The following is a 144,179-nucleotide window of genomic DNA, read 5'->3' as shown; positions in this document are numbered from 1 at the left end:
GGAGCCATGTAGTCTAGACACACCCATAAACAGCATTAGTCACTCCCTGCTCAGGAGAGTTTACCGTCTAATGCAGTGGTCTCCAAACTTTTTAAACCCTAGATCACTTTTTAAATGTCAGGGCAAGCCTAGATCTACCCCATTCCTTCCCCAAAACCCTACCCCTTCCTTGAGGCCCCGCCCTTTGATTCCCCTACTCTTCATCATTTGCTGTCATCAGACCTTACTCATTATCACTGGGTTGAGACAGGAGATGTGGGCCCTGGGGTGGGAATGAGGGGTTTGGGTGTGGGAAAGGGTGAGAGGTACTTGCTCGAGGAGGGAATTTCGGTGCAGGTGGAAGTGAAGAAGGGGATTTTGAAAAAACGATGCTGTGTAGACGCACCCAAAGGTGCCAAAGAGGGGACAGACAGGGGGTGCCACAGGTGGAACCCCAATGGGCCACGGGCTACTGCGTCCTACTGAGGTGAAGGAGGGCCACTCACATGGCCTACCCACCATTCCTGGTTGGCCAACCCTCCTCTAGACCATAGTATATGAAAGCTGTATCTTTACTGGACTTAATTCTGGTCTTGCACTGATATAATTCAGGAGTAGCTCTCAGTGAGCTCACAATCAGGCCTGTCATGTACAATGGGAATGTGTTTTACATACAGGACCAAAGGGAAGGATTCTAGCACCAGTCTCCCACCCAAATTTATCTAAAGGAAGGTGAGTCTCACATGAGAAATGGAAACCTGAAGTTGACCGATAGCGCCTAATGCTTCCCTTCCGAGCTTCCGTTTCCCATTAAGCTCCTCTGCAATCCCGTGAGTCTATGGCCTACAACAAACCTGTTCCTTGTTGCACGGAACGAATGACCCCACCTTGCAAAAGATTTATGTCCTCTCTCTCCAGGCAGTAACAAGCACTTCATCACCATATGCCAGAGGTGCAGAAAACCTCCCCCGACACACAGCTCCCGTCCTGCCCCAGCAAGTGACCTTGGATGTTCAAGCTCGAGGCTCTCCTGCAATGATGACGATGATCGATGGCTTTCTAGCCCTCTTGGACCGTGCACCAACATCTGGTAGCAAGGAGGGAAAGGAAAAATAAAAACAAAGCGGAGGAGAATGCCATTGTGTTTCCTGTGTGGCAGGCTACACGGACACCGAGAATGCATCTACACAACACCCGAAACTTTATATAAGCTACGCAATTTGTGCTATGCAAATTGCATAGCTTATTTTGAGTCTATTTCGAAATAGCTTAGTTTGTCATTTGGCACGGTCTACACAGCGCCAGATTTCGAAATACAGCACTATTTCGAGCCATGCCTTACTCAATGTCCCGGGTTAACCAGGGCAGGAAGGGCCAGACATGCTATTTAGATCCAACCTTTCCTAAGTTTCTGGGTGGGTGCGGATCTTATGGTTTGGTTTGGCCCCAGCTCTATCTTCGAGCAAAGGACGGTTGTTTTTAAGGGACAGAAAATGCAGGTTCTTCTCTTAGCCATAATCATTTCAGGTGGGGTCAGAGACCCCAGTCATTAACCAGAGTGACACGGGGGTGCTTCTGAGGATTCACTGGCTGACAGGGATAGGTCAATCAGGCATTATGGAAGGTGTCTTCCCACAGTTCTGCCAATAGGCCCAAAGCACGATGTTCGAACAAGGCAGGAATTAAGGGATATAAGGCCCCTAAAAAGAGTCCACTATGAATGTTTGGGGACTGACTTTCAAAAGGGCTGTGCCCCTGCAGCTCCCTCGGATGTCAGCTGGAATTCTGGGTATTCTACACCACTGAAATAAGACCCTTGCTTCCACTGCTGAATCAATCATAGAATCATAGAATACTAGGACGGGAGGGGACCTCGAGAGGTCATCGAGTCTAGTCTCCTGCCCCCATGGCAGGACCAAATACTGTCTAGACCATCCCTTATAGACATTTATCTATCAAGTAGGAAGTAAGAATCCATCCCTCTGCACTACCCCCTCTAACTTTGCTGCCAGACAGGATTAATCCATCTCCCCCTCCCATTCCACTTCACCCTCTACAAACAAGAGGATGGTTGTGCCTCCAAAGTCCAGCAGAGAAATGAGAAGTGTTACGTTTAGCTTTTGAAGTCGATTGTAAACTGATTCCTTTAAAATGAACACATTTGTTTTGATTGAAGAGCAACTTATTTCAGTTTAGCCTAACTCTAAACTGATTCTTAGGCCATGTCTTCACTCCTGGGAAGATCAACACTGCCGCAATTGATCTTCCAGAGTTTGATTGAGTGGGTCTAGTAAAGGGGGAAGGTAGAATTAAGATATGCAATTCCAGCTACATTAATTACATAGCTGGAGTCAACGTACCTTAATTCGAGTTTCCCCACTGTCCCCACAGCAGGGGGAGGATGGGAGCAAATGCTTCCATAGGCTTCCCTTACTTCTTATAGGGCAGGAGTACTAATTGCCAAAAGGGGCACCCTCTGAGTTTGATTTAGTGTGTCTTTACTAGACCTGCTAAATCAAATTCTGGAAGATTGATCGTGGCAGAATCAATCTTTCCCGGAGTAAAGACATGTGCTAAGGCAGTGATTCTTAACCTCTTTGGCACTGTTACTCCTTAAGCAATAAACCAAAATTACCCCTCCTCCTTTTTTAAATGACAATAGACAAAAAGAAAATGATGATTAATCATTTTACTGTATTTTGTTTTCTCATACATTATGTTGAACAAAATTGAACACCTATTGTATTTTAAACTTATTACCCCCTGAAATATGCCAAATTACCTCTCGAGGGGTAATTACCCCCAGGTTAAGAATCACTGCCTTAAGGGAAGCTGATTGGCTTCCCGCTGTGGCAAGGAAACTTGAGTTAAGGCACGTCAACTCCAGCTATGTAATTAGCGTAGCTGGAGTTGTGTATCTTAATTTGACCTTCCCCTTTAGTGAAGACCTGGCCTTAATTAACTTAAATGAAACCGAAATCAGACTAGTTTAAAACAAAAGCATCTGCATTGAGATTTGCACCGGGCTCACCTTTAGTTAAACAGTTACAACTTTCCGGAAAAGACGGGGCATATGCGCCAGTTCGTTCCCAATCCCTGTACATAAATAGTTTTTATGCTGACACACAAGAATGGCTTCCCTTACTTGACACTTTCTCTGCTATAGTATTTAACCACCTCACTTAACTGCTGACAGGTTCAACATTTGAATCATACCTCTTAGGTAGGAAGCTAAGCTCGCTTTTCTTCTTTATAGTGATTTCATGGGCTGGGATACTTAATCTGCTTTTCTGAGGAATCAAGTATTTTGTTCCCGGAGGTGATTCATGTGATTAACTAGTTGGAATTTTCATACTACAACTCACTCAGATGATGTCTAATGGGTTTCTGGAGAAAGGATCCTCGGCCTTACGGAGCGGGTTTCATTCTGATTTTAGTATATCTTTTTTCCAGCTAGTGACTCATCTTTATTCTGTGGCCTGTGTCAGTGCGTGATGCTCCCCTGCTATTGGTTGTGAATGCCATCACATACTCGGGACTTAGGCACTGGCTGCTTTAACTCAGAGCAGGAGCAAAGCAGCATAAAGGGAACTTAAAGCAACTAAAACCTCTTCACATCATCTAGGTACTAGAGCATAAATGAGATTTAAGCCAGATTATACATTGGTGCAGTACAGAATCAGGCCTTTGGAGCATAAGAATATTTAGTATTTAATATATGTTTAGACTTTAGTAAAGCATTTGTTACAGTCTCATGCGACCGTCTTATCTATAAACTAGATAAATACAATGTAGATGGGGCTACTATAAGGTGATTTCACCATGCACCACCAAGTTCTCAAGGGATGGTGCTGGCAACCCTTGGAAGGTAGGAAGGATAAGGGGGCCCTGTAGGCAGGGTGGGAGACTCCTCCAGTGGCACAGTGGATTAGGTACCTGCCCCTAGTGCATGAGGTTGTGGGTTTAAGACCCACCTGTGGTTGGGACACCCAGCACCAGCTTCCCAAAGGAGAGAGAGGTTGGGGGGAGCCCTTGGCTGTGCAAGGGATAAGGTACCTACCCCCAGAGGTTGAGGGTTTCAGCCTTGCCCACCCAATGTGTGGTCAACCAATGCAATCTTGGTGATGGATGGACCAGGCACCCTTGGAACAAAGGAAGGATAAGGGAGGCCTGTAACAGGCTGGAGAACCATTCTCCGAGAATAGTTATTAATGGCCCTGTCTAGATGGGGCCAAATGGAGGAAGAGCAAAAGCATTCCTTGGATGTGGTGGAGTTTTCCCAGAAAACCCAGGCAGTGTAGATGTACCCTAAGAGGGGACATGATAGCAGTTTTCAAGTATCTAAAAGGGTGTTACAAAGAAGAGGGAGAAAAAGATGTCACAAAACTAAGTGATTGGGAACAAAATGGCCAATGAAATGTAGGGTACATCTGCTCAGCAGTGTTATTCCAAAATAACAGAGTCCACGTTCACAATACAAGCAGTTATTTTGACATACGGTTGAAATAATGTCTAGCTGGAGGACTTCTTACTTTGACTCCTGTAACCTCATTTTACAAGGAGTAAGGGAAGTGGGAGGAAGAGTGCTCTTTCTAGGACTTCCTGCTGTGTAGACAGCACCAACGGTTCACAGTCATGCTCGAAGAGCGTAACAGGTGGGGTTCCGCAGGGGTCGGTTTTGGGACTGGTTCCGTTCCATATCTTCATCAACGATTTTGCTGAGGGCTTAGAGCAGTGGTTCTCAAATTGTGGTCTGCAGACCACTAGAGGGCCACAGTGGGCCTGCAGGGGGGCTGTGGGCTCACAGCTCGCGCCCTGCCCTCCCCCCCCATGCCCCAGGGAGACTCTAGTGGTCTGCAGATCACAATTTGAGGACCACTGCTCTAAGCCATCATCGAAATTGTTGACGAAGGTTGGAGCAGAAGCGCCGGCTTCCCGCTGTGGGGGATGGGGAGCCTCATGGGCCTCTCCTCGTGACCGCTCCACCTCTCCCTGTTCGGGGGAATAGTAGTGCAGGAAATGGCTCACCTGTAGGGTTTCTCTGCTGCTCCCATTGGTCAGAATCACAGACAATGGGAGCAGTGGTGGGGTGGTGCCTGGGAGCGGTGGGAGGCACAGATCCAGGTAAGCATCCCCGATCCCGCTCATGCACTACCCCCACTTCAAGGCCCCCCCTCACCTGCTTCTGCAACATCTTCCCTTCCCTCCTGGCCTCAGTTGGAGTACTATGTCCAGTTCTGGGTACTACGTTTCAAGAAAGAAGTGGAGAAATTGGAGAGGGTCCAGAGAAGAGCAACAAAAATGATAAAAAGTCTTGAAAACGTGGCCTATGAGGGAAGAGTGAAAGAACTGGGCTTGTTTGGTTTGGAAAAGAGAAGACTGAGAGAGGACAGGATAGCCATTTTCAAGAACCTAAAAGAGTGTTACAAGGAGGAGGGAGAAAAATTGTTCTCTTCTGCCTCTGTTGATAGGACAAGAAGCAATGGGCTTAAATTGCAGCAAGGGAGGTTTAGGATGGATGATAGGAAAAACTTCCTATCTGTCAGAGTGGTTAAACACTAGAATAAATTGCCTAGGGAGGTGGTGGAATCTCCATTATTGGAGATCTTTAAGAACAGCTTAGATAGACATCTATCAGGGATGATCTGATGGTGCTTGGTCCCGCCGTGAGGGCAAGGGACTGGACTTGATGACCTCTCGAGGTCCCTTCCAGCTCTAGTATCCTATGGTTCTATGATTCTCAGTTACGGTATACAACTGTGAAAGTGAGGGAGAGCCAGGCAGTTCAAAAGATACAACCTGGTGTGAAAAAGTACTCCAGGCATCTGACTCAGTCCCAATTTTTTTAGGAATACAGGCAGTCCCCGGGTTATGTACAAGATAGGGACTATAGGTTTGTTCTTAAGTTGAATTTGTATGTAAGTCGGAACTGGCTCCAGATTCAGCTGCTGCCACTGAAACTGACCAGGGGCTGACTACACGAAGCCGGAGGCAGAGTTGCTCTGCCCCCAGCTACCTGGAATCAGCCTGATCAGTCTCAACAGCTGCTGGTGGCGGCTTTGCTCGGGTGTCCCTGGTCTGATGGGGGGGTCCAGCGGCTTTGCTGGACCCCCCCCAGCAGACCAGGGGGACAGGAGCAAAGCCGCCCAGGCGGCGGGGGTCCCGCTGCCTGGGCGGCTTTGCTCCCGGGCAAACGAGCAAAGCCGCCTAGGCGGCGGCTTTGCTTGGGTGTCCCTGGTCTGCTGGGGGGGGTCCAGCGGCTTTGCTGGACCCCCCCCCCAGCAGACCAGGGAGACCGGGAGAAGCTTTTCTCGCCCCGGAGGACACAGGTGGCGACCCGCCGCCCGTGAGCTCTGGGGCGAGAAAAGCCCCGTTCGTAAGTGCGGATCCGACATAAGTCGGATCCGCGTAAGTCGGGGACTGCCTGTACTCCACAACCCTCCTGATCTCTCCTGTGAACGGTGAGAGGGAGTTGACCTCTTCAAGCCATCTCTGCCCCAGCCCTTCCCCCCACCATCTCTACACATGGTATATTCCTTCCATTTGCTGGGTAGAAGCTCTCCTTTGTGATGAATGAACTCTCTCTTGCTGCAGCCATCCCTCATGTGCATCCTCGTTCTTTCTGCCCCCAAAGCTTATAATAGTTGCCTATAATCGTGCTTCGCTATTTGTATCTTTCATCTAAATCTTCTATGTATGTGCTTGTCATTTTTGTTCTAGGCCATATCCTCATCCCCCAGCTCCCATGTCCACCGTTTTCATGTGTGTGTCTGGCTTTGTTACACATTTCAAATGGAGGTAATTGAATAACCTGATCCTCATCGAAAAGCCCCATTACAAAATGACCGAATTGTATATTTCTCTCTGAATACACATCTACCATTCTGTTCTCTCCTTTTACAGGTCTGCCGCCTTTTCTTTCACCACAGTCTTTTTTCTCTGCCTTGATGACATAGCTGTATGCGTGGCCATGTGTGTGTGCAGGGAGAGGTGGTTGCTAGATTAGCTCATTCCAAAATCAATGCCTTTTCTTTGTATATCACTGGCTTTTAAGCTCGATAGAATAATTTAAAGGGCCGGATTTATTTGCCACGAATTAGGGTTGCAATTGGACTTGCAAAATTTGCACACGCTAATTCACTTGCACTCTCAGAGCAGGCAACTTCACAAGCAGCCTGGTTCCTGAACGTATCAGACTTCATTTCAAGGGAATATCTGCAAGACAAAAATGAGCAGCTTTGCTGAGCTCCAATTCAAATATGGCTCAGATCACAAATGAAATGAGTTTGGTGGCCTTACCCTCCTTGTAGCTGAATATTTGACCACAATGCAACCATGGGGTCTGCCCCAGACCCACCAATGGGGGGACAAAGAGAGGAGTTGCCCCGAGCCCCAGTGATTCAAAGGGGCCCTGAACTCCAAGCCCTTTAAGTTACCACTAGAGCACTACATGGCACACTCCAGGCGGGTCTTAGGGCTGCCTGGGAAGGGGTGTGGGGCATGTAATACAGCATGCTCCAAGTAGCACTATGGGGAGGTTCTATGGTCTGGATGATGCTGAGGGCTGGCTTTCCTCAACCCCGCCCTCTTCTGTCCTCAACCCCCCCCCCCCCGCCTGAGGCCCCGCCCCCCTCCAGGAGTATGGAGTCAGCCCCGCCCCTAACCCATGGGCCCGACATGGCTGTCAGCTCTCTCCCTGCCACTATCTTGGCCAGTACACCAAGGACAGAACTGGAGCCCTTCAGAACTAAGAGCTGTTACATCTTGAGCTGGGAAGATGGCCCTCCCTCGCTAGAGCTGATTCGTCCTCTGCGAATCAGCAGACAGGATGATGTGTGACACGCCTCCACCGGTGGGAGCCATAGATTGGATCTTTGCTCAAAAGTGACCCCAGGGTTGGAAGAGTGAAAGGTGCTGAGGGTCATGGGATCGATTGGCCAGACTAGGACAACGGTGAACGCTGCATGTGAGGAGTGAGGTGTCTGCATGGAAATGTATGAGGAACATTCTAATAATACTTGCCGGTACTGTCGTTGGCTTTAATCAGCAGTAATAATCCTTCCCTGTCAGGCGCATTTAAACTCACCCTCTAATTTTAAATAATTATAATAACGAGCTCTGCAGTGAAATGCCAGAAATGGCATCGCTGTCACAGAAACCATATATTGTGGTAGGGAAAAAAAAACCGTGAAGGATTCATCACCACCTTGCAAGGCTGTTAACTACCCATTGGTAGTCGTTTTCTTGTCATAACACATTAGTTGTTTCATTACACATCCTGCCAAAGATGGCTGACAGAGAGTAACAAGCCTAATGTACGGCAAAGAAAAAACATAGAGAGGGCTAACTCCTGTTCTACTCCAACACCACACGTCACTGCAGCTCCCTCAGGGATCCCTTTGGCCCAGTAAATGGGCATTTGTTCCCTTTTGTGGTTCAACTCTACCCCATGAATCTATGTCCCTCCCCTCCCCACTGCTCAATAAATGAGCAAAGCCTGACCCCTCAGAGGTCCTCAATTTACAAGTAAATGTTTTTAGTGGCCACTCCAATTCAGCTGTGAATGTTGAGATTTGTGCTTTCTGATTGGAGCCACCGAGAATCACCCAACTCAACCCTACTTAGCTTGTGGCCTCTTCTGAGATCGTGTGCGCACAGCTATGGATGTATCCTTTGATACGAGCCACACCCTGACTAACTCTGTGTCTTGGGCATCCCCCAAGGCTTTGTCAAGTCAGGACTTAAAAACTTCTAGGGATGGAGATTCCATCACTTCCTAGAGAACACATCCCAGCGCTTCCCCACCCTCCTAGTGAAATAGTTTTTCCTAATATCCAACCTAGACCTCCCCCACCGCAACTGGAGACCATTGTTCCTTGTTCTGCCATCCGTCACGACTGAGAACAGCTTTTCTCTCCATCGTCTTTGGAACCCCCTTTCTGGTATGCAAAGTGAAAGAGGAAATAATGTGTCAATTGTTGACAGTGAGTGTCATTGATTATTGTAACAATTTACCAAGGGTCGTGGTGAGTTTTCCATCACTGACATTTTTTTAAAGTCAAAATCGGTTGGTTTGCTAAAAGATCTGCTTTAGGAATTATTTTGGGGAAGTCCGATGGCCTGAGCAGAAGCTCCATTTTAGGAAGGCGGCGGGGGTGGGGGGAGAGGGTGCTACAGCTGCAAGTGCCAGAATGCTGCTTGCTCGTCTTCCCCCAAGGGGAAAGTACGCAGCTTGTGTACATGTCTCTTGCTCCCAGCTGGTGAGGAAATGGGGCAAAGGAACAAGTGACACAAGATGTGTACTCTCTCTGTCTCGCTGTGAATGGCTGTGTGCCCCTCCACCCACCCAAAATGGCGCCCTTGGATCTGACTTATACAGGAGGACACACTAGGGCTGTGTCTAAACTACATGACTCCATCGATGGAGCCATGTAGATGAGGGTTGTAGGCAAAGGGAAATGAAGCCGCGATTTAAATAATCGCGGCTTCATTTAAATTTACATGGCTGCTGCGCTGAGCCGACAAACAGCTGATCAGCTGTTTGTCAGCTCAGCGTGGCAGCCATGTAAATTTAAATGAAGCTGTGATTATTTAAATCGCGGCTTCATTTCCCTTTGCCAAAAAAACAAATCTACATGGCTCCGTCGACGGAGCCATGCAGTTTAGACACAGCCCTAGAAGATCAGACTGGCCTTTCCTAGCCTTGAAACCTATAATGTAACCGGAGAGTGATGTGTGCTTAAATAAAGAACCCTACCAAAACAAAACACTCCACTGCATATTCCTATTCTCCGCCTGGGGGGAGGATAAAGAATAAACTACCCAGGGCAGGTGCAGTCATTTTGCAGAACTGGAAGGGGCTCAAATGCTACGGGAGCAAGTGGTCTAAAAAGATCCTTTCTACACTAGAATGTGTGGAGCTCCTTAGGAGATCGGGGCCCTTCAAAGGTGCCGCAAGTTGAGCACCATAAAACTGCAACTCCTAACAATTGCTAGTTGGTTTTGAAAATCTCAGCTTATTGGCCATGGGAACTGAAATCTACACACAGCACGTAGCAGCTGTGAAAAATTAATTTGATTCATAACAGAACATAAGAATGGCCATACTGGGTCAGACCAAAAGTCCATCTAGTCCAGTATCCTGTCTTCCAACAATGGACAATGCCAGATGCCCCAGAGGGAGTGAGCAGAACAGGTAATTCTCAAGTGAGCTCCTTGCTGTCATCCATTTCCAGACAAACAGAGGCTGGGGACACCATTCCTACTAATCCTTGCTAATAAGTATTGCTGGACCTAACCTCCATGAATTTATCTAGTTCTTTTTTGAACCCTGTGAAAGTCCTGGTCTTCACAACATCCTCTGGCAAGGAGTTCCACACATTAACAATCTTTCAGTGTTAGCAGTCTGGGGAGGTTCAATAACACACACCTAGACACTTTGAAAATTCATGGGCCAGAATCTCAACTGGTGTAAATCAGCAGGGGCTAGAAGCTGATAGAGCTTCACCAGTTTACACCAGTTGCTTATGATTATCTTGGCTTATGATTATGTTGGCAATGCTTCCCCAGCCCCTCCAAGCCCATTTCAGGCAGAGCCAGAAAGAGAAAAAGAAGAGCAGGGTCTCATGAGGTTTTATTTTCCTCATTCCTTCCTATTAGAATCCCGCTATTGGCTGTTGCTCTTTTTTATGGTATACGGCTATGCTTAAGGTTCACTCTTGCTACTCCGCTGTGCATTTAGGAGCTTTAAGCCTTAAGCCTTCAATTGTTTCAGTGCTGTATTTGTTGTTTTCCCCCTTTTGTCATCCATTTAACATCTTCATACATCAAAGTATTCTATTTATAGTTCTGTACTCTAGGAGGATTTGATCACATGCTTCAGCAGCCTCAGGAATCCTTTGCTGTAGGCCACAACAGGCAAGTGGATAAACTAAAAAAGTTTTCCTCCCATGTTACAGTCAGACCACGTCTACACTAGACCAAGAAGGTCAGGTTAAGGGACGCAACTCCAGCTATGTAAAGTATGACTATGGCGCTGTCTTCGCAGTGCAAGGCTGATGGGAGCAAATGCTCCAGTCAGCTTCCCTTACTTCTCATGACTGTCAGGAATACCAGAGCCACCCTCAGCATTTGATTTAGCGGGTCTTAGCTAGACCCACTAAATTGAATGCCAAAAGATCGGTCTCCAGTGTGGCAAGTGGAGATGTGCCCTCAGAGTGTTTGTGTTGCTCTGTTAACTTGGAATATATGCAGCCGTTCAGGGACAATGAGCCTAATTCCTGCAAGGCATTAGGCACCACTCACTTTCATTGCCATCAATGCAGGAGCTGAGGCTGCTTTGCAGAAGTCAGGCCCTATGACAAAAGAATGAGGGAAGGAATGGGAGGGGACATTTTGCTTTGAATGGCCACTGACAAGTCTATTGGTTAACAGTTCCCTTCAATTAGGAGGTATACAGTATCTCAAAATAGCCTCATCTGGCTGGTGTGTATGGACCAGTGCCCTCTACTGGATGACATCAGAACTGCTCATCTTTGTTATGAGGCTTATACTGATAACAGCTGATGGAGATTAAATCACCAGTGGTGTGGAGAGGGTGAATAAAGAAAAGTTATTTATACGTTCCCATAATAGAAGAACTAGAGGACACCAAATGAAATTAAAACTAATAAAAGAAAGTTCTTCTTCACACAGCGTGTAGTCAAACTGTGGAACTCCTTGCCAGAGGAGGCTGTGAAGGCTAGGACTATAACAGAGTTTAAAGAGACGCTAGATAATTTCATGGAGGTTAGGTCCATAAAAGGCTATTAGCCAGGGGATAGAAATGGTGTCCCTGGCCTCTGTTTGTCAGAGGCTGGAGATGGATGGCACGAGACAAATCACTTGATCATTGTCTTCGGTCCACCCCCTCTGGGGCACCTGGTGCTGATCACTGTTGGCAGACAGGCTACTGGGCTAGATGGACCTTTGGTCTGACCCAGTACAGCCATTCTTATGTTCTTATGAGATTCTCCTCCAGGAATAGCAGAAAGGGGGATACTTTTGGAGCAGGAGAATTGGAGAGTTTAATCCCCATTTCTAACCCAGAAGTTCCTAATGGCCTTGGGGAATAGTCGTAACCTTTATGACTCTGGTTTTCTGTAGTTCTATACCAGCATTTAAACTATAGGGAAACATTCCCTCTGCTTTTTTCTTTTTAATTAAAAAAAAGTTCACTAAGGCAACCCACTTATGACAAACTATGTCAAGGAAAAGAATGCAGTCTTGCTCCATGCATTGTTATGCAACCCTGTCAGGGACTTCCATTGTCTGCTTTTTCACCAGCCCACTATTAAACGGTTACCCCGGAGTATACAAATGAAAAGACAAACACAGACACCGATGCCCTATTAAATATTTTATTAACTTTCACCAATCTATTTGCTGCAGGTGTGCCTTTCCTTTGAATGTTAATATCCTCCAACTGACGGGTGGGCACTCAGCTTAAATAGAACAGCAATCCCTGATGATTTTGGAGTTACGGGTAAACTGTCCCTTCAATATTTCAGCTCTCCCATCCATTCATACATTGCATATGGTATTTCGCTTCAATATTTTAGTAACCTCTGCCCCAGAGAGAATCTCCAACCCGTTGAAAGGCTACTTTGCAAAAATCTACTGAAATAGAAAGCACCCAGAGTGCTTTTCGGCCACCATGACTCACGACAAAGTCCTCAACTGAACTTGATTTATTTTGCAACAGAAGAGCCATCTCAGACTGTTTGTATTTACAAAAGCAGATGAAATTAAAGGGCTGAATTCTCAGTTGATTTGTCGAATCCAAGGGATCTATGGCAATTTCCTCTCACCAAAAATGGGGGTAATTGATCAGTGTTTACCATATGCTTACTACCGGCATGGATAGAGCAGGATTCTCATGCTGTCCTCCAGAACAGACACTATTCCAGTGAGACTGCATGGCACCATTTGAGATATTTTGTATCTATTTCCAGGTCTCCTGCAGAACCACTAGAGGAAGATGCTTAAAAAAATAACAACCAACTACCACTATAGATGTTGTCTAATACGAATAAGCCCTCTTATGTTCATAGCAAGGGTTAAAATAACCACTGTACTCAGATACTTATAGATGATTAGTAGTGCTGTGGCACATTAGAGACTAACAAAAATATATAGTATCATGAGCTTTTGTGGCTAAAACCCACTTCATCAGCTGATGTGTTGGAGATGAAATAACCGAACCAAAATATTTATAACAGAGGGGGGGAACAGTACCTGCCAATTGTCAGACCGTTGCTAATGAGGCTAATTAAGTGGTCTGGAAGTGTCCCTTTCTTAGCTTTTGATGTAGAAATGCAGTTGGTAGAGGCAGGGGAGATTGGCTTTATCATACGACATCCAGTTACTGTTTTTTTTCAAGCCCAGGGAAATAGTGTCAGATTTGTAGATGAATACCAATTCTGTACTCTCTCTCTCTGTGATTGACTGGTGAAATTCCTTTGTAGCAGACTGGTTACTTTTAAATCCATGATTGAGTGCCCAGGCAGGTTAAAATGTTCCCCTACAGGTTTATGTGTGTTACTATTCCTAGTGTCTGATTTATGTCCATTTATCTTTATCGCAGAGACTGTCTGTAGACAAAATATAGTAGAATTTGGTACTCCAGATCATCATCTGATCAAGTGGGTTTTACCCACCAAAGCTTGTGATTCTATATTCAGTAGACTTCCGATAATCCGGAACCTATGGGACCTGGGTGGTGCCGGATTATCAGATATGCCGGACTATCAGGAGGTACTATTAGCTGGTTATATATATATACTCTATACATTATATACTGTATATAAAGTGTTCTTAACCCTTTTTATTGTACATACTATATACAGTATACTGTAATGTTTTAGGTTTTTTAAGCCTTTTTTTACCCTTTTTGCTCAGTTCAGCTGCTGCCGCTGTTACCATGTGACTCATTTTTTGCTGAATCTCATTCACTAGGCTCTTGCCATTTTGATGCCAGACTATCAGGAGTGCCGGACTATTGGATGCCGGACTATTGGAGTTTTACTGTACTTTGGCTGTCTACGTCCATTGCATTATCTTATTTCGAAATAGGGAGCGCCTACACCACACCTATTTCGAAATAGAGCCCTCTTCCTCCGATGTCGCTTACTCCTCATACAAGGAGGGTTACAGGAGTCAGAGTAAGAAGTCCTCCAGCTTGACAGTATTTTGACACTATTTCGAAATAACTGCCTGCTGTGTAGACGCAGACTAAATTATTTCCGAATAGCGCTAGTTATTGCAAAATAGTGTTGCAGTGTAGACGTACTCTAAGGTGCCACAGGACTACTCATTATTTTTAAAGTTATGAACTAACACGGCAACCCCTCTGAGACTTTTAAATGACACCACACCACCTAATATGAGTTTCTAATTCAGCAGTGCACAGGGAAGTTGTGTTCTATTTAACACAGCCCGTCACTCATGGATCTGGAGAGCGACACAAGAGATACGCAGTGGCAGGACCCTTCACTGCAGCTTACGTCACCAATGCTTATGAGCATCTGCTGGGTTTGTGTTTTAATCACCTTAGTGATTAATACTCACCCCAGCCGGGGAGCAATCAGTCTGCTCAGAAATGGGGGAGGTAACAATGTCCTTTGTTGTGAGATCACACCTGCCCAAGCAACCCACAGCGAGAGAGAGAAGACAGAAGGGATTTTAAAAAGATCCCGGCTTTATTCGCAGTGACCCTCTCCACCAAAAAGAAAGAGGGAGGCCTTTTTAGTGTGAAGGCGGATTGTATTTGGCCCTTTACTTAAGGTTCTCAAGCATGGATATGATGTGATGCTCACAAAATCCCTAACAAACAGATCGGGATGATCAGTCACCATTACCTTTCTGCAGGTGGGTAAACTGAGGAAGAGAACGATGTGAAGGGACACAGCTCCCTAGACAATTCACGGGTAGGGACAGGCACCTCAAAATCAGGACTAAGTGCTTACTTCAGGCTTCGTGGATCCCATTGGTCTTGCAGTAGTTGTCTAGGTGACTAAAATGTCGGTATTGCAATGGAGAGCATGGTAATGCTTATGTCTCTCCGTGTGTCTGGGGCAAAGTGACATGACCAAGGTCGCAAACAGTCAGGGCTCCTCATCACTTTTGCTAACCACAAGACAATGCTGCCTCACTTAGATCAACAGGCAGGGCCAGATTAACTCTCTTGCAGGCCTGGGATGATTAGTTTTTGTGGGGCTTCTGGGGGGTTGGAGTGTGGGAGAGGGCTCAGGAGTGCAGCAGCAGATTGGTGTGCAGAAGGGGTGCAGCTCCAGTGTGGGGAGTGGGGGTGGGATCTGAAGTGGGGCTTGCACTGGGATAGGACTTGGGGTGCATGTGGGGGTGCAGGGTTGGGGAAGGAGCTTGGCTGCAGGAAGGGGCTCTGGACTCAGGTGCAGGGTTCAGGTGCAGGAGAAGGGACAAGGTGCAGACTCTGTCTGGGAGGGGCTTACCTCAGGTGGCTGCTGGGTGGTGACACAGCAGGGCTAAGGTAAGTTCCCTGCCTGCCCAGGCTCCAAGCCATTCTGCACAGTGCACGCTGCCCATGCCTTCAGGTACCCCTCCCCGCAGCTCCCATTGGCCGTGTTTCCTGACCAATGGGAGCTGCAAAGCCAGTGCTGGGGGCAGAGGCTGCATGCAGAGATTCCTTGCCCCTCCCCTGGGGGTCACAGGGGCATTTGGGGGTAGCTGGTGCGTGTGGCTTCAAGCATTGTTAGATTGGAACTGTGATCCTTGAAGAAAAAGTGCAATTCAGCTAGGACTAGTAGATGTGTGTGAGGCTGGCCAAAATACAAGATTAAGGAATCGCAGCTGCCCCCAAAATGTTCTTTCATTTTTCCATGCCATTTAGTGCAAGACAGGTGATGTTTCTTATCTTAACTTCACTCTGATTTTGGGGTGGATGTTGAAAATCTAAATTCACTTCTAGAGCCAAGATTTACAGATTTGGTTGAATACTCCTGATTTCTGGGGCATTTGAAATCCAGACGCAAAATTCCACAGTTTAAATCCATCTTTAGGGTTCTAACAAATGAAAGTACTACCGCCACATGCTCTTTGTGAAGGATTCCAAAGTACTATGCAAACTGATTCACTCGCAGGGACTGATTTTCAGAATTAGACTGGAGGTGCAATTGTGTAAAGAAAAAAATCATAAATATGTGCGTGCCTAAACTGCATCTTCCTTTTTTAAAAAAAAAGAAAAGCAAAGGGATCATTACCTTACCTTACTGAAATTTGTGCTGGTTTCTCAAGGATTTAATCGATTGGAACTGCAGTCCACAGTGAGCATTATTCAACATGGCCCTGAACAACTCAGCATCTGCAAAATCTTGACATAAAATTATATCAGAAAATAAATTGCTAAGCCTGCTTTTCTGAATGGATGTGCTGCATGGGCATTATAGAAACACAGAACACTAGAACTGGAAGGGACCTCGAGAGGTCATCGAGTCCAGTCCCCTGCCCAGACCAAGCACCTGATAGACCATCCCCAGTAGATGTTTATCGAACCTGCTCTTAAATATCTCCAGTGATGGAGATTCCACAACCTCCCTTGGCAATTTATTCCAGTGTTTACCCATCGCGGCAGGTAGGAAGTTTTTCCTAATGTCCAATCTAAACCTCCCTTGCTGAAATTTAAGCCCATTGCTTCTTGTCCTATCATCAGAGGCCAAGGAGAACAATTTTTCTCCCTCCTCCTTGTGACACCCTTTGAGGTATTTGAAAGCTGCTCTCATGTCCCCTCTCAGTCTTCTGTTTTCCAAATCAAAGAAACCCATAGGTCATATCTTCTAGACTTTTAATCATTTTTGTTGCTCTTCTCTGGACCATCTCCAATTTCTCCACCTCTTTCTTGAAACATGGTGCCTAGAACTGGACGTAGCACTCCAATTGAGACCTAGTGTGAATTTCATTTTTGCCTGATTCCTAGGAACCAAATTTCTTGTTGCAATTTTAGAAGACGAGCAGGAGGGCCTTGTGGTGATGGCTTGGGCTAGGCTTTGTAAGCTCAGGGTTCATTTCCTGTCCCACCACACACTCCCTGTGTGACCCTAGGGCTAGATTGTAAAATGCTAAAGTTCTATTGTTCATAGATCTATTCTTCTTTATACCAACTGAGGCTCTAGTCCTCTGTCAGTAGTCCACCGTCTCCATGCTTTTGCCAGAGATAGCAGACACAAAAAATGCTGCGTGGGTTTGTGGACTTTTTAAAAAAAGGCACAACAATTATGGGATATGGCTGGCATTATGGAAAGGAGAAAGTGGCATGCTGGGACATGACCCTTTGCTCCCAGAAATCCCTGGCTGAATCACTATCCAGCCTACCAAGATTTCCCAGAAAGCATTGTGCTGGACAGCAGAGTGATGCATCCTGGGAAACCTACCCATAAGGCATCACCTTTTATGTGGACACAAGCACTCCTATTGAAGACGCATAGTGTTGACTCAAAGAGCCAAGTATGAACCCACCCAAGAAATACAAAAGTCAGACCTTATATACCAAGGAAACATGAATTTTCCAAAGTTTATAGAGTGGATCTGGCCTTGGGAATATTTCTTTCCTCCCCCTCTTTGTCTGTCAAAGAACAAATTTAGATGTCAAGATCTTAGAGAAAGAAACTCTTATTATATGGGCCTTCTAAGAGCTGCTTTTCTACAAACAGTATTCACGGAGATAGCTAAGCAGACACCTGGTTGTGCCATCCATATCCATAATGACTAATACTATATGCAGCCCTTGAAAAGCAAATATTCAGGAGTTACAAATCCCTCCAAAGTCAGATATCTCTTTGTTTTCCTTAATGAGATATAGTCTAATCCCATTCTGCTGGAGGAAGTAATAAAAGGAGCCCTTATTAACAGTGATGGGCGAAAGAATACCAGTCCCTGTAAAGCAGAGGGCATTTTTTACTGACACATTTGAAATTCCTCTGGGGATTTATGGTGGCCAGGGTGAGGGGGAAGGGCAGCAAGAGCCCCGGGCCTGATGATGCAGGAGCGAGCGGGCTGGCTTTTAATTATCATGAGCCATAAAAGCAATAAAGAAAGTCGAATCCTGCTAAGATTATATTCTCTATCAGCAAGACCAGCTTTCCAATACACTCGGCCCTTTGGGGCCCCTCCCAAATGTAGTCCTATAACTCCTGTTAATGGCCTGCCTCTACGTTTGCAGAAGCGAACGGGTCCTTGCAGCTGAAGGAGCTATGCTGATTTACACCAGATTCAGCCCCAGTGTAATTTTTTTTCTTGGATTTCGACAGCGTCAATGATGCTCTTGCTTTTAACAATGCGAGTTGGACCGTATTAGAGTCACTGATGGGTAGGCAGGAAGCCCATTTTGCATTGGGTCTCCCTGTATCAGAGATGGGCAATCTGGGCTAGCGTGCAGGCCACGGACCATCCCAGTGGGCTGCAAGGTTGTCATAGCGACAATGGTCTCCCAGGATAGGGCAGTTTTGCTCACTGGGCTTGCGTAGCTAGAATGTGTATGTGGGGGATGAGGAGGGATGGATGGAATTATAGCAGCGCTGTGATTGGATGCAGAGGGAGCACCCGGCCCTCACAGTCCATGTTGTGGGCCGCCAGCCCGCACCTCACCCTACACTCCTTTGCCGTATGCGCGTGTCACATTAGTAATCTCAGTAAAAAAAAAATACGTGGACAGAAACCAGCAGGATCTTGAAGCCCCACACATGAGCAACGATGAACAAAATGTCTCCCGGGCTACATATAGATCCCTGAAGGGCCGCAGGTTGCCCACCACTGCTGTGTATCGTAGGAGCACTGTCTGTGGACCGTGTTTCAGATTTTGTGAGCTACATGTCTGAGGTCCCAAACCTGAGTGCCATCGTAAGGCACGATTCTCATGAAGACAATCACTTGGGTGCTGGAGCTTGTTAAATTCTTGGCCCCAAGTATATTTGTAATCCTGTCGCATCTAGTCAGATACCAGCGCAGGGGAACATAAGAACATAAGAATGACCGTATTGGGTCAGACCAAAGGTCTGTCAAGCTCATTATCCTGTCTGACAACAGTGGCCAACACCAGATGCCTCAGAGGGTATGTCTACACTACGAAGTTAATTCGAACTAACAGACGTTAGTTCGAATTAACTTTGATAGGCGCTACACATGCAAACCGCTAGTTCGAACTTAATTCGAACTAGCGGTGAGCTTAATTCGAACTAGGTAAACCTCATTCTACGAGGACTAATGCCTAGTTTGAATTAACTAGTTCAAATTAAGGGCTGTGTAGCCCCTTAATTCGAACTAGTGGGAAGCTAGTCAGCCCCAGCTTTCCCTGGTGGCCACTCTGGGCACCACCAGGGAAACTCTTCTGCCCCCCTCCCGGCCCCGGAGCCCTTAAAGGGGCACAGGCTGGCTACGGTGCCCGTGCCAGGTGCAAGCCTGCCAGCACCCAGCCAGCAGACCCTGCACCTGGCACGGCACGAGCCGGCCACCCTCTGCCACCCAGCCCACCCCCTCTTCCCGGGACCAGGCTGGCGGCTCCCAGGAGCCTGCCCAGGGCCGCAAGAGGCGGGCGCCCGCCTGGTCTAGTGCAGACATCATGGACTTCATCCACAACCTCCACACTAGGCACAGGAAAGTGGCCGTCTAGGGCAGGATAGCTGCCAGCCTGGCTACCCAGGAGCAGGTTGGCATGAAAATCAAGGTTGTCCACTGAGACCCCCGACCCTGAGCCCTGAGCTTAGAATGACTGTACTGGGTCAGACCAAAGGTCCATCTAGCCCAGTAGCCTGTCTGCCGACAGTGGCCAACACTAGGTACCCTGGAGGGGATGGACCGAAGACAATGACCAAGCCATTTGTCCACAAACAGAGGCCAGGGACACCATTCCTACCCCCTGGCTAATACCACTCCATGGACCCAACCTCCATGACTTTATCTCACTTCTCTTTAAACTCTGTTCTAGTTCTAGCCTTCACAGCCTCCTGCAGCAAGGAGTTCCACAGGTTGGCTATTTCCTTTGTGAAGAAGAACTTTCTGTTGTTAGTTTGAAGCCTGCTACCCATTCATTTCATTTGGTGTCCTTTAGTCCTTCTATTATGGGAACTAATGAAGAACTTTTCTTTATGCACCCTCTCCACACCACTCATGCTTTTATAGACCTCTATCATATTCCCCCTCAGCCTCCTCTTTTCTAAGCTGTAAAGTCTAAGTCTCTTTAGCCTCTCTTCATATGGGACCTGTTCCAAACCCCTGATCATTTTAGTTGCCCTCCCCACTCCCACCCTCTCTCTTCACCTCTCCCACCTTCTTTTCCCAGTCTCCCTGAGTTTTGTTCAATAAAGAGAGTTTCTATTTTTGAACACACGTGTCCTTTATTTTGTACATCAGGAAGGATGGCTAGGGAGGAGTAAGTGGAAGGAGGTGAGGGAGGAATGGGGTACGAGCCCCCAATGGGGAGGACTGGGCTGGCTCTGCGGGCTCCTCGGGGTGGAAACTCTCCTGAAGCCCCTTGATTGACCCCCCCCCCCCGGATGGCAGCCTGCGGCAAGTGCAGCCGGGCTGATGGCCGAGTGCTGTGATGTGCCAAGTGTGGGCACTCAGGGCACTCCAAGCCAGGACTGCTTTGCAAGCGGGGAGCCCCTGAGAACTGTCTGTCTGGGGTGGGGGTAGGTTCCCTTTAAGCACAGCCCTCGGCTAGCCTGAGGCAGCAGCTCCACACTCTAAATCCTAATCTGATGCCCTGCCGGCACTGCTTCCGGCCATCCTTAACCTCAGTTCAGGGTCCACTCAGTGTGGACATGCTAGTTCGAATTAGCAAAACGCTAATTCGAACTAGTTTTTAAGTCTAGATGCGCTAATTCGAATTAGCTTAGTTCGAATTAACTAATTCGAACTAAGTTAGTTCGAATTAGTGCTGTACTGTAGACATACCCAGCGGTATAATCCTCAACAGATAATCCTCATGTGATCCCTTCTCTGTCACTCATTTCTGGACAAACAGAGGTTAGGGACACCATTCCTAGCCATCCTGGCTAATAGGTTCATGTCCATCAATGGCTATCTAGCTCTTTTTTGAACCCTAACTTTCATCATATCCTCTGGCAAGGAGTTCCACAGGTTGACAGTGCGCTGAGTGAAGAAAAACTTCCTTTTCTTTTAAATTTGCCACTTATTCCCACAATATAAGAACTAGGGGTCACCAAATTAAATGAATAAGACAAGTGAATAACTTTTCCTTGTTCACTTTTTCCATACCAGTCATGATTTTATAGACCTCTATCATATCCCCCCTTATTCTCCTCTTTTCTAAGCTGAAAAGTTCCAGTCTTTTTAATCTCTCTTCATACGGGACCTGTTCCAAACCCCTAATCATTTTTGTTGCCCTTTTCTGAACCTTTTCCAATGCCAATATATCTTCTTTGAGATGAGGCAACCACATCCGTGCGCAATATTCAAGAAAAAGACCCATCTCCAGCGTTCCCCTGAAAATTCTTCCCCTTTGATGCAGGAGGAGCCTGTCTTCAAACTCCTGTCGTCTCCACGTTCCTTCCCCAGCCATGCTTCTCTCAGCCAACTAATTTGTCATTTCTACTTGTCTCTACTCTGTGTCATGGGCCTGTAAATCAAATGCCCAAAGCAAGTCAAGCTGGGCTGAGGCAAGACATTACCAATAAGTCAGATGGGGAGAGAGACACCAAGGCAGCAGAAAATGAGATTGTGCTTTAATAACAACATCTTTTATTTATTACTCCATCTCCCATTCCTTTCCCTCTGTGGAAAACTATTGTATGCACCTTGCAATGGGTGGGGTACGTGAGACCAAAAAAAAACCCTGGCACTTTCAGAACTCAGAACTGGAACATAACTTTTTTTCCCACGAGGATTATAAAAAGCCTGAATGCTACAGGTCTCCACAGATTTTCAGTGAGGATTGCCCCGTACATTGTGGTTTTGAGCGGAACAGGAAGACCAAATGTTAAAATAATGAGTCAGTCTGTTTAAAAAAATGAGGAGACCTGTGGCAACTTAGGCAATGTCTAGACGGCATGCCTTTTTCGACAGAGGCTTTGTCAACATAGACTGTCGACAAAGCCTCTGTCAAAAAAGAGCGTCTAGACAACAAGAAGGTTTTTTCAAAAAAGTGGCTCGCTTTTTCGAAAGAGAGTGTAGACGCTCTCTTTCGAAAAAGCAGTTTTCATGCAATAGCGCCTTTTTTCGAAAGATGACTTTTGAAAAAAGGCATTATTTCTCATAGAATGAGGTTTACCGCCATCGACAAAACTGCTGTGTTCTGTCAACTTACTGTCGACAGCATGTGGCGGTATTGTAGACGCAGGTATAGTTTTTTTGACAAAAGCCAACTTTTGTCGAAAGAATCCTGTAGTCTAGACTCACCCTTGAAGGCTAAGGGCATGTCTACACTATGAGGAAGATCAACGCTCCAAAGGTCAGTCTTCTGGGGTTCGAGGAAGTGGGTCAAATATGTACCCATACATTGAACACGGAAAGTAGCTCCAGCCAGGGTCCGATACTACTTTTGTGAGGAGTAAGGGAAGCTGATGGGAGCTGCTCCCATTGACCTCTCACTAGATAGATGCTGCCGAAACGTGATTTAACTTACGTAATGACTTACGTAATTAACTTGGCTGGAGTTGCGTATCTTATTTCAACCTTCTGCTGTAGTATAGAAACCAATGTATCTCAACCAGTGGTACGAGAACCCTTAGGAGTACTCGAGAGAAGTCTGGGGGGGTACGTCAACACAACTGAAATTTGGAGAAAACTGAATTTTTGTGTTAAGTTTTACAGCACTTCATTATTTTTGTACTTTTTACACCCAAAAATTTCATCACTCGCCCGGCTACAATTAAGTTGTTTAAACAAATGTGTTGCAACATTAGAAAAAATTGTGCGTGTCTGAAAACTGTAGATACTGGGGGTACTTATAATTATTTTTTTTGAAAAAGGGGTACTTTATAAAAAAAGGTTGAGAAACACTGGTATAGACAAGGCCTAACATTTATTGTCTCCAAATAAAAGCTTTCTTGTCTTCAAATCACTTAAATGATGAAGTGGTTTTGACTCACAAAAGTTATGCCCAAATTAATCTGTTAGAGTACGTCTACGCTTGCCCTCTAGTTCGAACTAGGGAGGCAAACGAAGGCAACCGAAGTTGCTAATGAAATGCGGGATTTAAATATCCCACGCTTGATTAGCATAGTCGCGGCCGGTCGCCATTTTGGAAATTGACTAGCCCAATTTAACTTGCCGCGTATAGACACAGTACTCCGAGAAAAAACCCTGAACTCAGATTAACTGGTACGCCTCATTGTATGTATTCATACAGTTAATTCGAGTTCAGGGGTTTTTCTCAGAGTACCTACTGCATCTATACGCGGCAAGTTAAATTAGGCTAGTCAATTTCCAAAATGGCGACCGGCCGCGACTATGCTCAAGCGCAGGATATTTAAATCCCGCACTTCATTAACAACTTCAGTTGCCTTTCTTTGCCTCCCTAGTTCGAACTAGGGGGCAAGTGTAGACGTACCCTTAGTCTTTAAGGTGCCATGGGACGCCTCGTCGTTTTTACAGACACAGGCTATCATGGCAACCCCTCTGAGATCTGTTTTCAAAGCATTTCCAGGTTCTATGCAGCATTCGGGTTTGATGGTGCCTTATAATGAAGCTTCCAACCTCTGCTTTTCTAATCTTCTAGTAACACTAACCAGCCTTGATTGAGATCAGGGTTCTCTTGTTCAAAGTTTTGTGCCAACTCTGAGTAAGAGAAGTCCCTGCCCCAAAGAGCTTGCATTCTAAATAGACACAACAAACAATTCTCTAACTTTCCCTGATGGAGAACTTGGAGAGATAAAATGATTGCCCCAAAACTGCATCAGGGGTCTGTGCAAAAGCGTTGAATCAGACCTAAATCTTAAAAATCCCAGTCTAGCACCTTGTCTACAAGATCAACTTTCCACCTAAAGAAGAAACAGATTTACTCCAGCATGACATGCAAACTGAAAGCCAAAGAAAAGGGGAAGTCTTGTGCTGTTTTATGCATGATTGAGCCCAACTTTTTTTGCAGTGTCAATGGAGACCTTTAAGAGCTCCAGCTCATTATGGAGAATCATGAGTTACAGGCAAAAAAAGACCTTTGCTTTCATCTGAGGTTTAATCTTAGACACCTTGCAATTCACTTCACAACAAAGCCACCAAAATGGCAGGCAATCACTAGGTCAGGAGTGGGCAATAAAACAGCAGTGGTTCACCAGGGTTAGCCCCCGGTGGGCCACTGCCACTATATTTACCTACACCTTCGCTGGTACGGGTGATCATAGCTCCCTTCGGCCGGGAACGGCGATTCACGTCCAATAAGAGCTGTGATTCCCCATACCTGAGGAGGAGCAGGTAAAAAAAACGATGTGGAGGCCAGTTGGGGCTAACCCTGGAATATCAGATCCAGCCCACGGACCAGTATTTGCCCATCCCGCACTAGCTTCCTGTTGGGTGACTTAGAAAATCAAAAACTTTAATGGCCTGGGAAGACAGAACTACCTGAGAGGACGGCCAGTCAGCTCTGAACTCTGTTGTACCTGTTCTGTAGATAATCAGACTTTTGTTTTAGGGGTGTCGGGTCAGCACTGCGAACATAAGGAAATATCTTGCACTTTGCATGCAGAATGTGTCTTATATGCATCCCAGATAATTACATAAGAACGGCCATAAGGTCAGACCAAAGGTCCATCCAGCCCAGTATCCTGTCTGCCCACAGTGGCCAATGCCAGGTGCCCCAGAGGGAGTGAATCGAACAGGGAATGATCAAGCGATCTCTTTCCTGTCATCCATTTCCACCCTTTGACAAACAGAGGCTAGGGACACCATTCCTTACCCATCCTGGCTAATAGCCATTTATGGACTTAACCTCCATGAATTGATCTAGTTTTTTAAACCCTGTTATAGTCCTAGCCTTCACAACCTCCTCCGGCAAGGAGTTCCACAGATTGACTATGCGCTGTGTGAAGAAGAACTTCCTTTTATTTGTTTTAAACCTGCGGCCCATTATGAATCAGCTGTCATTACTGGACCCCTTTATGACAAAACCTGGGTGCTTGGTTCTCTGTAGCCTCGCATTGCATGTAGCCACGTACACAAGGCAAAGTGAGTACAACGTGCCACCACATTGAAGTCATAGCGGTTTACACCTATTTTATCCTGGTGTCAATGATGACACACGACGTAGAGGCACCAGACCTTTCAAGTCTCCCTAAAAGACACTCATACCCCAGATGTATTTGATCTAGCTAGTGCCCTTCCTTAGACCCTGCTGCCATGTGACACTCAGTGAATTGGAACAGCATCTTCTAAATATAGATGCTTTCTCTTCCAATGGCTGTGAAAGGTGAGACTATCCTGTACTCATTTATCTTTGCAAGAAAGCTCCACGGGGATTTAATAATTAAACAGTGAACATCCTGTTGCTATGGAGTTCTTACCAACGCCTGTATCCATCACCCAGATGAAACTGGGTCACACGTTCAACTCTCTGTAGCTATTCACATTCACTTGGTTCACCAGAAATTTTTAAAAAAGAACACATCAACCCTTCCCTCTCTCCTTTTCCTCCTTAGTAGACAAGGCTTCCCCCAGGTGGAAATCTACTCTCGTGTTAATGCAACCCTGCTGGCTTCAGCAGAGTTTGTATCCAGGGATTAGTACCAGTGTGTGTGAAAAGTGAATCAGGCCCATAGGTCTGCATAGAATGCAGGAGGATTCTGATACGTTCAGATCTACAGTACAGGTTGAACCTCTATAGTCTGGCACCCTTGGGACCAGACCGGCGCTGAACCAAAGAATTTGCTGGACCATGGCCAGTCAATATTCTCTAGCAGCATGACCAACACTTTCGCTGCTTGCTGGGCTCTTAAAAGACATGGAGGGGTCAATTAGAGCTAAATAACCGCACAGAACACTAAGCGCCAGGACTAGTGGCTGCAAAAAAACTTTATGGGACTGCAGGAAACTTGGCCACACTCATGATAAGTGGACATCTGAGTAACTAAAATCATGCCAGGCCACAGATGTTGCCAGATCTGAAAGTGCCAGATTAGAGAGGTTTGCTAATCCTGTGAGTTGCTGACCAAAAACATCTGCCACTGACATCAGTGGGAACTGGGGGCACTCAATACCATCCCAAAAATTCAGGCCTTAGGCCATAATCCTAAAACTAAACATACTTTTATACCCCCTGGACATCCCTTGAGATCAGAAGCATCAGCAGTTCTCAACTCATCTCTCCACCTCCAACTCCCCGGCCTCTCCTCCCCCACAAAAAACAACAGTGGATAAGTGGCTTAAAAGCAAACCAAACCCATATCACAGAATTTGCTTCCTTCTCCCCCACCATGCTAATAAAAAAGCTGCTTTGAAAAGTTTTATATCAGACAAAGCAAAAAAGGGTCATTTTCCCATTTTAGTGTTTTTTTCCTAAATACACTTATATTCTTTGGCCAGGTCCGTTTTTTTTAAATCCATGAACAGCTCTGTCCCACTTGGTTCTGTACAAGACCAGAAATGCTAAAATACTCACAAAAGCTACTGTTCAAATAGTTTTGCCAAATGAGGAAATAACAGAAGAAAGCTGCTCGCATGAGAATTCCACAGAAATTAGGCAGCTGCTCATGACAACTGGATTAAGACACCAACTTTTGGTCTCCATTTGGGGGTGAATCCATCTCAGAATGCAATTGCTATGTGGTCTTCATTTCCCAGCATATTCAGCTCCATGAATGGTTTCTCCTTAATGCTTTATAATACTTTGCTCTTCTGTAGCCCTTTACTCTGGAGGACTTTGAAGAGTTTTCTGCATGTTAAATGGATGAACAGAAGAACATAAGAATGGACATATTGTGTCAGAACAAAGGTCCACCTAGCCCTGTATTCTGTCTTTTGACTGTGGCCAGGGCCAGGTGTTCCAGAGAGAGACTATGTCTACACTACAAAGGAAAGTCAGAAAAAGATACGCAAATTGCAAACCGCAATTTGCGTATTTTTTTCAGCTTTTCTTCTGAAAGAGACTTTTCCAACATTTGGCCCATCTACATGGGGCCAAAAGTCAGAAAAAAAGCCTTCTTTCAGAACATCTGTTCTTCCAGAACATCTCTTCTTCCTCTTAGAACGAGGTTTACAGGGATGCTGAAAAAATGCATCTGCTTTTCTGATTTTTTTTTTGGAAAAGCAGACTCGTTCCTTGGAGCTAACCTCCATGCATTTCATGGACCTAACCTCCATCAATTTATCTAGTTCTTTTTTGAACCCCGTTAAAGTCCTGGTCTTCACAACATCCTTTGGCAAGGAGTTCCACAGGTTGACTGTGTGCTGTATGAAGAATGACTTCCTTTGGGTATGTCTACACAGCAAAGTTATTTTGAAATAACAGCCATTATTTCAAAATAACTTTACTAGTGTCTACACAACCAAATCGCTATTTCAAAATTAATTAATAAGCAGAGCGCTTATTTCGAATTCGGTAAACCTCATTCCATGAGGAATAAAGCTAAATTCGAAATAGCTGTTTTGAAATAAGTGCTGTATAGATACTTACATCGAAATAGGGGGCCTCCAGCCTTCCCAGGGTGCCCTGGTGGTCTCAACCAAGAAGACTCCTCTCCCTCCCTCCTCCCCAGAGCCCTTAAAGGGGTTGACTCTGGCCACAGTGACTGTGCCAGCTCCAAGCCTGCCAGCCCAGAGCCAGCAGTCACTGCCCCTGACCCAGTGGCCCCAAAACATGAGCCAGCAAGCCACTGGCAGCCAGCCCTCCACCGCTCCCCAGGACCAGTCTGCCAGCTCCCAGGAGCCTGTCAGGGCCTGGAGAAGGCGAGTGCCTTCCTGGTCCAGAGTGGAGATCATGGACCTTATTCAGGTTTGGGGGGGATGCCCCCAACGTCCATGATCTCTGCACTAGACGGAGGAATGCGGCCATCCATGGCAGGATAGCTTCCAGCCTGGCCACCAAAGGCCACATGCGAACCCAGGAGATGGTCTGCATGAAAATCAAGTTGGTCCAATGAGACCCCCAACCCTGAGCCCTGAGCTTCCCCTCCCCCTTCTTCCCCTTGCTTCCCCCTTCCAGCTCTCTCCTCCCAGGTTTCCCCCTCCCTTCTCCCACCCTCTCTTCCCCTCTCCCAGCCTCTTTTCTCCCTTCTCCCACTTCCTTTCCCCAGTCTCACCAGAGTTTCATTCTCTCCCCCACCAGTTTTGTTAAATAAAGAGAGTTTGTGTTCATGAAAATACATGTATTTTATTTGACATCAGGAAGGGGGTTAGGGAGGGTTAAGTGGAAGGACGTGAGGGAAGAATGAGGCACAAGTCCCCAGCGGGGCAGACCAGGGAGGCTCTTAGTATCCGAGGGTATGTTTACACTACCACCCTAGTTCGAACTAGGGTGGTAATGTAGGCAACGGGAGTTGCAAATGAAGCCCGGGATTTGAATTTCCCGGGCTTCATTTGCATAACGCCGGGCGCCGCCATTTTTAAATGTCCGCTAGTGCGGACTCCGTGCCGCGCGTCTACACGCAGCACGGACTAGGTAGTTCGGACTAGGCTTCCTATTCCGAACTACCGGTACATTTAAAAATGGCGGCGCCCTAGTTCGAACTAGGGTGGTAGTGTAGACATACCCCAGGAGGCCCGTCAGGAGAGTTTCCACCCTGAGGAGCACTGACAGTCCACTGATGGACCTCCCGGATGGCAGCCTGCAGAAAGTGCAGCCAGGCTCACAGCAACACATCCACGAGAAGCACCAGAGTGCCCAGGGACAGCTCTGGCTCCATGCTGCAGAATGCTGTGGTGTCCCGAGTGAGGGCAACCAGAGCACACAAAGACAAAATGCTTTGTTGTCCCCCATCGAGGTAGGCAAGCAAGCAGGGAAACCTACGAACCGGCTGTCCAGGGGGTCCCTTTAAGCACAGGCCTCAGCCTCAGGCAGCAGCCACACAAAATAACTCTTGACCTAATGCCCTGCCAGACCTGGTTCCGGCCGGCCTTAAATGCGATTCAGTGTCCACTCAGTGTGGACACGCTATTTTGAAATAGCAAAACGCTATTTTGAAATGCATTTTGTGTGTAGACGCATTATTTTGAAGTATCTATTTCGAAATAAGATATTTCAAAATAACGCTGTAGTGTAGACATACACTTTGTTTCAATTAAACCCTCTGCCTATTCATTTCAGTTGGTAGCCCTTAGTTCTTATGTTATAGGAACAAGTAAATAACTTTTCCCTATTCGCTTTCTCTACACCTGTCATGATTTTATAGACCTTTGTCATATCCCCCCTTAGTCTTGTCTTTTCTAAGCTGAAAAGTCCCAGTCTTTTTTCATCTCTCTTCATATGGCAACTATTCCAAACTGGTAATCATTTTTGTTGCCCTTTTCTGAACTTCTGCAGTCAGCATCTGGAAAGTCAGAGCAACAAAACCTATATCCTAATCCACAAAAGCCAGGACCATAGCACTCGGGTGACATACAGACTGCTGTAATCTGGATAATATCAGGACCTATGAAAATAGGCAAATAGTTTGACTATACAGGCAGTCCCCGAGTTACGCAGATCTGACTTATGTCGGATCCGCACTTACGAATGGGGCTTTTCTCACCCCCGGAACTCGCGGGCGGCGGGACCACTCAGACGTGCAGTGGTCCCGCCACCGCGTCCTCCGGGGCGAGAAAAGCTGCTCCGGGTGTCCCTGGTCTGCTGGGGACTCCTCCCAGCAGACCAGGGACACCCCGAGCAGACCAGGGACACCCGGAGCAAAGCCGCAGAGGCGCAGGACCCCGCCGCCTTTGCTCCGGGTCTCTCTGGTCTGCTGGGGGGGGGGGTTAGGGTTAGCAGCGCCCCAGCTTTTCTGTCCCAGGCTCCAGATTCAGCCGCTGTTGAAACTGATCAGTGGCTGATTCCAGGAGGCTGGGGGCAGAGCAACTCTGCCTCAGGCTTCCTGTAGTCAGCCCCTGGTCAGTTTCAGCAGCAGTGGCTGAATCTGGAGCCAGTTCCGAGTTACGTACAAATTCAACTTAAGAACAAACCTACAGTCCCTATCTTGTACGTAACCCGGGGACTGCCTGTAATTAACTGCATGGCATGTGTGTGTATGTACCACTGCCTCTCATGAGTTCCAAAGAGGCAAATGTGGGGTGGGGGGGGGGGAGTGGGGAGAACCTGCAGTTCCCAATTTCTTCCTTCTCCATACTGATTTGTTGCTTGGCTTGTCCTGAGCATGCTCACATGGACTGAAGCTGGCTTCCCACCCATCCCCCACTGATACCCTGATGTCAGCAAGGGTCATCTCTGCTTCGATTACCCATTCAGGAAAGCTGACAAAGGCACAGATGATTACCCACCCTCTCTGCAGTAACTTTAATCAAAAAATCAGCTGAACCACTGGACATGGTTTGTGCTTAGCTGTCTCAAAATGTGCCAAGAGAGGTTTCAGCCAAACAAGATTGGTCCAAATTAATAAAGGGTGTGCAGGGAGGGAGGGAGGAGGGGGGAAAAGATGATAGAAGTCACTTACTGAAATTTTGCCACTGACTCCTCTGACACATCCACTTAGGGAAATGAGTCCTGCAGGCAAATGCTTCTTGACAAGTCGTTTCCCCTGTTCCTGCACGCCATGGAGAAAACCTGCAATGAGCACTCCCACCCCACGGACACACGCACAAACCCTGAGCAGGCCAGCGAGCTGAGCAGTGGTCATGCGCCAGGAAATGCGAAACCCTTTGGAGGATGTTTGCATCAGCTCATCTGCCTTTTCCTGCTACAAGCCTCAGCTCTGAATTCGCTATTCGGCCATGCTTGGCTGAGGCACCTTGATTCATTCATCTGAATTGCTGGAAGCCCAGCCCCCTACGAATAGAACCAGCCAATTCCCCCGAGATGATGCAACAGTGTGATGCTGTTGCAAAAAAAGCAAATATGATTCTAGGTTGTATCAACAGGTGTGTTGTAAGCAAAACTCGTGAAGTCATTCTGCCGCTCTACTCTGCACTAGTTAGGCCTCAGCTGGAGTACTGTGTCCAGTTCTGGGCACCACATTTCAAGAAAGATGTGGAGAAATTGGAAAGGGTACAGAGAAGAGCGACAAGAATGATTAAAGGTTTAGAGAACATGACCTATGAAGCCAGGCTTCATGAACTGGGCTTGTTTAATTTGGAAAAAAGATTAAGGGGGGACATGATAGCGGTTTTCAAATATCTAAAAGGGTGTCACAAGGAGGAAGGAGAAAAATTGTTCCTCTTGGTTACTGAGGACAGGACAAGGAGTAATGGGCTTAAAGTGCAGCAGGGGAGGTTTAGATTAGACATTAGGAAAAAATTCCTAACTGTCAGGGTGGTCAAATATTGGAATAAATTGCCAAGGGAGGTGGTGGAATCTCCCTCTCTGGAGATATTTAAGAACAGGTTAGATAGACATCTGTCAGGGATGGTGTAGACGGAGCTTGGTCCTGCCTTGAGGGCGGGGGGCTGGACTCGATGACCTCTCGAGGTCCCTTCCAGTCCTATTATTCTATGATTCTATGACGCAAAGGCCGGGGGATCGATTCCTCTAGAACAGTGGTTCTCAAAGTGGGATCCGCAGACCAGTAGTGGCCCATGATTGTCTTGCTGGTGGACTGCAGGCTCGGAGCTTTCCCCTACCCCTCTGCAGCAGGGAGCCTGTGCTGGCCCTCCAGCCCTGCACCCTTCCTGTAGTACCAGTGCCGGCTTCATGCTGGGGGGGGGGGGGAGCAATACAGCTCATGGGGGGAGGAAATGGCTCTACGTACTGCCACCCCCCTGCCCTCTGGCTGGGAGAACAGCAGCACAGGAAACCGCTCACCTGGAGTCTTTCCCTGCTGTTCCCATTGGCTGGAATTGCAGCCAATGGGAGTAGCCGGGGGGAGGGAGAAGCTTGGGAGAGGCAGGAGGTGACCCCATCCCCCTCATGCACAGGCCTTACCCCCCCTCATGCCCACCCCCTCATGTACCCCTTTCCACTGAGACACTGCACATACACCCCACGCCGGCATCCTCCCTCCTGCACAGACCTCCTCACCCCCAGTCGACTCCTGCACCCCCAGCCTGCTCCTGCACCCATTTTGCCATCATGGGTGGTTGGTTGGTGGTCCACGGAAAGATTTGTGCTGAATAGGGTGGGCCTCAAGCCTAAATGTTGAGAACCCCTGCCCTCACGGGTCTATTCAGTTGGCTTCACCTGGATTCACTCCTCCCAGTTTAGTTATTTTAAATCAGCCTGCATTTATGTTAGGGCGAAGATATGGCCACCAGATCCCCGAGTCAGCATGCTGTACACAGGGGTAAAACTAAGCGCCTAATTCTCTGACAAACTCCCAAAGGTTAACTGGGTGGTAGTGTAAAAAAAAAAAGCATTTGTGCCGTAAAAATAAATTGGCTGAGTGCGACTCAGCACTGCAGCATTCCTGACAAACAAACACGGAGGCCTCTGTTTTGTATTTTTAACAGCAGAAGGGGAATAAAAATATGGAACTATAAATGTATGGTAAATAGAAACTTCCAAGAGGAAAGAGGTACAGTGCAAGCCCATCTAGTTGCCATGGAGATTTAGACCAGCATCTGTTCACCCTGCTTGCCTCCATCAAGTTGGGGAAAAAATGGGTTTGTTTTCTAAAGCTCTGTCTGTCTTTCAGATTCCACATTGAGAAGGACAAAAATTGCATCCAGGCTACAGAAATGTGAATTTGCAAGGGGTTTGTAGGGAAGAGGAAGGAGAGATGCTCTCCACTATTTTGGCAGGTTTTATATTGTGAACACTTTGGACACTGTTGGTGCACTGGCTGAAGGATTTGGAATTTCAGCAACCACGTGGTTCTTCCATTCAAGTAAGCTCTCTTCTGCCGTGGATTATGGCATGTTCTAGCTCTATAGTTATGGGTTATTCTAATGAAGCGGGGGATATTTAAATCCCCGCTTTATTGACTATGTCGGTATGTCTAATTTACATGCCTCTGTAGACATACCCTGAGTGAATGTTTTCAAAGGACTCTTCACAATGACTCCAAGAGCTGTCTCTCGCGTGGTAACAGCTAATTGAGTCACCATCATTTTATATGTATAATTGGAATTATTTTTTCTGATGTGCATTACTTTGCATTTAACAACATTAAATTTCATCTGACATTTTGTTGTCCGGTCGCCTAGTTTTGTAAGATCCTTCTGAAGCTAGAGACAAACAAGAAGTGATACAGATTACAATGTGTGGGCTGGATTTGGAATGGCACACCTATGCAAGGAACTAATGACTTCCTTCATTGCTCAGGGTGGACTATCCAGACTGGGAGTCTCAGAATAGGTTTGTGCATATTTATTTACTGTTGTTCCCTTGCCCAATGAGTGGGTGGCCAGTGAACAAAACATGGACCCTGGCTTCTGATGTGCTAGCAAGTAGAATTCCACTGTCAGGAAGGGAGCAATTGATCAAAACTGCAAATACATATGGGCTGTGTCTACATTGGCACCCCTTTCGGAAAAGGGATGCTAATGTAGCACTTTGGAATAGGCAAATCCGTGGGGGAATTAAATATCCCCCGCGGTATTTGCATTAACATGGCTGCCGCTTTTTTCTGGCTTGGGGAAAAGCCGGAGAAAAGCACCAGTCTAGACGTTATTCTCCGGAAAATAAAGCCTTTTCCGGAGGATTTCTTATTCCTACTTTCAAGCCAGAAAAAAGCGGCAGCCATGTTAATGCAAATACCGTGGAGGATATTTAAATCCCCCGCGGATTTGCCTATTCCAAAGTGCTACATTAGCATCCCTTTTCCAAAAGGGTTGCCAATGTAAATGTAGCCATGGTTTGTTTCTACAGTAAAACCTTTGTTATCTGGCACGCTTGGGGATTAGGGCATTCCGGTTATCTAAACATTCTGGATATCTGAGTGTCCCATCAGCCTAAGAAAAACCAATGGACAATAATAGTAAAACTCAAGTTTTTAATATTGGTAGTTTTGTAGTGTGAGGCAGTTAGTCTCACATTTCTATTTTGAGTTGAAGATGATTAGTTCTTAAATAAAAAATTGTTAAGCCAATCATGGTAAATCAAGCCAGGCCTGTGTGCTGAAAGATGTGACAGTATTGTGGCTGGGAGCAATGCTGGTTAACAAAGCTTTCTGGTTAACAGAGAGCTGGATAACCAAAGTTTCACTGCATAATGTCCTTTGCCCTTTGGGTTATTGGGCACTTCCACGCTTCTAGGCTTTCAGGCATGAGCACAAGGTAGAAATGCTGAAATGACTGAGCACCATCCCAAACTTTGGATCCTTGTTCCTAGGCTATTTATTTCCATGGCGTTGCTCGGAAAGGAGCAGCGGCAACCCGACATCCTTCCAAGCAGAAGGCAAAGTCCACTTCATGAGAACTAATTGGGAAGTGGAGACTCAAAGCTCCATGCGGCCATTTCACATCTGTTGGCCTTGCCATTAATAACTCAGACTGCTGGAAACGGAAGCAACATGGTCAATCCCTTGTTTACGATTTTCATCTTTGGTGTGATGGCAGATTCTTAGGCCTTCTTAAATGCTTGAAAATAAGGTTTGATGCAGTGAAATTGTCCTTTCATATTGCCAGCGCTACTTCCTATCTCTCCCCATCCCTCGGTTCCTTTTATGAATCCGTCTAAGTCACATATCTCAGGCTATGTCTACAGAGCAGCCTTATTTTGGAATAAATGGCATTATTCCGAAATAACGAAGTCCATGTCTACACTGCAAGCCGTTATTTCGACATAATGTCGAAAGAACATCAAGCTGGAGGACTTCTTCCTTCATCTCTTGTAACCCTCATTGTACGAGGAGTATTGGAAGTCGGAGGAAGAGTGCTCTAACTGCAATAAGCTGTTTCGACTTCAGTTACACATTTGATGTAAGCTCAAGTTGCATAGCTTATTTCGGCATTAGCCCTGCTGTGTAGACGTGCCCTCAGAAACATCTTGCAACATGGAACTCCCTAGGTTAGTTATTTATACTGCAGTTTGACCTCTGCCAACCACTTCCATGCGGGACCCCCTGGAAATCGGTAGGGTTCTTGTTCTGTTATGACCTAAAGGCTGATTTTCTCAGGGATAAGTGTCTAGGGCAGCGGTGCGCAACCCATGGGTCTTCCTGTCTTTCAGGGGGGTTGCAGTGCTTTCATCCATGCTGGCTGGTATTCTCTTTTCCTGGCTCGACACCTGACGTACATGTGGTGGGGGAAGTGGCAGGGGAGTGGACCGGTTCTTTAAAATAAAGGGGCCACAACAAAATGTTTCCATCTTTTTTTTTTTATTGCTCATCAAAAAGTTTCCTGGCTCCAGGGGTTGCGAATGAAACCAGGGACAGTGATGTTTGTGCAGATCCACCCCACACCCAAGAGCCGACCCTTTCTCTGTCAAACTCAGTATCTCCTCACAGCTTAGGGCTTTTAGGGGCCGAGCCCAGCGAAAGGGGTTAGATACACCTTATTGAATTAGGATGAGTTATTTTAACCACCAGAAAGGTTCCTTACCTTTCTGACAACAGGGGTGGCTGCTGTCTCAGGTTCCTTTTGGTTAGTAGGAGACTAAAACGTTCAGCCAAACTAGAAGCCTCTCTTTCTGAGGTAAAGAGAAGTCTAGGAACCACCACAAATATCCACAGCTTCCACCTCTGGTGAAAGCACTACCAAATTTGTCTCCATACTTTCTCCTCAGCCCTCTCTGTGACATCAGCATGACCTCAACCTTCTTCTCTACAGTGTGAGGGAGCCCCTATTCTCCCGCTAGCACAGGCTCCAACCCCAAGATGTGAGACTGAGGCTCTCCCTACACTTGCCTCAGATGCTCACTTTGTTCCTCCCTCAGGATTCCCTCCTGTGCTCACTTCCAACCCTTCACTCTCTCGCTCTCTCTCGCTCTCTTTTTTTTTTTTTAACATAGGTTTCTTCAGCACCCCCTGCCAGGGGGTCCTTTCTCAGCTGAGAAGCCAACCACAAACTTTGATCATACTCCAGCAATGAGAGAGAACATCCAGTGGCTTATTTAAGAGCCTTTCCTTTCCCAGCAGGCCTTGCAACACCCAAATAACTTTGAATTGTGCCTGATTTTCATCCTGATCAAGGGCTCTCTGGGGTCTGTAGTCTAAGCTATGAAATTCTCTTGAAAGCCTGGCTACTCTTTTGCTCTGCCACCCTGCAAGAAAAAGAAAGTTGCTTAGTATCGCAACAAAAATGTTGTTATTTTCTTCACAGAGGATTAGTCTCTGGTGTGCATTCAGTCCGGGCCACCTTTAAGATATATGGGGACCTCCGCAGTACTACCTATGCAGCCCAGGGGAGAGGGTTAGCAATTATTTAGAGACGTGATTTGAGAATCTTCAGCAACACACTAATGGCATATTTTTAAAGCACATTTTCAACTAAGGTCCTGTCGACTCTCACAGAAAATTCAAGAAACTGACAGTATATATCTGGGGTTGACAAATGCCTGTTCAATGGTTTCATTACCACTTGAATGGCTCTTCCACAGATTTGATGTCCTGGTCGTAGCTGTGGCAGACTTCTTCACTTTTCAGTGAACTAGACCCTCTCCGGAGAAAGCAGAGCCACAGAACAGGGAGTGGAAGAGGCAGGGGACATTAAGACCGAGCGATGCCCCAGATTTTCTGGTGCCGTACACGACTGCAGATTCTGCATATGGGTCAGTCAGGCCCGGTATTTAGTTCTGTCTGGGGGTGAGGTAAAGCGCATTGAACAGTGGCTACAAATTTCCAAATTTCGTGGGGCTCTGCTACCGAGGTTGCTCCTTGTATATAATATTTTTATGCCACTGACTTAAAAGAAAATCAAATTGTCTCAAGTGGCAGCAAGGTGAATCAGCGGTTTGTTGTTTTTTTCTCTCTCAAGGTCTCAGATCAGGACTGCCTCCCAAGAGTCTTGCTGTCAGTCTAGAGGAAGTCTCAGAAATGAAACGTGCTGCCCAGCTTATCTTAATTCTGGTGCTGGAAGGGTATGCCCGTCACCCTCATCTCTGCTTCAGTAAAGCCCCCTCCTGACATTTCAGTTGTTCAAAGCACCCGCTCGGCCTGGTGTGTTCTCTCACCTTGTTTCCAGTGGCAGCCAGAAGGTCTCCTTGATATCCCTACTGTTCGTGGTTAAAAACAAGGTCATAATCACATTATTGATTATGTCTCGAGCCAAAGGAATCCAAGGCCCTTTGCGTCCCTGAGAAAGATCAGTTTGTTCAGAGGCGGGAGGGGCGGGGGAGCGGAACGGAGCTAGCAATTCATCCCCTTCCTCTGCACTCATCTGAGAGACTCACAATAGATCAATTGAAGCTTATGTTGTTACAACTTGTCCATCAGGAGAGCCAGAGAAAGCCGATGAAGGGGATTCTTGTGATTAACCTTCTCTCTCCCCCTTTCTCCGCCCTTCCCTGATTATTCTAAAAGAGAGCAATTTCCCTCCCAGTCTGTGCTCAGCCATGAGACCATATGGCCCTGGATTTTTCAATCCTGCTTGCACAAAGATGGATTTCTTTCCCCTCTTAGTGCTGGCAACAGGGCCACTCAGGGGAAAGGTGGAAGCCGAGGGGGCTCTCTTCACTCTCAGCGATTCCTTTGTGTAAAGACACGAGAAGATAGGCGAGCGATGCCATGGTAGCCATTGGCATCCACGAGCAAGAGGGCAGCTGTCTGACGGGGGGTGGGAGGGGGAGTCTTACCTTTGGTGACTGTGAGCCCCGTGAAGGACTGGAGCCAGGAAATAAAAGCCAGCAGCCTTATTTCCAGAGGCTTTTAGTCCTGAGTTATTGCTAAAATACACAGCCGCACGGCTGCACAGCTTCCTAGTAAGCCCCATGCAGGTGCTCAGCGCGGCAGGGGCAGGAGAGAGCTCTCCCCAACCTTCAGAAGCTGCTGGGGCCATTCAGGGAAGAGCCCTTCCCCACTGGCCCCAGGACCGAGTTCCTGTGGCTGAGGGAAAGGGACCCCTCATCACCATCCCCAGCAGCCTGCACCCCAACCCCTAGCTCAGAGCCCCTCCCCATACCTGAAGCTCCCCTTCTGCAGCCCAAACGTCTCATCCCCAGCCCCACCCCAGAGCCTGCACCCCCATCTGGAGCTTTCACACTTCTGCACCCCAGCCCTGAGCTCCCCATTCCACCCTGAGAACCTCTTGGCCCCACTCCCACCACATGACTTTTGTTATGCCCCCCTATGAAGGTGATGTGCACATCCCCGCCGCACTGGTGCACATAAGAAAATTCATTCCGCCCGCGGGTGGGAAGAATTAAAGGGAAGTCCCATGGAAGTCAATGGGAGCTGCCAGAGCTCAGCACCTTTGAAAGTCAAGAGCACCAAGAACAGCTTTCCACTGGTGAAGCCACGTCTGGAGTATTGCATCCAATGCTTGGGCCCCCGTTACAGAAAGGATGAGGACACATTGGAGAGGATCCAGCGGAGGGCAACCAAAACAGTTGAGGGCTGGAGCACGACCTACAAGGAGAGGCTGAGGGATTTGGGCTTCTTTAGTCTGCAGAAGAGACATGTGAGGGGGGATTTGATAGCAGCCTTCAGCTACCTGAAGGGGGGTTCCACAGAGGATAGAGAGAGGTGGTGGCAGGTGACAGAACAAGGAGCAATGGTCTCAATTTGCAGTGGGCGAGGCCTAGCTTGAATATTAGGAAAAACTGTGGGTTTTGCCCACGAAAGCTCACGATACTAATCCATTTACATTAGTCTCTAAGGTGCCACAGGACGACTCGTTGCTAAAGTTACAGAATAACTACCCCTTAGAGGCTGGGGAAGCACTGGGATGGGTTCACTAGGGAGGGGGTGGAATCTCCATCCTAAAGGTTTTTAAATCCTGGCATGACAAAGACCTGGCTGGGATGATTGAGTTGGGGTTGGTCCTGCTTTGGGCGGGGGCTTGGACTCGATGGCCTCCTGAGGTCTCTTCCAACCTTCAGATTGTAGGTTTCCATGACTGCTGTCTGTACAGCCAACACGTGCCAAACAGCACAAATGTGACTGCAGTCGGTACCACACACGAGCTCTTTCTGCTTGCCTCTTCTTTCTCGGTTTTCTTTTCTCTGTGTCACAATCCTGCCCCTTCCCTGGGTTTCTTATAAGAATATAAGAATGGCCATACTGGGTCAGATCAAAGTATTCAGCCCAGTATCCAGTCTGCCCACAGTGGCCAATACCAGATGCCCCAGAGGGAGCAAAACCAGGTAATCGCCATGTGATTCCCATCCCGCACCATCCTTCCCCAGACAAACAGAGGCTAAGGACACCATATCCATCCATCCTGGCTAATAGCCATCGATGGACCTAACCTCCATGAATCTATCTAGCTCTTTTTTGAACCCTGTTACAGTCCTGGTTTTCACAGTATCCTCTGGCGAGGAGTTCCACTGGTTGACTGTGCACTGCATGAAGAAAAACTTCCTTTTGTTTGTTTGAAAATAGGTAGCAAAAGCACACAGGAAGAAAATCATGGCAAGGAAGGGCCAGTGGTACAGCTTTGGTTGACAGAGGTCTGGCTTTGAACCGTGGCTCAAATTTGGGAGAGATATGGCTCTATTAGAAAGCTAATTTCATTCCTGTGGTGCTCCCTGGAAGAGCGAATAAGGCCAGACATCCTGTCATGTTGTGAATCATCACTCCGGGCCAGATGCAGAAAGGTGCTGAGAATATACAAGCCCCGCTGACTTTAGCAGCAATAGCAGATGCCATATTAGGCTACCAAATGGACTCTCTGGATTAGTCCCTTTCCACCAGATCCTGTCAATTTGTGCAATTCCATTGGAAAATCTGCATTGCAATCTCTGGGGGAAAAATGTTTAAGGCCCGCCAGCGAGGTGTGAATGGGCGTTGATTTCAAAAGGAGTTTACATCGATGGATGAGCTGACTTTTAATGTTTGATCAGGACTGGCAATCCACATTATAAAACGTGAGCTGGTCCAAATTGTTTGGACAAAAATTCCCATTAAAAAAATGGCTGTTTCCTCAAATTAAAAAAAAAATGTAGTCAAATATTTTTTTAAATGTTTCTTCCAAGCAAACCAGTTTTTCCTCTTCAATTTGCATGGGTCTTAGTATTTACTCTCCCTTCTTTTTATTCCCTCTTGTTGTGTTGTTTTGGGGGTTGGTTTTTTTGAAAATGAAGGGGAAAGTGAAAGAGGAGCCCCTCTTCCCCACACACAAAAACAAGCATTTGGGTTTTAACAAACCTGAACATTTTTGAAAATCAGCTCTGTGAAAAACACTTGGGGAATGTTTACACTGCAGGGCAAAAGTCAAATTAAGCTACATAACTTCAGCTATATCAACTGTGTAGCTGAAGTCGAAATAGCTTTATTCGGCTTTTGGCGTGGCTCCACAGTAGGAAGTTGAAGGAAGAGCGCTCTTCCTTCTACTTTCCTTACTCCTCATGCAACGAGCAGGGGCGGATGAAAGTGCCGCGGGGCCCAGGGCAGCACCGCGGGGCCCTGGGCAGCAAAATTTTGTGGGGCCCCTCCTTTGACACGGCGCATGCACCGTGGCGCCACGGCGCATGCGCGGGGCCTCGGGAAGCGCGGGGCCCGGGGCAGCCGCCCAGCTCGCCCTGCCCTAAATCCGCCACTGGCAACGAGGGTTACAGAAGTCGGAGTAAGAAGTCCTCTAGTTCAAAATTATTCTGAAATAACTCTGCTGTATTGACATACCCTTGGAAATTATAATTTTTTTTGGAAAGTTTTCTCACACATTTGTTTAGTTTTTCATGTAGGCCTAATTACAACATTGCAAATATTACGCCAGAGGGATTTCTTTTTAAAACACTTGTTAAGAAAATTGCCTGGCCTATTCAATGGCACGGCCATGTGATCCAGCAAAATCTAGACAAGGCATAGTATAGACCACACACTGCAGTACAGCCCACACTCACCTCCTGTCAACTAGCTGTTGAGAGCACTTCGCCCTTTGCTAGATTGGGAATTTAGGGCATTGTATAAGTGGCATCTATTCCTATAGTTTTTCCTTGACTTCAGTTTTCAGCAGGCTGGGATGTGTCTGTTAGCAGATGGCAGGGGGGGTGCGGAATTATTTGTTTACTACCTATTTATGGCAGCCTCACGATATTCTACTCAAGCAAGGCACGTTGCTGTTTGGAGGAATTTGGACCTGCACACGAAATATCCTTATTCGTTACTTTTTGGCATCACAAAGAGATTTTGAGGCAGAGCTGCTAAGTTTACAGGGAAATTTTGCAATGCTGACTTTTGGGTAGTACAGATTGAACCTCTCTAAACTGGGATTCTCTGGTTCAGCAACATCTGTGGTCTGGAAGGACCATGGATGTTCCAGGACCAGAGTCCCACTGGAGAACTGGTAGTAGAGGGGCTGACTGGCAGGGGTCAGGCGCCTGGCCTGAAGCAGCAGGGCTGCTCGGCAGGACTGGGAGCCTGTTGTGTGCCCAGCGGGCTGGCAGGGCAGCAGGAGAGGAGCCGACCAGCGACCAGACAGGACTGGGGAGGGGGAAGGGGGAGAGGATGTGGTGGCAGAGGGGCCAGAGAGGACCTTCCCTAGTCCAGTGAAATTCATCATCTGGGACCAGTCAAGTCCCAAGGGTGCTGGATCAGGGAGGTCTAACCTGTGTTATTGTCCATGTATAATTATTTAGTGGCATGCAGGTAGAAAGTTAATGGGCACAAAAAGGGTACGTCTAGACTACAGGCTTTTGTCGACAGAAGTTTTGTTGACAGATACTGTCGACAAAGCTTCTGTCAACAAAGAGTGTCTAGACAACATCCAGTTCTGTCGACAAAGCAAAACGTTTTGTCGACATGACAGTGTAGACGCAAAGTAGACAGTGTAGATGCAATAACGGCTTCTGTCGACAGAACTCTGTTGACAAAAGGCATTATTCCTCATAGAATGAGGTTTACAGCCATCGACAAAACTGCTGAGTTCTGTCGAAGTTATGTCGACAGAACTCAGTGGCAGTGTAGACGCAGGTATAGTTTTGTTGACAAAAATCCACTTTTGTCAATAAAATCCTGTAGTCTAGACACAACCAAAGTATGTGTCTAATAATGTCGCCAATCACTAAGCGTTAAACATAACATGACCTTTTCAGTTGCAGTTTTGTGAGTTAGGGTGAACTTTTTTTCACATTGGATTTCTCCCCTGTGCAATTTGCTAATCTAAGACCTAGATACTATTTAAGTCCAATTTATACTATATTTTGAAGGCTTAAAGATTTCCTATTAGGGATGGTAAAAAAAAAAATCTATTTAAACCATTGTATGATGGACAAATTGGGTTTTTGACTAAATTGTTTTCATGAGAAGCATCATCCTTGTGCAGAAAACTTCAATTTTGTTGAAAACCAGAACATCGAAAACCCAAAATATTTCTATTTGGCTTTGCTGCTGCAGCGTTTCGTGGGGGCTGTAATTCAGTTGCCTCATCGTTCTCACTCTCCCCTCTGGGCTATAGTCAGGAACTCCCATGATGAACAGCCTTCCCTTTTCAAAATAGAAGTCTGTGGTGCACCATGGGAGATGTAGTCCCAGCAGGGAGGACAATGGGAGCATCCACCTCCATACAGAGGAGTATCACGCTTGAGAATTATGACTCCTATGGGGCACTACGGCAGTATAACAATATCAGAATAATGGATTTAAAAGGAGCCATTTGTCTACAAAGGAATTGCACAAGCTAGCGACGGAGAGAGAGCGCGAAATTAACCTTCATGCAAATTTGACATTGTCTCTCGTGACTTGAACTGGGTGGCTCATTATAAAACCTGCTTTCCTTATATTCAACACCCAATTGACATCAAAAGCTAAGTATGGGACCCTTCTAGACCACTCAATTAGCCTCCTTAGCACCAGCAGTGCAATTGATAGGTATCTCCCCCCCACCTGTTTTTTCCATTATCATTTGTGAGGGTCCCCCCTTTTCTTTCCACTCAAACTCATCTGAGGAAGTGGGTTGCGCCCAGGAACACTCAGAATACTGTATATACTTACCTTTGTTCATCTCTAAGTTGCCACAGGACGGCATGTTGTTTTTAAAGTTACAGACTAACTCAGAGATTCCTCCAAGACTTTTAAACATCAAAATATGTTTTTCCGCCAAAATATTCTGGTATTCAAATTTTCATTGAAATATTGTCCATTGGGAAAAGCAAAACCACCTGACAAGCTCTAAGGCCTATAGGTTAGGCTCAGGCCCTCTGCCCAGTGGTGAATTTCAGCGGCTCACACAAGTAGTGCTGCTGCACTCAACTAGTTACTCATCTGTGTAGAATCTCCTCAGAATTATAAAGTGGCCCACTAGCTATAGATTCAGTCTGGGAGAGACGAAGTCTCACTGTACACTTAATGAGAACAGGACTGCATGGCTCTGGAGGTCTCACACCTACTGAATACATAGCTACCGGCTTTCATCTATGCAGGCTGACCGTAACTGCCTAATTCATGAGAGCGCGGGGCACTCCATGAATCCAGAGTCATGAAAGTGTAATATGGTATATTGCTCACTGTCTCATCTGCTGTATCTAATGGGGATGGCTGAGTACCAGTGTCGGAACAAACTTTTTATTGTACCTGTATTTGCCTGTGTTATTACTTTCATGACAGAGACAATATGATTTATTGATGCTTTTTTTTATTTCCCACAGGTTTACCCAGGACTATATGTGTAGGGAAGATAAACTATCTCATTATTGTCCTGATCTCTAATCATGTCACATTTTCAATTACTATAGCTTCTTCTCAGAGGCGGTGACATTTCTATATTTCAACCTACTATTATGCAAAAAAAAAAAAAAAGAAAGGGGGAAAAATTCATTAAAAATCCATGTGTATGAGTTCAACTTTAAAATAAAACTGCTCTTGGTTTTCTTCAGGGAACTAGCTAATGAGACAAAGTTCTCCAGAGACCCCCATGCTGTGCCTTTTATATTATTTGCTTGTTCCTAGAGATGACCAATGGTATAATTACAGGCCACTTAAACATGCATGATCCCACATCAAGACCACAATGTTGTAAACAAGGAAAAATGTAATTTTGCACCCATGAAGCATCCTACAAGTCAATGAGACTGCCATGTATAAAGTTATGCCCATAAGTTTGTAGGGTTAGGGACTTATCAAGGAGCCTATATGGCATATTACAGGTCAGTATGTGCGCTGTGTTTGAAACAGGAATGCGTTGAATTGAAGGCATGAACTGGTGAATAAAAAGCTCCATTTTTTATAATTAAATCACAGCTAGGTATAAGACTGCCTCTCCAATTGGTATAAATCAGCATAGCTGCACTGAAACCAATAGGTTGTCCCAGGGGCAGATGACTGTTTTGCGGGACCCCGGGCAGCATAATTCTGCGGGGCCCCTCCTTTGCCACTGCGCATGCGCAAGGCTTTCTGAAGCGCGGGGCCCGGGGCGGCCGCCCCATTCGCCCTGCCCTATATCCGCCCCTGGGTTGTCCCCAGTGGAAGATCTGTCCCATAATATTTGCTATTAAACACAACTGAGCATCTGAGAGCACACCGACAGATTGGTGGCCCTGGAGACAATGGATTTGGTTGCCCATCGTTGTTATGGTTACTGTTTCTGACTGGGACATCCTGGATGGTTCCCTAATACAGAGTTATACTCATTGTGAGGTATTGTACACACAAGCCCAGTTCCCAAAGGAGATGCAAACTCCTGGACTCAGGCACTGCTGCGATCCACGACTCTACCCCCCTGTGACGTAGTGGGGGTACCTGGCTGGTTTCTATGCTGCTGGCTCTGGGGTAACCCCCACTGGCTGCTGTGGGTACCACGACCCAGCAAAACAGGATGAGTCACTATGCAAAGGGACCTCTCAACCGGTATGGCCAGACACCCCCTATGGAGAGGAACAAAGGAAGGTGGAATGCTGCCCTGGCTGGGGGGCAGGGCTGGAAGAGTGTTGGTTAGTTGCTGGCTGGGAGCATGGAGGAGACAGCCTAGGGAAAGGGGCTGGAGTTTAGGGGCCCAGTCTCCCCCATCTCAAGGGGGCCTGAGGCATCCTAGCCCAGCTCTGTGACCAGATTACATCTTTGCTGTGCTGTATCCTGGAGAGGCAATAAACTTCCTCTATTCCACCGGCTGGTGCAGTCTGTTTGTGCCATTTCGGGGTGCAGGAGACGGGGGACCCCCAACGCGCCGTCACCCCCCCCATTGGCTACCACCTCATCCCACGAGCATCCAGCCTCACCCAGTGCCTAGCTTTCTACTGAAAAGTTCCCGAGGCACCTACGTTGCTGCTTCTGTCAGCTGTCCGGATGCCTAAACCACAGCACAATCCTCCATCCAGGCACAGGGAAGCACCTAAGTCTCTTGGTTGATCCAGGCTGCAGTGTCTGCCCCAAAGAACTTATAGCTTATGAGTATATCAAGACCTATAGATATAGATATAGATTAGATAATTCAGGCTACGTCTACACTGCAGGCTTCTTGCACAAGGAACTTTTTGCAGAAGAGATCTTCCACAAAAACTTCTTGTGCAAGAGCATGTCCACACTACAAAAGTGTATCACAAAAGTGATGCGCTTTTGCTCAAGAGAGCGTCCAGATCGCATGAACGCTTTCTCGAAAGAAAGCTCTGATTGCTATTCACAGAATAGCCATCTGTGCTTTTTTCGATTGGCTCTATTTGCATAAAAACCCCCTGTTGCCCATCCACTCGTAGAAAGAGGAATACCTACACTGCAAAAACTCCTCTGTTCTTTTGATTTACTGTAAATTTACTTGCACAAAAACATACTTGAGGTGTGGATGCTCCACGGGTTTTTGCACAAAACTCCTGTACTGTAGATGTAGCCTGGGGGTGGGGGTGGGGGTGTGTGTCTAGACTACAGGGTTTTGTCGACAAAAGTGGACTTTTGTTGACAAAACTATACCTGCATCTACACTACCGCTGAATTCTGTCGACATAACGTTGACAGAACTCAGCAGTTTTGTCAAAGGCTATAAACCTCATTCTGCGAGGCATAATGACTTTTGTCGACAAAGTACTGTCGACAGAAGGCATTATTGCATCTACACTGTCCTTTGCATCTACACTGTCATGTTGACAAAACGGCTTGCTTTGTTGACAGAACTGGATGTAGTCTAGACGCTCTTTGTCGTAGAAGCTTTGTCGACACTATCTGTCGACAAAACTACTGTCTACAAAAGCCTGTTGTCTAGACGTACCCTAAGGTGCTAGAGGGCCATCCTGGTTATTGAACGGAAGATGGAATCCCGCCCCCTCCTCCAGTTAGGACTGCTTTACTCCATCAGGTCCAGTCTGGCAGAGTCTTACACATGCAATCAGTCCTTGCTTAACAGTTCCATTGTCTTTCATGGAGCTAGTCACATGGGTAAGCAATTACTTCTGTGGGGAAGAGTTTGCAAGGTTGGGTTAATATATTAGAATGTCTATCGCTACCTATACAAACCTGTCATGCAAGATATATGAAGCCCAGAAATCCAAGGAGCAGCAATCCATTAGTTGTTGAACCCTTCATTATCTGCATACAAGTTGGCATTCTGTATGTGGCACGAACGCTTGCCTGATTTCCTTTTGCTATTATTAAGCAAGTGAACAATACAAGCCAGATGCTCCGAGAGAGACGACTGAATTTATCCACAAACAGAGAAGCCGTAATGACTAAACATATTAGATAGTGAAAGAAAACAGAGGATTCATGTCAACATGAAATTAGAGGGCCTCTTATCTTCTCCCCTCTTCAGTTTTTTTCCTTCCTTCTTCCCTTTTCGAACGCTTCCACATCTGCTTGCAGCGTACATCATTTGGTGAAGAGGGAGGTGTTAAAATAAACACTTTGGCGTTTCTAACAGGTTCTTTTTTAGGGTTCTGCTGTGAGCACATTCCTGCTGTGATTCTCAGCGCTCCGGTTGCTATGGATAAAGCTGTTCAATTTCCCAGGGGGTTGTTTTTTTCCCCCTCTTTATGTACACATTATTATTACAGCACAGGTTGAAACTCTCTTAACTGGGATTCTCTGGTCTGGCAACATCCATAGTGCAGCACGGATGTTGCAGGCCAGAGAGTCCCAGTGGAGGGCCAGTGGCAAGAATCCCTGAAGGGCTGCCAGGGCAGTAGGCTGCTGGCAGCGAGTCCACTGTCAGCATGTGGCAGCAGGTCTGGGAGACGTGCACATGGCTGCCCGGCAGGGCTGGGAGCTGCGGTAGCTCGGTGAGGCAGGGAGCCATGGTGCACTGCTCCCAGGTGCATAACACCCTCACTATACCTCTGCCACACGGGGGATCTGGGACTCGCAGGGCAGCTAAGGAAAAATGTGAGCCCTCCCCTTCCCCACCTCCTTCCGTGGCCACCACCACCACACAGCGGGGCCCCAAACCTGGCGCACGGCTGAGCCCGACCCTGGGAGGAGGGGGGGAAGCTTGTACTGCATCTTCCCCCACCCCCTCCAGTTTGGGGTCAGGCCCATGCATGCACTAAGCTGCCGGTGGAGATGGAGGAGGGTCAGGCTGGGGGTGGTGATATGGGGAGGAGGCTCTGGCCAGCGACGGTGGGTGGAGGAGGAGCAGGCGAGCCGAGAGATGACAGGGGAAGTGGAGGGAGACTAAATTGGCGCCCCCACTAGTGTGGTGCCTGGGAGCAATTGCCCCCCCCCCCCGCTTCTCCTCACTACGCCACTGCCGTGTGGTGCACACAGCTGCCATGTGGCACCCAGAGCCGGGGCAGCGATGACTGCCCAGCGAGATTGGCAGGGTAACAGGGCCAGCAGGAAGTGAGGAGCTGGTGGGGAAGCTGGCAGGCCAGGAGATGGGGGCAGCAGCATGGGGTCCAGAAATGACCTTATCTCCTCTGGCAAAATCCCTCATTCAGGACTGATTAGGTCGCAAGGGTGCTGGACCAGGGAAGTCCACCCTCTAGCACCAAGAGGATCCAGACCAGGGCTTCATTCTGCCACATGCTGTACGAACACTAAGGGCATGTCTACACTTGAGAGAAGATCAACACTCCAGAGGGTCAATCTTTTAATGTTCAATTTAGTGGGTCTAGTACAGACCCCTAAATCGAACGCTGAGGGCAGCCCCTGCCAGAGCCCAGGACTCCTCCTCCTGCAAGGAGTAAGGGAAGCTGACGAGAGTGTCCTCCCGTTGGCCTCCCGCTGTGCGGACGCTGTCACGGCTCGGCTTAAGGTAAGCCCACTCCATTGCTCCTTCATTCTCTCATCCATCTAGTGAAGACCAGGCCTCAGGGAGAGACACTCCCTGCCCCCAAAGCCTTACATCTGTCATTGTGTCATCCATATCCCTGCTCCCCTCAGAGTTGTTCCATGTTTCAGCTACAAATGGGGAAAATATGCTTCCTGTTCATGGGTCAGATCCTCAACACCTTCCTCAGGGCCTGATTCTCCCCTCACACCAGCTTTCGGCTGGTGTAGCTGCAGCGGGGAAGAGCCTCCTCTGAGGGGAATTAGCACAGCTCCAGTGACGCTAATTCCACAACGCCGACTCACAACAGCTAAGCATCCACTTTCGTGCCCATCGACAGGCAGGATCGTCTCCCAGAGCCTGGGGGAGGGGGAGTTCTAAATGCACATCTCTCCTGGCTCGTGTGCAGAATTCACCACCTCTGAGGAGGCACACCTGACCTCCGTCAGATTCCACAGGTGCCTTTTGTGATTCTGGGGTCCACACTGGGGAAAAGGGTGGGGAATGAGTGAGCTACTGTCCCCAAGGAGAGGTCTTGGAAAGCATAATGTCGTGTAGGGGCCTTCTTGGTCCTGTGGTGCTAGGTGACGTGCCCATGGAAAATTCCTGTCTGTGCAGTTCCAAAGCAAAAACATGGGACCTCTCCATGGATAATCCTGTGCTCCTCAGGATCTCCAAAGACTCACATGAGTAAGACCCTGAAACAGAACTGTTGGCCACTGAGTCTGGTATTCTTGCTTCAACAGCAGCAAATGCAGCATGTTTCTGTATATGGACATAAACCGCCATAATACACTCAACGAGGTGGTAACAGCTCAGAGTCAGGAAGAAATGTCCCTCTGGGGCTAACAATCCTCTTGTGCCCTGATGCATGAGAGTCAATGACCCTTACGCAATTTTCATTTCTGCTGGTTTATCCACAGAGGCTATTTTTATTGTGAAGACTCGCGTGCCGTAGCTTTTATCCTGTCCACTTCTAGCAGGCCGAATTTAGCCCGGTGTCTGAGCTCCTGAAATGAAAGCCATTTATTTGCTGTCACGTCACTGACGTAACGAGAGTGAACGTTTGACAAAATATGCACATCTGGAAGGATGGAAAGAGCTTCCATCCACTCTCATTATTATCATTCACTAGCGACGACTATTCATTGAAAATCTGTCTGCTTTTCCAGCAGAAAACTCCAATTCTTGGGGGTTTTGAAGCTTAGGTATTTACAATAAAATGTTATGGGCTGAAACCGGGACCTGCCAAGTTGAAACCCAGTGGTGACAAGTGGGAAATCTGTCCCCACGGCTTAGCAATTGCGCAATTGCAGCTGGAATTCCTATTATGAAATTGCTGTCTTATGGAATGCCCGTCTGTCTATGGATAGCCACTGGTGCCAGCAAGGCCTTTGGACTCTCCCTCTGAGGGACAATTAGAACTCAACAGTGTCTATCATTCATGAAGGGTATGTCTAGACTACATGGCTCCGTCAACGGAGCCATGTAAACCAGTTTACCCGGCATAGGCAAAGAAGTGGGGGGTTAAATAATCCCCACTTCATTAAAATAAACATGGCCGTCGTACTGTGCCGACGATCAGCTGATCCGGCACAGCGCGGTAGTCTAGACGTGGATTAGTCAGCTGGGGAAGCCTTTGCCGACCGGTCCCTTAAGCCTCATGGAATGAGGCATACAGGATCGGTCAGTAAAGACTTCCCCAGCCGATTGACCCACATCTAGACTGCCGGGCTGTGCCGGATCAGCTGATTGTCAGCACAGCGCGGCGGCCATGTTTATTTTAATGAAGCAGGGATTATTTAAATTCCCGCTTCTTTGCCTATGCCGGGTAAACTAGTTTACATGACTCCGTCGACGGAGCAATGTAGTCTAGACATACCCCATGTGTTCTGGCAACTTATAATGCAAAAGACACTATACAAATGTAAGCTAGTCTTATTGTGCAAGTTTGCGGTGGAAGTCTGCATGAAGTATCTTACTGCCCAGAGGTACATGTTTGTCTGCTACTAAAATACCCACAAAGAAACCAAATCAGAAGTCTGGCTCCATATCCAAAGTTCTGATCCTGACCCAGCTCTGGAATCAGGTCTAAGCAAGAGGAAGCATTAACTCAAAATGACAACACAGCTCTCAGTTCAAATATATTAACAGTCTGGCCTTGGAATGAGATTCTGTCGGATTTCTGCAGAGCCAGTCACTTCTGCCACCTGAACACTGACCTCTAGATACTGCAGCAGCAGAGCAAGGTAGATGCTACTTCATCAGTAACCACAAATCAATGCGAGCCAGGAAGATGAAGTTTCACCGTGGCATCCAGCCACCTCTTAGCCCCCTGCAAAGAGAATTTGTCTGGAGAACATTAGAGGCAAAGGGATTGACAGGTCTTAGATGAGTGCTTTGGCAGAGTTGGAGCCTCAAGACACGAGTCACTGTCTGCACTTTATTTAAGACACTCGCTTTGTCTCGTTTGGGACACTCGCCCCTCACTGTGGACAAGTGTGAGGACATAGCTTCTCTTGTGGAGAACTGGGAGGAAGGACTCAGATATTTTCTGCTGTTACGTTGCCTTGTGGATATTAGTAAAAACTATTTTAGGCAGGAAACTTACTGGTTATTCCACTGGCTCACATTCTTTTTCACTAGGAGAGTGGTGAAGCACTGGGATGGGTTCCCTAGGGAAGTAGTGGAGTCTCCATCCCCACAGGTGTTTAAGTCTCGGCTTGACAAAGCCCTGGCTGGGTCGATTGAGTTGGGATTGGTCCTGCCTAGAGCAGGGGGCTGGACTTGATGACCTTCTGAGGTCTCTTCCAGCTCTATGGTTCTATGATTCTATACCACTAGGTTAGAATAGATACTAGACGAGGGGAAAAGGGCACACGGCTTCTTTTCTTAGCAGGGGGGACAACAGCCCTGCCAGGCCCCTGGGCAAGATGGGGTGGAGACTGGCTCCAGGATCCCCGAAGAGGCGGTGCCTCAGGTGGAAGGGGTGGAGCCAGAGGTGGGCAGCCAGTCCTCAGAGCTGTCAGGCCTGTGCCACGCCCCAATCCCAGCCCTCAGCGATGTCCGGAGTGCACTGCCTGAGGCATGTGGTGCTCCAGTGGTGGTTTTAAAGGGCCTGGGGTTCCGGGCACTGCTCCTAGACGATACCTGGAGTTTTGGCCAGGATACCCGGTCCTCCTTCCCCCTGCCCCCAACTTCTGTATCGGGAGGCCTGCTTCTTAGATTGTAAACTCTTTTGGATAGGGCGAAGCTCGACGCATCTATCGCAATAGAGTCTCTCAGGCTGACTGGGGCCTCTTGCCTCCAGTGTAATGCAAATATTGGATGATTTGTCATGCTAATGAAAACATGGGAGTGGCAGTGTCTGACTGCATAACCCCCAGTTTCAGCTCTCTCTGTTTGGAACCACGGCACACGTAGAGTACTAACCATGGGGCATGGTCTACTAATTAGCAATCCAAAGCTGTCCGTAATCTGAGACACATCAGCATTATCTCATTGGGCTGCAGCAGGACTTGCTTTGAAGTAACAACAGTACAATGTGCTTATAGACAGCTCACATCTCTCTCACTGCACTGGAGGCGTTTTCTGCTCAGTGGCATTTTCTATCTTAGCCTTTCAAAGTCACTAATGGCCTAAGTTGGTAAGTCATTTATCACACCCATTGTCCGAGTGGGTACGGTGAAGCCCAACAATAGTACAAGTTGTCACAGGTCACACAACCAATAAATGAATCCAGAAATCTCGATTCCTAAATCAGTGCTCTAAGACCTTATCTCTGTCCACATATCTACACTAGTGACACCATCACAGGACCAAACCATATCAGCCATACCATTAAAGACTCATTCACCTGCACATCTACTAATGTAATATATGCCATCATGTGCCAACAATTCCCCTCTACCATGTATATTGGATGAAGTAATGAACACAAATCAGACATTAAGAATGGCAACGTCCAAAAGCCAGCAGGGGAGCTTTTTAAGCTTCTTCAGCACACAGTTTTGGACTTAGGCCTTGTCAACGCTGGCGTGTTTTGTCTCCAAAATCTGTGTTTTGGTGAGAAACAGAGAGAGAGTTTACACTACAATGCAACTTTTGTTAAGAAAAACACCTTGTTTTGACGACAAAAAGCTTCCACCCCTGAGAGTGACTTTTGTCTTTTCCCCTCCCTTTATTGTTGACAAAGCGCCAGTGTGGACTCTGCTGTTTGTTTTGCCATGAGAACTGAATTCCGCCAGTATCCCACAATGCCTGCCCTGATAGCTCTGTTCAGTGATTTGTGCTCTTTGCTGCCCTGCAGGGAAGCGCCCTCCCCCCACCCCTTTCAAAGCTCTGGGAAGTATTGTCAGCTGAGCGAGCTGCTCTGTTTGGGGAACAAACAAAAAAGAGCAAATCATTGGAGTGCTCCTGTTCTGTCCAGCTAGGAATACAGCAGCAGGCAGGCTGCTACTGCAAAGTGACGGCTGGGGAGCTGGTGGTGCTGCTTTGACATTCCTCAGCACACAGATCTCACAGAGCTCCTCATGCTGCCTTCCCCCAATACTGCACTGGGGGATGCTTAGCCACATTTCTAGCACCTTGTCCAAAGCTAGAGCATAGCAATATGGCCAAGAAATGTTGACAATGAGAGGCAGAAAAACCAGTTTGACCAGTTTTCACTTATATATAACAGCAAAAGAAATACCTGTCAATTGTAAGACCTGTGTTAAGGAGGCTAATTAAGTGGTCTGGATGTGTCCCATTCAAAGCTTTCAATGTGAAAATGTGAATGTTAAAGGCAGGGGAAATGGGCTTTGTAATGAACCAGCCAGGAGAGCAGTGTAAAACTTGTAGTTGAATTCCAGTTCTGCAGTCTCTCTCTGTGGTGAAATTCCTTTGTAGCAGAATGGCTACTTTTAAATCCATGACTGAGTGGTCAGTAAGGTTAAAATGCTCCCCTACAGGTGTATGTGTGTTACCATTTCTGATGTCTGAGTCTGTCCATTTATCCTTGGGCATAGGGACTGTCTGGTTTGGCCAATATACATGGCAGAGGGGCCCTGCTGAAACATACAAACAGGGCTACCCCTTTGAAACCTCTCCTTAAGGAGCTACTGTTTAGTTACCTAATACCCATTTCATGAAACATCTTTGAGAAACTAGGCCATATAGCACATTGTCTTCCCTGATTGCCCTGGCTTTAAGACCCAGCTTCAGTGGCAAGTTGATTCCCATTATTTAAAAAAAAAAAAATCACATTATGGCAGGGAAGGATTTACCTAGGCCTAGCACGACTAGCATGGGATTGGTCCTGCCTTGGGCAGAGGGTTGGACTTGATGACCTCCTGCAGTCTCTTCCAGCTTTATGAGTCTATGATTCTATGACTGCATACCCTTTGCTGGAGGTCCGGATCCCCAGAAAATTATTACGCTGCTTGTCCTTTAAAAATCCCAACTCAGCTATTGAGAGTCAACCTCGTGGCTCTGCATTGCCAAAATTCAATAAAGGTTTAATTGAATGTCTCCTTCATGAAGGGGCCCCCTTGAGTTAATGTCAGCTCCTCTGAATGGCCCTTTCCAGCCGTAGTTTCTCTCTCCCTCTTTTTTATTGCCGCATGCCATAGCCTGTTTGACAGGAAAAGGAGACTGCCCTAAGTGAAATGAACTGCATGATGTATTGATGGGAAGACTTCAACATTAATTAAAGGTGGCAAGTGCCGTAGTGTAATGCAAGTGGCAAATGCTAAATTGACACAGATGGCAAATGTAATGTTCTCTTTCCCCAAGGTCACTTATTCCTTTGAGAGGTCTGGATGTCCATATCGGGGGAGAGCCCTCTCCTCTGGATGTGGATGAATCAGCAGGGAGCACCCCACACTGGGATGCATGTAAGGGATATGTTATTCAGCATGAACATTACAATGCCTTTAAGAGAGATGGGGGAGATCTCAACGGGAAGGCGCTACTTCCTGAGAGTCAGAGTTGGCCTGTTAGCAGCCTCTCCTCTTCGGCATGGCTTCTCCCGCTTTGAGTGCTCATCCTGGCTGAAACGGCCATGTCGCTGAGTACAAGGCATGCACTGAGCAGACAGACTCGTATCCACCAATGCTGATGAAGCAATCACATGCACAAATGGATAGAGATGGCTCTGAACTAGAACTCCAGCGCTAAATACTCCTCTGACTACCACCTTTGTAACTCTGGATCCTGTTTAGTTGATGGAAGTGCTGAGTTCCCCTCCCTATGAGGATCAGCATCCAGCTGCCTCTCTCCTCATCAGCCATGGATGCTAGCTCAGTAAATCATTCATAGTCTCTCCTTCGCTTCTCTCTCTCTATCTTTATATATTTAACTTTTATTTGACAGATTTGCTTAAAAACCAGGTGGGACTATAAATGAAATGTTCAGTACAGATCTGGCCCTGGGTTTACAACATTCAAGAGAACATCAGGGTGACGTGATCAAAAGGCCTAGGCACAGCCGGAGAACAGAAGCCTGGTGCACGCAGCAGCCAAGAGCTGGCGTTTGTTGTGTGCTCCACAGATCACTCGCCAAAGCAGCTTCCCTCATTCTTCTCCCCTAAGTGAGACCCCCCACCCCCTGCTGGGAGAGGAAGTTGTTCAGTGCATAGGGCAGGGGACTGGGATGACTGTTGGGCCTACTCATGCTGGGCCATTGTTCGACAGGCCCATGGTTGCCATGGACACCAGATGGGCTCAAACCCTGAGAGGCTTTAGCTGTGTGACCGAATCCCCCTAGCACTTCGCCCATGTGTGAAGCCACTGTCGCAACCAGGGGTGCAGGAGCAAATTTTGGGGTGGGGGTGCTGAGCCGCAACCCCCTCCGCCCCCTTAGCCATGTTGAGATTGGGTTGCCAACAATCCTGGCCTGGACTCCAATGCTGAAAATGGTGTCAGGTCCATCCAGGCTGGGAGAGTGGCCCTCTCCCTGCCCCACGCTGAGGGCATCTCTGGAGGCATCTGCAGAGCCCTGGGCCCATGGTGGGACCCCAGGGCGAGTGGGGTGGGCAGGCTGTGGGGCTAATGGCGCGAAAAGCAGGCAGCAGGGCCCCGAGGACTGGTGGAGCTGGTGTGGCCAAGCAGGTGACAGGACCCCCAAGAGCTGGTGGGACCCCAGTGGACTGGCAAAGCATGTGGGGCTTGCAATCAAACTTGCTGGAGACAGGGACAACTAGATGGAGAGTTGAATTTCCAGTGAAGACCTGGTGGGATCAGGGTAACAGGCTGGTGAGTGGCTTTGAAGCATTATTAGAGGCACATGCAGTCCGTAGGAGGCCAGGTGGATACAGCAGGAGTGATGTACAAGTTAAAGCCCCAGCTCACACTTCTTCAATGAAGACTCCCCATTAACTCTTATTCACCGTACAAACTCTTCTGGCCTCGCAAGTCCACTCTTCTTCTGGGAGCCTGGGTGGTCACTGCCAGTCGGCCTCCCCCGCCAAGTTCAGGGAACCAAAGCTTCCTTCTAGGCCTGGGGAATAATTCAGGCAGACTCACCCTCTTTGTATTCGGGGCATCACAGTGTTTGTCCTGGGGAGGGGGCCATAGCCATACTGATTTAATGAGCACTCATGTCACAGTCCCATCTTTCTTTCTTTCTTTCTTTCTTTCTTTCTTTCTTTCTTTCTTTCTTTCTTTCTTTCTTTCTCATAGAATCATAGAGCTGGAAGAGACCTCAGGAGGTCATCGAGTCCAGGCCCCTGCTCAAGGCAGGACCAATCCCAACTAAATCAACCCAGCCAGGGCTTTATCAAGCCAAGACTTAAAAACCGCTAGGGATGGAGATTCCACCCCCTCCCTTCCACCACTCCCATTCCAGTGCGCTTGTAATTCACTCTCGCTTTGGCTCAGGAAACTCCAGCTTCTGCCATCACCAACAACTCCTCTTTGTCCTCCTCCTTCTTCTTGGGACTATGAGGCTACATCTAGACTACATCCCTCTGTCAACAGAAGGATGCAAATCAAGCACGTTGAAATTGCTAATGAAGCTGGGATTTAAATATACCGCGCCTCGTTAGCGTAAACATGGCTGCCACTTTTTTTTGAAACGGAGTTTTTTCGAAAAAAACCCAGCAGTCTAGACATGGCTCTGTCGAAAATAAAGCCTTTTTCGACAGAGCCTGTATTCCTCCAAAAATGAGGTTTACAGGATCTGTCAAAAAAGGCTTTATTTTCGACAGAGCAGCATCTAGACTGATGGGTTTTTTCGAAAAAATCTCCGTTTCGAAAAAAAGCGGCCGCCGTGTTTATGCTAATGAGGCATGGGATATTTAAATCCCGGCTTCATTAGCAATTTCGACATGCCTAATCTACACCTCTGCCGACAGAGAGGTATAGTCTAGACACAACCTGAGTTTCTCTTTCTGCTAGTGCCTCTAGAAGTCCCTCCCTAATTAACCTCTTGTAGCCTTTTAATAGGGCCAGGGGCTCATTAATCAATTCAGCTGCCAAGCAGACACCTAGGCAGTTAATCACCACAGTTAGGCCAAAATGGGCTTGTTCTCTTGACAGAGCAGGCCCTCGCTCTCTCTTCCAGGGCCAGTCGGCCTATGACATTTGCTCAGAATTTTGTTACCTCAGTGTCACACCGCAAAGCAGTTTCACTAAGAGAACGTTATCCATTTCCCTCTCTCTCCCCTTCGTTATCAGCCCTGTGTTAGTTCTCTGAAATGTCTGCTGCCAGTTCTATCAGTGAGATGTGTGTGAATGTCCCTGCTTCATTGTGGGACTCCATTTTCCTTTGTAGTATCTCTCTGCTCTCCATCCCCAGCCAGCAGCTTGCGCAAGACAGGGACTATAAGCTAAGCCTGGCAGACCCTAATTTATTCATAAAAGGCCTGAATCTGCAATGAGCTGTTGACTTTCTGGGAAACACTGGGCATAGTTTTCAGTGCGGACTGAAATCTCTTAGCACCTAACGCTGTCACGCAGGATCAAATCCACATTGTAAGCAGGGATGTGTGGACCTTTGCTTTGATTGTATTGTGACAGCAGAGCAATATGAAATCCGCCTATAATTGCCCTCTTAATAATTCCCAGTCTTTAGCACTCACTCAAAAAGAGACTCGTCCCTCTCGTGCATCAGCTGCAAAAAGAGCAGCCCCCTTTGCCATACTTGGTGACATTATTAAAAGGGGGATTTTATATTAATAATGGTAGGATCCGCAGCCCTATTTCCCCAGTGAAGGAAATGGGTGCCTTGGTCTAGTTCCAAGTTAATTTGTAAATATAAAGTATTAAAAGGTTTGACAGTTCTAAAAGTTTTAATTGGAAACTCAACAAATTGCTTTGCCAGATATTTATGTTTCAATATGGAGCCTTCATATAATGAGGAGCTAATTAAGGGACCAGGATTCTTTTTTTTTCCCTGATGGTATCTGTTTCCATGTGGGGCTCCAAGTTCACTGCTTGCCAGAACTTATGTAGGTCTTGCAAATAGCAGGAAAGTAAGGGAAATGATTTTTTTTAAAGCTTTGATGTAATGAGGATGCTACACATTAAACCTTGTGTTACCAAGAAACAGATTTCTGGATCAGGGACAGATGCCTGCATGAACTTTGTTGAAGTCGAATAACTGCTACTCGATCTAAGGGTATGGAACCATTCCTTGTATCTGAGGCCAGGTCTATACTGGTGGAGAAAATCAATGCAAGATAAACAACTCCAGTTACATGAATTGCATAGTAATGGTCCCACAGCAGGAGGCTGATGGGAGAAATGCTCCCAATGAGTTCCCTTACTCCTCACAACAGCGAGGAGTACCGGCATTGATAGGCATGCCCTGAGCATTTGATTTAGTGGGTCTTTATCAGGCCTGCTAAATCAAACCCCGGAAGATTGATCACCAGAGCGTCAATTCTCCAGCAGGTGGAGATGTGTCCTTAGTATGGGACACATTCCTGAGTGGAGGAGCACATTTCACTGGTCCTCATGCATTGACCATGGACTTTGCAACTTATGTGCCAAATTATCAGCCTTCACTTCCAAATATGTATGCCGGCCTATGACTGAGCCCTCAAAAGTGGGCATGCTTCTCCATGAAAACAAAATCAGCCATCTGTGCACACAGACAGGGAGTTTAGAATAAGATGAACCTAAGGCTATGTCAGTATTGGCAACAAAAGCACTGTCGACATGCAAAAGTCGCCAACAGTGAAAACCGGTCAAACCAGTTTTTCTGCCTCCTATTGTTGACATTTCATGGCCCAGCTGCAAACTGGGATGCTTACCCACATTGCTGTTTGCAGTGTTATGGGAAGGTAGAGCTGCTCTGTGAGATCTCCATACTAAGGAATGTCAAAGCAGCACCCCAGTCTTTCCAGCCCACACTCTGCAGCAGCAGCCTGCCTGATGCTGTGTTCCTAGCAGGGACAACAGGAGCACTCCAGTGATTTGCTCTTTGTTAAATGGAGCAGCTCACCCAGCTATCAGATGCTTCCCGGAGCTTTGAAAAGGTGCGTGCCTGCAGGGCAGCAGAGATCACAAAACACTGAGCACATCCATCAGAGCTGGCATTGTGTGATACTTATGGAAGCCAATTCTCTCCATAAAACAAATAGCTGAGTCTACACTGGCTCTTTTTTGTCTTTTCCCCCACAGTCTCTCATAGGGGTGGAAGTTTTTTGTTGCCAAAACTGGGGGGGTTTCCCCCCAAAAAATCACATTGCTGTGTAAACACTCACAGTATTTTGTCACCAGAAGGCAGGTTTTGGCAACCAAACATGTCAGTGAAGACAAGGCCTTCATCACACAAGTTCACTTCTGCATTTCAAAGTGCAGGGGTGCACCATTACAGGATTTTGGTTCAGCTCCATAGAAAGACAAGAGGTGGCTTGAAATCTGACCTAAGCCACAGACATTAAATTGAACTGACCCCCAGATGGGAGGTGGTTGTGAAACATATGTCTTGCTTTGCTTCCCACATCATCCTTGCTTAGAGGGTGCAATCCAGCCAGACTCAAACTGTCCCATCGTCCCAGGAGAGGATGGTAGGCACAAAGAGAATTCAATTGGAGAGGAAGAGGAGGATGAACAAAGTAAAAAGAGAGAAAAGCAGGAAGAGAGTGAGGCTACGTCTACACCGAGGCTTTTTTTCAGCAGAAGATATGCAAATGAAGTGTTAATTTTCATATCTTGCACCCACAAATCTTGCACATTTGTATATCCTCTTCCGATCTTTTTTGCAGAAGAGGTTTTGCTATTAAAAAGGCCCATGTGGATGGGGCCATTTGTTGGGGAAAAAAATCCCTTTTTGCACAAGACCATGTAAATCTCATTTTTTGAGGAATAAGGGCTTCCCCCACAAATGGCCCCGTCTACACAGAGCTTTTTAATGGCAAAACTTCCACAAAAAGGATCGGAAGATGATATGCAAATGAGAGTGCTAGATATGTAAATTAGTGCTTCATTTGCATATCTTCTGCCAAAAAAAAGCCACAGTGGTAAACATTGCCTGAGTGAAAAGTAAGAAGGAAGAATCAAAGGGAGAAATGTAGGAAGGGAAAAGCAATGGGGAAAAGGAAATCAAGGGAGAAGGGGAAAAAAGGGTGAGGCAACAGAGTAGCCCTGAGGAAAGAGATGCTAAATTGGGCAGAGAAATGTGGGCAGATGGAAGGTGCATGAAGGAAAGCTGTAGGAGGAAATGAGATGTAAGGGAGAAGAGACAGAGAGTACAGATAAAAGAGGTAGCACATGGAGAGAACAGTCAGAGCGTATCTCCCCTGCTTAGTTTATGAGCTTTGGACCATTTCTAAAAAAACAACCTTCCTAGGCAAGTTCTCCCTCTATCTCCTGCAGCTGCAACTTTGAAGTAGAGGAGGGCACTGTGCACTCAAGACCTGTTGAAAGAGAGCTGCCAGTGAAAGCTTTCTCTTACATGGGATCATAACGATCAGATACACCAGGGGCCAGAAGTACCTATCCCTGCTGCTTGCACTCAGAGAGTTAGGTAACTTGGTACTGTGTAGTAGAAGACAATGAATCGAGGAAAGGCAGGAAAGCACCGGGACTTGGTGAAGTCCAAGAAGGAAAGAGACAGGAGTATTTTGGAGGTTATTTTGCTTTCCTTTGTAGAACCATCTGATGATCATGTGCACAGCTCAAGACCAATGAATCAAATGACAATGGTAGGCCATGGGTTAATTTGACATATAGGTTGAACCTCTTTACACCGGCACCCTCAGGACCTGACCGATACTGAACCGGAGAATTTGCCACAGGAGGTCAAAATTGTCCATCGGCGTTACTAACCCTCCCCCCGCTTACTGGGCTCTTAGAAGACATGTAGGGGGCAAATTAAAGCTAAATTACATCCACGAGGCTTGGCTCTCTCTTCTGTGCTGTTAACAAACTTTAGGGGACCACAGATTTCCATAGTCGGATGTCCATTTATCATGGGATGTGGCCAAGTTTCCTGTCTCCTTGTGGGGCTGTAAATTCACTGCTTGCAGAATTAATGGAATGCAAAACACCACAGATGTTGCCAGACCACAGAGCGTCAGATTAGAGGGGTTCAACTGGTACAGGCAAATTTAAGGCAATTTAATGTATGGCTCAGTTACAGAGCTGGCACTAAATATTGCTGTTGTAAGTGAATGCAGAACATAAGCCTGATAAATATCAGTGTGGGTTTCAGGGGAGGTATTGTCCTCAGTGCTTTTAAAGCAATGCCTTCTGAGATAGTAACTGCGCGCGCGCACACACACACACACACACACACACACACACACACAGGGTACATCTACCCAGTGGCGCTATTTTGGGATAATGTTCATTATCCAAAAATAGTGTTCTGCATGTCTTAACAGTACACCTGTTATTTCAAAATACATTCAAAATAATGGGCTTCTTATTCCAGCTTTCCATAAACCTCGTTGCACAGGGATTAAGGAAGAGGCTGGAATAGCCATTTATTTTGAAATAAGCTATGCAATTTGTGGAGGACAAATTGCACAGCTTATTTCAAAGTATGTGCTACTGGGTAGACTGTACACACACACACACACACACACACACACACACACACACACACTCAGGCTATGTCTAGACTGCATCCTTCTGTCGACAGAGGCATGCAAATCAAGCACATCGAAATTGCTAATGAAGCAGTACATTAAATATCCTGTGCTTCATTAGCATAAACATGGCTGCTGCTTTTTTCCAAAATGGGAGCTTTTTTGGAAAAAAAACCCCAAATCAGCAGACTAGCCGTGGATCTGTCAAAAATAAACCCTTTTTCGACAGCTTCTTTATTCCTCAAAAAATGAGGTTTACAGGATCTGTCAAAAAAAGGTTTATTTTTGACAGATCCGCATCTAGACTGCTGTTTTTTTCGAAAAAGCTCCATTTTGAAAAAATGCGGTGGCCATGTTTATGCTAATGAAGCACGGGATATTTAAATCCCTGCTTCATTAGCAATTTTGATGTGCCTAATCTACATCTCTCTGTCGACAGAGAGGTGTAGTCTAGGCACATCTACAGACACACACACACACACACACACACACACACACACACACACACACTCAGGCTATGTCTAGACTGCATCCTTCTGTCAACAGAGGCATGCAAATCAAGCACATCAACATTGCTAATGAAGCAGTGATTTAAATATCCTGTGCTTCATTAGCATAAACATGGCTGCCGCTTTTTTCTGAAATGGGAGCTTTTTCGGAAAAAAACCCCAAAATCAGCAGACTAGCTGTGGATCTGTCAAAAATAAACCCTTTTTCGACAGCTTCTTTATTCCTCAAAAAATGAGGTTTACAGGATCTGTCAAAAAAAGGTTTATTTTTGACAGATCCGCATCTAGACTGCTGTTTTTTTCGAAAAAGCTCCATTTTGAAAAAATGCGGTGGCCATGTTTATGCTAATGAAGCACGGGATATTTAAATCCCTGCTTCATTAGCAATTTTGATGTGCCTAATCTACATCTCTCTGTCGACAGAGAGGTGTAGTCTAGGCACATCTACACACACACACACACACACACACATACACACACACAAAAGGTTGGGCAATTTATTGCAGCAAGCCACTGACTTCCACTGTGAAATGCCACCACATTGGGCCTGGTATATTTCATGAACCAAATAATTAAGCTAATAGAAATGAATCATTCTGGGATGCATTTGCCTCAGAATGGCTCACTCACTAAGAAAACGAATGCATATCAAAGCTATATTACCATATGGCGTTCATTTATAGAATACGCACATCAGGCTAATAGAACAAAGACTGCAGGCAGTTTGATCACTTTTCTCACCTCATTGACTTTGGCACAGGGTTATGGGGGGAGCTATTTGGGCTTTGTAATGTTCAAGGACACCAGGTTGGTTCGGTTTTGTATTAAAAGATTTGGACGAGAAAAAGGAATTTGAATATAGTGTCTATGCAGAGGCAATCTAGCGGTTTTATGTGTGGCATGTGAGTCATGCGAGCGAAATATACCTACGGTAACAGTTATCATTCACATCCATAAAGGGAATGAGAGAGAGACAAAGATATGTCCTGATACACATACCTAGCTGAGCAATTCACGTGTTCTTGATGCAGAAAGGGGTTTGTAGGCTGTTGAAGTTCCTAGGAAGCTTGCTGATGATTTCAGTGGGGTTTGGATCGGGCTCAAAATCTTTAAAAGAACAGCTGAGCTCTTGTCAAATGAGTTCCGGCTCACGGAATGTACTTGTTCCGTGGCTACAAATGCAGATGCTTTAAAGGCTCCTGGCATCACAGATTTTTTTTCCCCCTGCACATCAAAAATCAATGCGGTTGCCAATTATAGCAGGATTCTTCCCTTTTTTAGCTTCTAGAAAGGAAAACCATTGCTTTGAATCGATGAGACCAACAAATGCAGCAATTCAGCACATTGCGTGTGTGGTATAATCAAATGCCCGGAAAGCAGCCTCCAGGCCCGACAGGAGCCCTAATTTCAGTAAGTCATCACCTTGGCGGGAGGCCAAGATTTACTCACCCAGCTCAGAAATCAAGTTGTGAAGAAACGTTCTTTGCCCAGGATGCCCTTCCATTTGGGAGAAAATAGCCTTCTGCTCATGCTTCATTTTTTTCCCCTCCCTTCCCTAGCTACTGAAATTATGCAGGGATTATGTATTTGTGCCAGGAGGACGAAGCCCTGTATGTTCAATTTATTGCAATTGCATCTCTTGGCTGTTCAATTTTCTACTGAGGCCTCACTATTACCAAAGTGGGCGGCACTACCATGGACACCCCCGTGTGAAAGTCTGCCTAATTTAGGCCAAAGTAACATAGTTGGACTCATCATCCTTAGCCGAGACGCCTGATGGCTGGGGTGGCAAAACACGTTTATCCCCTTCTTTGCTTCTTGGAAAGGAATATAAGTTTATCACAATAAAAGAAGCTTTCTTAGAATGGGTGTAAGGGGAGGAGTTGAATTCAATGGGGCTTCTAACATAGGTGAGACTCTCAGAATCATAGAACACTAGAACTGGAAGGGGCCTCATGGGGTCATCAAGTCCAGTCCCCTGCTCTCACGGCAGGAACAAGCACCATCTAGATCATCCGTGACAGATGCCTAGACTAGTTCTATGTTATAAGTACACTCTTTCCAGCCTGTATGTCCTATAATGGACTCAATAAAGGGATCTCAGACGCCAAGACTGGCTTGTATGTGGTTCGTCCTTCTCCTGCATTAGTCTCCAGGACATTGCAAGATGCCTTAATACCATTTCTGATGGTCAGAAGCAACTGGGACATGTCCTTGGGGAAGGAATGACAATGGAGCACCTTGTGTTTCACCTGATGTGATGGGTCAACCAAGCAGTGATTAGTCAGCAGAGGGCAGGAGAGTGAATCTGGTTATTGGGACGGGTCATCAAGGGAGCATCTACACTGCAGGGCTTAACTCGAAATAAGCGATGCAATTGAGCTACGTCCATTGCGTAGCTTATTTCAAAATAGGGAGCATCTACACAGCACGTACTTCAAAATAACTGCTTGCTGTGTAGACGCAGACTAAGTTATTTCGGAATAGCACTAGTTATTTCAAAACAGTGTTGCGGTGTAGACGTATCCCAAGAAGGGTCCTTGGGAGTCAGGGAAGAATGGCTCAAGGAGGCCAGGTGTCCACAGATCATGGTTTTATCATTAGGAGGTGCATATTGACACCACAAAGTGGCCAGGCCCCTCGAGCATGAGCAGAGTCAGCTGTCGTACACCTGGGATTACTTGAAGGCAGGAGCTGGCATGCCATTGCATGGCTCCACCCCATGGGCATGTCACAACTGGCAAAGGCGAGACATGACTGTCTTGCGCAGCATTGAACCTACTGTCTCTGACCCCTGGTCGGGGATCATCAGAGGCAAGATTGAGCCATTCTGAGCATTGGGGTTTCGTGTCTTTCAAGAAGGAGGACAGTTTCCTCATGCTACAATTGTTACAAAATACTAGTAGACTTAGGTCTTGAAACCGCTGCAGTTTCAATCTTCAAGGCTCACAGTCTTCCCCTCTGATGAATCTGGTGGAAAGAGGCCTTGTGTTGAAGGCCATTCTGAAATCCAAAGGATTTAGTCCGCGATGTAGAACAGGAACAGCGTGGCACTGCTGTCTGTCTTTGCTGGCAATGTATCGACGAAGCATCGATGCTTTGCTTCTTTTTTGTAGTCGAGCCGGTTTATACGAACGAAGGGAGGAACTTAACCTCCTTAAAACAGAAGACACTCAGCCTCGTGTTTCGAGTACGGGGTGTGCATCGCAGCCCATGAACTCTGCCTGATGTCTATGTGTGCTTCACTCAGCTTGCTTTTCACTGCCCAAATCCCAGGGGCCAAGTCCTGACATCGAAATGCAACCACCTGCTGCTTTGAAGGATGCACACTGGGGGTATGTCTACACTACCCTCCTAGTTCGAACTAGGGTGGTAATGTAGGCATACCGCACTTGCAAATGAAGCCCGGGATTTGAATTTCCCGGGCTTCATTTGCATAAGCGGGGAGCCGCCATTTTTAAAACCCTGCTGGTTCGAACCCCGTGTAGCGCGGCAACACGGGGCTCGAACTAGGTAGTTCGAACTAGGCTTCCGGGCTATTGTTCTCAGTATGCAAGTCCTCCCCCTTTCAGTCATCCCGCACACAAGATTGTGCTCTCCATTCTATCTTTGTGCAACCATTTGTCACTATTAATTTACGGCAGTTGTACTCCCCACGTCAGCAGTTTTCAACTTTTTTTTCTCATGACCCCGTTGAAGAAAATTGTTGGTATCCAGGAGCCAACATCATCTGACTAGAGTGTGGGCTCCGAGATGGGGCTGAGGATGAGAGTTTTGAGGTGCTGGAGGGGGCTCCAGCTTTGGGGGGGGAGGGTTGGGGCAGGAGGGGCTGATTTTGAGCAGCTCTCGGTCAGCGGGAAGGGGAGGGGGGGCTAAGGCAGCTTCCTGCCTCTCCTGGCCCCGTAGACTCTGCTGCACTCCAGAAGGAGCCAGCAGCAGGTCCCCAGCTAATGGGAATGCTGAGATAGTGCTCAGAGCAGGGACAGTGCATGGAGCTCTGTGCACTCCCCCCTCCCCTAGGAGCTGAGTCTGCTGCCAACTGCTTCTGGGGCGCAGCGCAGTCTGCAGTGCCAGAACAGGCAGGAAGCTGCCTTAGCCCCCCGTTGGTCACCTGATCCCCCTGCAGCAACGAGACCCAAGACCCGACATTCCACCACCCAGCACTGGGTCGTGACTCATAATTTGAAAACCACTGCCCTACATATCCAGTACACAATAAGCAAAGCAGGGATGTCTCCTAATATTTTTATTGTTCCTTAGATAACTGTGGATAGTACAAAGTTTTCCCCTTTAAAAAAAATCAATTTCCTTCACAATTCCATCTCCCGAAGACTTCTTATGGGAATCTGATGCCACAGAATATCCACAGAAGCTATGTCCATCAATCATAATATTATGTAGGTATTATAATAGTAATCTAATATTTTTTAAATTATCAACATGAAATTAGTTACCTGTGTATAAGGGGTGAACACTGATTCATTGTATTTTTTTTTTTTTTTTAGAAATGAAACCATCATTTAGTAATCCAAACTACGTCATTGCATTTACAACATTCATTGCATAAACTAGACAGACAAAGTTTTGCCACCTCCGGTAAGTAACAGACATACATGATACAGTATATTTGCTGAATACATAAGTTCAAACAATATGGGTACAACAACTTGTTCATAATACATACTGAAACCATCGTGTTTAATAGATACTAAGACACAGATCCATGAGCTACTTTGAGTCTCAGCACAGTTAATCTAAGAGACAAAAACACAGTTGAGAGACAGTAGCTGCAAGGGAATGCAAGTAAAACCAACCAGTGTTAGTCTCACCAAACACCAAGATAGCTTTTCCACTTAGAAATACAAATCACACATCCATCAGAGTTGACCGTGATGCAGGAAAATGTCCATGCAACTCACATAGAGTTAGAGAGAAATTCTCCCCAGTGCTAATTTCCAACAGTCATTGCCTTACTTCTTTAGCATGTTCAGTAGATTTGCTATGGGAACCAAAAGCAAAACAAAAACTGGAGTGTTTCTTTTCAGTGCAGTTCCAGCTGCAAGTATATGATTATTCTTAAGTCTCTATAACACAGACTTGGATGTCTAGAAATGTAGAGGTAATGCTCAGGTGTATGCTGTATAATCCTCTGTGAAGTTATTCTTTATTTTGGCAGCCGTTTGTTTTTTAAATAAGAGTGTTTCCTCAATATTGGTAATTTTTTTTAAATTAGTTTCTAGACAAAAGCAGACTACAATTCATCAGACCTGATGACATGGAAGAGGGTGACGTTGTAAAGTATCTGATGCCCGTTGTTCCAGGCGTAGAGGGCTCGGTCCTTAGGGTTGTAGTCTAACATGGAAATGTGTGAGTATTTGTTTTGGAACGGGATGTCAATGTACTCGTAAGTGGATGCGTTGGTCTGGTAGGCGTAGTGCACCTTGGTTCCTCCCGAGTACCCGTTGGTGACGTAGAGCGTACCGCATATGATGAAGGCCTCGCCGGCACTGCGTTTCGGGTAGCTGGTATTCCAGGTTTGCAGGCTCTGGAGGGTGTTGGGATCCAGCTTGCTAATAACAATGTTCCCCGCATTTTGATTGGTGGCATAGACAGCCCACAAGCCATTTTCATCCACCATGAGGTCAATGTCGGAATGGCCTCCCCAGGCGTAGTGGTACATGTTGTTGTAACCAGCATAATCCAGGCTGCGCGTCTTGAGGATGGTCTCGGTTTTCAAATCAAACCTGATGATGATGTGGCTTTGGTATTTATTGAAATAGATCGAGCCATTGTAGACCACTTGGCCTGTGCCAGACCAGGGGTGAGGGAGACGGTGAGAGGTGAAATTGTCTGTATTCATGAAATCCGACATGCTTTTGTACTCGCGGACAAAGCGGTTGTTGTGGTAACTGTCCATGTACCAGACCTGGGCAAACAATGGAAAAATTTCATGTTACAAGGCAGCAGAGAACCATCATAACATATGAGCAATAGAGAGAGAGATTTTTGTCCCCTCCTTCCCCCTCCTTCTTGAAGATATGGAGGGCGACAGCATCATGAGTCATATTAGGGAGCAATCGGAAGACTAAACTAAAGAAGACTCACTTTGAGGAGAAAACTCTGCCCCTCTTTTCCTATGGGGGTCTCATTACACTTGCAAGGAATTGGGTGACTGGCATGGACAGAGGAGAAAGCAAATGGCACATTAGGGTGCATGAGGAGAAGCATTGCCGACAGATCTAGGGAAGTGATTATTCCCCTTTATTTGGCACTGGGGAGGCCACATCTGGAGTACTGCATCCAATTCTGGGGCCCCCATTACAGAAAGGATGTGGATGCATTGGAGAGAGTCCAGCCCAGATGATTACTGGGCTGGAACACATGACTTACGAGGAGAGGCTGAAGGATCTGGGCTTGTTTAGTTTGCAGAAGAGAAGAGTGAGGGGGGATTTGAGAGCAGCCTTCAACTACTTGAAGGGAGATTCCAAAGAGGAGGGAGAGAGGCTGTTCTCAGTAGTGATGGATGCAGAACAAGGAGCAATGGTCTCAAGTTGCACTGGGGGAGGTCTAGGTTGGATATTAGGAAAAACTATTTCCCTAGGTGGGTGGGGAAGCGCTGGGATGGGTTCCCTAGGGAGGGGGTGGAATCTTCATCCCTAGAGGTTTTGAAGTTCTGGCTTGACAAAGCCCTGGCTGGGATGATTGAGTTGGGGTTGGTCCTGATTTGGGCAGGGGGCTGGACTCAGTGACCTCCTGAGGACTCTTCCAACCCGTGGATTCTATGACAGACTCTTTCTGGCCTGGCCTGGCTTTGCCCTCCAGCTCATCAGCCAAACATCTATTCGAAGACCCTGCTTATTCAGAAATGGTAGGGAGGCCCGCAGTTATTAACAGTAGGTCTTCTCATGCACAGACACCAAGGATCACAAGAAATCCAGAGCAAATTGCTAGGGAGAGCGGCTGTAATTAGCAACCTCCTTGAAAGTGATGCATTGGGAGGAGGCTACCAATGATCAAAAATGTCGGTCAACAATTTAAAACTCAACTGATTAGTTAACTAGCGCAGAAAAGCTTTCCAAGCTGGGGAGGCTATGTAACGGCGCGTTGGGGTCCCCCGTCTCCTGCACCCCGAAATGGCACAAACAGACCGCACCAGCCAGTAGAATTGAGGAAGTTTATTGCCTCTCCAGGATACAGCACAGCACAGATGTAGTCTGGTCACAGAGCTGGGCTAGGATGCCTCAGGCCCCCTTGAGTTGGGGGGAGACTGGGCCCCTAAACTCCAGCTCCTCTCCCTAGGCTGTCTCATCCATCCTCACAGACAGCCACCAACCAACTAACCAACTTCCAGCCCTGCCCCCCAGCCAGGGCAGCATCCACCTTCCTTTGTTCCTCTCCATGGGGGGTGTCTGGCCCCTGGATCAACAAGTTTGGCATTACCTCTGCGTAGCGAGGTTTTCCCTGCTGGGTCTTGCTCCAGACAGCAGGGGTCACCACAGCCCAGCAAGTACCCCCACTACGTCACAGGCTAACATCTTCCCAGATGCTCTGTAATAAATCTATTACCTTGAAGTTTCAGGTAGCTCTCTTTGTCCTTTGAAAGGGCAATTAATACACAGGTTTTATCCAGGCAGACTGGGATGTTATGCTGATACCTCTTTTGGCTTCCTGCAGGCCTCATCAGGGCAGCATTTATTAAATTATATCATCTGACGAGTGGAACTCCATGAATTTGGCATGCACAAGAATATGAATGCAATCACTCATTGTCAAGGAAATTCATTGGAAATTCCTTATCCCCTTTAAATATCACACCCTCCTGTTTCAAAAGCTCAAAGCAGTCTTCTATGACACAATAGATAAAGACATCAGAATCTTGCTATTGTTAAATTATTGGTTGATGGTGGAGATATTTTAGATTATTACTTAAATGCCAGTTCACTAGGGATACTGTCTAGACTTCTTACAAAATGCTTGAGTCATTTGCAACCAGTATTGAAGCAAATTACAAAGCAATACAGTGAGCGTGGAGAAAATAAATCTGTCCTGCTGGTGACATTTTGTATGCAGCTGCCTAACAATAAGACAGCTGGTTTCTACATCAAAAATTGTATGAGCTAGCAGAGAGATAATAAACGAAACCGTACTAGAGATGACTTTTGGGAGGTATATTTCCACGTCTTAAACAAATACAACTTCTGCCCGCATGGTCCTTGTGAAACCTCTATTGAGTTCTGTGTAGTGAGACTGAGCAGAGGGATGTCAACGGGAAAACTCCTGTGAACTGTAGGGCTACGACTACACTGGCACCCTTTTCCGGAAATGCTTAAAACGGAAAACTTTTCCGTTATAAGCATTTTCGGAAAAAGCGCGTCTACATTGGCAGGATGATTTTCCGGAAAAGCTCTTTTTCTGGAAAAGCGTCCGTGGCCAATCTAGACGCGCTTTTCTACAAAAAATCCCCGACCGTCATTTTCGTGATCGGGGCTTTTTTGCAGAAAGAAATCTATGCTGTCTACACTGGCCCTTTTCTGGAACAGTTTTCCGGAAAAGGACTTTTGCCTGAACGGGAGCAGCATCGTTTTTCCAGAAAAACTCTGACAATTTTACAGTAGATCGTCAGTGCTTTTCCGGAAATTCAAGGGGCCAGTGTAGACAGCTGGCAAGTTATTCCGGAAAAGCGGCTGATTTTCTGGAATAAGTGGCCAGTGTAGACACAGCCTAGATGTGCCTAGGAGACAGTGCTAAACCCAGATTTGGAATAGAGCAAGGTTTGGAATTCTGATGGTCGGTTGAAGTTTTGGCCCCACAGAAGTTAATAACAGAACTCCTAAGGCGAGGATTTCGCTCCAGGGGTGCGTCTAGACTGGTAAGATATTGCTCAAAAGTGCCCGCTTTTGTGCAAAAACTTGCCAGCTGTCTACACTGGCCACTTGAATTTGCACAAGAGCACTGACTTTGTAATGTACAAAATCAGTGCTTCTTGCTCAAATTCTCTCATGTTCCCGCTCAGGAAAAAGCCCTCTTGCGGCCAGCGTAGACAGGGAAGAACTGTTTTGCGCAAAAAAGCCCTGATGGCTAAAATGGCAATGGGGGCTTTCTTGTGCAAAATCATGTCTAGACTGGCCATGGATGCTTTTGCGCAAAAGCATCTTTTGCGCAAAGGCATCCATGCCAATCTAGCCACGCTTTTGCGGAAATACTTTTAACGGAAAAACTTTTCCGTTAAAAGTATTTCCGCAAAATCATGCCAGTCTAGACGCAGCCCAGGAGTTCAGGCTTAAATTGAAGAGCACGGATTGACCTCGTGAGATTGTGACTCAATCTGTACTAGAAAATAGATACCTTTTGGTTCTGGAATCATAACTCTAAGGGGTGGCATTAGAATTGTAAGGAGTGGTCAAACCCAGAGATTTCATTCTAATCTCCATTGTCAGGGCTTGATATGCATGAAGCGCCAGTGAATGGGGCGCATGGAGCAACCAGCTGAAATCTACTCACCACAGGTGAGTAGATTCAGCAGTTTGTTGAGCCCTGTCCATTGCCATCTGAAATTTGAAAGGGATTGGATTGAAATCCCTGGCTCGAACCCATCTCTAGTTTGATTCATTGTCCTCAAAAAATGTCCCAGGAAATATTTGTCAGTTTAACACAGACTTTGTTTTGATCAAAGATGGAAAAGGACAATTATGCTGCTTCCAGAAGAAGCTGCCCTGCTTTGTGTACCCAAACACGCATTAGGGCTGTGTCTACACTGGCACCCTTTTCCGGAAAAGGGATGCAGATTAGCCAAGTCGGAATTGCAAATGCAGTGGGGATTTAAAATTTCCCCACTGCATTTGCATGAACATGGCTGCCGCTTTTTTCCGGCTCGGGGCTTTGCCGGAAAAAAGCGCCAGTCTAGACAGGGATCTTTCGGAAAATAAAGCCTTTTCCGAAAGGTCCCTTATTCCTCTTAAAATCAGGAATAAGGGATCTTCCGGAAAAGGCTTTATTTTCCGAAAGATCCCTGTCTAGATTGGCGCTTTTTTTCGGAAAAGCCCTGAGCCGGAAAAAAGTGGCAGCCATGTTCATGCAAATGCAGTGGGGAAAATTTAAATCCCCACTGCATTTGCAATTCCGACTTGGCTAATCTGCATCCCTTTTCCGGAAAAGGGTGCTAGTGTAGACACAGCCTAGATGTAACTGAAAATGCATGGAACATCCCCTGATCAGTGTTACCAAGGTTATGTGAAGTCATCGGCTCAGGTATGGATATACAGGTTGACCCTCTCTAGCCTAGAACTCTCTGGTCCAGAAACATCTGTCATACAGAATGGTTTTAGTTAGCCAGATGGCCACTTTTCATGGGTGTGACCAAGTTTCCCTCGGTCCCATAATGTTTCTTTACAGCCACCAGTCCTGGATCTCAGTGCTCTGTGCTGTTATTTAGCTCTAATTGACCCCTCGTGTCTTCTAAGAGCCCAGTAAGCAGCGGAAGTGTTGGTAACTCTGTTAGACAATATTGACCTCCTGTGGTCTGGAAAATTCTCTAGTTGGAACCGGTCAGGTCCTGAGGGTGCCAGACTAGAGAGGTTCAACCTGTACAGTGTTTGGTTGTTTATCTTAGAATGTGAACATTTGAGAGCTCTGCAAAACATCGGCCCTAAACTTCAAAGGTAGCCCAGATTTGAAACATTCTGTGAACCGGGATGAAGATGTTCCATGCACTTCCTTTGACAGGCCTGAGAAGATCCCAGATGGAAGAAGACACCAATTCCCTTGAGGAAAAGGGTTGGTAGGTTCTTAGAGACAAGCCATCTTGGGAGACGGGATATGGAGCAGAGGCGTAGAGAGGGGGGACAGTTGTCCCCGGGCGCCATGCTAGGGGGGCACCAATTTAGTCCCCTTCTGCTCCTCCTGTCATCCCTCGGCTCGCCTGCTCCTCTTCTGCTGCCTCTCTGCCCCCAGTCCGACCCTCCTACATCTCCATCAGTGGGTTAGTGCATGCAGGGACTCAGTCCCAAATTGGAGGGGGAGGGGGAAGATGCAGTACAAGCTCCCCCCCATCCTTCCAGGGTCGGGCTCAGTTGTGTGCCAGGTTCGGGGCCCTGCTGTGCGGCAGGGGGTGGGGGTGTTGCAAATTTTGCTTTTGCCCCCAGGTGCATAATACCCTCACTATGCCTCTGATGTGGAGTTTCTCCTTTCAAAGGTGGAGTTTATTGAATTAGGGTCTCTAAAAAACAACGAATAGTCCTGCAGTCCCGTAGAGACTAACACAAAATGTGGATGGTATCCTGAATAAGGTAAAATATTTGTTAGTCTGTAACTGAAAAAACTTTATTTTTTTGGCTAACACAGATACCCTTCTGAGATGACTGAATTTACCCAGGAAATGACAATACTTTATAAAAAATGAGAAACTGAGCCATCTTATTGCTCTGCTGCTCCTGTTTCATTATTTGGCATTAAAAAGTAATACATGCCAAATACGCTGGGTACTTTTAAAACCAGAAAAGCAGAAACCCTTGCTATAATTCTAGCATTTTAGGGTGGCTGACTGTGATGAGTTTCTTTGCTTCAGAACACAAGAGATTGATAGCACTGTTTCAAGCCAGGCATGGTGCAACCTGGCTTTGAGTGAGTTTCTTCCACACACTGCTCCGCCCACGCTCATCAATCCTAGCCTTCAACGTCCTCTTGCCATTTCATTGCCGGACTTCTCCCAGGAGATTCACAATCAATCATGCCTAGTTGAGTTCAGTGATATTATGATATCAAGAAACGACTCATTTAGGGATCTGAACAGACGAACACCTGCCAAACTTATTGTGCATTGTGATGCAACTCAGAGAGGACCAGCATTTTGGTCACACCTGCCATCAGCATCAAACTCTGCCAATGAACCCATGAAATTCCTAGCATGTTTCAAATAAAAGCAATTGTATGTACTTCTAAACGTAGAGCTACAATCCCTAGAAAATCTTGCTACTCCCTTGTACCTGTTGTGATCAGGACACAATAAGTCATTCTTCCACTCTACTCTACGCTGATTGGGCCTCAACTGGAATATTGAGTCCAGTTCTGGGCACCACATTTTGAGAAAGATGTGGAGAAATTGGAGAATATCCAGAGAAGAGCAACAAAAATGACTGAATGTCTAGAAAACATGAGCTATGAGGGAAGACTGAAAGAACTGGGCTTGTTTAGTTTAGAAAGAGAAGACGGAGGGGACATGATAGCGGTTCTCAAATATCTAAAAGGGTTTTATAAGGAGGAAGAAGAAAAACTGCTTCTTGTCCTATCCTTAGAGGCCAAGGAGAACAATGGGCTTAAATTGTGGCAAGAGAGGTTGAGGTTGGACATTAGGAAACCTTCCTAAATGGCAGAGTGGTTAAATACTGGAATAAATTGCCTGGGGAAGTTGTGGAATCTCCATCACTGGAGATATTTAAGAGCAGGTTAGACAGAAACTGGCTATCTAATATGCTCTTGAATATTTTCAGTGATGGAGATATTTAAGGGATGATCTAGATAGTATTTGGTCCTGCCATGAGGGCAGGGGACTGGACTCGATGACCTCTCAAGGTCCCTTCCAGTTCTAATGTTCTATAATTCTACAGACACTAAAATCATCTACTGGAGAAAAGAAACTGTGTGTGATAACTATTAAAAGGAGGCTTCTTAGATGCTAATACAAATAATTAATAATAATGATAGACAAATAGCTTTCTGAAGATGCTAAGAGCCACAGAAGGCCCTTGCAATTCAATTGGACAATTAGAGTTCATTTTAAAGATATAATTGGCCATTTTCTCTTTTTGCGCCAGTGTAAATCTGGAGTAGCTGCACTAACATCAGGGAATTGAGTAAATATGCCAAAATGTAGCCCATGCAGAATAATCCCGTGTTTTATCAAGAGGAAAATGAAACGTGATGTGAGTACAGGGTTCTTCTCCATAATTACATTTTTAATTACGATGCGCATAAAGTTTGGTTTAATTATTGCCCGATGTTATATTAGATGGATCCTGTGCAGCCAATCATCTTGCTCAACAGCTGGCCATAAGCACTTCAGTTAACAAGCCAGACAGACAACTTCATTGATTATGTACTTTAAAAATCCCTGTAAGTTTATGGATAAGCAAGACCCGGATTGACGGCAGAACACGATAGGCCTGCTCTGTGAACCAAGAAGCATAGAGCAGAAGAATAGTAATGAGCAACAAGACACTGTCACTTTGCTCTCCCAACCTCCACCAGATACAGAGATTAAATCTGCTTCCATTCGAAAGTACTACAGCAATAAATTTGCAGCGGATGTTTGGCACCCGATCGCTGGGGCCCAGTCTTGAAAATCAGCATTTTTGTTTCAGTTTGGTATTTATCATTATATGGCAACAGAGGCTGGTTCCTTTTGACATAACCGCTCATCATGTCTTAAGGTCTGCACCACTGATGCCTGTAATGGGAATACCTTGGACTAAAATAAAACCCTTTTCATCATAATTTTAGATCATGCAGTTGACTCCAACTCTATGCATCTGTGAAACTCCAGGTCCTTGTCCAAGAGACTCTAAGGCCAGATGCGACGAGGAGTCCTAAGGCCAGATGGGATCATGAAGTCATCTAATCTCACCGGCCATTAAATTTCACCCAGGCACCTCTGTACTGATCCCAGTAACTTGCTCGTTCACTAAGGCATATCATCCCATTTTGATCAGAACACATCAAGAGATGCAGAGTCCACCATTCCCCTTGGCTAATCACGCTCATTGTTCAAAATCTGAGCCTTATTTCCAGTTTGAATCTGTCTGGCTTCAGCTTTCAGCCAAGGGTGTAGGAGTAAAGAGCCTTTTTGTACCCAATAATGTCTCTCTCTGAAGATCTTTATAAAAAAGAAGGAATGATTTGATTACAGCGTATAAACTAACCAGATTAGGAAATAGTCTAGTAGCACCTTAAAGACTAACAAAACATGTAGGCTACGTCTACGCTACCTTTTTTTTTCAGCAGAAGATATGCAAATTGTGCTCTCATTTGCATATCTTCTGCCAATCCTTTTTGCGGAACATATTTTGCTGCTAAAAAGCCCCATGTAGACAGGGTCATTAGTCGGAAAAAAACCCTTTTGAGTAAGATCCTGTAAACCTCATTTTTTGAGGAATAAGGAATCTTGCACAAAAGGGTTTTTTTCTGACAAATGGCCCCGTCTACATGGGGCTTTTTAGGGGCAATTTGCGTATCTTCTGCCAAAAAAAATGGCAGCATAGACGTAGACATAGATGGTTTCATGAGCTTTCGTGGGCACAACCCACTTCTTCAGATGACTGGAGTATTAGAAGTCCAGATCCAAGAATAAATAAGGGAAGGGAAGATGGCGGGGGAGGAGGAAAAAAGGGGAAAAATAGAGAAAGAAGAGAGAAAAGAGAAAGAAATAAAAAAAACCTTCCTTATTCCCTAAGGGTATGTCTACACTTGCACCCTATTTTGAAATAGGGATGCAAATGCAGCAATTCGAAATTGCAAATGAAGCCGGGATTTAAATATCCATTTGCATAATCGTGTTATGGCGCTATTTTGAGTTAGTGCTGTTTAATAACTGTTAAACCTAATTGTATGAGGAATAAGGGTTATTTTGAGAGAAGGGATTTCTCTTGAAATAACCATGTCTACACAGCGTCTGTTAATTCGAAATAGCGCTAACTCGAAATAGTGCCATAACGCGATTAGGCAAATGAAACGCGGGATATTTAAATCCCAGCTTCATTTGCAATTTCGAATTGCTGCATTTTCATCCCTATTTTGAAATAGGGTGCAAGTGTAGACATACCCTTATTTATTCTTGGATCTGGACTTCTAATACTCCAGTCATCTGAAGAAGTGGGTTGTGCCCACGAAAGCTCATGATACCAGCAACATGTTTTGTTGGTTGTTTTTTAAGTTTTTCCTGTTACAGACTGATTGTCTAGTAAGAAGCACCTTAAAAACTAACTCAGCTACTCCTTTGAAGCTTTCTAACTAGATTAGGTTGGCGAGAGGAAGGGACAGATGGTCTTTATCTCTGCATAGTGCCCTGGGTTTTAATGCCTATGTTCAGAGCTAAGATGCTTCTCTGAAATGAAATCAACTTTGGAATCATCAGTAGGAATCTTTTTGTTAATAGGGTTCCTCCCTGTCTCAGCAAGAGAACCCCAAAAAAGAGTAGAGAATGACATTAATTTGCCTTCCCACCTCCTTTGACTAAGGCAGCATTAAACAATAGTGAATTTCCATTTAGCTGAGCTTTTTTTGATTTGTTTGTTTTGCCTCCTATAATGTCCTCAGCAAATGCCTTCAGATACTTTCTATTCCATCTCTCTTTGGAAGCCTAGATTGATTTTATTGGCTTCCTACCTCCTTGTGAGCAGAGCTGAACAGTCTGAATTGACAAGACCAAAACAGAACAAAACAAAAACCTCTCTTGATGCAGCAAATTAATTCTTCACAACAAGGAAGGTGGAGGAAGACAGAGGAGGGGGGATGTACATGGGTCAGACGACTTCATCGGAGATATGCACAGCAGTGTTATAGACACCAATCAGACTTCGATGGTCCCTTCTGGTTGGCTAATAACTATGGGCCTGATATTATACTGACTTGCACCTTGAGTCATCAGCTACACCAGAACGAGTGTGGTTCAAGTATGAAAAAATAAATCTAAACTTGAACACGCCAAATATTGGAGTCTCCCTTTCATCTGCTTTGTATAGGACACAACCCTGTTCATTAGGCTTTAGAAAATAAGGAAGCTTTGGGCAGGAAAGCCTTTACAAAAAAATCTTAGGGACCATTAATATATAGAGAATGGTCTTTTGCCATTAGCTGGCTAAATAGAAATTTGTACGCATCGGACCGATATGCAGCAAAAGGATTTTAACTCAAAGGTGATCATGAGAAGCTTGTTGGACATGTTTTGCCCTTGTAATCTGCTTGGAGCGTGCGGGTATTCAGCCTGAAATGGCCACTGTATTACTGAGCCCAGGTAAGACCGTGCTTTATAGGTTAACCAAAATAGGTAGGGCCGTTGAGAGGCCTGCTAAGAATGAGTTTGATGGGTCTCAGCCCAGTTCCCAGCTCACTCATGTCCTCTCCATTAAGAACCCGATGGTAACTGGCCCTACCAGGCCAACTTGGTTGGCCCTCTCAGTAGACAGAGGGTGTGTCTAGACTACATGGCTCCGTTGACGTTTACTAGACATAGCTGAGTTTACTAGACATAGGAAAATGAAGCGGTGATTTAAATAATCGCCGCTTCATTTGCATCAAAATGGCCGCCACGCTGCGCTGATCAGCTGTTTGGTGGCACAGCGCGGTAGTCTGGACACGCCGCGGTCGACAAGGGAAGGCCTTGTCGACTGCTCCAGTAAACCTCATTTCACGAGGCATAACTCATCTACGTGGCTCCGTCGACGGAGCTATGTAGTCTAGACATACCCAGAGTGAAGACCGACTGACGCATGGAGATGGAACTGCCCTCTCCTCCAGGGGGAAGTGACAGCATGCCAGAATTGAGGCAGGCTGTGGTGAACAGGAGAGGGAAGAAATTTGGCCCCCAATAGATCAACAGAGAACTTCAGTGGCTGTGAGCCTGGAACTTTTCCATAAGCAATAAAATTAATAGAAAAATAATGTAAAGAACAAAAGAAATAAGTAAGAACCAATAAACCTCAGATCTTTAGAAAAAACCAAAACAACAACAAAAAACAACCACAACCAAGAGGCAAAGTTGTCAGCCATGCTACAAAGTGTGTGGGTTGGAATGACTTGCAGTCAGTCCCTCCAAAGCTTTTGCCTGTGTAGCCGGTTGCTCCTCAGCCTGTTGTTTCGAAATAGCGGCACTACCGCTATTTCAAAATAATGACTCTCCAAGTCGACTCAGTAACACAGCCCACCTCATTTTGAGGTTTCCCTGTAGTGAGGACACTTTATTTCGATTTTGTTATTTCAGGAGTTATTAAACTCATAGGGCACGTCTACACTAGGAAACTATTTCGAAATAACTAACATTGATTTAATAAGTGCTGTGTGGATATGCATGCAGAACAGACAGGGCAGGCTTGCCGATGGGGAGGAACGGGTAAAGGGGGCAGCTTCCTGGGGGCCCACTGATTCAAAGGGCTCTGGGCCCTTTAAATCTCCGCTGGAGTGCCATGCCACACACTCCATGTGGCTCTGAGGGATGAGGGAGAGGTACCAACCTCCAGGAGGCATGGAGGGCTGGCTGTCCTCAGCTCCAGCCCTTCCACTCAAGGTCCAACCTCTTCCAAGAGCCTAGAGCCAACCCCAACACACACCTTGCCCAGGGGCCCACAGACTCTGTCGGCTTACTTGCAACAAGGTCAATAAAGCTGAGATGCGTTGTCTTTCCACAGTCTTCTGTGGACATTGGCTTGGACATGTGATGGTGGACTTCTAGTCAGAGTTTCAGTGCTTTGACTCAGAGCTCTGAGGCTAGGTCTACGCTACAGCTTTTTTTCGGAAAAAGCCATGCAAATTGCGCTCCACAATTTGGGTACCTTTTTCCGATCGCTTTTCCGGAAGAGGCTTTTCCATCATTTGGCCCCGTCTAGATAGGGCCAAATGGTGGAAAAGCCTCCTCTTTTGGTGGAGCCCATATCCCTCGTAGAACGAGGCATACAGGGCTCCCTGAAAGAGAGCATTTGCTCTTTTGCAAAAAAAAAGTGGAAGTGCAAACTCATTCTTTGGATGCAGCAGAGTTTTTCCGGGATACCTCAGAGTAGCCGTACCCTGAGTAACAGACTGGGGGGAGGGGAAGGATAGCAGGAGGGGAATATCATAATCTTACCTTGTTTTCACCTTCTGGAGCCAGAGGGTCTGTCATCCATGATCCAAACCTTGATCCAGAGGTTTTTATTGTGACGGGATCACTTATTCCTGTCAGCTTCCCACAAGCTGTAAAACAGTGGAAAGGGGGTGAGCAACGCAACAGAGGTGCGATTAGGCTTCAGCGCATGTGGCAGACCCACGATATTTAGACGGTCGCTGCTCTGAGGAGGGACACTGGCATTCAGGCGCGCCTGTGTCACTGTGACATTGCCTCTCTCTGCGGTTGATTTTAATTAAGGGCAATTAGACGGTGAACAAACTATCGGCTGCTTTTGTTTGGTTCATTCCACTTAATAGCAATTGTCCTTATCGCAGTGCCCCTCAGAAAACAAGTCTGCCTGAAAACAGACGCACTGCTAATGCTGTGGAATAGCAAATGAGGAGAAGAGTTAACCAGCGTCAGGCAGCCAGGTGGAGAAATTAGAGGAAAAGCAACAGCTCAGTGTTACTGTAATCGAGCTGGTATAGTTCATTCTGAGTCTCCAAACAGTCCTCTCATAGGTTACAAAGGAGGGGTATTACATATAAGTTATCTTCCCAGCAAAACTCTCGACCTGCGCCTGTCTGTCATCATCTCAGATACCATGGTGATGGGCACCTAAGCGCCTCACAAACAGGAATGACTTTTCCTCACACACAACCCACTGTAAGGCAGGAAATTCTCGATCCCCCATTTGTATGGGTGGGGAATTGAAACACAGCAGGCATGAGTCTGAGGGGCTGTGCCCCCTCGGCTGCTGCCTTTGGCTTCACCCGGAATTCTGGATGGTCAGCTCCAAAAATCAGGCCTGAGTGATTTGCCCATGGTCACACAGTGAGTCTGTGGCAGAGTCAGGAATGGGGGCCGGATCTCCCGATCACCAGTCGAGCGATATAACCATAAGGCCAGCCTCCCTGCCAAAACTAGTGAGCTTGGCAGAACTGGGATTTGAATCTGCACAAACACATGCACCTTGGAACTAACGTCTAAAGGCCAAATTTTCCGAAGGTATTTAGATGCCTCAGGCACCTAGAGGGATTTTCCAAAGCACCTAGGCTCCTAATTCCCATTGACTTCAAATGCAGTGAATTCACCAGGTGTTACATGCACTACGCCCTTTGGAACAGACACCCAACTGCATCTTTACGTGACTAAATACCTTTAAAAATCAGGCTCTGATGTCTTAACCACTCATCCATTCTCCTTCTGAATCAAACCCCTGTATCAATCTGTCCCTTCCAAGGTTCCCCACAGTAAAATATAATCTTGTATCATTCCCAGGCTTCACACACATGTATGCCTTCCGTGCTTCATTCTGCGCGTCTAAAAATATAGCCCTCTGGTGATTTCATATTTACAGTAATACCCGCAAGTTTCAGTAATGCAGCCATCGCCGGCTGTCAAAACGCTCACCTTTTAGCAGACACGCGCTAAAGAATGACCCGAGGAATGTCAAAGTTAGATGCAGCACAAAAATCTGCAAATCCCAAGGCAGGAGCAGCCATCTAAAACACTCGCACTGGTTCTGCCAAGCTGCTCTTGCAGAAGCCTGTCCTCAGTTCCCTGACATAAGGGTGGAAGAATGTGGCTAGCAATGCAAACTAAACTTGGGAAGGTGCCTGCTGGCTCTTCTTTAGGCTTTTAAACCCAGTCAAGGAGCAGGTTCCAGGAGTTAAGTGGAGCGCATGCTATGGCCAATGGATTTTGAAGCTTGCACGGAACAGCATATATGGTGTCTTTAGCCCAAATTGGAAATCTGCGGCTGGATCCTACAGGGTAAGTTGGCGCTAGCGTCACTGATTTCAGCAAAGCTGTGCTAGGTTTACAGAAGTTCATGATAAGACATTTGATTTTTAAGTACAGATTGAACCTCTTTAGTCTGGTACCCTCGTGACTGGACTGGAACTGAAACGGAGAATGTGCTGAACCATGGGAGGTCAATATTGTCTAGCAGCATGACCAACATTTCCACTGCTTACCGGGCTCTTAGAAGACATTTGGGGTAAATTAGAGCTAAAGAACAGCACAGAACATGGAGAACCAGGACTGGGGGCTGTAAACAACTTTATGGGACCGTGGGAAATTTGGCCACACCCATGATAAGTGGACATCCAGCCAATTAAAATCATGCTGGACCACAGATGTTGCCAGACTAGAGAATGCCAGACTAGAGAGGTCCAACTTGTATGTGCCTAAGATTTCTGGGATCACTATTCTTCAAGCTTTGCTTTGGTCTGTCCTAATTACAATAGACTTCCGATAATCCGGAACCTATGGGACCTAGGTGGTGCCGGATTATCAGATATGCCGGACTATCAGGAGGTACTATAAGCTGGTTATATATATACTGTATACATTATATACTGTATATAAAGTGTTCTTAACCCTGTTTATTGTACATACTGTATACAGTATACTGTAATGTTTTCGGGTTTTTAAGCCTTTTTTACTCTTTTTGCTCAGTTCAGCTGCTGCCGCTGTTACCTTGTGCCTCGTTTTTTGCCGAAGCTCACTCACTAGGCTCTTGCCATTTTGATGTTGGACTATCAGGAGTGCCGGACTATTGGATGCCGGACTACTGGAGTTTTACTGTAGCTACCCATAGGGTTTCTTAGCTATTCAGTAGTGGGTGCAGATGTGGTGTGAGACTGTCACCTCTGTTCCAGCCTCTGGAGCAGTGAAAAGGAACTCTGCATTGCCCTAAAAGCCTTGTCATTGTGAAAGATAATCATCAAGTTGTGAGCCCCATCTACTCCCCCCTCCCAAGCCCTGGCATGAGGGGCATAGTGCAGGTGTGATGAGAAGAACATATATGAGACAGGGACAATGACCCATCATGAAGCTTTATGGATCTTCTGGGCCCTCCTGTGGCCCACTGACCAGCACAGAGAGATTTCTGTAACTTAGGCCAGTTAGGGCTGAGTTATATCAGAGTGCCCGACGCAGCCTAGAATCCGGAAGGCAAAAGAAGTCTGAAAGCCATGTTAGCGACCCCACTGTAAAACTATAGTGGAGGAAAGGTGCTTTAGGCCAGTGTTTCTCAACCTGTGGTATGACTAACCTTAGGGGTATTCGAGAGAAGTCAGGGGGGGCACATCAACACAACTGAAATTTGGAGAAAACTGCATTTTTGTTTTAAGTCTTACAGCACTTTTTAATTTTTGTACTTTTTATACCCAACAATTTCATCGCCTGCCCGGCTACGATTAAGTTGTTTAAACAAATGTGTTGCAATGGTAGAAAAAAAATGTGTGTGCCTGAAAACTGTAGGTACTGGGGGTACTTATAATTGTTTTGTTTTGTTTTTAAAAAGGGGTACTTGATAAAAAAAAAAGGTTGAGAATCACTGCTTTAAGATCACAAGGTAAACCAGAGAAAGTCATTCTAAGGTGAGAAATGTAGCATCTACCTCTCCCAGCGACCTTGCAATCAACACTATGCCTTGTCCTAACTTAAGATTTTACAGTGGCATTGCTATTGGTGCTTCTTTTCTCAATAAACGCCCCCATCATGGTGCCAATGAAAACAAAGCCTTAGACAATATAAAGATACCACCGCCCTAGGGTGTGCCCTGTAGCCCCCATTGATAAAAATAGCATTTTTTGGCCAGTCCTTACTTCCCAGAGTAAAATCTCTCTCCCTGCCCCAGATTGTTCTGCATTGCCGCACATCTTCTGCCTTCCATCATATGTCTGATATGTTCGAAAGCAACTAATTGGGCTATTCTGAATGATTTCACCCCTGAGCAGTGGAGGGATGAAAATGGGGGAGAACATGAGCAAAAAGCCAAGCATCCACATGGCCCAAAATGTTAGATGAAGATGACATACTGGAGAAAGAATACAAAGAACCAAAAGAGTAAGCAGGTAATTTCTTGCAAAGTTTAGCTACACAAGGTCAGCCTTTGTCTACTGATCTTCCACATGCTCCTTGATATTATCCTACTAATATACTGCTTTCAGCGTAATCACTTTCCCGCTGTTTTCCTGGAAGGAATACTTGTATAAAGCCAATTGATTAAGAAATGCTGATACTAGTAAACTAACTGGCTGCGTCTAGATTGCATCCCTTTTTCGGAAAAGGGATGCAAATTAGACGTATCGCAATTGCTAATGAAGCGGGGATTTCAATCTCCCCCGCTTCATTAGCATAAAATGCCTGCCGCTTTTTTAAGGCATGGAGCTTTGCTGGAAAAAAAGTGCCAGTCTAGACGCGGCTCTTTCAGAAAATAAAGCCTTTTCCGAAAGATTCCTTATCCCTCTTATTTTAAAATTTAAATCCCCGCTTCATTAGCAATTGCGATACGTCTAATTTGCATCCCTTTTCCGAAAAAGGGATGCAATCTAGATGTAGCCATTTTGTTTGCAAGGAATTAGGCTACCACTCACTATGCATTTAGCTGGAGACACATTTAGAACAGTTCCCAGTGGGGCGCTGGGGTTGACTGTATTCCAGGCTTGGTGTCTCTTTCATGGATTACCTCTGTCATGAACCTCAAGTCCTGGCAGGCAAAATCTAGAAACCTAGAGCCAGGGATTCATTTTAGTTAGAAACAGGACTGAAAAGCACCTCCTGAGTTCTTGAGTCTAGTCCCTCCTATCGTAGGTTACCCCATTTTACAATCTGAATCATAAATGTGTCATGTCAATTCAGAGCCTACCACTTGAACAAGGACTTGTGTTTTGGACTCTCAGATTAAAAGTCAGATGAATGATCGATTGAGCCCCTGGAGTTACATTTAAGCTAAGACAACATCAGTCATTCGGAGTTATTGTTCTGGATGGGCAGCTACAATCTTGTGGTATATCTAGACTACAGGCTTTTGTCGACAGAAGTTTTGTCGACAGTTACTGTCGACAAAGCTTCTGTCGACAAAGAGCATCTAGACTACATCCAGTTCTGTCGACAAAGCAAGCCGCTTTGTCAACATGACAGTGTAGATGCAAAGGAAAGTGTAGATGCAATAATGCCTTCTGACAGAACTCTGTCAACAAAAGGCATTATTCCTCGTAGAATGAGGTTTACAGCCATCGACAAAACTGCTGAGTTCTGTTGACGCTATGTTGACAGAACTCAGCGGCAGTGTAGATGCAGGTATGGTTTTGTCAACAAAAGTCCACTTTTGTCCACAAAACCCTGGGCTGTGTCTACACTGGGCCACTTATTCCGGAAAATCAGCCGCTTTTCCGGAATAAGCTGCGAACTGTCTACACTGGCCCTTGAATTTCCGGAAAAGCAACGACGCTCTACTGTAAAAAATCAGCCGCTATTCTGGAAAAACTATTCTGCTCCCGCTCGGGCATAAGTCCTTATTCCGGAACACTGTTCCGGAAAAGGGCCAGTGTAGACAGCCCAGTAGTCTTTTCTGGAAAAAAGCCCCGATTGCGAAAATGGTGATCAGGGCTCTTTTCCGGAAAAGCGCGTCTACATTGGCCACAGACGCTTTTCCGGAAAAAGGGCTTTTCCGGAAAAGCAGCCTGCCAATGTAGACGCTCCTTTTCTGGAAAAACTGAAAAAGGAATAGCATTCCGTTTTAAGCAGTTCCGGAAATTCATGCCAGTGTAGACACAGCCCTGAAGTCTAGACACACCCTTGGCATTGCATTGGGAGTTTTAGTGGCGTTTGCTCATTTCAGCCAAGAAGCAACGACAAACATTACACAACGGGCTTTTGTATATCAGGTGCTTACTGACTGCTGGATATAGGTTGGGAGGAAATGTGTGCTGGAAGTCCTGGGGTGTGTGGAATGCTTTCTGCTAGGCACGGAGACCTTCTCAATGTGAATCCACCACAGCTCCAGCACCTGACAAAACAGGATCCTTGTATGGCCTATTACAAATGAATACATCAGTGAGACCCATGGCTGTACATGGGCAAATTAAATTGCTTTGTGTAACTTAGTCATTATAGTTAGGTAAAGTCCTGGATATATAGCTCATTTCTTTATGTGTTTCTTTGGAAAAGAGAAGTCTGAGAGGGGACAGCCATTTTTCAAGTGCCTAAAAGGGTGTTACAAGGAGGAGGGAGAAATATTGTTCTCGACCTCTGAGGATAGGACAAGAACAATGGGCTTACCTTGCAGCAAGAGAGGTTTAGATTGGACATTGTGTGTCTACACTGCACTCTAAACTCAAAATAAGATACTTATTTAGGTACATATTTCGAGTTTATTTCAAAATAGGCTATTTCAAAATTTGGTGCTGTCTACAAATTTCTCTACATTATTAGTCTACATTACTCCCTCGTGCTTTCTGTGTCTCTTGGGGGAAGGAATAAGGATCTTGGGCAAAAAATGTTTTTTGCGCAAAACGGAAATGTTCACACTACTTGTTTTTGTGCATAAACCCCTTGCACAAAAATGGATCGGACGAGTTTATGCAAATGAAGCACAAGAAAATGCTTATCTGCGCTTCGTTTGCATGGACTCTTCCGGCAATATGTAGTGTAGACATAGTCTCTGACACTGAGTATTTGCCTACATGGCAAACTCAGCCCTTTCAAAGAGAAGCAGGGACATGTGGGTCACCTGTTAGTTGCGCTAGGCGCTGTACAAACATGGAACAGAGTCCTGCCTGCCACCACAATAGAAATAACTAATAATGTGTGCAGGGCTCAGTCATATTATATATATGTTTCTTTAGCCTCACTCATGATTTTAATACTGACTATCCCAACTATAGGATAAACCTGGATAGACCCAATAGCTCCGTGTTTCTGCTTATTTTTCCTCTGGCTCTTTGCATGCTTCAGGGGACCATTTCTAGTGCTTAAGTTAGGCGAGTTCAGACATTTGGAGGGTATTTCAAATCACCGGGTGGTGAGACTAGCATAAGATGACTTGGATTTGCTTTATTTTGTCTCTACAAATTATTCCTTGATGCAGGGAGAAAAAAGGGGGAGGAGATTAAAAAAACAAACATGACTGCTATGGAATTCCTGATGCAGGAAGTGTTTAAGGAGAGGCTAGAGCAGAAGTGACCAACTCATTTAACAAAGAGAGCCGAAACAGTGGCGAGCAAAATGAGAAGAGCCGCACCACAATTGTCAAGCAAAAAGAAAAAAAAAAGGGGAGCCTGATCCTTTAAGAAACAAGCTTAGGCTTTTTGGCCATATCAGGCTCCCGTCAACGGCCACCATCTTGGGCACCATTTTAAATCACTGCCCTGGTAAGCACAAGGGAGCCGGGGGCTGTTGGGGGTGGGGCGCAGGAGTGGCTTTGCAAGCCGCACTTCGCATGCGGCTTGCGAGCCGTCTGGGCTAGACAAATATTGATCAGGGATGGATGGAGCATACTTAGGGTACGTCTAGACTACCGTGTTTTGTCGATGGAAGTTTTGTCGACAGATACTGTCGACAAAACTTCCATCGACAAAGAGCGTCCAGACACATTGAGTTCTGTCGACAAAGCAAGCTGCTTTGTCGACAGAACTCCGTAGTCTGGACGCAATGTTACAGGCAATAACACCTTCTGTCGACAGAGTTCTGTCGACAGAAGGTGTTATACCTCATAAAATGAGGTATACCAGCGTCGACAAAACTGCTGAGTTCTGTCGACGTTATGTCGAGTAGATTGACTAGACTAATTTGTTGAGCCCTGCTCATACTCATGCCACTAAAACACCAGGCAGGCTCAGGAAATATTGGTTTAAGGCTCAGATTTTCAAGGCTCACGTCCCTGGTGTTCCTCATGATGATCTCTCAGGCCATGTCGACACTAGGAGATTATTTCAAATTTACTAAGTTCGACTTCTGGGAACCTGATTTTACAAAGGGTGTGTCTACACAGCCGTGTTAATTCGGAATAAGGGTCATTATTCTGAAAACAACAATGCGAACATCTACATGGCAATTCCGTTATTTTGAAATAAATTTGAAATAACGGATGGCTTATTCTGACTTCTATAAACCACGAGGAATAACGCCTATTCTGAAACAGCTATTTTGAAATAGCGGTAGCGTGGATGCTCCATTGCTGCTATTTTGAAATAGCTCCTTCCCAGCACTATTCAAAGCAATTACTCCCTAGTGCTTCCTCTGGGTCTAAATTGAGGTAGCACATCCACATTAGGGGAGCCTGCCTTGGAATAATTTTGAGGCTTCCCTACAGTGTAGATGCAATATTTCGAAATAAGCTACTTTGGAGTCTTTCTTCTGAAATAGCTTATTCCGAAATAAGTGTGCAGTGTAGACGTACCCAAATTCGAACTTCCGTATCCTCGCGACGGGGAAGAATTGAATGTAGTCTGAGGCAGGCTCCTTTAATGTGAATGTGCTACCTCAGACTCAGGAATCACTCTGTGGAGTTGTGGGAGGCCTATCAGAGGCCAATTAGTTTGAATTAGTGGCACTGGAGCATCCAGACTAATGTTATTTCGGAATTACACATTCAGGACTATCATTACTCCTCGTGAAAAGCAGGACTACAGAGTTCAAATTCCATGGCCCCTTCTTCCAGAATAAAAGGCTTGGGTAGTGTAGATGTATCACTTTGAAATAAGCCCCTCAAGGTCGAATTTGTGAGTAAAAGCCTCGTGTGGACTAGGCCTCAGTCTCATGTGTCAATTAAACCCTTCTCTTGACCTTGCCTTCACTAAATTGCCCTGCAGGGAAGTGCAAGCATACCTCAGCCATCCCACCCGGTTTCAGACTACAACCGTCATATCTTCACCACGCTTGTAACGGCCTGTCTCTTTTTACACAGCCAGCGTGTGAGGTGAGGTGGCCGAGCAGCCATTTTAAAGCCACAGGATCTTTAGGTTAATGGCAGAGGGCTTGTTGGATTTTGAACTCAGTGGTTATTGTGAGTCACCAGCCCGACAGGCCAAGTTAGGGTCTTGCATGTCTGCTGGGGATAGATTCTTCCCCTCAGCCCAGAGACAAAGGGAATCCTGTGGACATCAAGGGAAATTATTTGTGTCCTGCAGCAGGGGGCACTATTAGGAGCTGTGGACTGGTCACAACAGACACTATTGGTGTTGCCTGAAGGAGCGCTATCAACTGCAACCTCTTTCCACCTGCTTTTAAGGGGGTAACATGAACTCACTCATATGCTACCATGCTCCTGGATGTTAGGAAAAACTATTTCCCTAGGAGGGTGGGGAAACACTGGGATGGGTTCCCAAAGGAAGTGGTGGAATCTCCATTCCCAGAGGGTTTTAAGTCCTGGCTTGACAAAGTCCCGGCTGGGATGATTTAGTTGGGGTTGGTCCTGCCTCGGGCAGGGGGCTGGACTTGACCTCCTGAGGTCTCTTCCAGACCTAGGGCTCTATGATTCTATGAGCTCCAGGCATCAGGAGGGAGCAGGGCTGGAGGAGGAAGGGGAGCATTATACCCCTTTGAGATAGATTTGCAAGATAGACTTTTGCCCTGAATTTCTTAATTCAACAATGCACCTCCATTTGCACTCTCCCGATCTTGCCTTTGTCTTCTGCCTGGGGGGAATCGGGGACTCTAATCGGACTGCGAATCCAAACGCAGCTGGCATGGATACGTGCGTGTGGCAGGAGGAGAGCACACACTTCTATGTCTCTCAGTCTCTATTGTGTAAAATGGTGGGGCAGCGCTTTGCTGGGGAGGTTTTATTTTAAAGACCAGCTCCCTGTTCCGTCCTAAGACCCATTTCAGAACAGGGGTGTACCCATCCTTCTTAAGCCCTGCCAAGGGAGCATGCGTCAGGGCTTTAAGAATCAAGACCAACCCTGAAAAGGACGAGACTCCTGAATCTGCAAAGAGCAGCTGCTCTTTTAGAACTACTCCTTAAACGAGAGGGGGCGTTTAAGTGACACGTTGAGTACTGCTCCAAGAATTCTCTTCAGGACATTCGGGGGAGGCTTCACAGCACCATACAAACTGCGATCATTACAAAATGTGAACAGAACCACACACTGGACACACATGCATGCACCCCAAGGTCAGGAAATGGTCTCAGCATTGATTTGTCAGTAAAGCTGAGGAGAAAAAGAAAAGCATGGGGGGCGGGGAGGAGAGGAACTTTGTCTACAGCAAATCATTCCTCAGCAATTCGGAGCTCAGTGCAACGGGCGGGGAGGGGGGATGGAATGGGGTGATAATACTGACAAGGAAATGGGAGGGGCTCCCCGACACTGTGAGACATCTCTGTCACTAGTCTCGCACCTTCAGCTGGCCAGACCAATGTGGAACAGGTATTTGGCAGCATTTTAAGTTAGTAATACTGTAAATACCCTCTAAACCAGAGCTACTTAACTTTGGAAGCCCTGGGGGCCACAATGATATTCATAGCACATGCCGAGGGCCGCAAACTTAAATGTGGTTGCATGTATATGTAAATATATATGCAAATATATGCAAATAACTTTTCACACTGATAGGCGTGAATACAAAGCACTTCCCACAATGTCCCGGTGTTCCCGGTACCGCCTCCCTGGGGGCTAGAAACACCGACACTCTGTACCCGTCTGTTCCAACCAGCCCATCCGCTTGCGTCTTTCAGTGCTCACCCCGCCTGGGAGATGCCTCACCATTATGGAGTGTGTTCTCAGTGGAGGCCACGTTCAAAGGATCCCACCTGCGGGCCATCTGTTTAGCCCTGTGTAAACCCAAACTGCACTGCGGGCCGCAAATATACAGGCCGTGGGCCGCATGCGGCCCACAGGCCATGTGTTGAGTAGCCCCACTCTAGACTGTGGACAGAGAATGGTTTTTTTGTTGCTGTCTGGGCAATACCTTGATACAGCCTTGATGCTTCACTCATATTCCTTTGCCTGTCTCTATTAGGGTGCGTCTAGACAGCACCCTAAACTGGAACTAAGATATGCAATTTGCACTACGCCAATTGCGTACCTTAGTTCGAATCTTTCAAAATAGCTTATTTTGAAATTTGGTGCGTCTACACAGCACCAAATTTTGAAGTAACGCACTATTTCGAGCCATGCCTTATCCCTTGTGCAACGAGGTTTCCCAGAATGGTGAAATAGCACGCCTGTTTCTTCGAAAAATATTGCGAAATAATGGGCGGCTTCTGTAGAAGCAGGGTAGGTGCAGTGTAGTCGTACCTATCGATATTTTTCCAGCTCTATAGCTGGGAAAAAAATGGGAACAGCTAACACAATTCGGCAAATTTGGCTTCATTTTGTGCTGGTGGAATATCACTGAGCAGATAAATTTATAGAAAAAAAATCAAGGATTTTTTGATCAATTTATTCTATACTCACATTTTTTGTACTCTAGAATAGCAAGAAATCTTAGGCATCTAATCCATGTTGATTAGCTGTAATTGACCAGATAAGCTACATAACCGGGCAAGCCTAAAAGCACTTCCAGGGCAAATGTTTGCAAACACAAATGGCAAAGTCTGTTCCCACAAACGTTTGTTGTACTGTTTGCTCCCTGCCAAAATTGAACCAGTAGCACACGGTAGCATGAATAGAGACAGAGATCAAAAACGAAAGGAGGGTGAGAAAATGGCCTAAGTAAAGCTGCTTAAAATACACCAACACCTAGCTGCAGACAGTTGCTTGCATGATCTGCCCAGCTGTGCTGGAATACATGGGAACTTTTACCCCAAACTGTTCTGTAAATTACCAGGCTCTCTCATCTGTCCAGGATGGAATCAGGGCCATGCTCAAGTTTTTTACAGGTACTGGCTGGGCCTATTTATCAGTCAAGCATGAAGTTCAGACACCAGAATAAACCAGTTCTTCCCCTTTGCCTCCTCTGCCACCATCTGAGAAGTTTTCCCCTTGCCTGTCTCATCTCACACACTTCCCTGAAATTCCCTGCTAAGTCATGGGACAGTCTGGGAGCCCTTAACTCTTTCCTGAATTTTTTACCTTTTAGTAGATCTCCAAAATATATATAACCGACACCGAGCGATCACTTCATCCACCACTGAAGGGCAACCACCTCTGAGATGGATCATGTGACAGGGTTGCCAATTTTCCCAACAGGACATTGTAGCAATGGCATTTATAGCAAATGGTGTCCGGTCCACCCAGTGGGAAAGTTGGCAACTCTTACATGATATTAAACAGCACACAACAGCCACTCTACAACAGTTCTGGATGGCAAGTGAAGAACATAGGGCCAGAGTCTGAGGCCAGGTCTACACTGTGGGGGAAGGTTGTCTTAAGGTACGCTACTTCAGCTGCATAAATAATATAGCTGGAGTTGGCATACCCGAGGCTGGGATTGGTGCCGTTTCCACAGTGGGAGATCAACGGGAGAAACGCTCCCTTTAACTTCCCATACTCCTCCCAACAGTGAGCAGTACTGGTTCAGATGGGGGCACCCTCAGCGTTTGATTTAGCAAGTCTTTACTAGCCCTGCTAAATCAAACCCCGAAAGATTGATTGCCAGAGCATCGATCCTGTGGGAAGCGTGGCCTTATACACTGATTTTCAGCAGCAGAGGATCTCTGCACAGGGAGAGAGAATGCAACTACCCAACTTGGAGCTCAGTCAGTGGCATTATTCCTGTAGATTGTGGGAAGGACCTGCCGTTCTTCAGACCCACTTCTCCTACAGCTCGTTTTAAAGCACAAGTTCCCCAGCAGCAACAAACCCGCAGGTACGGCAGTAACCTGATTTTATGCAGTATCTATGTGAACTAGGGCTGCCCAGCATCTCTGACCGCCATCCCTTTACCTTTTAAAACCCCATTCCTACTCAGCAGCATTCCAAGGCGCATACAACGGGCTTGGTAGAACACTGCTCCAAAATGTGCTAAAAGTCCAGCCTGTTCCAGACTTGAAATCAATAGGCCTGTTCCACATGGAGCTGCTCCCATTTTGCAGCAGCTGAAATCAATGGAGTCACCCCGACACAGAATAACAGAGTGGAGCATGGAACCCCGACACGGGAAGAGAGATGGGGGCTGTACTCAAAGGAAATTGTGGTGATTCCAAGAGCTGAGTGCTAATAAACTTCATTGACTGGCCAGTTCCGGTCCTAGCAGCAGGGGTGGGGTTGCATACAGAGACGAGTGCTGCCAAATTGGAGGGAGTTGTCTCTGGATCTCACTTCCTTAGGACCAGACTCTAAGCAGAACAGGCCTGGCAAGCGGCTTATTTTCAAAGATCCAGATTCTCACTTGAGAGCCGTGATGTTCTGGGATGGATCTGGAACCTGTTAAAATTCTGCCACCAGGAAGGTCCATGTGGGCTTCCTGTATGTGGGTCACATCCTCCATGGGGGTCAGTGCCACCATGGCTCCACTGAAATGAGCTGGCCCCTTCTTTCTGGGTACTGGGACAACACCCCTGCCTGGGTTGACTTATCCCTGGAACCGGAAACAAAGCACAAATGCTCCCAACACATGCCTTTCTCCTTTGTCTGCCACGTGCTACGGATGCTCTCCTGCAGGGGAGCTTTGAAGGCAGCAGTCTGCAAAGCCGTACTTGTGGTTTGCAAGAGGCTGACCACGCTCTCCCGCCCCCCACGCCCTCTTTCTTTTCAAGCGACTGGCTAACATGGCAGGCGAATGTTTGCAAACTCGGGACCCAACTCCTCCACTGGCGTAGAACAGTGCAGCTCCACAGAAGTCAGTGGCACTGTGCTGAGTAACACCAGGCAAGGAAGCCGGGCTGGAGTATTTAAAATTAAGTTTCTAAAACCCAAGCAGGCACCTTGCAACTAGAGACGCTAGCTTCCTGTAAGTGCTGTCGACTCCAATGAGGGCTAATTTAGCTACAACTACTGCAGAGAGAGAGAGTTCTTGGAGTCATGGTGGATATTTCTCTGAAAATAGCCACTCAGTGGGCAGAGGCAGTCAAAAAAGCAAACAGCATGTTAGGAAACATTAAAAAAGGGATAGAGAATAAGACAGAGAACATCTTATTGCCTTTGTAAATCCATGGTACATCCACACCTTGAATACTGCCTACAGATGTGGTTGCCTCATCTCAAAAAAGATAGCTTGGCGTTGGAAAAGGTTCAGAAAAGGGCAACAAAAATGATGAGAGGTTTGGAACAGGTCCCATATGAAGAGAGATTAAAAAGTCTCCTCTTTCCTAAGCTGAAAAGTCCAAGTCTAAGGGGGGGATATGATAGAGATCTATAAAATCATGACTGGCGTGGAGAAAGAGAATAAGGAAAAGTTATTTACTTGTTCCCATAACATAAGAACTAGGGGTCACCAAAACAAAATCAATAGGCTGCAGGTTTAAAACAAACAAAATGAAGGTTTTTTTCCCCCCACTCAGCACACAGTCAACCTGTGGAACTCCTTGCCAGAGGATGTGATGAAGGCCAGGACTTAAATATGGTTCAGAAAAGAGCTAGATAGATTTGTTCATCCTCTGTTTGTCTGGAAATGGGTGACAGGAGAGGAATCACGTGAGGATTACCTGTTGTGTTCCGTCCCTCTGGCATAGGCCACTGTCGGCAGACAGGACACTGGGCTAGATGAATCTTTGGTCTGACCCAGTATGGCCATTCTTATGTTCTTCATGGGATTTGCATATGCTCGGTCTGCCTGATACTTAGTCCATTTATTTAGCTTCCTAAGTAGGGATTTAGGAGGTAACACTGAGCATCAAGGAAGGAAAACGCAGGTCCTAACGAAATAAATTCATTTCAAAGCTACACAGGTGAGTTTACATGCAAAGTGAATTTTACATTCTTGCATGAGAATATTCCTGCAACGAGGTGCTTGCATATGAGATTACACGCGCTCATGCGGTCAGAGAACAGGACCCCTTCTCTGATCAGTCCCATCTAAGCAAGTGAATTCCACACTTGAATATTTGAGGGCAAGCCACACACACCCAAACCACAGAAGTTAGGTACATTATTTAGCTAATGAAACTTGAATAAATACAGAAAGGAGGGTAACCACTCGATCTAAGGAATTGTTGCCAACAGCCAAAGAGGGCCAGATTGTTTAAATAATTAGTCATTACAGATTATTTACTTAGCTCAAATTGGATTCCCCTAGTCCCTCCTTTTCTCCTTGAAATCACACATAGCTTTGGTCCATGGGGGATGTATCACATGTTCAGGGAGCACTATTACAGAAGCCTTCGGTTAAAATATTGACAGCACAATACTGCTCCACTTTCACATATAGCTGTGGTATTATTTTTTTTCTGCTCTAGAATGTTATTTTTTCCTTCTATGCTCTCTCTTCAGTTCCTACAGTTAAAGTGACGAAAGGTCAGCAGAGAGCTGGCAGCCGAAAACAAAGTGAGTCTCTTATTTCACAAGAGACAGGACTTGAACATAAGAGCAACCAAAAAGTGATAGGTTTGAAGAGACACTCTCTACTATGGAATAGAAACTAGATCACTGCTCTCCATTTGTTACCTTGCGTGAAACTCCATCTCTACTGCTTCTCTTTTGAAGGAAAAGACAAATGATTCCTCACAACAGAATGGTCTTGTGATTAAGGCACTCGACGGAGCCTCTGGAGACGTGGCCTTAATTCCAGGCTCTGCCACAGACTCGCTAAGTGACCTTGGTCAAATCACTTAATCTTTCTATCGCTTTGTTCCCCATCTATTAAATAATACTTCCTCATGCTCGCACACCCTTTCCTTGCCAGTCCAGGTAGTAAACTCTTGGGGGAAGGGACTATCCCTCATTATAAATCGATGCAGCCTCAGTACAATTCGGTCCAACTCAGCTGAAGTCTGTAGGTCCTACCATTATAACAAAAAATAATAATTACCAGGATCCATTTTACTTGAAAACATTTAGGGTGAACCTCAGACAGCCCAGAAAGAGGTCTATTCACCTCTGATTTTCCACTGAAGCCAAACTTTGAGGTCTTAAATGGGGCACAGACCTTTGTGCTGTGAATTTCCCCTTTAGAGCACAGAGCTGGAGAATTTTTCTTTACAGCCCCAAAACCACTGTGATAGTGTACATGGTAAATAACAAGGAGCAGCAGTGGCATACCTTGCTTGCATCTTTCCAGCAAGGAGGGGAAAGAAGCTTTGGCATGTGTTTTTATTTTTAAATCAAGGGGCCCGATCCCCAGTCGGTATAAATCAGCCTAACTCCATCCTTTAGACCAGAGATGGACAACCGGGTCTAGTGAGCGGGCCGCATGAGTGGCCCTCCTTCATCTCAGTGGGCTACATGATTAAAATTCAGTGGTGGGCAACCTAGGATCTGTGGCCCACTGGGGATTCCACCTGCAGCCCATGCACCCCCTCCCTCTCTGCTTCCTTCCCCCACACCTCTCACGCACTAGGGCACTGGAGCCCTGTACTTCCTATGTCTCCCCCTTTCTCCCAGCACCATGAATCGTCTGATCCGTTCTCCATCTCCGCTCCTCCCCGACCCTCCCATAAACAGCTGATCAGCAGATACATGGCACTGCAAAAGTTCTGTGAGGGTGGGGGAGAAGCAGGTAAGTGCAGGGCTCCAATGCCCTAGAGTGCAATAGGCCCTTGGGTAGGGTTGCCAGGTGTCCGGTATTCACCCGAACAGTCCGGTATTCACGTCCCCCATCCCGTAAAAAAAAAAAAAAAAAAAACGGAAAATATTGGACATGTAAAATGTCCAGTATTTCCTGTCTCCCTTGGCCAGAAGCCTGGTAGGGAAAATTTCCCCCTGCGGCATCTGGTGAGGGTGGGGGAGTGAGGCATGTGGGGGCATTTAAAGGCACAGCACTTTACTTTTTTTTTTTTTTGCTTAACAACTTCGGTCTCCCCCCTTTTTTTCTCAACAGAATTTTTTTCCACATTGTTTTTTTTGGTGGAGGGAGAGGTATTCGGTATTTTTGGTTAAACCATCTGGCAACCCAACCCATGGGGCAGACGGGGGTGCCCGGGCCACACATAGAACCCCAGCAGGCCACGGTATTCGCCTGTGCTGATTGGTAAGAGCCTGGCCAATCTCATTAAGTTTCCTGCGGAAATGGGCCTTTCCCTTCCCCAACACAGAGAGACCGTGGCATTTTCAAAAGCATGTACATAACTTCCTTTCCATTTCCAAGTTTCATTTTCAAAACGCATTAGGCACAGAGGAGCCTACGTCTCACTGGCTTTTAATTAGACTTATGCCCTAGAGGCTGAGTGTTAACAACTAGAGTCACTTAAAACACCTTGGCAAATTTTACCCATCGCTCCCATAAAAATGTGTCTGTGCATATATACTATTCAAAGGGTATGTCTACACTACAGAGTTTTGTTGGATAAATGGTCATGCACTGAGTTACATCCACACTGCAATCGCGTTCTTCCAAAAGTAAATCGAAAGAACAGAGGGGTTTTTCCAACATTGGTAATCCTCTTTCTACAAGGAAGAAGCTTTTTTCTGAGGCTGTGTCCAGACTCAGGGGTTTTTTCGAAAAAACTTCACCTGCGTCTAGACTGCAGCCGCGTTCTTTCGAAATTAAATCGAAAGAATGCGGCTTTTCTTTCGACGGTGGTAAACCTAATTCCACGAGGAAGAACGCCTTCTTTTGAAAGTGCTCTTTCGAAAGAAGGCGTTCTTGAAAGCAAACAGGCTTTTTAGAAAGAGAGCATCCAGACTCACTGGGTGCTTTTTTCGAAAAAGCGGCTTGCTTTTTCGAAATTCTGCGTGCAGTCTAGACGCTCTCTTTCGAAAGAGGCTTGCAGTCTAGACATAGCCTGAAAGAGCTCTTTTGGAAAAAGGCGTGTGGACAGGGAAAAGGAAGTTCTTTCAAAAGAAGGGGAAAGAGGAAAAAGCGCAGGTGCCCTAATGGCCACTCCATCCATAGTAATCACAGTTTAAATGCGAGATAGCGTCCATTCAATATGGACGCTATCTTTCGAATAAGCCGATCGCTTTTTCAATACGCTTTTGTGTGTGGACGCTCTCTTTCGGAAGAAGTTTTTTCAGAAGAAGCCTGCAGTCTAGATGTAGCCTAAAAGAATTCATTGTCCTCTGTGGGCTTTTAGCTGGCAGGTGGGCTACAAGGTAACAGGTCAAGAGAATAATAGCAATCCATTTCTAAAGGGAGGAAGCTCCCGAATAAAGATGGCGAGGTCTAAAACCAAACAGAACCCATCCCTATAGCATAGACAGCCGAGAACTAGAATGGTACCTTGCCAAAAATATACAGTGATGATAAGGAAGCTTATTTTTAACGGAAGTCACTTGAGAGTATAATTTCAAATGTGCTACTGAAACAGGCTGGTGGATCAGCTAATATACTTAGATGACTTAAATTGCTTAACAAGCAAGTCAATAATGTAGGTGGAAATTAAATCAGGCAGGAGCTAGGTCAACAAATGTTGGCGGGGGGGGGAGGGGAATCTCTTGCAACAAGTACACAGAATGCAGAATTCCCACTTTCTCAAGGGACACTTTCACACTTTACTTGGGGCCAGATTCTGATCTGAGTTACAGGGATGTATTCTCCAGGAGAAACCTACTGACAAGAATGGGGGCCAATTGATACCAGAATCTAGCTTCTTGGGCTTTACAGCATCTATATATTTAGCCAGTATTGAAAGCAAGTGATGGGATGGGGGAGGGAGGGGTGTGATATTCTTTATAGCAGCTGCAGCCCACACACAAACATGAGCAAATACTGGTGAAGGCGTGTGCCCCTTGCTGGTAAAAAGCCATGCCTCACATACAGATTATTTAAAATAATATGCAGAGAAAGCTTGACCTGCCCCAGTTCTAGCTAGCGGAAAGACTGGACATTGATACACGAGATAAATGGCGAGCCAGTGTTTGCATTGCATAAGCAGTATTTTAAAATAGCCTATTTACCATATTTCACTGTTCATTTCTGCTAACTTTGCAAAGGCTCATGTCCAACTAAGGATAGGATCCTGCATGCACTTACACCACGAGTAACTTTACTCAGGTGAGTAACAACTCATGGTAGTAAAGTTACTCATGTGTAGCTCTGTGGACAGGATCGGACCCTGGTTTGGGAGCTCATAGCCAGTGCAGTGAAGGCCCATGGCGATGCCCGGTTCAACATGGCTACCTTCAGATGGTGTATGTACTGCGCTTTACATTGCTGGTGTTTTGCCAGTGCCACCATATTGTTCTGAGCCTACCTAATTTTTGCATGCATGCACGGAGCCTTTCTTCAAGATTTGACACTCTGTTCTGAAGCTCTTCGTAGTCATAGGCGCCAATCTCTTCCTGGAGTTCGTTTAGAACTGACGTCAGATTCTGGACCTCCTCTTTAAACTGCAATACCAATTTTGCATCGGCTTTGTACTCTTCCAACACTGGTATCAAAGGCCTAAGTTCCTCCATTTTCGCTTTTATTGCCTGCAAGGTTAAAATAAGCTTGGTTCAGTGCTATGCGTGCAAAAATCTGCCACACTCTGCCTTGACCTGGCTGCTTCCTACGTGAGTGGAAGGTTCTTATCCCCACAATTATTATTATCATTATTATTTTATTTTGGTCCAAAATGATGTATTAGAAAGAGCATATTAAACAGTCTGCAGAACACCAAAATATTTGGGAAAGGCCTTTATTTGTCATTTTTAGAATGCAACAGCTTACGGTTACATGCTTCAGATCACATACACAAAGAGTTCTTTGTTTTTTTGCTTTTTTCTTAAAAAAATTATATATATATATGCATTGACAAGGGTTTCAAACTATTCATGAAATGCATCTACAATTGCATGCAAAGGAAGATCTCGGTTGTGGTGCAAGGTTCCTTAGTGAGATATGGTACTAATTTGGAAAATAAAATAAAAATAAAAATGCATGGTGCAAAATGCTCTGTGACCCTCTTTTCATGGTTACATGGGAGTGAACTGCTTCTTCAGTCACTGCAGCATTGAAAAAACTTTCTTTTAAGTTAGCCCTGCAAGCAAGAAAATGAAATACTGTTGAGGAGCTAGCTTACTACCCTGCCTTACACAGACATCCACTCATAAACAAATACTTTTATGGTAGGAAAAAACCAAAAACAAACAGAACTCCCACCACTCACATTTTAATGTTGGAGTTGGGCAGAGACAAAATGTTGTGACTGTTATTTAAAATAACGCCTGGGCAGCAATTATTATGAAAATTATTCCTTAATGCTATTTAATCATGCCAAAATACCATAATTAATTTTGTTCTCGAGAAACGCAGCCTTTATTTCGCCAAACTTTTTTTTAATGGAAAGAAAGGCTGTCTTTAAACCATTGTCCACAACATTTCGTTGAAGATGCTCTGAGACAGCAATGCACGTGTAAATATGCATGCACTTATTATTTAATGAAGCATTGGATAATATTTATAATAAGTAGGCTTGGAAGGATTCAATTTTTATTGATAAAGGTTGATAAATGTTGATTTCACCATAAACAAACAGAGGAAAAAAATATTTCCACCAACAATAATTGAAATGAACAAATAGAGAAAATAAGAAAAATGCAACGTGAGAATTTACTACAGTTTGTGTTAAGGGTATTCATTTTGAGCAGCTCAACATATGACAATTTGTGTTCTAGAGCTTTAATATTCGCAATCTCAGAATCTACTGTTGTTAAATAATTATTGCTGTGTGCTCCCCCTGCTCTGGCCTCTCATGCTTTCCCTCAACCATTGAAAAATTTAAAACGATAAAAATCAGGAAAAAAAGTGTATTATTTTGAGCAACTGTGAAAATTTAAATTGATAAAAACTGGGGGAAAGGTTAAAAATAAACATTTATCTGGTATATCTTTCACAGCAAATATAAATATTGTATTCTGCCAACTCTAATAATAGGCCAGCTTTTGATCTCACTTAAACCAATGTAAAACCAGAGAAGCACCAGAGGTAATTCCATTTCAGATTCTTATTCGATGCTTAGGTCCATGGTACCTGAGTGTCTTGTGGAATTACTCTGGATTTAAATTGGCATAAATGAGATTTGAAACCAGTCCTTGAAGTGAAGCATTATTTGTTTTCCATGCCTCTCTGTTTCAAGTGACACGCTTCCTCTCTGATATGTTCACTGAAGAACACAAATAAAAAAGTGTAAAACATCACCACGGGAGGGGAGGAAATAAAATCACATCGTTGGAGCCAGTAGGGTCAACAGCCTCACCGGGCCCCAGGGCAAAGTTGGGGGAGGGGCAGCTTTGCGGTCCCAGAAGGGGCGGAGTTAGAGGCAGGCAGTCTCGGCACCAGCTAGAGCGCACTCCAACGCGCTTCTCCCTTGCGGCCCTCACGGCCACCCAGAGCATGCCATGGCTGTGCTCTGGTGGTGATTTAAAGGGCCCAAGACTCTGGTCACCATCACTGCTGCAGTACACATGGTAACCAAGGTACCAGGCCTTTTGAATTGCTGGTAAATTAGGGCTAAATAACAGCACAGAACACAGAGAGCCAGGACTTCGTGGCTGTAAACAAACTCTATGGGGCTGTGAGAAACTTGGCCACACCCACAATAAATGGACGTCTGACTAACTAACATCATGCCGGACCACGGATGTTGTCGGACCAGAGGGTGCCGGATTACAGAGGTTCAGCCTGTACCGGCATTTTTTTCTCCTCGCTGTTGGCATGTCACTTTAGTCATTTGGTCCCATGTTTACATAGTAAGGGTGCATATTAGAAGACCCGCTCTCAACGAGTGCTTGAACAGTCCTTGCCTGGAAATTCAGTACATTCAAGATGTGAGTCCATTCAGGCAAAACTAGCCTGGATATCAATTTTTGCTGAGTAAGGCCTAGAATGCAGAGGGTAGAGAACCCTAGGATGGTGCCACATAGCATGTCCACCTACTTAGAAGTCTGGAAAATTGTTTTTGTCTTCTATGATCATTTGGCCCCTGGAATATTGGAGCAGAGGAAGAGACACTGCAGCCTTAATAGAAGGCTGGGAGACGTACGTACCTTAAACTGTCTTGCCAGGTGTTGTTTGTGACTCTCTTCCACTTGCTTGAATTTTGATTCCAACCCCTTCATCTGGTTCTCCATCTTCTCGACGTATTGTAAGTCTCTTTGAGTCCGCCTGTCCAGTACCTCTATTGACTGAGACATGTTTTGCACCTGTCCAAAGAAATAACCAAAGACAAAAGCAACAAAGTCAAAGACGGGAGCTTCCATAGGCACGAGGCCACAGCATTCGCCTCGCGACGCAAAACGTTGACCTTTTCCCAGTCAGCCAACAAAGCTAAAGAGGAATCAACAGATGCATTATTCACTAGCTAATCAGCAGCATCTGATGGCATTATGACCATGTGCTCCAACACAGAGCAAATTGGTTTCATAAACATTTATTTTGCCATGCTCCAGAAAATAAGCCAACAATCATGAATGCAAATAAGGATTGTAGTCAAGGACAAAAGGCCTGGGTCTTAATGGTCTCTTTGATTGGCTGAGCCGGAGTCAGATGCAAGTGGAAAGACTATTAGTTAAAGAGAAGCATATTTGACGGAGAATAGTACTTCTGCTCAGCTATGAATTAGGCAATCAGTGAATGTTTCTTGATGTGCATGGAGCAGTGCTGAGTGCCAACTTTAAACCCAGCTAGCAAAACCTCGCTATTCAAACAGTGCGGCCTTCTCCTTGGGACTAGTTGTGTGTCCTCAGTCACACAGAATGCATTCAGAGGCGGACAGCGCTCTGTATACTGGTAACATGAGTTCATGATTGAAGGCTAATGTTTCCACCTGTAGTCTCTGATTATGGTGCCTGTAATTTCTGGCTGGCCTGCCGGGACCCTCTGATTTTAGCGGCCACAAGGTTGAAATCCATGCTAGGTGCCACCAGTGAGCTCACGTTTCAAATGATGAAAAACACAGATCGCCACTTTGAAAAGCGCTATGAGAATCCAGGCTGCTGTGACTGAAATAGGGGGGAAGGAGGAAGCAAGGTGGTTATCAGAATGACCTGATTCTGAAGGATGGCCGTCAACTGAGATGCTAAATTGCTGGTTTCTCCTTCCAACATTTGTGCCATTACGGGATGTTAACCATGATCCCAGTTGAGGAAAGCAAAGAAGTGTAAGAATAGACTGTATGGACAGAGACAATGTTATTGTTCTTTATTTGGGCCGTTCCTAACACAATAGAGTCCTGAGATGTTACAATATCAATAAAACCAATGCAGTGTGCTACAACACTACTACTGCTACTAGGAGGAGGGAGAAAAATTGTTCTTCTCGACCTCTAATGGTGGGACAAGAAGCAATGGACTTATATTGCAGCAAGAGAGATTTAGGTTGGACATTAGGAAGAATCTTCCTAGCTCTCAGGGTTGTTAAACACTGGAATAAATTGCCTAGGGAGGTTGACGAGTCTCCATCATTGGAGATATTTCAGAGCAGAATAGATAGACATTTATCAGGAATGATCTAGATGGTGCTTGGTCCTGCCGGGAGGGTGGGGGACTGGACCGGATGACCTCTTGAGGTCCCATCCTGTTCTATGATTCTATACTTATTAAAAAACCCTTGATTTCAGTTTGGAATATTCCAGTTCTTAAAGTTAAGCTCAATGAGAACCTACTGGGATTCTTATCAGAACCCAAATCTTAAGGAAATCTTACTCTTTGCTTGCAGAGGAAATGATGGGCAATGAGCAAATTCCAAGCAGCTCTCTGAGTTCTGTGCTGCCGCAGTTAGCCCCTGTTTCTGTATTCAATGGTCAGTGAGGCCAGGTGTAATAATATTCAACTGGAAGGGTAGAGAAGAGATTCCTGCCACTCAATATTGCCTTCAGGGCTTCACTGAGCCAGTGTAACTCCTCTTGAACACAGCCATGGGAATTGTGGATGGTACCAGAAAGTACCTTGGAACATTGCTGGAGCCAGCCAAGGGACAAATGCTAGCTTTTCCATAGGTCCTGTGAAATGATGGAGGTGGACCCATCATTAACATTTGATAGCAAGGCCAATATGGAAAGTAACAATTCCACTAATTAAGGGGAACCCATGCACTTGATAAGTTGTGACATTCTAAGGTGGAGAAGTCCATCGTCCGAATGGCTTGTAGGCTAGTAAATTTCTCTCCCTTCTGGTCCGGGGACTGTGATCAGAAGAATACATTTTCAGTGCCTAATTCCAGCTGTATCCCCCATCCACACACAGCAACAGATATCCCAGTGTAACCCCCACACTTAGGCTACATCTTCACTGTTTTTGCGCAAAAACCGGCGGAGTGTCCACATCTCAAGTGTGCTTTTGTACAAGAAAATCAACAGAACAGAGGGCTTTTGCCAATAGAGTTATTCTTCTCCCCACGAGGAATAAGTCCTTTTTGCACTACAGCTCTTGCGCAAAAAGGCAGGTGTGGACACTCCACAGGAGTTTCTTGCGCAAGAAACCCCCATCAGAAAAAGCACAGGTGCTCTGATGGCCATTCTGTGAATGGCCATCAGAGCTTTCTTGCGCAAGAGCATCCATTCAGTGTGGATGCTCTCTTGCGCAAAAGCACGTCGCTTTTGCAATGTGCTTTGAGGTCCGGACGCACTTTTCTGCAAGACGTTTTGGCTCAAAAATTCTTGCGCAAAAGGCTTCTTCCGCAAAAACCCTGCAGTGTAGACAAAGCCCTAGTGTGGTTCACTGTCCCATGCAGCGCCGCTTAGGCCAGGCTGTATAGGTCTCTTTTTATGTGTTGCTGTAAGTAGTCTGAGTAGCAGCTGACTTTTAGCTCAAGCAGTAAAGGCTCCCACACTACACTGCAGAGATCCCAAGTTCAAATTCTCCAGGTGGCAGGATCAGGCCTTTAGGTAGACTGCACTGAATGGGGAGGAGAAGAAAAATCAATATCTATTTTTCTGCAATGGATAGGTGGGCATTTAAAGAGCTCTGTCCGCTCTGGTGGTATGACTGAGCTTTTGCTTGGACAAGATTTTTATCCGATTGACCCAGCCAGTCCTTCCATGAAAAAATCTGCATCCACTTAGTAGGACCACTTTGTGTGTCTGCCAGTGGGGAAGGGAATTAAGTCTGAAGTTGCCTAAAACTGAGTCAATTAATTCCGCCAGTGCGCTCTCTCAATAAAAAGCCTAATGGGGGCATGAATTAAGATAAGGCAAGTCGGGAAGGGGCCACACAGTTTACACCAAGCACGTTACTGAAAGATACTCTGTTAAAGTTCAGATCCATTCTGTTCATTGCTAATAAGTTTTTTTTAATTAAGTAACCACCTATGCTGGACATTTTAAAACATCAATTACTTTTATTCCTGATCTTGGACAATTGTGCAAAATTCATCACCTAAAGAGCCACATCTTTTATTTTCATTAGCATTTTAAGGCCTTGGTCCAACAAAGCACTTAAGTCCATGATTAAACTTAAATGAGACTGCTCATGAACTTAAGGTCAAGCATGTGCTTGACTGCTTTAGGGGGCCGAAATACATTCTGTCTTAAATTTCCCTCCATTTCCTCCAATTACTTACGACCCCTGAAGAACCTTCGTTAAAAGTAGTCTTTATCTATGAAACACCTATATTCTGAGTGCTCATAAAGCCTCTTTTTTCAGTACTCTAATGACAGACATGCCAACAGTTGCCAAGGGGAAAATACCTTTTTTGTTCCCTAGGGTAAAATCAGATAAGAAGATGAATTTTAAGCTTAAATTCTGCTTCCAGTTATGCTAGCTTCTTTGACACTGAAGGAGTGACTCTGGATTAATACCCTGTGTAAATGGGGAGCAGAACGTGGCTTGGTGATTCTAGGAAGCCACACTGGGGACAGAGAGACATGGGGTGGGAGAAGGCAGGATGATGGCAGAAAGGGGGGGTTTAGGGGTCAGTAAGAGACATCCCCTTCTAACCCGCTGTAAATCCTGGGCCACATTGCATAATCCATGCAGCCGGAGGTGGCCTGCAGGCTGGGAGGTTAAGACCCCTGTCCTAGATCCTGAACATCCCAGTGTGGGTGCTACCCTTTGGGGATACCATCTCTGAGCAACACCCCTGCCTGGACCATCTGGAGCTACATGCATGTGCCACTATTTGTGGCAAAGGCCCAGTTCATTAACTTGTAAGCAGCAGCAGACTCATAAACCTCCATTCATGGCCTGCCTGTGAAAAGGCGATAGAGAGCTATGCTGTGACAAAAATTGGGGTGTGCCCCATTCTATTTTCAAATTTTATTATAACTTTGCCTTAAGAAGGGATTAAAAACCCCACAAGGTGCCAAGTGATGTCAATGCCCTTTGAACTAGAAAAAGATGCGGGATAGTCACTGGAATTTCACTTCCTATGTTGGAATCAACGGTGGGAGTGGGTTACAATTTTGAACTGATCTTTTAACTGCCAAAACCTCTATGCAAAGCCTATAACATCAGGTTCTAAGGAAGAAATTTCTCTGCTTTTCAAAAAAAATTACTTACTCAGAAACATGCAGCTTTGCTCAGAACAGTTACAGGGACGTTTTATTATCCCTGAAAGTGACTATTTATTTATGGTGGTGTTCCTCCTTGGAAAATCCAAACACAATGACATTTTGGATACATTATGTTTCTTCTGTGATGGGAGAGGTCCAGATTGGATATTAGGAAAAACTATTTTACTAGGAGGGTAGTGAAGCATTGGAATGGGTTACCTAGGGAAGTAGTGGAGTCTCCATCCCTAGAGGTGTTTAAGTCTCGGCTTGACAAAGCCCTGGCCGGGTTGATTTAGATGGGATTGGTCCTGCCTAGAGCGGAGGGCTGGACTTGACGACCTTCTGAGGTCTCTTCCAGTTCTGATTCTACGATAAGGGGATGGTTGGATGAAATAACATGATCTTGGTAACTAATTGACCATTCATTACCAGTTGGAAATAGGTCAATGGAGGGATGATAGGAGTTGCTATAGGGAACTTTCTGGGTGTCTGGCTGGTGAGTCTTGCCCCCATGCTCAGGGTTTAGCTGATCGCCATATTTGGGGTCAGGAAGGAATTTTCCTCCAGGGTAGATTGGCAGAGGCCCTGGAGGTTTTTCGCCTTCCTCTGTAGCATTGGGCACAGATCACAGCTGAAGGACTCTCTGCATGTTGGGGCCTTCAAAGTATTTGAAGGCTTCAATATCTGAGACATAGGTGAGAGGATTATTCTAAGAGGGGTGGGCGAGATTCTGTGGCCTGCACTGTGCAGGGGGTCAGACTAGATGATCATAATGGTCCCTTCTGACCTTAAAGTCTATGAGTCTATGAGTCTATGAGTTCTGTTACATTTGGTGAAAAAAAGGTGAGGCTAGTTCCCGGCACAAAACTAGGGGAGTTAAAAGGGGCAGGGGGACTCTAGCAAGGGGCAGGACTACTTGCAACCAGCAACAGATCTTTCTTACGAGCTTGGAAGGCTTCCAAAAGCATCTGCAGATACATTTTACTAAAAGGATTTTGTTTTCAATACAGATCCCAGCTGAAGCTTCATGGTGACGGCTGAAACTCATTCTTTTTATTTCTGGGTTCTCTTGTGAGGTGGAGTGTGTGTGGGGAGATAGACAAGTCAACACACATACACGAGCGTCTGACTTTGCATACCATTCTTCCCTCACTTTACACCCTGCCATGCCAAGAGCAGCTCGCTGTCTGAGAAAAACAATGAACATTTATATTTCAGCATCCTCAACATTGGAAACGATCACATTTTAGCTCTTTCACCCCACAGCCGCTGCTCCCATGTGAACAGGACTTTGGACCAAAACTTTCTTGTCTAATGCACGTGTGTAGCTCTGATGCTAGTGCTGTCCCACATGATAGTTCCTGTTTCGACTTCAGACTCTGTTTGTAGCATAAGCATCTAAAGAAATGCTACAAAGGCTTTGGTCTCTTCATATAATAACGAGAACTCGATCAACAGAACAAAGAAGAAGGGGTGTCGGGTATGTAAGGCAGGGGAAGGCACAGCCTTCCCAAACCGCCAGGAACAGCCCCGCCCATACTTGCCCCCAGAATGACTGCGGTAGGCGTTTTGGGGGCGGAGCGTTGCTGTCCCCAGTGCTCGTCCTCCCCACGCTTCAGGGCTGGGGAGGCCAGGCCTGGCTGTGTGATGCGCTCTCCTCCCTCCCCCTGGTGCTTCGGGGCTGGCCGCACAGCACAACACGCCCTGCCTCCTCCCTCCCCGGTGCTCAAGAGGCTGCAGCGTGGTGCACCTTCCACCAGGACTGGGGAGGCTGTGGCGAGCATGTGCCTGCTCCCTTCCTCATGGGTGGAAGGAGGAGCATGCGTGTGGCATGCTGCCCCACCTCCAGGGGGCAGGGAAGGGGCGGGGCCTAACAGAAGGGGCAGAGCTGGAGGTGGGGCTGGGAGTTTGCCTCCCCCAGCTCTGCCTTCACCGACTGCCCATGCAAAGGAGAAATGTGTAAGTCACTACCAGCTCCTGTTTGGGTTTATTATACTTAGTCACTCAAAACATTCACAGAGCTGCACTTGATGGGTTTTACTATACTAAGACCATCAACTGTCTCTAGGTATCAGCATAAAAATTATTCTGTCACACACTTCAGACCCTGGCAGAATATTTAGACATGACGTGCCCCAACACAAGAGTCTACTTCGATTTAGACCATTTCAAGAGAAATGGTGTTTCTTAAGGGGCTCCATTATCTAGAGAATTTTCTAAAATCGGGGATGTCTTCTGATCTCCCCGGACAGCAGACTATTAAAAAGGAATCGTCTGAATGTCAATGTTAAGAAGCAACCCCCAAACTCCCATGACAGTGTTATTTGATATCAGTGGCACACGCTGGCTCATCCAACCTTTTTAGTATCAACCCAGCTCCAAGAGCACCGGGTTCATTTTTAATTGTGCTTCTCTCTTGTCTCTTCGAGACTCACCCTTTGAAAATACTGAAGCGTTAATTCAATGCAATCCCAGTGGGATTAGAGTCAAGTGCAGAATTTTTCCTCCTGCTGAATTACATATGGCAATCATTGTGTGCCTCTGATCTTATAGCATTCCACAAAGGCTTTCGGCACCCTCCCTCTATCTCAATACTTATGCATCAAAGCCCCTGACAATCATTAACAAAGTGGTCTTCCCCCCGGGAAGCATCATCACCCCATTTTACAGAGGGGGAAAAGAGGCCTGGAAGGCATGGCTCCAAGAGTTCTTAGCAAAACCAAGAACTGCAGCCAGATTGCTTGAATCCCACCTCCCTTCACTCCCGGACCATCCTCCCCCGCTTTTCGCAGGATGGTTCCTCCCGTTACCTTTTCTAAGAGCTGCCTCAGCTGCTTTGTCCTGGCATCACGAGAGCACATCGTCTGTTGGGGGGCAACCACTGTGCATATACACCGTCCTTCGCTGTCCTGGGCAGAGCTGTAGACCTGCCAGCTTTCCTCTGGGTTGGTCGGCAACACCTAATTGATAACATGGACAAGGGGGCGGGTTAAGTAAAACAGGGGGATGCTTCAAGACCCGGGTGGGTCAGGGGCCACTGACTCAGAAAAAAAATCAGTCGGGGGCTGCACAAAAGTAAGAAGCACAAAAAAAAAAACCCCACCTCACATTCCCTTCACACATCAGAGCGAGGCTAGTAGATTTTCTGGGATGGGGCCAAAAATGAGGAGTTCAGTGTGTGGGAGGGGGTTGCCTGAGGTGTGGGGTCAAGGCACATGGGAAGATGCAGGAGTGGATTGGGGTTTGGCGGGTCTGGGAAGGTGCAGGAGCGGAGTGGGGGTGCAGGGTCGGGGGGGGGCAGAGAACTGGAGCACCAGCTTCCCAATGCTGAGGGGGGGAGCTCCAAACCTCAAGAGCCAGATCCAGGGAAGCCAGGGGCCTAATCCAGCCCCCCCGGCCGTAAATTCCCTATCCCGACTTAAAGGGTTGGTGAGAGGGTAGGAAAATGGGTGCACAGGAAGTATTTGGTGCTAAACATAAAATAAAATAGCAATCAAGCAACACTACAGACAAATCATGGACCCCCTGGAAAAAATAATGAAAGTTTCCTCTGAAGGCCCAGGAAAGATATTAGGAGAGGGTTTTTTAATGCAAAAATATGGATTGAGCACAGGTAAACAAAGAGTTTGATGGCATAAAAAGGGGAGCAAGAGTTGAAGCAGCTAATAGGGACCCCAGGGGGAAGACTGGGGGCATGTGACATGGAAAATCAAGGGCCAGTTGGATTGGTTGGCATCATTAAAGTGAGTTCTACTGCACACCCAGCTGGTGTGAAACCCGAGGCCATGCCACTATTAAAGCACACGCTCAATTTCTCCTTGGCACACAGAGGAAGAAGTGCATCCTGATGGACTAGTCGCTGCTCTACGGACTCTCCGAACTGAGCCATAATCAGTGCAAATCTGCAGAGCTCTCCAAGATCCTGAAACAGGAATTGGCTCTGAAGAGGAAAAGGCAACCAGCATTTTTACTGCCCCCAGCCCCGAACAACCTGGGAGACAGCTAACGAGCACTGCAACCTTGGACTGTGGCTGCCCAGATCACAGTGCTGATTGCATTTCCATCTGGGGAAAGGGAGTCCAGCAATGGAGCGAAACACAATTGCACAACCTTGTGCAAAATGCATGATTTAATCACCGTCTCTGCTCAGGTGGAGGGGACCGGCATTTCACCAGCGAGAAAGAAAAAAAGTGCTGGTGTAGGCTTTCATCTGCAGTGCATAACCTAGCAAATGGCTAGACAGACAGGCGGACAGATGGATATTCCCCAGCTAAAATTATTCGGAGTCTCATCCCGTTCTTGTAACAGGCCTTCGCCACCAACAGACACTCTCTCAAATGCTCTTCCTCTCCAAACAGTGAGTCTATTTTTTTTTAAGACAGAAGCACACGGCCCGCAGATGAGAAGTGCCGATTCTGTCCTGCTAAGGGAAGGCGGCAGGACTGTTGTACCCAGCCATTCCCAACCGAGAAGATTCCAGGACACACTCTCCTTGCAGAAAAGGCAAAGGGAACCAGAAGGGACGACTGAAATGCACTTGCAACTTCCCTGATTTCGTCTCCAGCCCAATAAAGACTACTGATTCCAGTGTCCCTTCTTACGGCTCTGACGCCTGGCAGCGGAGCATATGGAAATAGCCATATGCCACAAGGGACATGCTTCTCTCACGGGGAAGAAATAAGGGGAAGCAACCCCACACCCACGCCCCTCCCCACCACTCCCACCTTCCACCGCAGGATGCTCTCGAGACCACTCGCTAACAGGTTGTTACGTAACAGGATGGGCGGCTCAGAGGGGCGCCTGAGCTGTGCTGTCCAAGCACCAGGGCAGCCATGGCGGGACCCGCCCAGCACTGTGTGTGTCCTGCCCAGCAAGCGGCCATGCTGGGAATGGGCCCTGACCATGCCCTCCTTCGAATTGTGGCCAACGGGCCTCTCAGTCACCCCACCGCCACACAAATGGAGGCTGTAGCTCAGCTCCCAAGCACTCCATCTTGACAGCCTATTGAACAAGACACCAAGAGGTCCCTGGATGAACCCAGCAATACCCAGTCGCATTGAGGAGAGAAGGAAGGGTGGGTGGAGGGGGGAGGGAATGGAACACAATCCCTATTGAACCATTAGATTTTCCAAGACCAATGCCTCTGCCAGCACTAGTGTAAAACATCATCTTCTCCCCAAGGCACCCCCCCCTAAAGAAGTCCCTGGGAATATCTACCCCGCCCACTCCTGAAACACTACAAGATCAGAGACCTGCCCTTGGGAACCTGTGAGACGGCTTTGACCCGGATTATCAGTATTTAGACACACACACAGACACACACACACACACACACACACAGGACAATCACCGCAGCTGAGCTGAATGTTTAGACACATCTTCTAGCTGTTGTGACTCCAGCTAGTCAGTTGCCCAGCACAAAACACAGCCAGCCGAAGCTAGAAGGGGCGCTGTCCCTGCCCCTCCCCCAGGTCTGTCTGCCCCTCCCTCCGCTTCCTTGAGTCCCTGGGAGGAGATCAGGCCAGACCTTTGGACTTCCCCAGGCCAACCTTGTCACTGCTCCACACCACAGTCCCTCTGGGCTAAAAGAGAACAAGTGCCTGGCACAAGGGGCCAGCAGCATCCAGCCAGCCCTGGCCACAAGCAAACTTTGCCCCCCTGCAAAATTCTGGATCTTGGTGTTACTGCCTCCCCAACACACACACACACACACACACACACACACACACACACACACACACACACACACACTCCAGTGCTCTGTCCAAGGTGCCCCTCCAGGCACACACACTTCAGTGCGCCTGTCGGAGGTGCTCCCCCCCACACACGGACACACAAACACACACTCTTACTCCAGGGTGCTCCCCCACAGACACACACACACACTTAGTCCAAGGTGCCCCCCAGAAACACACACAGACACTTACTCCAGTGCTCCCGTCCAAGCTGCCCCCCCGACACACACACACACACACACACACACACACACTTACTCCAGTGCTCCTGTCCAAGCTGCCCCCCCAGACACACACACACACACACACTTACTCCAGTGCTCCCGTCCAAGGTGCCCCCCCAGACTCACACACACACACACACACACACACTCCAGTGCTCCTGTCCAAGGTGCCCCCCCCAGACTCTCTCACACACACACACACACACACACACACACACACACACACACTCCAGTGCTCCTGTCCAAGGTGCCCCCCCCAGACTCACACACACACACACACACACACACACACACACACTCCAGTGCTCCTGTCCAAGGTGCCCCCCCCAGACTCACACACACACACACACACACACTCACACACACACACTTACTCCAGTGCTCCCGTCCAAGCTGCCCCCCCAGACTCACACACACACACACACACACACACACACTTACTCCAGTGCTCCTGTCCAAGGTGCCCCCCCCAGACTCACACACACACACACACACTTACTCCAGTGCTCCCGTCCAAGCTGCCCCCCCAGACTCACACACACACACACTCACACACACACACTTACTCCAGTGCTCCTGTCCAAGGTGCCCCCCCCAGACTCACACACACACTCACTCACACACACACTCACACACACACACTCACACACACACTTACTCCAGTGCTCCTGTCCAAGGTGCCCCCCCCAGACTCACACACACACTCACACACTCACACACACACACACACTTACTCCAGTGCTCCTGTCCAAGGTGCCCCCCCCAGACTCACACACACACTCACACACACACTCACACACACACACTCACACACACTTACTCCAGTGCTCCTGTCCAAGGTGCCCCCCGAGGCGGCCGTCAACTTGGTGGTGTTGAGCCCCACCAGCGAGGGCAGCGTCTGCGACATCCAGTTGGTGATCATGGCCATGGTGCTCAGGACCACCCCGATCTTGAGCAAAGGCACCGACATCTCGGCGGGGCTCGGCTCCGGCCACCCTTCATTCTGAACCGGCCCGGGGCTGCGCGCGGCTCGCCGGCACCAGCTGCTCCGCCCGGCCCGCGCCGGCGGCCGCCCGCTTCTTCGCCATGGCCCCGCGCCCCCTCGGCGCTCCCCGGTTCCCCCTGGGCTGGGCGCAGCGGCGCGGCCGGGCTCCGCCGAGGAGAGGGCGGCGGGTGCGGAGCGCAGCGCCCAGCGCGCACCGGGGCGGGCGGGGAGAGGCAGAGGTGCCGGCTGGGCTTGCTTTGGGGGTGGGTTTTTTTTTTTCTCCTAAGGTGCAAGGCGCCCGCTCTCCAAATCCCCGCGTCTCCCTGGGACGTGCAATGAACACGCCTGAAACTGGCTCTGGGGCGGGCTGAAATGCATGGGGGGCGGGGGGCCGGTGGGGCGGAGCCCGGCGGCTGGGGTGGAAATAAAACGCACTCTGATGTCAAACTGCTGCTTTCAGCCTTCCTCCGCCGCGTCCTTCGCTGCTCTCTGCCGTCACCTGGCGGCCAGCCGCGGGCTGCTTCCCACAGGCCGGCAAAGCCTTTTCGACCCCCAGGGGGGTGAGGTCTAAGGGGCCAAAGACGCAAAGGGGCGCGCCCCACCTGTTAGCCAGAGCCAACACCATCCGCTGAACATCACAGCAAGAGGCGGAGGAATTGGATCCGAATCAAATCTACGGGCTGGCATAACCATCCCCGAGAATGGGCCCTGCGCCCCGTTTTGCTTTGGACAGTGGTGGAGCCAGACAATCTTGGCAGTGTTGTTGTTGCATGGGGGTCCCTGGTAGGAGGCGCAAGGGACCTTGTGCTTCTAGGGCAGTGGTCCCCAACGCTGTGCCCGTGGGTGACATGGCGCCCGCCAGGGCATTTATGTAGGCCCACCGAAACATCTGGGCTGGCCCCACCCTCAGGGCACGGCACGGCACATGTGTGGTGCTGGCCCCGGATGCATAGCGCATGGGCGGCCCCTGCCCTGAGTGCGTGGCACATGCACGGTGCCAGCCCCAGGCGCAGAGCGCGTGAGCGGCCCCAGCCCTGGGCGTGCGGCACATGCGTGGCCCCGCCCCAGAAGTATGGTGCATGAGTGGCCCCGCGCCCGGCAACCACGAAAGGTTGGGGACCACTGCTCTAAGGTACACGAGAAAAATCGTGAGAAGGATCTCCATGTTAGTCTGTAACTTTAAAAACAAGAAGTCCTGTGGCACTGTAAGGTACGTCTACACTGCCCGGCTGAGGTATCCCGAAATAGCTACCCCGCGTCTTCACAAGCCGCCCCTTATTTTGAAATATTTTTCGAAATAATGGGTGCTCTGTTTCAGCATCCCAGTAATCCTTGCTCCACAAGGGTGGAGGGATGTCCCGCAATAACGCGTTATTTTGAAATTTGGCACTGTGCAAATGCACCAAATTTCAAAATAACCTATTTCAAAATGTAATCAAATGTAATCAAAATGCGTAGCTGATTTCAAGTTTAGGGTGCTGTGTAGATGCACCCTAAGAAACTAACAAAACTAGATGTAGTATCATGAGCTTTCAAGGGCAAAGCCCACTTCCTCCAGCTCCTCTGAAGAAGTGGGTTTTGCCCACGAACGCTCATGATAGGAGAAAAAAATCCTGTAATTGTGAAAACACATTGTGTTACCCCTTTCAGACCCTCCTCAGTTTTCATACACGTATTCTGACCCTGTCTCAGATGGGGGCACGGGGCAAACTATGTTAATTGGAAAGGGGTCTTATAAGTTGGAAAGGCATCCTGGACCCACTTCTGTGGGCGGAAAGGACAAACTTTCCAACTTCATAGAGCTTGTCTTCAGACACCCTGGCTACCGTCCCCAACTTAGCATTGTCTTGTTTCCCCTAGGAATGTGGTAGTGTGGTCAATTAACCAAATAACTGATAATAAGCAAAAGCTCATGGGTTAGTGCTAAAGACTACATGCATTCCCTCCTCCTCTGCCAGTACATTTTTTAGCAAGCTAGCCAGCAGCCCGGCTCAGTCCTGGCTTGCACTGGGTCCAGGACTTACACTTTAAATGCAGAGCTGCAGAGCGGGGTATTAGGAACCAGGCATGCAGGCAGCCTGGCTCAGTTCTGACTCGTGCTGGGTCCGAGAGCTCAGACCGCCCTCCCTCCACCCCCTGAATAGGGGCTGCTTGCCACTCTGGGCTGCTGCCTCTATCAGAGGCAACAGCGCAGGGTGACAGGCAGCCAGTCTACGAAGGGAGCTGGTTTTTAAACTGGCTCCCCTCACGGACCAGCTCCTGCCTGGCACCCTACACTGCTGCCTCTGATACAGAGGCAGCAGCGCGGAGTGAAAAGGGGCTTCTTGGGAGTGGGGCAGGATTGCACTGGCTGCCGGCCTCACCTCCAGGGACTATAGAATAGTCAAGTAACCGATAAGAATTCAGGAGGTTAATCAGCTCTTCAATTAACTGATATTTAACATCAGATGGTCACACGGCCGAAGTGGGGGAACAGGGCAAGGGCTCTGTTCTTCTTGACACTTTTCGTCTCTCCTCTGATCCAATTCCTGTGTGACGTTCTGTTCTCCAGTGGTTCTCAAACAGGAGACCCCCCTGTGGACAGGCAGAGATCTTCCAGGGGTCTATGTGCCTAGTTTTGCAACAGTCGGCAGAACAAGCACCAGCAAAATCGACACAAACTAAAATGCCTTATGGACAGTGACTTGTTGATGCTGAATAGTACACTACATACCGAAATGCACATGGCATATTGAAAGCTCGTTTGGGTGTATGATACAGCAAAAATGGGAATGTGAGCAATTTGTCAGTCACCGTGCGCTGTGACACTTTTGTAGCAAGGCGTTTTTAAGTGACGTGAAACAGTGGTGGGACGCAAGATAAATCGGACTCCTGAAAGAGGTACGGTAGTCTGGAAAGGTTGAAAAGTCACTGATTTGGGTATATCTATCTTGCTATAAAAGGCCTGCAGTGCGGCCGGAACTGACCCAGCTCAGTTGACTTGAGCTGAGAAGCTATACAATAGTAATATGGACATCTAGGATCTGAAACCCTGCATGGAGAAAGGGCTCAAAGCTCTGGCTCCAGCCAGAGCTCGAATGTCTACACTGAATGTTTCAGTCCCAAAGCCCTGGGAACCTCCATCAGCTAACCTGGATTTTGAGACTCCCAACCTTAGGTTTTCACCACAATGCGGATGTAGGCTTAGATTTATTCTGGTCCTCAGCACTCCCATGCTAACTTGGTGGCTCTTCCTCCACCTGCCTTGCTTTGCAAATGAAAAAAAAAATTGAAACTCCCTCATTATGTCCTGGCCTCATTTATATTCCCACCCTGAACATTGAAATCAGGCAGTGGAATCAAAATCTGAGCCCCATCAGTAGACTTCCCCTCCCTTAACCTTTCATCGTTCCAATTCCAAAGGAAGACCAGCCCCTTCCGAATGGAGAAAGACACAGTGGGGGCAGACATCAAAGAGCCCTCCCTGAGGCGTGACTGAATGGTCAAGTAAGCCGGTGGGCGGAAGGAGGGTGATGTGATGGAGAACAAGCAGATTCAAAGGAGGAACTGTGATCAATTGATTGGTGGCTAGTGTGGGGCATCAGACGGAGAGGAGAAGATCCTTCATGTTAGACGTGTTTGGCATGTAGGTCTCCATTTCTGTTTCATTGTCCTAAGTTGGGGAGGGCTGTTCTCCAGCAATGAGTTACTGAGGAAATGAGTTACTCTCCACCCGGGGAGGGATATCAGATTTATTGGGGCTGAGGGGATGAGAGATAGTCCTTGTCAACACTAATTCCCACCGTTGAGCTAATCTACGTGACCTCAGCTATGCACATAGAGTAGGTGAAGTCAACCTTCTGACCATGGCTTCTTCCATGCAATAAGGTCGGTGGTGGTTGCTCTCCCATTAACTCTGGCTACTTTTTTCATCCTGGTGGAATACCACAGTCAACAGGAGAATGCTCGGAGATTGATTTATAGTGTCTAAGCAGACACAATACAGCAACAGCCAGTGGATCGCTCCTGGCAGTGTGGCTGGTGCAGTGAAGACAAGCCTAAAGTTATCGCAGTGTTAATCAACCGGAGGAGTTGTATTACAGTAGCTCCCCCATCAAGGATCGTGGCCTCATTGTGTCAGTCACTGCACAAATACACGACAAAAATACCATCATTGGCCCAAGGAGATGACAGTGTAAATATAAGGTGAGACAGACCACTGGGTATAACATACGGATGGGGAAACAAAAGATAAACACCATCACCTCAGCCTCCCCCCTTAGGTTTCTGTAACAGCTGGGTGGGAGTCAAAGGCCACACATTTCAGATCATACCTGCCTCATTAGTTTGGGCTATATCAAACAAATGAGTCTCTACATTTTCCCAGATGGTATCTCTGGGACTTCAGACCTAAGTGATGAAAAAGCATCCATTTTTACATAGCTGAGGCTGCAACTAAGTTTCTATTTAATGGAAATGTTTCAGTCTTGGTCAATCCCGCCTTCCCATTCTGCCCCAAAGTTGACAGTTTACATCATATTATACACATCGGGCGAGATCTTCATCTGGTGCAATCCACTGCAGTCAGTGGAGCTACCCTGGTTTACACGAGGAGGGGAATTTGGCGTCTTGGTGTCTTTCTCAGAAAAAATCTCACCCTGCATTTGCTTGCACTGCAGTGACCCCAACTGTAAGTAGGAAGCCACTTGGCGTTTCTGTGGAAGCTGGACTGATGGCTTTGTCAAAACATTTTCCCTGACCATGGCATCTGTGTAAGGAAACAGCACTCATTCAAGATTTTAAAAGAGTTCCTCGAGGAGCTTATATAACTTTCCGAATGACTGCAGAAAGAAAGGTTCCTCTGATTGAAATTCACAATTCCATCTTATTTTTTTTCTAGGTTAACATTTAAATACCACATGCAAAGGACAGATTACAAAATTAATCCTCTGGTAATATGCAGGCTTCCCTAAAGTATAAAACAATCACATCTCTTCCTCCACAGTAATAAAGGCAGCCTCCGGGGAATCGGCTTCATATCTCACTATTCCTGAGATTTCCAAAAGCACAAGACGCAATCACAGCACTTAAAAAAATAATAGTAATGCAAACGCTTTCCTCCTCTCCAGATTCAAAATGAGAAAACGATTAAGGTAAGATGGAGAATTATATGCAATTATCTAATTTCTTTCCAGGGTCTGCAGTGTCCAAGTTTTACCGCTGCAACCTTGTGGTTTTCACCTTTGTGTAGGGAGGGAATTTGAAGGTGTTTAACTTTGTATTTGCAAGAAGATCTCGTTTCTGGCTGGAGTACAATTGCCAAACAGCGACCGGCAAGCATATTATGCAACTCCGCTGCCAGAGAGCTTCTGCAATTGTTGAATTCGAGTGCCACCTTCTAGCATAGATGGGTATTGCATGCATCTCCTTCAAAATGTTTTATTATACAGTAGATCATCAGTGATAATAAATACAATAGCGCAAAGAATTGTCCTATATCCAGTCCCCTTGATAACTTCTTGCTCCCCGCCCCTGGGAATTTCTAGATAGCTCTGAGATGGATTTGTTAAAAGACAACTTGCAGGCTGCCTCTGCCAGTCTATATTCCCTTGCCAACGTCTGCTCATCAGCAATCTTGAGCTAAGTGAGATATGTTGGTGATGCCATCCGCATTTTCGGTATTGCCTAGGTCAGAGATACACTGGCAAAAACGAGGATTAGTATCTGCCAGCAGGAGTAACTTCCTGCTTCTGTAACTTTTTAGCTAACTAATCATTCACAAAGTCCCTCCAGATGTCTCAGGTCTCCATTACTGAAGTGTCCACGTACCTCACAGTCTTTAAGGGATGAATCCCGTGAGGAACGGCGGGGCAGTTATCACAGGTTTAAAGATGGGGAACAGACATGCAAAGGCTAAGGTCACGCTGAGCAAGGAATCGTCTGAGTTGCACCTAACGTCCTAATCATCAGGCCATATTTCCATGCTTGCTATAATGGGACAACCCTATCCCATATGCCGTGGGAGCCTAGAAATGTCAGGATAGAAGGGAGACGTCATCTAACCCACTCCCCTGTGCTGAGGCAGGGCCAAGTAAACCATCCCTGGCAGTGATGGAGATCAGTCAAGGCTGACTAGAGTGGCTTTGCCCAGCTAAACCTGTCATCTAGGCGTCTACATTCCTCCCCCAGGTGGCTAAAAGGCTCCATTTCATGGCCACGAGGCAGTTTCGCAACTATAGTTACCTCAGCCCTGCTTGCAGCCTACTCCTGCTCCAGTTAGATCACCAGCAAAACTCCCCCGACCTCTCCATGTGGGAGCAAAGCCTCTAAAGGGGAAACGGGCAGTGGTGTACTTCTGCCTTGCCCTCCGCCGGTGGGCACAAACCCATAACCCTAACCCCTGGCCCTAACTTTGGGCCCTTCTGGGGTTCCCAGCATTCCTGATGTGGGCAGAGCTCTCCAGGGCCAGAGAAGTGGCACCAGGCCGTGCCCTTACAATCGATCAGGGGAATTTAAAGAAACAGCAAAGTCAAGCACTTCACAAGATCCCCGGAAAGGTGAGGTGATGGTCGCGGGGCCGGTCAATGAGAGCGCAATTGGGTCCAATCTCTGGATGCAACCAATGGCTACAGATTAGAAGAGTTTAAATGGGATTCTCTTCCTGCCGATAACAGGACCGTCTCAGGGTAATACAGGTCGAACCTCTCTAATCCGGCACTCTCTGGTCCAGCACTATTCATAGCCCAGCATGGCTGCATCTGCACCGCAGGGCTTAACTTGAAATAAGCTACGTAAATGGAGCTATGTCAATTGCATAGCTTATTTCGAAATAGGGAGCGTCCACACAGCACTTCTTTCGAATTAGAGCACTCTTCCTCTGACTTCCCTTACTCCTCGTACAATGAGGGTTACAGATGTCGGAATTAGAAATCCTCCAGCTTGACAGTATTTTGACACTATTTTGAAATAACTGCCTGCTGTGTAGATATGGACTAAGTTATTTTGAAATAGTGTTGCAGTGTAGACATGCCTCATGATGTTAGTTGGCTGGATGTCCACTTATCACAGGTGTAGCTAAGTTTCTCACAGTCCCATAGAGTTGGTTTCCAGCCACCAGTCCTGGCTCACAGTGTTCTGTGCTGTGATTTAGCTCTGATTTACCCCTAAACGTCTTCTAAGATTTACCCCTAAATGCCCAGCAAGCAGTGGAAGTGTTGGTCATAGGACTAGACTCTATTGAGCTCCTGTGGTCCGGCAAATTCCTTGGTTTGGCACCAATCAGGTCCTAAGGATGCCGAACTACAGAGGTCAACCTGTAGGCTGTGTCTAGACTGCATCCCTTTTTCGTAAACGGGATGCAAATTAGACATATCGCAATTGCAAATGAAGCAGGGATTTAAATCTCCCCCGCTTCATTAGCATAAAAATGGCTGCTGCTTTTTTCCGGCTCGGAGCTTTGCCAGAAAAAAGCGCCAGTCTAGATGTGGATCTTTCGGAAAATAAAGCCTATTCCGAAAGATCCCTTATCCCTCTTAAAATGAGCAAAGCTCCGAGCCGGAAAAAAGCAGAAGCCATTTTTATGCTAATGAGGCGGGGGAGATTTAAATCCCCACTCCATTTGCAATTGCGATATGTCTAATTTGCATCCCTTTTACGAAAAAGGGATGCAGGCTAGACACAGCCGTAGTGTTTCACTATTGTTCATGATGAGCCTTTTCCCAAAGGTCACTGATGGATGACAATGAAAAAATTCCCACTACAGTTTGGGTCAAACCCAATAACCCTGGGGATCCAGAAAGTAACCCAAGCTTCTCTGTCCCTCCTGCACTTTTTCATGGCACCAGATCCCGAGCTCCTTGTTTAAAGTTGGCCCTCAATGACAGGTAAAACTGGCATTGACGTTGCTGTAGGTTGTGTTGCTGCAGCCATGTTACTCCCAGGATACTAGAGAAACAAAGAGGATGAGGAAAAATATATTCTTCAGAAGACGAGCACTGTACAAGCTTGAAAGCGTGTCTCACTAACAGAAATTGGTCCAAGAAATTAGTACCTCACCCACCTTGTCTCCCTAATTGATGTTGATGGCACTTTGCCTGAATACGAATGGAATTAAAATGAAGATATCTTCCCTTCCTTGTCTGCACACCGTAGCTTGTTATCACAGGATTGCTCATATTGCTGAGTCACTGTCATTAGAAGACCTTCATTAGGGGACGGAGATTGAATTTCCCTAAATCTTACCGGTATTTCCTGTACTAAATTCTCATGATCCATCCATTCCCATGGAAAGCTGCTGTAAATACTGGAGGATGATAGAACATTTTCCCTTTAGGTCAAATATCCAACAAACATGTAAAGGTGCATCTAGACTACATTCCTCTTTCAAAAGAGGAATGAAAATGAGGGAAATCGAAAATGCAAATGAAAATGCTTCATTTGCATAATCTCTTCCAATCGCTTTTTTGGAAGAGATTTTTTTCGGAAAAAAAAGCAGTCTAGATGGGGTTCTTTCGAAGAAAAAAAACCACCTCTCTTGAAATAATCCTGTTAGCCTCATTTTTTTAGGAATAAGGGTTCTTTTGAAAAAGGTTTTTTTTTAAAAAAAGAACCCCTTGTAGACGCTTTAAAAAAAAATCTCTTCCGAAAAAGTAATCGGGCGAGATTATGCAAATGAAGTGCGAGATTTCTAAATCAGCACTTCATTTGCATTTTTATTTCCCTCATTTGCATTCCTCTTTCGAAAGAGGAATGAAATCTAGACGAACCCTTGAGTGTGCTACATTGGAACAAGTCAGATTTACGTTGGTGATGCTGAGATAAAAATCTCTCCTGACATGCGTACCGGGATGATAGCAGTGAATGCCTGTGTCTAAGGCTGAACTACCTCTGCAGAGGGCATCTCGAGGAAAACACATCTTTCTGTTCTATACTAGTCTGTTTGGGTTCTTGTGCTGTGCTCACCAACATTGTATCTGAACACCTGATTCTGAACGACACGGAGAATATTAGAAGCATAGAACTGGAAGGCACCTCGAGAGGTCATCGAGTCCAATCCCCTGCCCTCACGACAGGACCAAGCACCATCAGGGGTGAGCAATAATTTTTAAGGGGGGGGGGCACTCCAAGATTTTGCCAAGTGGGCAAGGGCTGCACTTTGGTGGAGGGGGTGTGCCTTCTGGGATGGAGGTTGGGTGAAGGAGGGGGGCTGTGATCTGGGGAAGGGGCTTGGGGTGCATGGTCCAGTAAGAGAGGATTTTGGCCTTGGGAAGGGTTGTAGGAGGCGGTGCAAGGTCTGGGAGGCAGTTATGGCCTGGGCAAAGGGGGTGCAGAGGGTTTTGGTGGTGACCAGAAGCAGGGGAATGGGGTGTAGGGTCAGGGAGGGGGGGTGGGTGCAGGAGAAGATTCTGGCTTGTGGTGGGATGTAGGAGGGGGTACAGGGTCTGGGAGGGAGTTGTGACCTGAGAGAAAGGGGAAAAGGGGTACAGAGGGTTTGGGTGGTGGCCTGGGGCAGGTACTCAGAGGGGAGAGAGGGGGTGGGGCGCCAGAGGCAGGCTCTGGCTGGGAGGCGCTTACCTGCAGAAACCCGAGGCAGACTGTCTGCGGCAGGCCGCTTGCTGCTCCACGTGGCTCCACTCCAGGCATGATGGGGAGATGGGGAGGGAGGGAGAAGGCTTCCCACACTGCCCCTGTTCCCAGCAAAAATTCTCAGCTCCTATTGGGCAGAAACTGAGAGATTGGTCAGTGGGAGCGGAGATGTTTTGCTGGGGGGCAGGAAAAGCATGAGAAGTCTCCTTCCTCCTTCTCCAGCAGTCCATAGCAGAGAACAGCTGGCTTTTTAGAGCGTGAGCTGTTCTCTTCCCAAGGGTTCTGGCGAGGCAGCCGCAAGCCGGATCCGGTGGCTTGGCAGGCTGGATCCGGCCCACTGGCACCTTCTTGGCCACCCCTGATCTAGATCATCCCTGACGGATGTTTATTTAACCTGCTTTTAAATATCTCAGGTGATGGAGATTCCACAACCCCCCTAGGCAAGTTATTCCAGTGCTTAACCACACTGACAGTTAGGAAGTTTTTCCTAATGTCCAACCTAAACCTCCCTTGCTGCAATTTAAGCTCATTGCTTCTTGTCCTATCCTCGAAGGTCAAGGAGAACAATTTTTCTCCCTCTTCCTTATAACAACATTTTAGGAACTGGAAAGCTATTATCATGTCCCCTCTCACGCTTCTCTTTTCCAGACTAAACAAACCCAGTTCTTTCAGTCTTCCCTCACAGCTCATGTTTTCTAAACCTTTAGTCATTTTTGTTGCTCTTCTCTGGACCCTCTCCAATTTCTCCCACACCTTGCCTGAAATGTACTGCTCAGAACTGGACACAACACTCCGCGTGAGGGCTAATCAGTGCAGACTAGAGCGGAAAAATTACTTCTTGCATCTTGCTTGCAACACTTCTGTAAATGCCTCCCAGAAAGGTGTTTGCTTTTATTGCAGCAGTGTTTGTATCATTTCAGTGCTCATTTGGAAAGCAGGGTATGCACCTACAGTTCACTTCTCGTGCTTGTCTGCATTAAATACGTATAAGGAGAATTAGTTCAGAAGCATAAAGAAATCAACATAATTTTTTAAGATTTTCCCCAGCTTTCCCCTGCACTAGGAAGGCAGGATAAGGGACAGCCTGAAGGGAGGGAGGGGAAATGGGTTGTGGAGTGGCACAGGGCAGCTACCTGGGGAACATTGGTTTGTGGGTTCAAGTCCTACCCCTGTCCACCCTGGGAGCAGCTGGACAGCCAACACCAGCTCCCTCAGGCATAGACCTGGCTCTGGTACTAGAAAGGCAGGATAAGGGACATCCTGAAGTTAGCAGGGGGGTGGGATTTGAAGTGGCCTAGACCAGTGTTTCTCAACTAGTGGTACAAGTACCCTTAGGAGTACATGAGAAAAGTCTGGGGAGTACATCAACACAACTGAAATCTGGAGAAAACTCAATTTTTGTTTTAAGTTTTCCAGCGCTTTATTATTTTTGTACCTTTTACACCCCAAAATTTCATCACCTGCCTGGCTATGATTAAGTTGTTTCAATAAATGCGTTGCAATAGTAGAATTTTTGTGTGTGTGTCTGAAAACTGTAGATACTGGGGGTACTTTTTCTCAAACTTTTTTTTATAAAGTACCCCTTTAAAAAAAAAAAAGACTGGCCCAGGGGATAGAGCATCCACCTTGGCAGTGCAGAGTGGTGGGTTGTTATTTAAAAACAGTACCAGAAATGCCTGCTGTAGCTTTTATTGCGCCAGGACCATATAAAGATTCATTCCCCCATTACTACGCATAGGGACTTGTCATTGGTATTCAGTCATGCCAATAATCCCATGAAGAACCCTTCATCCAAGGATTTTCTAAATGTTCTTGGTCTTGGCCTTACTCTTGTGGAGACCAGTGGCAAAGCTCAGGATCAGAGCCTCTATGAGGTAGGAAATGATTAGACTTTTTTCACAGACAGTGCAAAAGAGGAAACACACAAAGACATAGGGTACACCTAGACTACATGCTTCTGTCACCAGAGGCATGTAGATTAGGCTACATGCTTCATTTACATTTACATGGCTGCCGCGCTGAGCCGACAAACAGCTGATCAGCTGTTTGTCGGCTCAGCGCGATAGTCTGGACGCGCGGGTGTCGACATCAAAGGTATTTGCCGACCACCCAGGTAAACCTCATCCCATAAAGCGGCATGGCTGTACTCAGGGGCAGATGACCGTTTTGCAGGGCCCAGGGCAGCATAATTTCGCGGGGCCCCCCTTTGCCACGGCGCATGCGCGGGGCTTTTTGAAGCGCGGGGCCCGGGGCGGCCGCCCCGTTCGCCCTGCCCTATATCCGTCCCTGGCTGTACTGGTTTCAATGGTGCAACACTGATTTACAGCAGCTAAAGAAACAGCCAGGTATCATAGGCCAGTATTTCTCAACCAGCAATATGAGTACCCTTAGCGGTACTCAAGAAAAGTCTGGGGGGTACGTTAACACAACTGAAATTTGGAGAAAACTGAATTTTTGTTTTAAGTTTTCCAGCGTTTTATTATTTTTGTCCCTTTTATATACCCAAAACTTTCATCACCCGCCCAGCTACGATTAAGTTGTTTAAACAAATGTGTAGCAACGGTAGAAAAAAAAGGTTGTGTGTCTGAAAACTGTAAGTACAGTAAAACTCCAATAGTCCGGCATCCAATAGTCTGGCACTCCTGATAGTCCGGCATCAAAATGGCAAGAGCCTAGTGAGTGAGCTTTGGCAAAAAATGAGTCACAAGGTAACAGCGGCAGCAGCTGAACTGAGCAAAAAGGGTAAAAAAGGCTTAAAAACACTAAAACATTACAGTATACTGTATACGGTGTGTACAATAAAAAGGGTTAAGAACACTTTATATACAGTATATAATGTATACAGTATATATATAACCAGCTTATACTACTTCCTGATAGTCCGGCATATCTGATACTCCGGCACCACCTAGGTCCCATAGGTTCCGGATTATCGGAAGTCTACTGTACTGGGGGTATTTTTAAAAATAAAAATAAATTATAAGGAGGTACTTTATAAAAAAAAGGGTGAGCAGCACTGTCATAGGCTGATCAAGGGAAGAATAAACCTATCTGAAGTGTTAGGCTCCTTTGCTTCCATATGCTCCAGAGGTTTTATGAAGTGACAAAGGTCCAGGGACTTCCCGGGAGTTGAGTCTTTTCTTGCAAGAGCCCAGCCCGAAGGGAGTGATGCGGGGACATTGGGAGAAAAACAGCGCTCTGAAATCGTCATGGACAGTGGTTTGGCGTCTTCCTTGTCACCGAACCTAATGCATTATGTATAGCTCAGCCAGACATGGCCAAAACCACCCCTCGCTCTTTTTCCACCCAGTGCAACCCCCTGGATGTCGCAGAAAGGTGGACAAGCAGCTACATCAATTCCAGCTCCAAACGGAGGCTTTGCAAAATCCATGCTCAATAGTAATGTTTGTTTCAATTTGTCAAATGACAAGTGATTGAGAAGGGGGATTGATGGTTGTTGTTTTTTTTAATTCAGATTTAATTATTATCATGCAGGGTTACCCCCCCCCCCCCCCCCGCTCCAATTCTGCAGCTTTGTGAAAAGGCCTGTGCCCTGGGAAGTGAAAGTGACGGGTGTATTTCCCACGCCCAAGCAAGGCAAAATGCGAAACCGACACCCACGTTGTTACTGCTCAGGTGCACAATGGAGCAGTAGTTTTCAATTTTTTTTTCTCTTGACCTAGTTGAAGAAAATTGGTTGATGCCCATGACCCAATATCATTTGGCTGGAGGATGGGGTCTGGGGTGGGGCTGAGGATGAGAACTTCAGCTTTGGGGGCAGGAGTCAAGGCTGGGGCAGTAAGGCCTGACCTCGTGTGGCTCCCCATCAGCGGGTGGGGGGGGGCAGGGGGCTGAGGCAGCTTCCTGCCTCTCCTGGCACCACCGACCATGCTGCACACCAGAAGCAGCCGGCAGCAGGTTCTAGTCATTAGGAGTGTGGAGGTAGTGCTCGGGGTAGGGGTGGGGCTCAGAGCCCTACCCCCTCCCACCTAGGAGCCGGGCCTGCTGCCGGACGCTTCTGGGACATAGCACAGTCTGTGGTGCCAGGCCAGGCAGGGTGCCCCCACGGTTCACTCTGCAGCCACGAGACCCGTTGCTTGACATTCTGCTACCCAATCCTAATTTGAAAATCACTGAATTAAAGGCAGGTTCTTTCCACTGCCATGGTCTAAAAGGTGGCGGGGGGGGGGGGGGAAGCCATAAGGACATATGTTTAAATACTTTGTAAGTGCGGGTACACTCGCTTACACTAGTGTAAATCAGGAGTCACGCCACTGACATCACTAGGGATACAGTGGAGTAAGTGAGAGACGACGCAGGTGGATTGTTTTCAACATGCCAGCCTCCTCTTAGGGAAGCTTTCCTGTGCAAAGCAGGACCGGGCCCTTGCCACAGACCAGACACCTCTTGGAACGTTCGACAAAACCCCTTTGGGTGTTGGGTTTGCCTCGATGTCTCCAATCGCCTGGCTCCTCCCTTGTTGATCACCCCAGCTATTTGTCTTGAAAACAGGCTCCTGGGAGTTGCTCCACTCGGATTGTGCAAGCTACGCCGGATGTCTCCGTGACATTAATCATTTCCAGAGCAGCCAATTTTGATGTCACAATGAATGAATTACAGCTGTGATGGGATAATAAGCAGCAGGAGAAGGTGAACTGTTAGGGAACAAAAAGTCCCATTTGCGAGCATATCTCCGTAGTAATGAAGGATGAGTAAAGGATAATATACAAATATTTGGTAGAGAATGGACCCCCCTAATTAGCAAACTGCTTAATGGAAAATGACACAAATGGAAAAGTCGTTGTCCATATATAATGTCAAATGCGCCCTTCTGACTGCAACTGACCTAGAAGCCAGCATTCTCAAATGTGGTCAACAAATTTGTGCCTCTATTTTTGCACAACACACTAAGGTCAGGTCCACACTACAGGAAGAAGGTCGGCTTATGGGACACAATGCCAGCTACATAAATAATGTAGCTAGAGTCAACGTATTTTAAGCCAAGCTTGGCGCCGTCTCTACAGCGGGAGGTTGATGGGAGAAAAGCTTCCGTCGACTTCCTTTACTCCGTGCAAGAATGAGGAGTACCGACACCAATGGGAGTGCCCTCAGCATTTGATTTAGCAGGGCTTTACTAGAGATGCTAAATCAAACACCGGAAGATCAATCGCCACAGCATCAATCCTTTGGTAAGTGGAGATGTGACCTAACATGGGAAAGGTCTTTGTCTTTCTCTAATCATTAGTCCACCTACATATGAGGTTATGAAGTTGCCACAGCTACCAGGTGGAGACTTGGGGTCCTAGCCACACCCTAGTGACCCCAGTAGAAAGACTCCTATTGATTCAAAGCAGGTTTTCACTCTGTTCTTTAACTCAAGAGATACAGATTCATCCTTCTAGCAGAGCAAGTTCTGGGACCAAACATGGCTGCTATCCCAAGCTGTATCAGTTACACATACAGGAGTCGCCCTCCTTCATCCCAGTGGGCCACAAGTTTGTCATAACCGAGACAGTCTCCCGGGACACGGCAGCTTTGCTCACTGCCCTTGTGTACCTAGAATGTATGGGGGGTGCCAACTGAACCGTAGCAGTGCTGTGATTGGCCGCAGAGGGAGCACTGTGATTGGCTGCAGAGGGAGCACTGTGATTGGCTGCAGCACTGTGATTGGCTGCAGAGGGAGTGCCCAGCTCTCATTGTTAGTGTTGTGTGTCACCAGCCCGCACCTTGCTGCACATGCCCAGGCTTTAAGGGAGTGTCACTTTAGTAATAGCAGTAGTGGGGAAAAAATGACATGGACGGAAACCAGAAGAATCTGGCAACCCTGCATGGGCAATGGGAAACAAAATGTCTTGTGGGTCACACATAGAACCCCAATGGCATGCAGGCAGCCCATGGGCTGCAGGTTGCCCTCGCTGGATTATAAGGACCATTGCAATCAGCTAGTCCCACCTCCTGCACAACACAGGGCATGGGATTCCCCCAAATGAGTGCCTGCTTGAACTAAACATCCCTCTGAGGTATGTTTCACAGGGTTCTTGGAGGAGCACCAGAAGCAGGATGGCAGTGGGTGGTGAAGTGGTCATTTAGTAGCTGTGCTCGGCCAAAGCTCGGTGACACCCCCATCAAGGCGCCTTTGAAAGGGAGAAACCTGAGGAAGATTCCTCCTGCCTGCTCCACACAACCCCCGGGTGAAATTCCCCACTGTGCAGAAGACGTCAATGCACCCTCGATGTCTCACTCCGTTCCTCAGAACGAGGGTGACAAGGTGCGCCTCGGTCTCGTGCACAGGGAAGAACTTGGGCTGTAAGGCAAATCCTGGCCAAAGAGCACAGCCTAGAGCCTTCAGGGTGGGTGCCCGGGGAGCCTCCTGAGACTAGGAAAATGAATCTTAGGCCATGTCTTCACTAGACAGAAGATTGGCACTGCTGTGATCAATCTTCCGGAGTTCGATCTAGCAAGTCTAGTTAAGGCTCACTAAATCGAACTCAGAGGGCGCCCCCTGCTGGCTGCCGGTCCTTCTGCCTGTGCAAGGAGTAAGGGAAGCCAACAGGAGCATTTGCTCCCATTGGCCTCCCGCTGTGGGGAAACTCGAGTCAACTCTAGCTATGTAATTAACATTGCTGGCGTTTCGTATCTTGCTTCGACCTTCTCCTTTTGGGTGGACCTGGTCTGATACTCCTAGACCACTGAGCAGCAGCAAAGTCATTCTAGGGTGCCCCCAGGCTGCAGTAATGCCCCGTCTGAAGGGCAAGGTCTGACGAATTCATGTAGCCATAGATCCATACCGAGGTCTTCCTCCCTCCATCAATTTCCTGGGAGCTGGGGAAACCCAAACCCCTGGAGGACTGTGCTTTGTGGTGGAGAAAGGACCACACCCCCTGTATGTGCTTCTGGCACAGCTGCCTCTCTTCCAGTCTTTGTTTAATGCACCCACACTAGCCCAGTGCCTCTGGGCAAGCAGAGCAAGGAAAAGGTTTTGTCCCTAGGGCTATGTCTACACTGCGCTGGTTTTGCGCAAGCAATATGCAAACGAGGCTAAGTGTGGAATATCGCCAAGCCTCATTTGCATAATTAATAAGCAGCCGCTTTTTGCGGAAAAACCCCTGCTTGCGCAAAAGCCTTTCTTCCTGAAAAAAATGCAGAAGAATGGCTCTTGCACAAGAGGGGGGTTTTGCGCAAAAGCCTCTTGCGCAAAAAACGTCCGCTCATTAATTATGCAAATGAAGCTCGGCGATATTCCACGATTCGCCTCATTTGCATATTTCTTGCGCAAAACCAGCACAGTGTAGACATAGCCTCAGTGTCATTTATCTCAGATGTTATCACTGGCTTTTGAAGTGACATTGACCAGACGTTATCAGTCTGGCGTGGGTGGGAGGAGACTCTGCAGGTGCAGCAAGTTCGCAAGGCTGGGTGGGAAAGAGGCTTTGAGAACTGGGAGTGGGTTGGTTTATTCATAGCCAGCAGTCTGGGCAGCGCTGGGCATGTGGGTGCATCGCAGTGTCCAGAAGACAGGCTGGATGGATGCAAGGGAGAACACTCGAAGGCACATCAGACTTCAGGGTCTCCTTGCCTGGGGGACTTGGGTTCTGTCTATGATACAGACAGGCACCCCTTGCAAAGTACGGCTCTGGCCCTGGAGCCTGGTCTGGATTCAGAGCCCCTGATGCTACACGCCGATGGCAGCAGAGTGTACATAAAGGAACAGTGGCACGTGGAGAGGCAGAGACGCACATGAAGGAGGGGTGGAGGTAGGGCAGCAGAGTTACTATCCGAAAGAAGTTTGCAGAGTTTTCTCGCAGTTTTCCCTGGTTCTCTGTGTGGTGTAAGCCCCCGGGACACAGTCTGGTCCCTCCTCCCCAAGTGTCCAGAGCCGAGCGCAATACGTTCCTGGTCTATGACGTCTAAACTACACTTTATTTTCAAAAGAGGATATGCAAATTCTGAAGGAATTTGCATATCTTCTTCCAATCTCACTTTCAAAAGCGGGTCTTTCAAAAGTGAAAGTTGTCTGGACACGGTTTCTTCGGAAAAAAAAACCCTTTTTCGAAAAACCGCTCTTCCTTAAAAAATGAGGTTTACACAGTCCGGACTACTTTCACTTTCGAAAGACCCGTTTTTGAAAGTGAGATCGGAAGAAGATACTCAAATTCCCACGGAATTTGCATATCCTCTTTCGAAAATAAAGCATAGTCTAGACATAGCCTTAGGGGCTTTGGCAATACAAATAAATCACAATCACATTTCACCCCTGCCTTGCCCTGGGCTTTAAGAAGCAGCGTGGGGACAGACATTCAGTGCATCTCTCCTCAATTGCGGTATATAGCCAGGGCTGGGTGTCTGAACAAAGGACCCACGACTCCCCATTCAAGGGCTAATCACAGAAGGGAGCTCCCCCTTCCAACCATGACTGGGAGAGCTCCCCCTTCTGCCTCAAGAGACTGCCGCCCAATGCATGTCTCCATTAGAGTGCAAGGGAGGTGAATGAACTTCCATCAATGTTCCCCCTATTTTTTTCCATCCAGGTGCAGAATACATTTTGTTCTGTGCACCGAGGCACGGGCAGATGTGCACCACCGGTAGAAACACACGCTGCTGGCTTTGGGTACGCTCCTAAGCAGCTGGGCAGCATCTGAATCTCTCCTGGATGCCCAAGCACTCAGCTTACAGGACTTCCGCCCATAGTCCTTCTGCTGAGCACCAAAACAGACACAAACGTACGACCTCACGCTGCTGTCTTTGTGTCCCACCCACCAGGGGAGGTCAGTGGTGCCCATGCCCTCAAAAGTCATTCAGTTGCCTACCTCCCACTGAATTCACTTGGCTTTGGAGGTCTCTGTTCCTTTGAGCCTAAGAGGTTAGGACTGCCTCGCCAGAGCCTGACTGCACTGCAGCAATAGAAATGTGCCCAGCTTCCTTTCCCCTATCACAGAGACTCCTATCTTACCTTGCGCCTCCCTATCCTGAAAGATCTCAAGCTACAGGACTACTTCTGCAGCGCCTCCTCACCCTGCATTTCCGCTGAGCTCAGCAAGAGTTTGGCGAAAGGTATGCATGATTGGTTCCAGGAGCAGCACTGAAATGCAGCCACTTCTGGGGCGAGGCACAACGTGCTGCACAATACACCCAGGGATGTTAAATTCTAGCCCTGAACACAGGACAATTCCTTGCACATGGAAAGTGCCGGGTGCATTCTACACTGAGTGTAGAGAGTAAAAGACCCTGAATGTTGCCGCAGAAAGAACAGGCTCTCGGTATTACATCTGAACAGAATAATCCCCCTTTACAGCCCTTTGCTTTGTACTAAATCTGTGTTTAGCAAAAGCTGCTCTTGACACTAAACCCAAAATCTCATAGCAAATGCCAATAGATCTCAGAAGTCTGCGCACCCGGTACAGCCGCATTACATTAACGGGAGTTTTGCAGTCATTTTTATAGGCCCAGAGATGAGGCTTGTATTAGGAACAATTAGCAGCATATCTTTTATGAGCAGGTTTCTTTGGCTATGTCTAGACTACGGGGTATCTCACCAAAACCCCGCTGCATCCAGGGAACACGTTTACTCTTCCGCTTGTTTTTTTTTGCGGAAGAGCAAACGTGCTCTTTTGGGGAGCCCTGTATACCTCGTTTCACGAGGCATAAGGGCTCCACCAAAAGAGGAGGCTTTTCCGCCATTTGGCCCTGTGATGGCACATTGGGGTCTCCCCACTCCTACACACCCGTAGTGGCATGAACAGACTCTGCCAGCTAGTAGGGTTGAGGGAGTTTATTGCTTCTCCCAGATACAGAACAGCACAGATGTAATCAGGAAACAGGAACTGGGGCCAGGGTACTTCAGGGCCCCCCTTTACATGGGGGGTGGCTGGGCCCTACAATCCCAGCCCCCCTCCCTAGCCCCATCTCCCCTTCTTTCCAGACAGAAACTAAAAACTCCTCCAGCCCTGCCCCCAGCCAGCAGTTGGACCCAATCTTCCTCCCTTTGTCTCTCTCCTTGGGAGACAACTGGTCCGACAGGTTGGGAGACCCTTGCCTAGTGACTCATCCACTGTCCTGCTGGGCCGTGCTACAAATAGCGGCCCATGGAGGTCACCCACTGCCCAAGCCCAGCAACCAGCAAGGCCCCCATACTACACCACAGGCCCCATCTAGACGGGGCCCTTAAGGTCAATATTAGGGTGTGAGTAGGGAACTATTTCCATAGGTCAGTAAAGAACGACTGTCAGGGTCTTTTTCCAATTAATAAATAAGTGCATCCCATTGTGGTGCATGTCGATTGCTTTATACTATCCTCATTCGCTCTGAATTAGTTCTGGCAAAGCACCTGCTTTAATCCATTTCTTCCTGGTCTTATCCTTCACACAAAGGGTGCGTCTACACTGCAGGGCTTAACTCGAAATAAGCGACACCAATTGAGCTACGTCACTTGCGTCGCTTGTTTCGAAATAGGGAACGTGTATACAGCACTTCTTTCGAAATGGAGCCCTCTACCTCCAACTGGAAGAGTGCTCCATCCCTAGCAGGAAAGCGGCCCTTGTTTTTCAGGATTTGGACACGGCCAGCCAAGTGTCGAAGCCAGGGGCAGATGACCGTTTTGCGGGGCTCCGGGCTGCATAATTCCGTGGGGCCCCCCCTTTGCCACGGCGCATGCGCAGCGACGCCGCAGCGCATGCGCGGGGCTTTCTGAAGCGCGGGGCCCGGGGCAGCCGCCCCATTCGCCCTGCCCTATATCCGCCCCTGGTCGAAGCTATTGACAAAGACTGGGGTAAGGCCCAGACATAGCTTTATACAGTTGATCAGGTCAAAAGACAACCCTATTAATAAGGTCTCCCCACATCTGAAATGGAACCGTAGGGTATTCATGGCGTTCTCCCAGTTGACCTATTGGCCGATAGCTCAGTATGCTCTTCGCTGGGACATGATGTCTGCCGTTGTTGACACACCTCAGACTTCCAGAGCTAGTAGCTGGGCCATAACAAGACTCTTATACCTTCTGTGAGGATGTACAGAGGAACCTATCATATGTGCTTACCTGTTGGGTTACAGTGTACAATAGAGACACAGGTCAGCCATGATTTTGTATCTGCATTTTCTGTGGTGGAATCTTGTCAGAGGCAGTGCATGCTGGGAAAATCTTCCTGGGCATGTGCACATAACACATAGGGCAGTGCATTCTGAGATACCTTGCTGCACAGAGTTGGCTGGCCAGTGGCTAAGCAGGTTTAGGGAGAGTGGCAGAGTGAAATAAGTCATCATCAGTGTGTAGGAAATGAAGCAGAGGCCGTTAGCCCAGAGAGGTGACAGCTGATGGTCTAGACCAGTGTATCTCAACCAGTGGTACGAGTACCCTTAAGGGTACTCAAAAGAAGTCTGGGGGGGTAATTGAGTTTTGGAGAAAATTGAATTTGGGTTTTAAGTTATAAAGCGCTTTATTATTTTTGTGCTTTTTATACCCCAAAATTTCATCGCCCACCCGGCTATGATTAAGTTGTTTAAACAAATGTGTTGCAATGGTAGAAAAAAAATGTGGGTGTCTGAAAACTGTAGGTACTGGGGGTACTTACAATTTTTTTTTAAAGGGGGTACTTTATAAAAAAAATGGTTGAGAAACACTGGTCTAGATGGTACTGCGTCCTGCCATGGGGGAGGGCGGGGGTGGACTCAACCTCTTGAGGTCCCTTCCAGTTCTAGTGTTCTATGATTTTATGATTTACTCCTCGTACAATGAGGGTTACAGGAGTCAGAGTAAGAAGTCCTCCAGCTTGACGGGATTTTGACACTGTTTCGAAATAACTGCCTGCTGTGTAGATGTGGACTAAGTTATTTTGGAATAGCACTAGTTATTGAGAAATAGTGTTGCAGTGTAGATGTACCCAAAGTCTCCCGTGAAAGTCACTTTCAAGTATAGGCTACTAACTTCACTAGAGCAAGGAGTTCAGAGACTCAGGCCTCCTGGGTTCTTCTCCCAGCCCTGAAAGGGGAATGAGGTCCAGTGGTGAGAAGATGCAGGAGACTGGCAGTCAGTATTCCTGGACTCTGCCTTGAGAGGGAAGTGATGTAGAATGGTTAGTGCAAGTAAGAGATTAGAAATCAGGATTCCTGGATTCTACTCCCAGTTGTCACTGATTTGCTGCATGACCTGGGACAAATCATATCCTTTTTGTTTACCTGCGCATCAAAAAACCCACTACATTGATACTTGCTTCCTGTGAGAGGAATACTTAATGTCATTGGCATTTACGGATCTCTCTAGGTGCCTCAGATGAAAGGGTGTCTGTAAAAACAAAGTGCTAACTTCTCCTTCCCAATGTTCCATGCACACCACTTGTCTCATGAACAGCTTAGCTTCATAATGATTAAATAACAAATCTGAGAAGAAAGAATTTCCTCTCCTTCCTCATCTCGGCATATCTATATAGGGTTGCCAGATGGTTTCAACAAAAATACTGGACACACTTGACATTACATCACAATCTACATTACACCTTATTTAGAAAATACCGGACATTTCTATTTTCTCATTTCTATTTTCTCAACTTGTTTCCCAAACAGAAAACTCAAATACCGGACTGTCCGGTTCAAAACCGGACACCTGGCAATCCTATATCTACAGCCACGTCAGTGCATGTCTCAAGCATTCACATGGCCTTATGGTTTATGATTTTATACAGGTTGAACCTCTCTAGTCCGGCATCCTCTGGACTTAAATGGTGCCAAACCAGAGAATTTGCCAAACTACGGGAGTCTATATTGTCCAGAAGCATTACCAACACTTCTACTGCTTACAGTAGGGCTACTCAACTTTGGAAGCTCTGGGGGCAACAATGATACCCACAGCACATGCTGAGGGTATGTGTAACCAACTTAAGTGTGGTTGCATATGCATGCAAATAAATATGCAAATATATGCAAATAGCTTCTTTCACACTGACGGGCATAAATACAAAGATTAAGGCAAGACTACACAACACGCAGGCCCCATTTAAGTCAGTTCTGCTGATATTAATAAAATGCAATATTGACCCGATTTCCACCCACATGACAGCACTTTTAATGAGCAATGACAGTCCAGGAATTTAACTACTAAAACGCATAACTACAGAAGACCATTATATTGACTCGCCGTTGTGGAGTGTGTTCCCAGTGGGGGCCACGTTCAAAGGATCCCACCCGTGGGCCGTATGTTGAGCCCCGCGTAAATCCAAACCGAACTGCAAGCCACAAACAAACGACCATGGGTCACATGCGGCTTGAGGGCCGCGTGTCGAGTAGCCCTGGCTTATTGGGCTGTTAGAAGACATTTAGGGGTAAATCCGAGCTAAATAACAGCACAGAACACTGAGAGCCAGGACTGGTGGCTGGAAACAAACTTTATGGGGCTGCGGGAAACTTGGCCACACCCATGATAAGTGAACATCTGGCTAACTAACAGCACGGATGTTGCCGGACCAGGCAGTGCTGGACTAGAGACGTTCAACCTGTAGTAGCAAACAAAAGCCACAACTAATCACTCATAACTGAGAATTCGCTTCCTCCATTATCAATGCCATTTTACAGGCCTCATCTACCTAATTCAGTCAGATGGTAATTAGTTCTGTATTACTTTACACAGTGGTGCTAGTAGTGATTACAAGGACTGATAACTTGAATAATAACTGTAACCAAAGGCTGACAATTACCTTTCTTTTTTATTGGTGAAAGCTGAAGTTAGTGAAATGAGACACTAATTGGTTTATGAAACGCAGCATCTGCCTCATGTTACAGGCTGCACGTTTCCAGCTTAGTTCATATAATCATAGAGCTGGAAGAGACCTCAGGAGGTCATCAAGTCCAGCCCCTTGCCCAAGGCAGGACCAATCCCAACTCAATCGACCCAACTAGGGCCTTGTCAAGCCGAGACTTAAAAACCTCTAGGGATGGAGATCCCACCACCTCCCTAGGGAACCCATTCCAGTGCTTCCCCACCCTCCTAGTGAAATAGTTTTTCCTAATATCCAACCTAAACCTCCTCCACTGTAACTTGAGCCCATTGCTCCTTGTTCTGCCATCTGTCACTACTGTGAACAGCCTCTCTCCATCCTCTTTGGAACCCCCCCTTCAGGAAGTTGAAGGCTGCTATCAAATCCCACCTCACTCTTCTCTTCTGCAGACTAAACAAACCCAAATTCCTTAGCCTCTCCTCACAGGTCATGTGTTCCAGCCCCCTAATCATCTTGGCTGCCCTCCGCTGGACCCTCTCCAATGCGTCCACATCCTTTCTGTTGTGGGGGCCCGGAACTGGACATGTGGAGCCATGTGGCTCCACAACAGAGAATGAAGTCCCTTAGCAAACAGCACAAATGTTGGAAAATCACCTTGACAGCTACATCTAGGCGAACACAATCTAAGGCAGTGATGGGCCACCTAGGCTAGGGAGTGGGTCGCATGAGTGGCCCCCTTTCAGCTCAGGGGGCTGCAAGATTGTTGTAACCAAGACGTTCTCCCGGGACAAGGGAGTTTTGTTACCTGCGTTTGGCATACCGAGAATTTGCGCTGGGTGCCGACGGAACTGTAGCAGTGCTGTGATTGGATGCAGAGGGAGTGCCCGGCTCTCTCAGTCAGTGTTGTGTGCCACCAGCCTGCACCTCACTGCACATGCCCTCGCTTTATGGGCATCTCACTTTAACAGTAGTGGTAGGAAAAAATGACATGAACAGCAATCTGGCACTGGGAAACAAAACGTCTCATGGCCCACTGGTTACCTACCACTGGTCTAAGGCCTCACATTAAAGTGAGTCTGAACTGAGCTGCACAGACATCAATCTGATAAAGACACACTGTCATCCTTCCCTGCTCTCTCGCAGAGCTACATCTAAACTACACCCCTCTGTCGGCAGCCGCTGCTTTTTTCCGAAACGGGGCTTTTTGGGAAAAAAACCCAGCAGGTTAGATGGGGCTTTTTTGTCAAAAATGCCCCATTTCGAAAGATCCCGTACTCCTCATTTTTTGACCCCATTATGCAAATGAAGCATGGGATATTTAAATCCCGCTTCATTTGCACTTTCGATATGTCTAATTTACACCCCTCTGCCGACAGATGAGTGTAGTTTAGACGTAGCCAAAAGTCTAAGAGTCCCATTTTGAACTAGAAAGCAATGAGTGGGATCCCAGGACTTGCCAGCTGTCTACACTGGCCGCTTGAATTTCCAGAAAAGCACTGACGATCTAATGTAAAATCATCAGTGCTCTTCCAGAAAAACTATGCTGCTCCCGTTTGGGCAAAAGTCTTTTTCCAGAAAACTGTTCTGGAAAAGGGCCAGTGTAGACAGCACAGTAGGGTTTTCCGCAAAAAAGCCCCGATTGCGAAAATGACGATCGGGGCTTTTTTGTGGAAAAGCGCGTCTAGATTGGCCACAGACGCTTTTCCGCAAAAAGTGCTTTTCCGGAAAAGCGTCCTGCCAATCTAGACGCGCTTTTCCGAAAATGCTTTTAACGGAAAACTTTTCTGTTAAAAGCATTTCCGGAAAATCATGCCAGTGTAGACGTAGCCATAGGGTATGTCTGGACTGCGTCCCTCTGTCCGCAGAGGGATGCAGATTAGGCAGGTCGACATTGCAAATGAGGTAGGGATTTAAATATCCCACACCTAATTTGCATAAAAATGGCCACCACATTTTGCCAAATCAGCACTTTGTCGGCAAAAAGCGGCAGTCTAGAGGGGGATCTGTCGAGAAAGCAAGCCTTTTTTGACAGATTCTGTAAACCTCCTTGCAGGAGACATAAGGGATCTGTCAAAAAAGGCTTTCTTTCTCGACAGATCCCCCTCTAGATTGACACTTTTTGCCGACAAAGTGCTGAGTCCTCAAAACGTGGTGGCCATTTTTATGCAAACTAGGCACGGAATATTTAAATCCCTGCCTCATTTGCAATGTCGACCTGCCTAATCTGCATCCCTCTGCCGACAGAGGGATGCAGTCTAGACATACCCATAATGATGGGGCTTTACAGACCCCTAAGAAGGGCACGCTTTTTCCCTGAGATAAAAATTGTAACCTAACACACCAGACATGCTATTTTGGAAATCAGTGGCAAAATTCCCTTCATAGGGAGTCTTAAATATTCTACACCTTCTCTGCCCCAAGGAACGTATATTTTTTTTCCCCTGTGGATTGAACTATTATGGGTGAAATAAATGTTGAAATGCCTCTTACCTCTTTATGTACCATCAAAAGTTCCAGGAAAAAAATCTATGGCAATTGCTTAACTATGGCATGGTGTAGTTTAGAGACCTGATTAAAGAGATGGAAAACATTACAAACCAGGACTAAACACGGTGGGGGAGAGAGGGTTTGTAATTGTGATTATAAGGGCATAAGAACAGCCATACTGGCTCAGACCAAAGGTTCATCCAGCCCTGCATCCTGTCTGCCGACAGCGGCCAATGCCAGATGCCCCAGAGGGAGGGAACACAACAGGTAATCCTCACGTGATCCCTCTCCTGTCACTCATTTCCAGACAAACAGAGGCTAGGGACACCATTCCTACCCATCCTGGCTAATAGCTATTGATGGCCTTAACCACCATGAATTGATCTAGCTCTTTTTTTGCAGAACTACGATCTCACACTTGTTTTCCATTAATCTAACTTTATTCGTTTTGATGACGTGCTTCTATAGCCATACCAGATCCTCAGGTGGTATAAATTGCCATAGCTTTGCTAAAGTCACCTGAGGATGTACCCTGTGATCTCTCTGGGGTTCCAAAGAAGCTGCCAAAGAAAGACAACACCCATTCTGAGTTCCAAAGAACTTTGACTAAACTTGCATGCATATAGGTAAGGTTGTCTTCCAATAGCAACAGGTACTAGAGAAAACCTTCTGGTGTAAACCCTCGAGGCACTGTTTAGTTGCAGCTGTAAAACCCAGTCTATTCAAATTCAACTGAAAGGTTCATCATTTCATGATTTGGATCACTAACCTGTAAAAATGGGAAGTGTGATTTAAGGACTTAGGCTAACTCTTATCCTTGGACTGCAATATAGGTTGAACCTCTCTAATCCGGCATCCTTAGAACCTGACTGGTGCCGAATTTGCCGAACCACGGTAGGTCAATATTTTCTAGCAGCATTACCAATACTACCATGGCTTACTAGGCTCTTAGAAAATATGCGGGGGCCAATTAGATCTTGGTAACTAATTGACCATTCATTATCAGTGGGAAATAGGTCAATGGAGGGATGATAGGAGTTACTATAGAGAACTTTCTGGGTGTCTGGCTGGTGAGTCTTGCCCACATGCTCAGGGTTTAGCTGATCGCCATATTTGGGGTCGGGAAGGAATTTTCCTCCAGGGTAGATTGGCAGAGGCCCTGGAGGTTTTTCGCCTTCCTCTGTAGCATGGGGTACAAATCACAGCTGGAGGATTCTCTGCATCTTGGGGTCTTCAAAATATTTGAAGGCTTCAATATCTGAGATATAGGTGAGAGGATTATTCTAGGAGGGGTGGGTGAGATTCTGTGGCCTGCATTGTGCAGGGGGTCAGACTAGATGATCATAATGGTCCCTTCTGACCTTAAAGTCTAGGAGTCTATGAGATCCAAAGAACAGCACAGAACATTGAGAGCCAGGACTAGAGTCTAGAAACAAACTTTACAGAACCATGAGAAACTTGGCCACACCCATGATAAGTGGACATCGGGCTAATAAACATCATGTCAGACCACGGATGTTGCTGGACCGGAAAGGGACGGACCGAAGAGTTTCAACCTGTGTTCTGAATATTTCCATATAGGACTCACTGAAATTAAAATGACAATACCATTGACGTCAAAAGGGATAAACATGTGGGGAATCAAAAGGAAAGCCGAAGTTCTGACAATGCCAACCCTTTGCAAGACAGGAGTTTGGCTCCCTCCTGTTATTTCAACATGGGCTCCCACTCCTGTTTAGCCAGGCCTTGATTCCAAAGCTGTGCTATTTCTTCTGGCTCAGTTTGCAGTGTCCTGCGTGCATCAGGAGAGAATTCAGGTTGAGAATCATAAATTCCTAGGGCTGGAAGAGACCTCAGGAGGTCACCGAGTCCAGCCCCCTGCCTCCTGCTCAGAAGCCAGCTGTGATTGGGACTTACTCGACAATTCAGCCCTGGTTTAGGGTTCTCAGATGTGATTAGTGGGTGAGTTTGGAAACTATTCTATCCCTTCCCAACTGGGGATGGTCACTCTTCTGTACACAGTGCAGGCTCAGTGGTTCACTGAAAGGAACACAATATGCTCCCCACATTACCATAGCAAAACCTGCTCTAGCACTCTGGATGTGGGATATTTGGGGAGCTGATATGAGTTCTTAAAGAGAAGGGGTGTGTGTGACAACAGCCATTGCCACCGAAAGCTGTCTGGTTAGAAGAAATCTTCCCTTAACCATGACCCTCCCCCCCCCTCCACATTGGGCTCCCTGATGGGGGCAGGGGAGAGTGGATCATGAGAAGGTGACTCCAGTGCATGTGACAGAGATGTTAATTTGGCACTGAATTAAACAGGGAAGGCACTGAACGGGGTGGTGTCAGGGATGAAAGGCAGATTCGGGGACTGCATCTGGCAGCTGGGCCATGGGAATGAGATGCAAAAACTCCAAAAGGGATTTGCAGAGGCGAACAATTCCGCAGCTCCGCTGGAGAGCTGGCTTCCTGTTCCCCTGGAAAGGGGGAGATGTGTGTGTGTGTGTGTGTGTGTGTGTGTGTGTGTGTGTGTGAGAGAGAGAGAGAGAGAGAGAGAGAGAGAGAGAGAGAGAATGGAGCTTTTCCTGATTTGCCAACTACAGGTGCTCGAGGTAGACAGTGAAAGCCAAGACGGTATTTTCTTTGTACATATTTTAGCTCTTCTTTTTGCTACAATCTAGTCAACGTGGCTACGTTTTTATTTGAAGTCAGTGAGCTAAATGCTGTTCTGGGATATCTCCCCCGAAGACAGCCAGGGATTAATTTGGCCCACAGCGTGGATTTCATTCCCCCAGGCTGAAGTTGGGACAGAAGCTAAGGCGGCCTTGCAGGAAAATGCCAAGGCAGAAGCAGTGGGGGCTGAAAGAGAGAAAGCAGCCATTAAGCAAAGGGGAGGAAAGAGTTGGATGAGGCCAAGAAATTCAAATTCCTCCCGTGCTGCCCTGGGAGCCACCAAGAAGGGAGAGAGGAGGGGAAATACCACTCAGGCTTGCAGAAGGGGCAGCCCAGGGTCGCTGGGAGGTACCATGCCAAAACAGAATTGCAGGGGTTTCCTTAGGGAGCCTTGTTTGGTTGTTTGGGGGCAATTCTTGTGCACTTCCCCCCTGCTCTGCCCACTTTGGTGCAGGCACATGAAGGTGAGCGAGGAAAGACCCTGCTGTAGATAGTCTCTCTCCTGTACCCAACTGATTTGTATCGGGCAGTCGCTTTAGCCAGAATTCCTTCCCAGCCCTTTCACTTTGCAGGCCACTTGGAATTATTTTTCATAAGCTTCCCCGCTTGCTCCCCACCCCCACCCCCACCAACGTGTGTAAGACTTTGCTTTGGAAAATTCTTCCTATCAGCAGCAGCTCAGACACATTCAAGAGCATCGGTGATGCGTGGTAGCACCCGGTAGCATCGCCGATCTGCCCCCACCGACATTCTAATTGCCAAACGGGGTGCCCCACATGCCCTCTCCAAGGCTCTGAGTGGCCCTCCCTGCGTCCGCTTCCCCTGCAGGCACCCTGCTCAGTAGGTCAAACATGCTTTATCCACTAAAACTCAGTATCCAGGGCAGTGACTTAGGAGATTGTTATTAGGGTTGGGTTTTTTTTTTTACGGGGGGAGAGTAATAATAAACATAAATTATCTAGGGTACAAGTCCACCTGCTAATTAGTACCATGCGCATATCCCAGAGGCTCTTGGATATTGTCCAGTCCTATTTAGTTATTGCTTCCAGGCAATATTACAATTATCCCCCCCCCCCCCACTGAGCATCGCCTTCTGATCACTGTTGCTCCTTTCTTGCCTAATAAAGAAAAAAAACAAAACCATCCTTGTTTCCAAAGACATGGAATGGACTTTTATTCTCACTCCCATTGAGAGCTCTTTTTGGCCCCTTCTAACTTAATAATAGGTGGGCTTGGAGAAAAGAAAGAAAGAAAGAAAGAAAGAAAGAAAGAAAGAAAGAAAGAAAGAAAGAAAGAAAGAAAGAAAGAAAGAAAGAAAGAAAGAAAGAAAGAAAGAAAGAAAGAAAAACTCCTAAGCATGTCACAGAGGGAAACATTTAAATGTCCCCCTAAATGAGGAAAGATTATACCACACCGGTCATTCGTCAATATAAAAGGGAGAGGGAATTAAACTGGAGTGATTGCAGGTGGAAATTGCATATTTTACAAAGGGAAATAGAACGCACACAAGTCGACAAACCAATCCCCAGCTTTCCAATAACAGAGTTTGCATTTCAAGCTATTTATATTATGGGATTTTAAGGATTTCACATAGCCCCTTCCCCTCAATTCCAGCCCATTTACCAGCAGAGAATTGCATTGAAACTGTGGCAACCTCATCTGTAATTGTAGACTTCCCAAAGCAGAACAAGGACTATATTTTTGAAAAAGCAGGGAAGGCTCAGGACCCCAGGGCGGTGAAAGGTTGTGGTAGATGTAGATGAGGATGAGGATGAATTCCCTTCCTCCCCTAGTGAAACAAAAGGCAGTCACATTACAGAGTCACCTTACCTGAATTTCAACTTTTAATGGGGGGGGAGGTTGAATTATTCAACCTCCCTACCCCATTCCAAAACTGGCTGCAAGCAAAATCTACAGCAGATCGGTGGGCACAAAGGCAGCCTTAAAAAAATCCCCCTTTAGTGAAGAGATCGCACTTAGACACACAGACACCTTCATCCCCCCCCCCCCTCCCCGCCCCACTCCAGCTTGCCTGCAACGCAGGAGAGGAATTTGATGAATGACCTCTATTGCATGCTCCAAACAGAAGGAAAGGGGAGGGATGCGGGGGGCGGAGGGGGGGGGGGAGTGAAATTGACAAAAAGATGCAATTACTCTAGTTTCTTTTGTGCTCAGCGGCTTTAGTAGAAAATGGCGTTGGGAGAAAGAGAGAGAAAGAAGAAACCTACTTGAGTTAGTTCTGTGCCCATCAAGAGGAGAAAGAAGAGGCTCAGAAGCTTGCTTGTAGGTTGCATCTCTCGCACACAGATCCAAGTACCTGGCATGCAGATTCCTCCCCTCTCCTCCTGGGTTCTTTGGGTTTGCTGCGTGGATCACCGACTCCCCTTGCTTGCTTTTGAGTCCTTCGGGCTTTTATTGTTGTTGTTGGTTTAATTCTTATTCTCTCAGTACCCCGAGGAGGCAATGCAAGAAATCTGCTTGGCACAGCCTTCACTTTGCATATTTATAGAGCTCGGGTCTCCTTTTCTCTCTCCCCGGCTCGCTCTTTTGTTGTTATTATTACACTATTCTTAGGAGGAGTAGTTAATGGCTCCCCGGATCGAAAGGCATTTGCGAGGAGGAATTCACCGGAGCACGAAATGATTATCTCTGCATTTGCCAAAAGTTTGCCTTGCAAAGGGGGGCTGATGGAGGGAGGACAGGGATTAAAAAAAAGGGGGGGGGATTGGAAGGCAGTGGCTACTAGCAGGGAGGGATGCTTGGAACAGGATGTGACATCAACAAAGGCGGGGGAAATTTAACTAGAGAAGGGAATGGGGGGGGGGTAGCATCAGGATCAAAAAGGAGGAGGGGTCAGATTTGGGGCTGGGGCAGGGTGGGGAAAGGAGACAACAGGGGGTGAGGAGCGAGATGGGAGGGTCCCTCCTCTGGAGAGAATTTGAGGCCCTGTTACAGCAGGGTCCAAAGGGAGAAACCACGGTGCATATCAGGAAGAGGCATCTCAA

General features: G+C 46.8%; 1 protein-coding gene across 5 annotated transcripts; it reads right to left on the bottom strand.

The window, feature by feature from the left end:
- Positions 1-66,001: 66,001 nt before the first annotated feature.
- Positions 66,002-143,900, bottom strand: OLFM1 (olfactomedin 1). 5 transcript variants are annotated; one of them, XM_025183480.2, is made up of 6 exons: positions 143,492-143,900; positions 108,614-108,763; positions 101,362-101,517; positions 98,586-98,805; positions 79,598-79,704; positions 66,002-67,696 (listed from the first exon to the last, which is right to left on the bottom strand). In XM_025183480.2, exons 2-6 carry the CDS (start codon positions 108,662-108,664, stop codon positions 67,022-67,024), a joined length of 1,209 nt encoding a protein of 402 aa, XP_025039265.1. In that variant the 5' UTR covers positions 108,665-108,763; positions 143,492-143,900; the 3' UTR covers positions 66,002-67,021. The 5 variants fall into 5 exon arrangements, with proteins under 5 accessions (XP_025039265.1, XP_006120816.1, XP_006120815.1 ...); XM_006120754.3 differs by having other exon boundaries at positions 143,403-143,899; XM_006120753.2 differs by lacking the exon at positions 143,492-143,900 and adding an exon at positions 112,583-113,115.
- Positions 143,901-144,179: the final 279 nt, after the last annotated feature.

Source organism: Pelodiscus sinensis, chromosome 22 (genome assembly GCF_049634645.1).
Source record: "Pelodiscus sinensis isolate JC-2024 chromosome 22, ASM4963464v1, whole genome shotgun sequence".
In the NCBI taxonomy this organism is placed as follows: Eukaryota; Metazoa; Chordata; order Testudines; family Trionychidae; genus Pelodiscus; species Pelodiscus sinensis.
This window is presented reverse-complemented; position numbering and strand designations above follow the sequence as displayed.

Excerpts from the sequence above, each read along its gene's own strand:
- OLFM1 (XM_006120753.2), bottom strand. The coding sequence starts at position 112,732 with ATGTCGGTGCCTTTGCTCAAGATCGGGGTGGTCCTGAGCACCATGGCC. Across the intron at positions 108,764-112,582 it reads CCTTGGACAGGAGCACTGGA|GTGTTGCCGACCAACCCAGA; the intron begins GTAAGTGTGTGT and ends GTTATCAATTAG. Across the intron at positions 101,518-108,613 it reads TGAGGCAGCTCTTAGAAAAG|GTGCAAAACATGTCTCAGTC; the intron begins GTAACGGGAGGA and ends TTCTTTGGACAG.